General features: G+C 40.6%; 3 protein-coding genes across 3 annotated transcripts; all 3 read right to left on the bottom strand.

Annotated features, from left to right (window-relative positions):
- Positions 1 to 966: 966 nt before the first annotated feature.
- LOC115794321 (eukaryotic translation initiation factor 3 subunit H) lies at positions 967 to 57,978 on the bottom strand. The gene is made up of 8 exons (XM_030749755.1): positions 57,822 to 57,978; positions 49,014 to 49,170; positions 22,416 to 22,583; positions 17,754 to 17,853; positions 14,997 to 15,146; positions 6,045 to 6,165; positions 1,699 to 1,831; positions 967 to 1,257 (listed from the first exon to the last, which is right to left on the bottom strand). The coding sequence occupies exons 1-8, from the start codon at positions 57,921 to 57,923 to the stop codon at positions 1,163 to 1,165; spliced, it is 1,026 nt and encodes a 341-aa protein (XP_030605615.1). The 5' UTR covers positions 57,924 to 57,978; the 3' UTR covers positions 967 to 1,162.
- Positions 57,979 to 62,441: 4,463 nt separating this feature from the next.
- LOC115795014 (double-strand-break repair protein rad21 homolog A-like) lies at positions 62,442 to 71,951 on the bottom strand. The gene is made up of 14 exons (XM_030750766.1): positions 71,780 to 71,951; positions 70,219 to 70,409; positions 69,768 to 69,897; positions 69,434 to 69,533; positions 68,692 to 68,798; positions 68,247 to 68,444; positions 67,255 to 67,380; positions 67,046 to 67,171; positions 66,010 to 66,233; positions 65,316 to 65,469; positions 65,011 to 65,156; positions 64,388 to 64,573; positions 63,441 to 63,524; positions 62,442 to 63,186 (listed from the first exon to the last, which is right to left on the bottom strand). Exons 2-14 carry the CDS (start codon positions 70,360 to 70,362, stop codon positions 62,995 to 62,997), a joined length of 1,917 nt encoding a protein of 638 aa, XP_030606626.1. The 5' UTR covers positions 70,363 to 70,409; positions 71,780 to 71,951; the 3' UTR covers positions 62,442 to 62,994.
- Positions 71,952 to 74,670: 2,719 nt separating this feature from the next.
- On the bottom strand, positions 74,671 to 116,760 carry LOC115795013 (exostosin-1a-like). Its single transcript, XM_030750765.1, has 11 exons — positions 114,826 to 116,760; positions 89,069 to 89,162; positions 86,060 to 86,167; positions 83,725 to 83,844; positions 81,585 to 81,717; positions 81,015 to 81,133; positions 80,000 to 80,095; positions 78,887 to 78,976; positions 78,520 to 78,680; positions 78,255 to 78,426; positions 74,671 to 77,948 (listed from the first exon to the last, which is right to left on the bottom strand). Exons 1-11 carry the CDS (start codon positions 115,776 to 115,778, stop codon positions 77,763 to 77,765), a joined length of 2,232 nt encoding a protein of 743 aa, XP_030606625.1. The 5' UTR covers positions 115,779 to 116,760; the 3' UTR covers positions 74,671 to 77,762.
- Between the last annotated feature and the right edge of the window lie 5,136 nt (positions 116,761 to 121,896).

Below are 121,896 nucleotides of genomic sequence, written 5' to 3'. Positions count from 1 at the left end.
AATGACATCACACAGAGCAGCAAAAAAAAAAAAAAAAAAGATACATTGTTCAGAGCAGACTAAAGCCTGACTGTTGGGCTGAGATGGATAACTCGAAACTTTAGCTTTAGCGCTGTATGACAGGCAATAAGAAAAGTTAATTTTGTGGGATTATCAATTAAGTTCTTATAAGAGCCAGCAGTTTGTTTAAGCAATGTCTTCTGTTCACTATAATCAGCAACATAACCGACTTATTTATCAAAATCTTTTTCTCTTGAATAAACTTTAAAATGACTTAATTTGTTCCCTTTTTAGTAACTCAAATCAAATCATATGTTGCCAAAGAAAAACAAATGTCACTAAATAAAGAATGCCACCCAGAACACAAGACAGTTTCTCAGTCTTGTCATTCGGCACACCTGCAGTGTTGTCCTGAAAACTCAACAAGCAGAATGATCTCTGCTTCAAGCCCAATTTCACTAGTGGGACTTCTAAAAATAAACTCATGCTAATTGCACTCATTGTAGAAGAAAGGCAGAGTGTGGCACGTTGTGTAATTCCACTTTAGGAAAAACAAACAAACGTCTACTTTTGTGAGTGCAGTAGGGGGGGGGGGGGGGGGGGGCAAGTCATGAAACTGGCATTTCATTTAACGCTCATCTTTCACTGATATTTCTGTTGCAGTTCTGTTTACATGAAATTCATCGTTTCCACCACGTGAACCAACACAAGGCGAATCCACTGATAATTGGTTCCACCTGCTTGGTGTTTGAACTGCAGATGAAAAGTATGTGGCAAAAACAACTCAAAGTGCTGCAGAATTAGTTTGTATTTTCAGTGAGCTCCGCTTTTACATATTAATATACTTCACAAAAACATTCTGTACAAAACCAATCATTTTTTTGTACAGTGAAACTGAAATTGCAATTTCCATCAAAAACAAAAGACAGCTCAACTGTGATAAGATAGAAGGAGCCAGAGAAGATGTTGAGATGCAAGACTTTTTTTTTTTATTTAAATCAAAACCAAGAGTTCAAAGTTAAATTCTGTGTCTGGGGTGGTTCTAGACACAAAAAAACAAAAAAAAACAACAAATAAATTCAGAGGAAAAAAAAAATGCAGGCTGCTCCTGTGGGCATCATTAAGGTGGTTTTGCATCTCTGTTGCTCCTTCTGTCTCTCCTCTAGTTGTGGCCTTGGAGAGCCTCTGCCATGAACAGCTTCCCGAGGTTCTGCGAGGTGAATTCCTTCACATTCTGGCAGTAGTTGTTAATTTGCCCTGTTGGAGTGTAACCACATGCATCCAAGCGCCCCCAGACAGACACAAACGCGCGCCCACAGAAACATACAGACCAATGCGCACGCATACATACACACATACAGACGTGCACGCATCCAGGCGGAGGTGGGGAGAGAAAACAGCAGCACAAAACAGTGAATTAGTGTGGAGTCGGAGTAAATGGAGGATCAGAATGTTGTCAGGAGGCGGAGGAGAGCTGAACAGCGTGAGACGGCGGGGAAAGGGGCGGTCGAGACGGAGATTGAGTCAATAAACTTTAAATTAATGTAATTTCGAGATAATTACAAAACAGAACCTGAGCTCCTGTGAGGGGAGCAGAGGCGGCTGATGGAGTTTGGAGAGAGAGGCAGAGGGGGCTCTATAGCGGTCATGGAGAGCCCTGGCTGTGCAGAGAGGTTGTGTGAGTGTGTATTTGTATACCTGCAATAAGCAGCGTGTCCATGCGTGGTGGCGGCTGGGGGGGCTTGAACAGTTTGTTGATGTCCTCCTCGGGGAGCGGTGGCTCCCCTCTGCTCTGACGCTGGGCGTTCTCTTGCTGCCGCCTCTGGAGGTACTGTGGAGGGAGGGATACAGAGGCAAAGAGGCGTGGCATTAGTGAGGCCTGACACAGAGAGGAGAGAAAGGATGAAAACAAAAGAAAGGGGAGAGAGGATAGGAAATGTAGGTTGGGAATTGGAAAATAAAAGTGGAGAGAAAATGACAAATGGGAAGGGATGGAGATGAAAAGACGGTGAGAAAGTAAAGAGAGGAGAATCGGGAGTAGCAAAGGTGGAAAAAAGTACGAAGGAAGTCAGAACAAGGAAAAGACAAAGTAACATGACATATAGAAATAAAGACAGAGCACAATAAGAGAAGACAGACAGACAATGAGAACTGTAAGAGGTGAGTGAGATGTAGAGAAACCTAGTGATGAGAGACAAGATGTCAGAGAGAAAGTAACCGAAGAGTTATAAGTGCTGACTGGGATGGAGTGATTTGTCGGGGGCCGACAGTCGGTAAATCAGTGAGGTGCTGGGTCTCTGGAGATCCTAAAAGCCTTGTTAATTTGGCAAGATGGAAGACACACACGCACACGCACACGCACACACACACACACACACACACACTAGTGGAAGGAGAGGTTGCGACAGATGAGGAAGGGGACAAAAAAAAAAAAAAATACGGAGTGGGAGCAACTTGAGTGCTTTCAACCAGACATCCCACAGCGCACCTGTATGGTTGACTGAAGCTGGAAAAATTGCTAAAATAAACAATATGAAAATGAAAAAAATATGACTATTTGTTCAAATAAAACCTCTCTGCTGCTGCACCGCAGCATGACTGTGTGTAATCAAAATGCTAATATGTAATTGTATGTAAATTCTAGAAATAACTCCTTTCACTTACTCAAAGTTCAATACAGATATACAATACCAATAAGAAAAATAATTTTAAAGAGCCTTTTCTAGAATACATGCAAGTGCAAAAATCACCAACCTTCTTCAAGTCAGCAAAACATAAGCACCTTTGACTGCCAGTCCCCCCAGTTTTTCCTGTACAAGCTACTCAATCTCTGTCAAGTTACATGTGAAGTATGTGGGAACAGCAGTTTTTTTTTTCCGAGGCCTACTACAAAGTCTGAACTGAAATGGGGTCTAGACTTCTGTGTAGCTTTGACTTCGTGTTTGAGCTTGATGTCTTGGTAGAAAATAATCCTATCCCAGCAGTTCTTTTACAGCCCGCAGACAGACTTCTCTGAAATTTTTTTTTCTGTATTCATTTTATCCCCAGCCTTCACAAGCTTTCCAAGGCTGCAGAGTAGCATCACTACAGCAAACTGCTGGAACCACCGTGCTTCCAGCTGGGGAAGATGCATTTCTGGCATTGTGCTGCATTCCCAAGTAAAGCTTTATTACAAGAGCCTAATATTTCAATTTTTGGTATAATCAGCATAGAAGACTTCACAGAGCCAAACCCCCCTCCTCCCCAAACAAACTGGCAGAGTCCGGCCAAGTCCTAATTATACTTATTACAGACCATAATATGGTCTAATCAGATCAGGTAACTTGTTTTACTGCCATGGATGTTGAGTTTGAATGTAAATAAAATATGTCCAACACTGAACATCATGAGGCAGGTTCATTTTCAGAGCACACGGTATGTGTGCGCAAAATATTTGCTCTTAAATAGCAATTAAGGGATTGTTTTCATTTACCCATAGAGACAGAATAAAATAATTTAATATTTGAGTGTCTACAAAGAGTCCAGCAGGCTACAGAATATTTTACTGTTGGTCTATGAGGTGGGACTCTTAATTATGTCCACAAATTAATCTTTGAAGCATATAAATGAATTTTGGATTGACCTTTGATGAATTTACAGTTGTTCTCTAGAGAATCATCGTTCTGGTTGTGTTTGTGTTCTCGTTCTCTTCAGCTTAGCCTAATTATCTTCTCGTCCCCTTCGGCTTAGGTCCGTTTAAAAAAAAAAAAAAGAAAATGCTTCTACATGGTCTGTTTTTCCAGTGAGCTCCAACAACCTTTACATCTGATTACTGATGCCTCATACACTGTCTGATCTCACCTGCCTTTCGGCACACTAACCCACAAGTCAGAGGTCATTTAAACTGAAGACCCCCCCCCCCCCCAAAAAAAAGGGCTTCCTGTCGGTTTTGCACACATTTTGCTTCTGCATGCGCTCTTTATCATGAATTTGGCTTCATGTGTTTACTTCCTGTTAAATTTAAAAAATCATTACATGGCTTTGACAGAATGTTAAACATAACATAAGAACATAAGTCTGTCGTTAACCATAAATAATGATTCCTCAGTTCATGAGATTAACACACTGCACCATACCTAATCTTCTGTAAAGTGTGCCTTGATGTGAAAAAGAGAAAATGAATCAATCAGGAGAAGTGAGACATACATTTCCTGTTACAAAGACTAACTTGGCCGCGGACTGTTTCTGGGAACCTGCTATTTACTAGATTCAGAGGGCTATAAATGAAAAATGGAGCCCTCTCAGCAGAACGCCTTTTTGCAACTTTCTGTTATGATTAATAAGGTTCCATTTGTCCAGGAAGCAGCAGGGTCAATAGCACGAGATTACGTGGCGCAAATACTGTGGACGTCTGAAAGGTTTTAACAGAGGCTCGCTTTCTTCTTCTCTGTGTCCGTTATTCATTCGGTGTCGAGATTCGTGTGAAACATGAAAAAAGGTGACATCATTAAAGGCTTCCTCTGTGTGATATTATGTATGACAAGAGTGCAGGTATAGGTGTGTGTTTATCAGGAAGAGTGCAGGGCTGGAGATGGAGAGGTCAGTATGTGGAGGATGATGGATCATAATGGCTGGAATGTGGGTGAATGGTCTGGGCATATGTGGGGATAAATGTAGCTGTGCTGCTTCTTTGTGTGAGGATGAGCTGTGGTCAGAGATGCGTGATTGTTGTGAGGTCTGCCTAATGAGTGCAAACTTGGCTTTGGCTTTATCTTCTGCCGAGATGCTGATGAGTCAGCCTTGATCAACATTAATATTTCAGATATTTTCTCATTTCCGCTTGCTGAAAATAATAATAAAATAGCGTAGAGGTTTTAACGTGGGTGTACGTTTGTGCGCACATTAGTGAGTCACCTTGTGCCTCTGGTCTTCCACTTCCCTAAGTAGAGGGTGCATGAGAGTCTGTTACTGTTAGCAATTGCATGTTTTGCTGGATGTTTATGATGCATCTGGCTGAGGTTGTATTTGCAGATGGTATGAGGCTCACTCTGTGTGTGTTTAGTTCTGGTCTGTTGGGTGCCTCCGGTTTGTGCTTGTAGGTGGTGTGTGTGTCTGTGAGGTTTTGCGCACACACACACACAAACAGTACATTTGTCACTGTGCGCTCGTGTTTTGCAAAATGCTTTTAAATGAAGTCTGAGTTTATGAGGTGTCTCGCTCATTCAGACAACAAATATAAACAGAGGATTTTCACTGAGATGAAAGGCTCAATTTACTAATACCAGCTTTCGGTTTATGCGTATCAGCTTTCTGTAACCTCTGAACCCGCTCTTCCTTAACACCTAAAGAGAAACACTGCTGTGGCTGTATTACAGTCAGCGAGGAAAATTACTTCTTCCTTGACAGGAAAAAAAAAAAAAAATGAAGCAGGAAGAGGATAAGGGCGTCTGAAATTGAAGAACTGCTGATCTACAGCAGGTAACTGAACTGAGGTGACTGATGAGAACACTGACAGATTACAATTTAACATTAGTCATTCTTATCTAATTAGTGCAAAGTCAGGACAGGAGAAATCACTTTTAAACTAGTCTGTGTCTTTGCTTGAATTTATTTGTGGCATAAGTTTTGTTCTCCCCCGCCTAGGACGTTGGTAAATGTTACATTTATACGTGTTTAATGTTTGTTGTTTATTGTAGTTCCTGCTTTGACTCCTCAGTAGGTACATGTATAAGCCTGAAGGGCCATATTCCTGCACGTGCATGTGTGTGTGGGTGTGTGTTTGATACCTGGTGATTCTGCTGCTTGCCTGCTGTGATTATAGCTGCAATTGGCTGTGCCCATGTCTGACAGAAATCTACCTGCTGTTTTCCTGCTGAGACTGTGGCTGTAGGTGCATCTGTTTGAGAATATCTGTGTGTGTGTGTGTGTGTGTGTGTGTGTGCGCTCACATGCATGCTGGTAAGCGGATATTTCTGCCCTTGCTGCTTGCTCATTGTGTAGGTGGTTGTGTGTGCATTTCGCTTCATGAAAGCTTGCGTGTCTATCACGGTGCATTTGAGAGTTACCTGGTGCTTCTGCTGCTGCTGCTTGCTCAGGTTGCGGCTGTAGGTGTTATATTTGACAATGTCTTGGCTCATGTCATCCACTCTGTCCATCAGTAGCTGAAGGCTCTTCTCCAAGTGGTTGCTGGAATAAAATTGACAGCACGTCACTCAAAAAAGTTTCTGTACTGTCAACAGCATTTGTGAACGTCAATAAACTGCACTTAGTATTTTACAAAACATTGGGCTAATAGCTCACACTAATCCTTATTTAATTTTAAAGTGATGTTCAAGTTGTTGAAGACTGCATGTTCGGCTCTTATTCACGCATGCTCCCACAGGCAACCACACAGCATCCAAATCCCTGCAAAGTAGCGCCTTAACCAGAGGAAGGTGACGACAAATCAGTCTGGTTATAACTGCTTAGTTGGTAGTACTTAGAATTAACTTTAAAGTAAGCTGTAACATCTTAGTGATGTTCAATAACTCTGGAGGAACCAAGCAAAATAAATGGAAAGACCTCAGAAGATGCCAAAATGCCGGTACACAGCAATGACGCGCTTATGAGAAGATTCATCTACTTTTACTGGTTTGGTTGACGTGGAAAACCATCAGTCTGACACAAACTGCAAGTCCAAGGAGACAGCTCTCCTGTCTCCAGACTCCTCATCGTTGCTGCTCTTTCTAAATGCAAATATAACACTGCCTTTATTGTTATGAGCTGTATAGACATGATACAGATTTTAGTGCCTGCTGCTGACTAGGTTTGTGTTTGACACCCACACAGCAAAAAGAAGGCTTAAAATGAGACAGCACCACTCGCACATCTATCAAGTTGGATGTGAAATGCTAAGTTACGACTGAATACTGACTTGGTGAAAGGCTTGTTGCTTCATTTGACCTTTGGAGCAATTTGCTGTTGAGTGTCTTGCTCTAGTACACTTTTGACTTTGACAGGTAGAGCCAGGGAAGATGGCATGAGCAGTGTCCTGAGCTGAGATCTCTCCTCTTTTATGCCTACTGAGGTTTTTGCCAAATAAAGGGTTTATACAGAGAGGCTTCTACAAATCACATGTTGGCACCAGGTGTGTGTGTCAGGTTAATTCTCAAATCTTCAAAGTCAGTCAACTTGAATTTACTGAGTGAAGATGATACAACAAGATAAACATTCTTCTTTTTTGACATTAAATCACAAGATAACTATTCCCATCAAGAAGCAACCACTATGAATGTAAAACATACTAAGTCTTAAGCAGTCCCCCGAAGCACCTGTTGTCACACAGAGTGAGTGAGTGAATGAGTGAGTGAGTGAGTGTAATCCATTCTGACTTAATCTTTCAATTCACCTCCTACCAGATATGTTGCTCTTGAGAGCCCTGTCCTGAAAGCCACCTGTCTGTTGGACAGTACCTGGGACAGGAACTGGCAACCTTACTTCTGCTATGCCTTTCTGTGATGGTATCCCTCATCTTTTTCCCCCAATGCTGCCATACTGACAAGACTCAAAACACAGCATTCCTCTTCCCTCTCCTCCCATGAGCTCCATTTTTAACAGGATGTCTCACCACTGCCTTAAGTTCAACCTTCACAAGACTGCAGTGCTCCACTTCAACTTGTATCCCCTCTTGTACTTCTCTCTGTGGAGTTGTATTGTTTCATTTATGAATGTTTGGGTGCTACATAATGCAGTATGTACTGTGGGAAAACATTTGTAGTGTTTATTTAAATGACAGCTATACCCGCAAGAACTGCCAAAACTGTGTATGTTTTTGCTGTGTGTGCACTTGTGCTGATGTAACTGTGTGTTTATGTAAATATGTTAGCGTGGGGGAAGACTCGGGTGTGTTTTGTATGGTTTTAGCTACATTCTTGTCTGCTGAGGTTTTTTTTTTGGAAACTGACAATTTCTAAAGAAATCAATTTTTGTCTCTCAGCTCATATTCATTGTGTTGAAAGCTAACAAAAGAGATTACTGACTCAACTTAAATTTGAGTATCAAACCCACTTAACTGCACTTACACCAGAGAGACCATCTTCACAGTAACCATAATTGATCCAAGCCATACACGTTTCCAATAAAAATTTGCGCATATTTATTTAGTATTCAATTCTTCAGCTTTCTGCAGTTCAAATGAAATAGATTCAGTCGTGTCAGAAAGTATTCTGATACCTTCACTTTTTGTGCAGTTTCTAAAATGCTCGGTGTTTTCTTTGAGACTTGTGTTTGGAGTCCTGCCCAAACATTTCAGATTTTGAATCTTCAGGTCAGAGAATCTTTTTCTTTGAGTTCTCAGAGTTCTTTAAATGCACTTTGACCAACTCCAAGAAGGCTGCCTTGTGCTTTTTACTCAGAGTGGTCTCCGTCTAGCTACTCTACCACAGAGCACTAAATTGAGGGTTGCTGAACTGGCTGTCCTTTGAGCAGGCTTTCCCATCTCACCAGAGGATTTCTAAACTAGCTATTTTAACTCCTGGGTTTTGGTCACCACTTTGACCAAGGACTGACTGACTTGATAATTCAGTTTGAATCCACCAGCCAATATTAGGAGTACTGGAGGTTTTACAATTACGGAGATCATTGTGCTCCAGGGAACACTCAAGGATTTAGAAAGGGCTTTATATTGTCTGGTTGGGCATCTGTGGTGAGTTCATTGGACATAATGGCTTGTTGTGACATGTACTGTGAATTGTGAGTCTCATATACAGAGATGTGTTAATAGCACCCCCTAGTTTGTGAAAGATATACTCCAATCTGCCTCAAGCCTTATTAAAACAAACTGGATGCTTGCTGAAACTCCATCCTGTTGACCTGAATTTGCAGTCCTAGGCCATTCTTGCTGTTCCAAAGTCAACATTGAATTTTGAAGGTTACCGTGTTTGCACCAGGGCCTCTTGGCCATGGCCTGCTTGAGGAGATATGATTTGCAAAATCCATAACCACTTCCCCACTTCTTAAAAACACATTTACAGACTTGCATTTATGTGATGTCATTAGGTGATGTCTTAATAAAGTGTTTTAGTCATTTGTGTCCCCTCGCCTTTAATCTTCCACTGGTATTTATTATTTATTTTCATAATCTCTTTTGCATCTTTATTCTTGTTTTGATTTTAAAAGAACTTTAAATTAATAAGATCCATTTTGTTTGATTTTACCTTATGAGTATTAGTTTGCTTATTTGCCAAAGCACTTTGTAAACTCTGCTTTTAAAAGGGGGTTCCAGAAATGCAATAAGTATGAATAAAGTGGTTTGAATTTTGTCTGGAGCAATTGCATGCAGAGAAAAGAGTTCTCCTGTTGCAGCTCCGCCTACAAGGAAAACTCATACTCTGCAAAGCAACAGATGACATTAAATTACAGTCCTGCTCCAAAAAGCACTGTAGTTCTCATGTTTGGACATTTACAACTTTTACTGCTGCATGCACGCTCTATTTTTTAGCATTTATGTAAAAGCATGAGCAACATACAGAGCAATATATCAGGGCTGTGACTACAGTGGACACCAGAACAGAAACTACAGGATAATAAGCATTAGCATAAAGTTAGGCAGTCATATATTTTTTAAAATATATGCACACCCTAAAGACTTATGATCATCTTGGCTTAACATCGCCTTCCATTAACTGCAAACACCTTAATTACATTTACATGAAAATATGCACACACAGAGAAAATTAATGCAACTAACCACAGGCATGCAGATAATTATATGAACAGCGCTGATGATGATTTATAGTGTTATTCTCACATGCTTTGACTATCTGTAACAACATCCACATTGCACTGTTGCACCTGCGTGAGACGTGCATTAATGTAAGTGATAAAAAATAATCTAAATGACTCCATATTGTCCTCTACTTCAGAATTTTAGTGACACAAAAAAATATAGCTAAATAGGCTTCCGACAGATTAAACTACTTAAAGCCATCATGCAAAAAATGTACAATTTCCAATAACTTCAAAGTCATTTCCATAATCTAGACTGCCTGAACCGTTTCCAGTAGAGTCGTGTTTGCCTGTGAGGACTGTTGCGTGATCAGTTTGTCAACCCTCCATTGTAAACATGGAAACTGATGGCCTAGGACCAAATCTCAGCATAACACTTCCCCACTGCGTCCCTCTGACTGTATCAGAATTGATTCTAGCTGACGAAAGCCCATTTAAAACTATTTCATCAAGCAATATGGTGGCTAATTTGTGTGGTGTGCATGAATAATATATGCAAAGGAATCCATCTAGGATCCTTCAAAACATCTGCCGTTTATGTAAGTGTCAAATGCCTGAGCTAGACTGTGTTTGTGTGTGTGCCTGTGGTGAGAGTGACTTGCAATTTACTGGTTTTTCTTATCAGTTTCTTTTGTATTCAATTGTGAATTTGTTAGATTTGCAGAGCTTATGTAACAAATGAGAAAATGACATGAAAATTAAAAGGACTATTTTATCAAAAAAACTAGTCTTCACAGACTTGCTTTTTCTGAGCTTTGAGCTTCCAACTGCATCAGCGTCTCGTGAGTTTGGTAACGAGTTTAGTGGATTCGAGAGCATGTTCAGTTTGTTCTTCTGTTTTCAAAACCCTGACCATAGAAGAAAAACCACATAACTGCTCCGTATCTTCTCCAAACACTTGAAAATTGGATGTTACCAGTTACAGAGAGTTGTTACAACTGCACGCTGAATAATGCAGTCCACACTAGTCGACGTCGGGCTGTAAACTCCACAGGGCTAAATTATTCAGACGCGTCAGCAAGCTTTGCGATCAATACTGAATTAGAAATCAAAGTCTATCTAGGGATTTCATGCCATCACTGATTCTTTTTTAAGGTCAAGTTCAATGGCAGCCCGTACAGTGTACAGTATGTGTGCCTGTGCCTACATGATTATATTCACCCGGGACAATAGAGGACAAACTTGCATTGTAGTGTGACCAAAAAATTGGCTGACATTCACTAAATTGAAAGTTCAGAGGGGAGTTGTTTAACAAAGCTGCCAAGAAAATGACTTCCACTCTTAGAATGAGCGTTTTATTCTGATGGAGTCTTTTTAACTGATGGACTGGAGCACAATGTGGATTGCTGGCTTGCTCTGCCAGCGGAATAATTTCTTTTAAAGAGGACTTGAAATAAATCTAAGATTTTTTCCCAACGTACGCATACAGCATTGTCTCAGTAAAAAAAAAAGAAAAAAAAAAACCTGAAATAAAAAGATGAATGTTGGCTTGGGCACAAATTTTAAAACCTTATGTGACTGAATACCCTTCTCCATCCCTCATTGCTTCCTGACCATTATCATTATTTCAGTGCAAAGAAAAAGGAGACAGAACTATCACAGAAGGTACTATTATTGGCTTTTGTTCAAAAATATCGCTTCTTAAAGTCCATCTCGATGGATCAAATCTGTGTGTCAAGGGTCTTTTTTTTCTGCAGAGCATTTCATTCACGCAGACACTTCTGTCAACACCTGTCTCGTGACCCTATTTCCAGTTCTCTCTCTTCACCTGCATCACTCCTTTTACAGCTAGAGCACACAAAGCCTTAAAAGTTCTTATCATCTTCTTATCTTAGTCCACCCTCCCCTCACTGAAAACCTATCAGGGTAATTTAGTATCAGAGAAAAATATGTTTATGCATTCTTCACCTGTCCGCCCGTATAAGAGGCCAGGCAGGAGGCCAATTTCACTAAGACAGGTACTGTGGGTAATGAACTAAATGGGAAATTTACATATGGATGAAGACCATGTAGAAGGCCCACACACAAACTGACATCAATTTTGTCTCGTTTTAATAACATTGCAAATATACAGGCTTTTTAAGGGGGTTGGGGGGGGGGGGGGGGGGGGGCACTATGAATTTACATTCATGCAATCCATCACTACGATCAACATCATCATCTGTGGTAAGAACAACCCTGTTTGCTGGAGTGAAACTGCACTCTCTCAGTGTTAGACATAGATGACATTGACAAATGGGGCCGCAGATTGGAAAATGAGACAAAAGGAAAAACATTAAATAAAACCCATTATCGTTTACTTTTTTGAAGGGGTGGAAATGAGGAGAAAAGGGTGGGGCTGTCAGCAGAAGATGTAGAGAGATGGGCGCTACAATCCAATACAAGGGCAGAGCTGTGCAGCAATCTGACAACTTCGGGAAACAATTTCATCTTGCCAGACATCCCATCGGCGGTTGTGTCGAAAAACCTACGGGGAGGGCCATTCTGCTTCTGCTCTGTTTCGGGCGATATCAAAAGCTACGTTTCAACTTCAGAGTAATCATTTGGAAAATGGAACAATATGCAAGAATAGTGAGCCATTCATCTACACTCTATTTGGCAATTTGTGAGGAAATTACTGGTGTTTGTGCCTGGCTCGGTTGGCCGTGCACATGCATCCTACATGGGGCCTCATTTAAGTCGTGGCATACCTGTGTTAAAGGACACAGATGAGGAGAACAACAACTCCCCCCCGATGTGCCTCACTGCAGTGTGCAAGTGAGCACACTGTTTCGTGCACTGGCAGTGTGTAAATCAGCACTTTGAGTCATTATTGTGCTAATTTCTCACACCTGCCCCTGGGAAGCTTTTTGATTAGCAGCTTCACAGCTGTTGCTCCACTTGCAGCGATTTATCTCCATAAATGATTGCTGATAAATTCTCCTGAGACTGATGCTGAGTGCCTCTGAGATATAAATGTGAGACTTAAAGAGCCAGGCTATGAGTTGATATGGTGGGGTGATATTTGTTCATATTGTGCTCATTAGTGATGGTAGACAAAGTTTGATGGCAGGTCCTGCTTTGGAATAAATAGGCTGTGACATTTAAATGTGGCATTTCCTGTACCAAGTTTTAGAGTGGATATCTCAATCAAATCCAATTCCATCCCAAAGGTACCAAGTTCGAGAAATCAGATGAGTGGTCAAACTTGATTGGAACAGTATACAAAATCCAAAAATGTGGCATCTACCCATCTGGTGCAGACCAGCTGTTTTAAAGTTTAAAGGGTTAAACTGGTTTAATTTCTTGTTCTTCCTATTATTACCATATTCCACAAGAAGAAGAAAATAATCCCATTTAAAAGGAGTCTATGTCTACAGTCTCATAACTTTTGCCAGTGCACCAAAACCTCCATTATTTTCGAAAGGCTATTAAGGGAAAAAAGGGGGCACAGTAGTTTATGCTATTAAGCTTGTAGTATTTTGTCTTCTAGCTTAGAAACCCAATTTCAAAAACATTGGGACAGTGTGTAAAATGTAAGTAACAGCAGCATGCAATGTCTGAACTGAGAAAATGTACAATTTTCAGGAAAAAAATAAGGTCATTTTGAATTTGAAGGCAGCAACACATACTGATTTTCGGCCTTGTCCGTTACACACAGATTCTCTGAATCTTTCGATGACATAATGAACTGTAGATGTAGACAATTTTACACAAAGAACATTATTCTGAAATTGTTCCACAATTCATAGATGACGGGGGTTTTTTTTGCAAAAATAATGAACTTCTGCCCACCTTTACTTCTGAGAAACTGCTTCTCTAAGATGAACCTTTTATACCCAATCATGTTACTGACCTGTTGCCAGTTAACTTAACTGCAAAATGTTCCTCCAGCTGTTTCTTTTAGTACACTTATTTTTCCAGACTTTTGTTGCCCTATCCCAACTTTTTTGACACATATTACTGCCATCAAATTCAGAATGAACTGGTACATTTTCTCAGTTGACAAACTTGATATGTCTTCTATATTCTACTGCGAATAGAATATGGGTTTATAAGATTTGCAAATCATTTCATTCTGCTTTTATTTGCATTTTTACACAGCTTCCCAATTTTTGGAATTTGGGTTGTACTTGACACTGTGGATGCGCTTCACGGTATCTGAGCCTTTGCTCATGCATAGTGTCTCAGCTGCATGTCAGAGTGATCCAACCTAAACACTGTGCATTTCTAATTCAGTGCTCTTATTTGCTCTAAATAGGTCTCAGAAGAAAATGTCATGAAAGTGGAAGCTTTGGCTGCACAAATGTAATAACAGGTAATAAAAAAAAAAATCAAATTATATATGTATACCAAGTGAAGTGTTTGAAATTGGCACTAAACCAAAGAACAGGGGTGGAAGTGGATGTAGGGAGGTCTACTATGGCGGCCGTGGGGAGGGTAAGCAAAAGGCAGAATACATCAATAGACTGCTTATTCTTTCATTCAATCTGGTAGCTTTTGGAACAGTGGAGAAGACACAGATTAATGCCCAAGAGTTCGCTAATGTCAAATCAATTTTAATTTAGAAGTAGCTTTAAGTCATGTCTGTGGAAGCAGCCTGCAAGCTTAAAGAGATCCCCCAATATGGCTTCGAAGCTTGTAAGACGATTTTTAGAACTGCTGGCATTTTTCACTAGGCAAGTATTCAGTGTGCTGTGGTGACTATGTACAAAGGAATCTAAGGTGACACTTCGCTCAGAGGTAGATTGTGCTGAAAGAATTTCCATCAATAACCACTTTTCCTGTTTGACTGCAGATTTTACACAAAGGATGATAAGATGCACTAAAGAATTGGTGATGACCTTATTGAGCCATTAAGGTGAAATATTGAAAAACGTCGTACAGTTATGTCCCACAGATCTTTTCATTTGCACTGTAATATTAGTTATTTGCAGACTCTGCAAACAGAGCCTTGAAACTTGAAAAGAAACAGAGTTTTAAATCTAGGAATTAAAAAAAAAAAAAAGTTTATATACAACATAAGGAAGGAAACCAATGCACTCTAGATTCACTGCATTGCAGGCATGAAATTAAATAAAAGTATAGCAGTACTAAAGGTCAGGGAATGTATGTTGATAAACCTTCACAAAACCATGCAGAAAAACTGTGTTTGCCTCTTGAAAAAACTAAACAAAACTGTAGTCCACAGATATCTTATTTGCCTTTTTTTACAACCAGGGTGTCTGGCCCTGGGCCCATGTGGTAAATGCCTACATGAGCTCATGTCTGACCTGCTTGAGAGGCTGAGCAGTTCATGCTTGTCTGCGACCGTGGACTTGTCCTCCAGCTCCCACATTAGTACACTGATAAGATGGGAGTTTTTGATGACAATGGGCACCTCCTCAAACATTTGTTCAAAGCCAATGTTGGCCTTCTTCAAGCTGGAGAAAGAGAAAGGGAGACAGTACAGGAGAAACAGAGACAGGAGGTTAAAGGTGAAATCACATTTCTCATAAACACTTCACAGTCTCACGTGGATTTTGGACGTCTTTTTACGTGCAACTCACTCAAAGCATAACCGGCCCAATGATGTGGCTGAAAATTCACAATAATGCCCCTGATGCCAGATGAAAAGAGACTGACGAATACTGTTCTTTGTATTGTGCTGAAACAGTCACTGGTTTATAATAACTAGAGGATTTTTTTTTCATTAAGTCATTAAGTGGTTTTAAAGGGACAGCTTGTTTGACACATAAGAGTGTGAATCAGTGGAGAAAATAAACAAAAATTAGACCCAGAAAAAAAAAAAAAGCAACAACTTGGTCTTAGTTCATCTCCAGCAACACATTTTTAAGTGAACAGAGGGTGCTCTGGGGTTAATATTTATTCTGCTTGGACTCATTTGAATTCAAGTGTTGAAATCATTTTTTTTTTTTCTTGTTTGGTTTATACAGCAGCAATCCTCTGCTTCTGGTTCATTTTCACATTTCACTTAAAACAAAAAAAGTTGAGAGTATTGAAAATAGTGCCATAGCGTCAACTGTCCATACAGCCTTCCGAGAGCAAAGTTAGACACAGTAACCTGCAGAAATGTCGTGGGAGGGCTATCATGCCACGCACACAAGGCGCTGACAAATTTCTGATCAACTCTTGTGTTCCCCAGGAGCTAAAAGCTGCACCTCTCGCTCCCTCTTTCTGACAGGAGTCCGTTAACACAAAACGGAACTTCAATCTTTGCTTAATGTCTCACATAAATCTAATAACACTGACTGCCTGCCTTGGTTCAGCCTGTCACTCGCACACAGTGGACGAGTTACAAACTAATGTCTGCATGTGTCTAATGTTGCCTTGTTAGATGCATTGTGCTTGTTATGAGATCAATACACTCACTGCATTAATCTACCATGTGCAGTGTACCAGAAACAGATGTTAGGCTCTATAATTCTTGTCTGTGTGATAAATAGGGATGTGGAGCATCACTGATTCTAAGTTATTTTGAAAGACGTTTTATATTCTAAGTAGAGCATCACCTCAGGCAAACTTTAAGAGGGGACTTGGAGGCAAAAGGCAGAGGACAGTGCTGCCTCGGGCTCTGAGTAGGAGGGGGCAGAATCAGTATGGGTAACAGCAGTCTATAAGGAAATCCATAATGATATAAACACTGTTTGCTAAAGATTTGGCACAATTATCAATCTGGAGCGCTTTAAAACATTTCCTGCATTCGATGACCTTTTCAAATGCCGGCAGAGTGATATAAAAAGGTGGCTATGAGAAAACAGAAGGACAGCACATTCTAGGCAGGACAAATTGTTCAACCATACTAGACTCTGGCACACTTAATGCCATGGTCTTTCCAAGTTGGGCCCCGCTGGACAAAGCCAAAGGTTGACTCCACAGGCAAACTAATTTGAAGCTACAGATTTTGTGCTGAAGTGGATGCTATTGACCACTGCCTTCATAGTCCAACAGACTCGGAGGGCAGTTCAAAGGGATGAGTCTATTCAACACTCATCTATCCTTGCCTTTCATTTAAAAAAAAAAAAAAAAGGTGCACAATACATGCACGCTTATGTAACATCAAATACAGCAACATGAAAGACCTGATTTTTTTTCTTCACATTGTAGAGGAGGGGAAAATGAAACACTTTTGAAGTTTTGCATCTTTGGGTGGAAAAAAAAAAATTGATATTCAGATTTCTAGTCTATTTTGGAAATAATAGGATAGAGACAAGATTGTTGTAATGCGGTGATATTGTCCTTTCCTGCCCTCAGCTGCCCTCTTTCAATCACGGGCTTATTGGGAACACTGATAGCTACAGATTGGGGCTATAATAAATCATAGGAACTAATGAAAAGCTGCAGAAATGAGAAGGATCCTGACTCTGGGCCAAACATAGTGAGTCAATAACAGGCTGGCAGAGACACACAGGTGGCGAAATATAGCAGAAATGGGAAAGGGGGGAAATGAAATGATGCAGTTAAATTGCCGTACTGCCTGCAAATACACTTGCTTTTAGTGGCTTTCAAAAATGTATATCTACAGATTCTTAACGGACAGCCTGCGGTATTTCTCCACTGGGCTGTTACGCTCGCATTTGTCCGAGCGTTTGCGCCCTCATGCGTGCGTTTATGCGTGTGGGAGTGGGTGCACCAGGACAACCCTGAACTGCCAGGGAAATGGTCCCCTCATTACGTTCATTTTTAGCAGCAATTTAAAAGCAATTACGATAAGCCTTGAGGTCAGAAAAAGTGTAAACATGGTACATTTGTTTGACGGGCAAGGGCGAGATGATAAATCATCATCATCAGCATCCATCTCCAACTCCTACTAAATGCCTCCCCTGTGGATGCAAAGGCCATATTTGCATCTACTGAATAAACAGAATTAAAACTGTGAAAAATAACAATTCTGGATTTCTATAAGAAATGCCAGCCCATGTAAATACATTTATTTGGAAATATCTGCATATAATCAACAGAGAAATAGTAGTACAATAGTAGAAATAGTAATAGTATCCTGCTGTGTGTTCTGGTACTGAACTACTCACCCCTCAGGTGTGAAATCTTTCTCTTTGCAGATCTCCATGAGTTTTGGGGTAAGCCTGTAGGCTTTGAGAGACAGGGAGCCTTGAGCAGTCTTTATGGGATCTACAATGAGACAGAGGTGAGAGCTGAATTAAAAAAAACAAAGGAAAGTAACACTAACCATTTTAAATCATATGCTTTGTATTTAAAAAAACCCGATGGCTTTTACTTTACCCATTTCAAATAAATAAATATAGTTTTGGAATAATTTAATGTTTCATGAAAGCTCTATTTATTTGTGAAAAATATGACACAACACTGACTTCTGGGACTTCTGGTCTCGTTGATCCCAGAAAATCAGTAAAGTGTAATCAGCATAATCATTATCAAACAGATTGCTTTCTAAACATATTTTTATACTCCTGTAGAATCTTGAGTGACCACACTTGTTCCAGTTGTGCACAATAATATCTTACTACCATGGTCCAGCAGACCCCTGGAAAGGTCAGGTCCTGCGTGTTGTTAAAGGCCACAAAGCCAGTTAAGGAGCCTTCGTCATTTAAGGTTGTGGCTCCAACATTTTCCCAGTCAGCAAGGTTATTGGTTATGACCCAGTGGGCTTTCAGCTTTTTCTTAATTTGCTGCTTTTTCTTTGAGTTTTTCCCCTCAAAGAATGAAGTTTCAAAATATATGACATGCTTAGACAACAATCTAGCATGATAACATAGAACAGATCTAATTTTTCAGTGCTGAGAATCACATCCACCCCCCCCAACCATCACCACCCAAATTTTACAATTTTCCTCAACCAAAAGTCTAATGATGAATTTTCAGAGACCTGACAGGTTTTTCTTGCTAATAAGCCAAAGTCAAATTTAACCACTATATTTGCAAATACAACTTAGCATGACATGACAACAGTAATAATTAGCTTCCTTCCCATGCACTATGGCCACCACCATCAAAAGCCACAGTAACTTATTCGTAATGCACAGTCTTGTTCTTACTAATTCTGAAATGTGGTTTGCAGCAGACTCCTTTTAACACATTTGAAAGTCACAGTTCACAGAGATAAGATCCAAAAAATGCATGTGCATGAGGAGCCAAGGGTCCTGTTAAAAATGTCCCATCTGCAGATAAGCTATTCTAACAATGACTCAGAGAATTTTCAAGTTCTGTCAGTTGGTCCTCTCCCTAATTTTTGAGATGGAAAACTTTATTCTTGTACTGGCATACTAAGCAGGAAAGAGAAGTGCATTTACGGAATTGCTTCTGTTATATAAAAATCACTTCAACACACTGAAGTGAAGTGAAAGTAACACAAGAAAAAAAAAAAAAAAAAAACTCCACTTCCTGTTCATGCTACCAGCAGATAAAGTGGGTCCGAACTACATCCACCTAGAAATTCTAGTGCATGTTATTCCCTTCCCAGCGGCCAACTGTGACAAGTTTTTTTTGCCTACAGTGTAGCCAGTTTAATAAAAGACTGACAGTTCATGTGGTTGTCTCCACTGAGAGTGGTTGGTAATAGCAACAGTTCACTAAAGATAACTATCCTATATTCAGAGGAAGCCTGTAGGCTTAATTAACATTCTGCAGGATCAAGCCTGAACCCCCAAGAGCCTCTTGAATTTGGACACAGAACCGTTATCTTGCCATGCCAACAGACGCCACTCTGTACCGAGTGGTGCACACATTATATTAAACATTAGTTCTGTTGGTCAATATTGCACTAAGCTGTTAGAAAAACTTTTGTCTTCAATCGGCAAATACACAGAAGGCAACTGTACAAAGCTGCTGCTGCTTGGTTCTGTGTCGGTCCGTCTTAACCTCTTCCACTGTTCACCTTATCTAAGAAGACTGTCATTGCACCAACTGGTTTAACAACCAGTTTTAATTCTAGACTGTCACTGGACAGAAGCTATTAACCTGCCAGTTGGCCAGTGGATTGATTCCTTCATTGACATAAAATGACTGGTGAGCTAATGAAAAACAGAACAGAAAAGAAATCAATTTTCTTTCTCTTTGACTTTAAATAGAGATAATGCCAATTCCTTTGAGGCTCTTTGATCTGTTAAGCGCTACATTATTGACTGACATTAACAGGAGCCTTCCTTTGGAATGAGAGAGAGCTGACTGCTTGTCTGAGTGGCTGTCTGGGATGACCAGATCAGAGCTACATGTTTAAAATGGTTCTAATTAATCTTTACCTTTCCTGGGTCTTTACAAGAGAAGAAAAAAAAAAGAACACAATACAACCTAACGTAATACTGAAGAGACAGAACGGGGGTTGGAGAGCTCCTTGGCAGTCGTCATTGCTTTAACAATAAAATTCAAAGTTGCTTTCATGAGCAATTTCCCCACACAGAATATATTTTCCTAAATCTGATTCTTTTTTTTTTTTTCTTTCATTTTTAAACAACAGTCCTTTGTTCCCCGACTCCTGACCTGAAGTAACTGGATAAACTGAACTGTTTTAATGAAAGACTGCTTTCAGCTCAGTGAGCTTGTGAGTCCTTTTGTGTCACCCTGGCTTTACTTTTATTTTTCGGTTCATAAACCTGAGGGAGGAAAACTCGGCATATTATGAAGTGAGCAATGCAGGCAGAAAATACTATCTTGACACAATGTGGCATATTGACAGTGTCTATATTTGATTCTTCAGCTTAGAGAAGTCTGAGATGTGTGTTTAAGCCTTAAAAACACACAAAAGAAAAAATACAAAAGGAAAGGGTGAGAAGACATTCCAAGTCCGAAAAACCAGTCTGCAATGCTGAGGCTCCACATATACAGACCCCCGCCTTTGCCTCCTGCCCAGCTCACACTGCAGCTGACCCCAATGTCTGTCCCTACAGAGGGGGGGTCGGGGGCATGTCAAAAGGAGCCAGTTGAGGTGGTCTGGGCATCTGGTTAGGATGCCTCCTGGGCGCCTCCCTTTGGAGTGTTCTGGGTACACCCAACTGGGAGTAGACCCTGGGGTAGACTCAGAACCCACTGGAGAGATTCTATTTCTCATCTGGCCTGGGAACGCCTCAGGATAGCCCATGAGGAACTGGAAAGTGTGGCTGGGGAGAAGGATGTCTGGAATACCCTGCTTAGCTTACTGCCATCGTGACCCGACTTCAGATAAGACGAAGATAATGGATGGATGGATGGACAAAAGAAAACAGCAGCACTGATAGAAACAAAACGATCGCCATTATCATCTACTTCATTGTGTACTTATCCATGTAATGTATTAATATACCCCCTCTGAACTTGATATGGCAATAAATTACCATTTTATTTAGACACTGACAAGTTAACACTTTTTAGTAGTGACAGGTTTTAATTTTCTGTCATGTTTGCTGTCATTTAAAAGGCTTACACCATCTGGGGTGGCATTTGTGATACAGTACTTCTAGGCAGCTTTTAAAGGCTTTTACTGTGGAGCAGGTGTGGCCACATTATGCCTGTTGGTGTCATGTTAGCAGCTACAGGCTACGCACTTAATCTTGTACATGCCTCCCAGTCTTCTGCATGTCTGCCCTCCTCTCAGAAAAGTGGCCTCTGAAGGGTTGCAGACCAAGGCATCAGTAGACTTTGTTAGATCAAAAGTCAGAAGTCATCTCCATCGCAGTCCGTAAGATGGCATTATTGCAGATATGTACAAAAAAAAAATCTCTATAAATATTCTTCAGGCTCTTCAATCTACTTGATGATATGGACTTGATGACAATGCAGAACTTGCAGAAATGTACCTTGAAACAAAAATCTAATTCCAGGAACATGACGGTTAGAATTGGATTGTTTTTTTTTTAACATCTGTGCTTACCTCTACTAATCTGTTCCTACATCTGTCAGATTGATTTATTGCTGAGCTTCTAAAAGTGAACCGCAGCAAAATATCTTAAGACTTCTCAGTGGCAGTCCTATTCTTGGATACCTATTGATTAAAGAGACTAAATTTGACATGTGGTTGTTTAATCACGGCAGAAGCCTGAGTGACAATGAAGCACAAATGACTGTAATCAACCTCCTTGTAAAGGCACCATTTTAGCGCTAGAGAAAGAAAACAGATAATGACCTTGTTTACTGAAACTGAGCAAGCTTTTCTGCTTTCAGGCCTAGGGTTAGTGTTTTGATGTTGTTGTGTTTACTTTGTTTCATGAGGATTCAGCATTACTTTATGGAGCTAAGAGTGTTGATCTTAACTTTACTAGAACCACTTTCCACCAGCATGAGCCACTTTTGTTACTGGTGGTCCGTGAAAGGCTTGAATGGCTTTAAGATGTGACAAATACAGCAGTGGATCTCTCTTCTCTTCATTCACCATTGACAATGCAATTTTTTTAAAAATCTGTTTTTAGTTACAGCAACAAACTGCCCAAGACTTATAAAAACTCATCTGACCATTATCTTTGGTGAACTGATTCTGGCTCTTAAAACGCACACAACATAATCTGGAAGGGGACCTATTATGCTCATTTCCAACTGTATTCATTCTTGGGCTCTATTAGAGAGATTATACCATGAAAACAAATGCCTTTTTATTCATATTCCCATTCTTTATAATGTTCTCTCCAGTGTACTAACACCAAAAATGTTGATATTTTGCCAAGTTTTTGTCTGAACTGATTTGTTTTTGTGTGTAAACAAAAGTAAATAAATGATTAAAACACAGTCTTCTGTGCAGGACTACTCACCATATATGAGTACTACTGACTCCTCAATGGCGTGCTGGTAGCTGAACTGAGAGTCGAGCAGTGCTCGGCTGACAAAGGAGCCATAGTAGGTGGACTGGTACCAGCCCACATGCAGATGGTCAATGTTGACGTGACGCAGAGAACGCATCATCTCCATCTGGTACTGGACTAGAGGCAGAGAAAGAAATGCAGAGGGAGGGAGGGGAAAGTCAGGGAAATGGGACAAAGGAGGGGAAAAAAAATCAGAATTAACTTCACTGAAATCAGCTCTTTTTTTTTTTTTTTTTTTTTTTTTGGAACCGTGAATATCTGTTCTCCATCTGGAACTCTACATGATGTATGAACAAGGGGAGGGAGTAATGGGAGAGAGGAGATGTGAGAAAAATGATAAATATGGTGAAGAAAAAGAGCAACCAGGATGTGAAGGACAAATGCAATGAAACTGAGAAAAACAAAAGCTTCATTTTCTGTTATCAATTGGTTGTGGTGGAGATTTCTAAAACAAACATCAGCTGGGTTCACCAGGCAGCCTTTCATTACTTATGTCAGTTTATACATTCTACTAGGGAGAGATGGCTGGATAGAGACACAGACAGGCTTCAGCAAACCAGCGAGAAGGCTAGATACATTACAGGGAGAGCCATTTCATTACGGCAGACACATCCTAAGGATGCACGGCCACAAATACAAACAACCTGCCTCACCGGCTGTAAGTAACAACCAAAGCAAGCAAGCAAAACAGTATCTCTATGCAGGCTGGCTGGAGGAGGTTGATAAATCAGTTCGTGATTGGGCAGCTGTGGCCCCCTAGACCTCAGTCTGTAGAGCACATCCTTCTCCTACTGGAGCTGTTAACAAGAACAAACTGGAGAGGTTTCGAAAAGAGGGAGGATGGAAACTAGAGAGGAAAAAATATAGAGCAAAGCTGGGAAAAGTGAAGGACACTTAAAATGGAGGGAACGTGTTAAAGAGGGTAAGTGGAATAAGAGGGAACACATATTGGAGGAGGGGGGCAGAGAAGAGAGGAAGTGTGAGGGAAGAAAAATGTTGTAATGTGACATTACAACAATGGTGACACTTTATCTTCTGCCTTATGGCCAGAATTTGACCCCTGGCAGGTGAGGTTATGTAAAGCAGAGAGCAGCCAAAATCAAAATATATTAACATTTAATTTGGCCACTTGTAATTAGTTGACCTCAAAAAGTTCAGGCTGTGCTCTCAAAGACACTGAGTATTGTGAGTCGCTAAAATCCAAAGCAGTGTAGCGTTCGTGTCAGGTTTATTTGCATTAACACAAGTTTTCTTGAAGGAAACCTCCCACAAACCTGCTTCTTCCAGCATAAAAAAAAATGACCAGAAAAGAATCGAATGCTCTCCATGCACTGAATTTTACCACGGGCATGGGGATACTCTTTTCACGGCCCTATCAGCAGGGATGAACCAGATCTTACAATCTATCCTTTAAATCTACCCTTTCATTTAGTGATTGACATGGTCAGTGAGACAAAAGCAAAGAGTAAAAGGGATAGGCGAGTACGAGGACGAGGAGGAGAGTGAGAAAGCAGGAGGAATAGAGGAAGATATGGTATTTTAGGTGGAAGAGACAAACAGGGAGACTGTACAAATCACAGGAGGAGGAGGTGGTTTCAAGTGGTGTCTACAAGTCAGTCTGTATGTGTCTAAAATATGCTTATATTATATTTCATTGAGGAAAAAATGGCTGGTGGGGGGAGCAGGTGGGAGAACATTCAAGTTTTTAATTCTGGCTGCATAGTGACAAATGAGAAGTAGGTGAAAATTAAAACAGAGAGTGGGAGAGAAGGGTAACAGGAGAAGCAAAAGTGATGGACGAATAATAAGTCTGTTGGAGAGTGGCTCTGCTCAGGGGCAGGCTAGTAGCAGACTCCAAGACACACAGAGCTAAAGGCAGCCTGCCACCTAAATGCTGTATCTGTCTCTGCACTTCTACGTCTAACAGTATGGGTACTTACCTTTTAGGCGCCACTGAGGCATGCACCAGCCCCCTATCATTAGCAGGGAAATTGTGCACAAAGTGATCTGTCTCTGAAGCAAAAGCTAAAGGCTGGGCGATTGACAACAGAGGCAGGAAAACCAATTGGCCATCTCTCCTCCCTCACTCAACCTCCAAATTTATTCCTAATTTGCTCTAATCTTGGTTGGTGTACAATATCTTCATATGCAGCTCTTTTCATACAATTTTAAAACAATTGGGACTTGACTTTCAGCATGTATTTCTGCTCATTTTGACATTATTGCAGATTTAAAGAACAACTGGTGATGATCTTTTTAAGAGATGGCTTAAGAAGATCAAAAGGTGCAAGAGTGGAACATGTGTTGGCGCGACACCACTTAAAACACCCCCGTTGTTCAAAGCATGACTTTGCACCGCTGTGTCTTGCTGAATGTTAAAGCATGTCGCTCTCAATCACTTGTCTTGGATTTCTGTCAACGAGTTAATCTACGAGGCATTCAGGACGACTTCAAAGCCTTCGGGTCTTTCTTTAGTCAATATTACAGTTCAGAGTCAAGGGTGGATGTCAGCGTGTTCTTTAAAACGAAAAGGTGGGTCAAAAATCTAAGTATCCTTGACAAGCATTTACAGCGAGGTTCTTTTCAGCAGAGGAGCAGAAATCTAAGACTCGAGTGAAAAGTCACTGATCTTTGGAAGGTTAAGAAATCGTATCTGAAGTACTCAGAATTTCAGAAGAATGGAGCATCCTCCAAAGAACTCTAAAGAACATCCGTCTCTACAGCGTGCCCCCAAGTCAAATAAAAACAGTAAAAATGTTACATTAAAAAAAAAAAAATTTTGGTGTTCTTGTATCTGTGTGACATTAGTATTCGGTGGATATTTTTATTGGCCTTCTTTAATTTTAATTTTAACTTAGAGGATTTCTTTTTGTAATATTTTACAATTTGAATGAATTTCCTTTGTGTTAGTGATATTTCCATGATTTGAAATGGATATTTAAACAAAACACGCACCACTGCAAGTGATGGTGAGGAAAAACAAAAATATTTATTATAACAGATTATCACTGCATGTCATTAAGCCTTTTTATTTGAATACTCTGTTAATATTAAATTACACCACGCAATTGCCAGTTGGCTAAAACATACAAGAACGCCGTGTGGTCAAACTAATCGAAGTTGACACCGACTTCACACTGACTGAATTGTATTCTACCCAAGTGGATGACACTCGGCTTCCACACGAAACTCGAGCAGACAGGCCGCCTTGCAAACAAACTCCTAGCGGCTGTACTCAGGTCAGAAAGAAAAAGACATAAGACACAAGAAAATCAACTGCCTCTCAGCCTGAGAGCTAAGGCGAGATTCAGGGGCGAGTGAGACAACCAGCCAGTGGCAGCCCAGCCGGCGCATCCTCTGCAAATCTAATACAAAGTACAAGGGCCTTGTAAATGCCACAGGATCACTACCTTGTTTGTTCATAAACCATAAATTACAGCTGTGGAAAAAACAAAACAAAACACACACACACACAGGCCAGAAAAACAAACTGCGCGGCCATCTCAGTTGTGTACACTCAACATTGAACTGAAGCAGTAAAGCCTTTGGAGACTTCTTGTTCTGCCAGGTAAGATAGGTGCTAAAAGAAGTATTTTTATAGCTATATAATCATCAGTAACAAAAATGTGGACTTTTAATGGCCGACTTGGTGCAATTTAATATTAAGAGTATTCAAATACAACAACATAATGACATGCAGTGATAATCTGTTATAATAAATATTTTTTAACCCAAATTACTATGTACTTATGGTGAATTTCTGGGCTGACACTAATACAGAGAAGAAAAAAAACACCCTTGGTTGGCAGCTGTGTATTTTTCCCCATTATGAAACAATATGTGTTCTCCATCGCACTTTGAACCTTGAGCAAGGACAAAATTGATGTGACGGCTCATTCGCTGACACCTGTAAATGCCATCTTATTTGCCAATAGTCAATATCAGTCAACAAGCAAGACAGATCAGTGCATGCTTGGAAAACGCTAAAAGACCCCCCCCCCCCCCCAAAAAAAAAACAAAACAAAAAAAACAGCAGTTGTAATGAAACAACATTTTCACTCTGAGTGGCCAATTGATTATTCAGTGCCTATTTTTGATCAATGCACCGACTGATGTATTGTTTTATAGCTAAAAATGAGCCATAAAGAGAAAAGATGTCAAAGCAACAAAGACCTCAAGGGACTCGAGATTCATACACAACAAAGAGAAGCTTCTGTAGTTCCTGAATGTCAAAACAGTCACCAAAAAAAAAAAAAGGGGGGGGGGGGGGGGTTGTGTTGTAGGCTAGAGTAATGAGACATGAATAATGTTTTCTGTTCTTTCAACTACCACTGTGACTACTTTACTATTACCTTCAATAAAGTACTTACAGAAACAGCAGATAATAGATGCCCCACAAAATGAAACTGCAGTGCGCATCATGTACAGGCTGACAAACATCACGTGAATTCATGATCTTGGAGGGGGAGGGGGAGGGGGGAGGGGGGGGGGGGTGATGCAAGCACATAATAAATGTATTCCCCGCCTTTCATCTGCCATGGGCAAAACTACATTTGTGTAGGTCATGCTAAGGAACAAAAGAAATTCTACTTCCCAGCATGGAGAGCTGGTTTATATGGTCTTTTTGATAAAAGAAACAGAAAGAGGACTTCTTGGGCCCTGTCGCTGCTTTACCAGGGAAGCCGGTAATATTCTGTGGCAATAACGGCAGCATTAGCCCGAGAACAGCCAATTTAACAATATCATCAAGGCGTGGAGGTGGGAGCGTGCGCCACCATTTGCTATTCCTCACTCATTTCTGCTGCCCTGCCGCCTCTCCTATCAATCAATCTGGGTCCTGAGGCCAGACGGAGAATGAGTCTGTCCATTCCCTTAGTGCTGCTTGAGTGTGTGTGTGCGTGCGTGTGTGTGTGTGAGAGAGAGAGTGTGAGTGACAAGGGGACCAGGGATGGTGTGTGTGTTTGTGTGTATTTAGACAAGAGAAAGTGAATGTGTGTTTATAGTATGTGAGAAACCACGAGTTCAGTAAGGGAAACAGAAAATTGAGAAGGAAATAGGATGTGATGCAGAGAGGAAGTGTGAGATCTGGAAAAGAAAGAATGTGTTTTTGTGACTGAGCAGGTGCGCTTTTGGAAAAGGAAAGTGCGAGACATGTGAAGCCCAAGGATGGACATGCTGTATGTATGTATGATGGACTAGAGGTGTTTATCAGCTGGGAGCAAAATGCCTTACCTTGGGCAGCAACATTCCGAGTCATATTCAACAAGGCGCTACCGTGTGTGTGTGTGTCTCCCTCTGCCATGAACTAGACAGATAGTCCATACTCTAATACTCAATGACACAAGAGGTGAACTGCGTTGGACCTTGCATGCTGCTGCAGGCCACAACATCTCTGTGCGGGCAGCAAGATGTGCGTTAGTGTGTGCGGGTCTCTGAATGTGAGGCTGCACGTATCTGTGTGTCACAACACATTCTAATCACCACCTTGACAGGCTGACAGGGCCCTGCCTGGAAAGTCTGCAGCGGTTTAACGCGCACACATACACACAGATACACTCGCACACGAGCATAAGCTGAAGTTTACATCCACCAGCGTCGAGTTAAGCAGGTGAGAACCAGAAAATGGTGTTGTGTTTGAAACTTGGAGAGCTACAGTTCTTTATCCCAAGTTTCCTCCCACCACTTACTGAACTTGGCGAATAGAAATTTTTAATAGTTTAAAATGAGGATAAATGGGCCAATCAGACCTCCATCAAAAATACATTTTGTTGAAAGGAAAAAAAAAAATCCATTTGGAAAGTCGCAATGAAATTAAAATTATGACTTTTAGATGGTGCATTTATCATGGAAAGTTAAAGAGAAGAAAAGAATAGTTTAAGAAATGCCTTCATAGCTGCTGTGTTGGTTTCCTACCTCATTTAAGTTATGCATACATAATACAGTTTTCATTTGTATTATTAATATCTTCTCAAAACCAAAATTGAAAAACTCAAAAAAAAAGGTGCATTTCATGCATGAAACATAACACTCTTGGTCGTACTGAATGGATTAAATCACTATTTCCACATATGTGCCAGTGGTGCTGCATAGTGACAGCAAGCCACACTCATTTTGACATGTCATAAAAACTGTAGAGCCATGAGAAAAACTAAACAAATGTTTAGCTGCATTACAGTTTAAAGACATCTTATTCTACCAGTGTTCTGCTGAGTGAAGAAGGGTGTTGTTCCACAGCAGCTTCAATTCCCCACCACCACCACCATCTTACCCTCAGGGCCCAGAGCACAAACCCTAATTGAACAAGTCCACACTCTTGACCCATTCATTCAACACAGCTGACAACCCACTTTTACTCTGCACTCCATTCTGACAGTCATTTACTTCGCGACAAGGATGCCAAGCTGTTTTGGAAGGTAAAAACAGAGTGGTTCTTACCATCTCTGTGTTTACACATTTATTTTGCAGTTCTCTTTAAAAGCCTCTCTGACAAGCACTAAGCATTCTATAAATACTCCAGGCATGACTCTACCCCATATGCAACTAAACTACACTACATCTACTACTGTCTACTTTGAAGGACAGAGAAAATCGAAATGTTTGAAAACTCTGAGATCGACTTCCTACTCTGTCGCGTTGTTCTAATGCCGCTTTCCTGTTTACCCACCCTCCTTTAACCTTGCTACTCCCTTGGATTCCCTAAAACGGACAGTTTTGGGAAAACGTCTCCCTTATTAAGTGAAAAATAATCAGCCTAGAAAGTGAAAGTGACATCGCCACAACAAATGAAAAAAGAAACACGATGGACACAATGTTACTCAAGGACAAATAAAATTAGACATCATCAAATGCAATGCATGTCTGTATGCTGGACCCATGAGATGCAACTGAGACAAAATCCATAAAGCTATCCATTCATTCCCAGCCCACCAAGCCCATGTGTAATCCAAATATAAAGGTTGTAGCCCCTTTTTACAAGTTAATCGAAGTCTCACATGTTCGCAGGATATGTCTTCACAGTTCAGATCATAATACCAACCAGCTTGTTTCTTCACTCTGCTTCTACACGTGGTTTTTAGCTCGTTTGCGGATTCTTTCAACCCTTTATTAACAGATTAACCAAACAACAGATGCACAATAATACAAATATTTTAACAGAGTGGGGTCAGAAAGTGAGAACTCTGAGTGGAAAGTCTGGGTTTTCTTCATCGAGAAGACAGCTAACTTAAACATAACATAACATTCATTTACAACATAACATTAATTTGCACAAGTTCACATCATTACAAATTCACAAATCCCAGTTAGCTGTCTGTTAGTTATTTGTTTACAGCTCAACAACTATTGCTTTATATCCATTTTGCTGGTGTATTGGGTAAAATTATTCACGGCATGGAAGCAATGGAAGGATGGAAGAAAGTAAGCAGATAATTTTCACACCTCTGATTCTGTAAAACACAATCAAATTTTAATGATATGGCTCCTTTAACATGACAAAGGCAAAAGTTTCCGAAAATATAGTTTCCTTAATTAACAGCCACTGAAGACAATAGCCAGGTTCTGTCTAAAGTCTAATTCATTAGGGCCATGCTCCTTTTGTCCCACTGGCACAATACAATATGCCAATTAGGCCTTGAGCTAACAAGCGCTGCCCTAAGCAAACACGTGTGCTACCTACATAAGTCTTGGATTGATTTCTTCCATTTGTTTTCACTCTCTATTTCTCTGTCTCTCTTAGGCAAGCAACCTTCACTTCCAGCCAGCTGCTTAGTGCAGAACTGAAGCTAGGAGGTGAAAATTTAACCTAAACACATACACTCATACTAAACTTCCTTTCCTCTCCGTGAGTCATTTGGCTGAACTATATATGTTGTCACAACTAAATAACGCACAGTTCACAAAAAAAAAATTGAAAAAAAAAAAAGGTTTAAGTAGTCATCTACAAATGATAAGATTAGCAAATAATTTAAAAAAGATAAGTGGAGAGAAAATAAGTAAGATATAAGTAATGGGATGAAACCTCAGGAGTGGTGTGGATGAAAGAGTACTCTATTTCACCTGACAGGTCTGAGAGGGTACAGAAAAAAAAAGACCGGGAAGTAGAGGTATAGATACATTATCTGCAGCACAACACAGACACAAGATAAATGAAGACTAATGATCACCATCATTATGACATATATGATGACAGTAACAGAGAGGTGCAGAGGGGAGAAGTGAAGAGAGGAGACAGAGTAGGAAAGGAGAGTGGGATTGGGAAATTACAAGGAGAAGGAGAAGGAAGGTGACTGCCTGTCTTTTGTCAAAAAAAAAAAGTCAATCTGCTAAGTGAGCACACAGCTGTGTGTGCATTAGAGATGCACCGATTCAATATTTTAATTGGATATTGGTCCAATCTGGACTCAAGAAACTGGATCGTGCACGGGCAACAATGAGTGCTTAAGAATGCACCATTCTTTTAAATTCAGCTCTGTGTGTGTGTGTGTGTGTGTGTGTGTGTGTGTGTGTGTGTGTGTGTGTGTGTGTGTGTGTGTGTGTGCCCCAGTTGCTGGTGGAAGAGCTAACATAGCAAAGGAGGAAGCTAAAAGCAAAGTCACCATAGTTTGGGGGCATTTCACACCTGCTACAAAATAGCTTTTCCTTGTATGCTTGCAAAAGTTTTTTGACTATCAATACAGCATAGTATCGCAATATTTTGCATGGTGATATTGGATTGATACAGGGACACCAAATATCAATATTTTATCAAATAAAATACTCTGGGAATACTATGACCCAGAGTGCTCATCTCATGCACCACCATCCTGAGATAATGTTGGCTAAGCAAACCTACATTAAATCAGCTCAACTGAAAAACCATCCAACACTGGACACTTAGCTTTACAAAACTACCTCCAAATTTAGAGCAAGCTAATGGCTCAGTTGCGTGAGTAAAAATAGGATAGCAGCCTCCTTGCATCTACAAAAAAGAAAGAAAGAAAGAAAAAAAAAAGACTGATTTTATTGAATTCTTTTTTTCCACATTCTGTGACCAGCTGCAACTTGTGGGGATTCAGTTGCCCAGAGCTTGAGGGTGACTACTTTTGATTGCAGGGAGATTTCATAGGTCACCTGATAGGAGCCAATCTTTCTGCAAACAGTTGCAATCTGACTTGGACTGACTCCATTCATAAATTATATAGTACTTATTTGAAAACCTTTGGCAATCTCTCCAAGTGACTGCAGACAGATTGCCAACATGTTGCCATCAGTCTGAGTCGGTGACCCGACTCAACTGGCTGCCAGCTGGTTATATTCTGGTTATATTCCTATAGAACAGGAAGGTTTCTGAATTTCTGTCTATGTAGACAGTAACAGATGTGATTTTTGACTTTTTATCACAGTTAATTGCTGTATTATAAGAAACAGATGGCATGTAATTGCCAACTTGATCCCATTCAATCGCAGACTGATAGCAGACTGACTCAATCTTATACCAACATTTATGGCAGGTTTCGGTGACAGTGTCGGTAGGCTTGACAATCTAATTTTGCAGCAAAAATAAACTGAAGTGAGATAACCACCTTTTAAACGGATCTTGACAAAGTTTAAATTAAGGATATAATATGCAGTTGAAAAGAAAAGGTGATAAATCGCAATATATGTTATTGCAATACTCGCAATATCGTAAAATGTAAAAAAAAAAAAAAAAAAAAAGTATAATATCAAATCATGAGTGAAGTATTGCCATAATATCATACTGGGGGGTGTCTGGTAATTCCCACCTCTACCACCCTCACTTTTTTATACTGTTGGCATGTATTATTTTCTAATGAATACCAGTTCACTGAATTTATATTCTTGGAAAATTTATATCACATTACTGTTTACAAAGTGAGGAAAGCATTGTTTAAATCAAAGCTAATACACACAAGTTTTGTTCTGAGTAAGAACACAATCTATTAATATAACACCAGTACTGGTACTCTGTGTTGGCATTCAATCAAAACTGGAAAAAGCTGGATAGGTGCTTCTCCTGTGTGTGTGTGTGTGTGTGTGTGTGTGTGTGTGTGTGTGTGTGTGTGTGTGTGTGTGTGTGTGTGTCCATCCCTGAGAATTTAAATCATTAACGAACCTAAATTAATGAATGGAGGACATTAAACAATAATTAAAACAACCTGTTTTTACTCAAAGTTCACCTGAAGGAAGCAAAAGTTTAAATCAAGTTTACTGTCAAAGTATGGCGCCTGGGTTCTCTCTAGACTGCATTTCATTTTCAAATCATCATTTCCAGCACACTGACCGTGAACAAATTTTAATGGCACTGCCAACCAGGACAGGTGTAACCTGACAGGCCAATCAACATTTCTCAACAGCATGGTAATGTGCAGGCTTTCATTTAGAGGCAATTCACTCTAGATGAGTTTATTAACAATAAATTAATCATTGTCGCCATTAATTTCTGTAGCTAATCATCAACTTCACCCTACTAGACAGTACAGTAAATATATCACTGACCTTGGAACACTCCCTTTCCCATTACTCCAGTAAAACTCCACGGTGCACTTGTTCCTACAGCTATATCTTAGAAACTACTTTCAAAGACATTAAGTCCAGACAGTGAGACCTTCTCTTCTCTAAAGAGAAAAGATGACAAACACCTTCTTTCTATGCATTGTCAAGGTCAGCTGGTGCGGGTGTGTGAGAGCAGATTGCTCTGTCATGGCATTTTGTCCGTCCATGCATTCATCTGTCGGAAGAAGGGAGCAGTGATAAATGTGCAACTTGTCGGGAAGTAAATGGTGGTATCGAGTTGTGGTCTGGTCCACAGTGTCAGGAGAGACGCGGGGCTAATTTTCAGCAGCAAGGCTATAATGGGATGTGTGTGCCTATTTGTGAGTGTCTCTGCGTGTTTGTGAGTGCACCCACCACAGTCTATGTTCCACCTGGCACAGTGGATTAGGTGCAATTAATCTTAGTTAAGCAAGCCCTGCGGAGAGCTGCCTCCTTTACACGTGCATGTACATACAAACACGCACACTGTGCCACAATTAGGCACACAAACCCCCTCAGTGATGCAGTGATGCACAAGAGGGAGTGAGAGCATAGTGAAGCAGCTGCTTTGTGTGCATTACACACTGACGAGTTCACCATATGCACATTTGACAACGCTGCTTGTCAGGGCTTTGTTTTTATAGTGGGAATGGGAAGGGGAAATCGTGTGTGCCTGTTTGTTTGCTCACATCTATTTCGCATCGTTTATCTTTTCAAATGCAACTAAACAGAAGAAAACTGGGTGCCCGCTGTCATAAATCTTACATTAACAGAGGTACATGTCACAGCTAGCAGATTTATTTATTAACCATGGTAGCTGAACTGGTGACATGAAGGCACAGAGGCGTTAGATAACTGTGAGGTCACAATAGCCAACAATAGTACTAGAATGTGTGAGGTTACATGTTTCACTTTAATGATGAGGCCTAGCAAATGAGGTGTTGGGTCCTGTCCACAGAAAGTTGAGCAACTACCTTCCTAAACTTGCTTGCTAGCTTGCTAACAGCCGACTACACATAACATGTCAACACAAAGGAAAGCAAAAATCGGATCTTTTCAGCTAGCTTTTTTGCACACAGAATTGTGGACCTCTGTAAGTTTCTTGAAAACATTTGACCTCTCATCTGAAAGGCTTTTTCAGTTCTAAAACCAAATGGTGGAGAGTCCCAGGTAGTTGGGGTTGTCCCCTGGAGGTGTTCGTTAACCCACTATTGTTCATGTGCATAATCACATGTGCCGAGGTGTGAATAGAGGCTCGAGTCATTACATCAGCGGTTTCACCTGAAACCACTTCGCCCCAGTAAAGAAGCCATCTATGTCCACTGTGGAACGAGCATCACTGAACAAAGGTAGTGGATTATGACACCAACTGTCCCGCATTTACAATGCAGTCGTGAGCTTCCTTCCCAGGTGCCCCAACCCCCACTCACACCTTCCTTCAGGTGACCACAACAAGTCGTTTAACCTCTGTTCAGTGATGGTCGTTCACAGTGGTTTCACTCAAAATGCCTGATTGTAATAACCCAGGCCTCTTTTCACACCGTGGCGCATGCGATTATGCACATGAACAACAGTGGGTCAATGAACACCTCCAGGGGACAACCCCCACTGGGGTTTAAATACCTGGGACTCTCCACCTTTCAGTTTCACACCTGAAGAAGCCTCTTGGAGGAGAGATGAAATGTTTACAAGGAACTTAAAGGAATCCAGTCGCTTTTTTTCATGCTCCAGGGGATGCACATGCTTCTTCCGATAAATAAATTGTAATGATAAAAAAGTCCCATACTGTGCAATAACTTTAAACTACAGAAGTTATGATATTTACCTAAAAAGCCCTAAAATACAAACAGTCATCAACTCAGTAAGACATGTATTTTTGCACTTGGTCAAACCTCATATTAAATTTTAAAATATTAAGAGCTTATTTTTTTAATCATCTTTTAAACCTCAACATAAACAACCCCCTCATCTCGCTGAAAATGCACTCAGTTCATGTAGTCACAGGTGTAGGTACTCCAGCTTCTCCTACACAGGACTAAGTATCTGTGCAGAGAGAATTAATTACAGCACCACCCACATCATTTGTCTCAAACTAAATCCCAAGTGGCTTCACCTGTGCTTTAAAAAAAATAAATAAAAAAATCATAACTATCAGACTCGCATGAGTAAACGCATGCACATCTGTGACTCAAACAGCCCAGTGGAGCTGCAAAGGAAGAGATGTTTTAGATATTCAGGTTTCTGAAAGTCCTAACTGCCTTTTGCTTATATAATGTTATGTAACAGGTGACTGTAGAAACCAGGAAATGGCTCCTACCACCCTGCTCTTTAATTTAGAGCTCACCCCAAACACTCAGCGAATTGCTGATTGTGGCATTTGTTTTTGTTTCAATGTGTAAACATCAACCATCTCAGCGCCTGAGTACTGCCAATCACAGCAGGTGTCCTTAAGCTTAGTTCACCTCAACTTGCAAACTTAGATATGTGACTTAATTTTTCTTCAGCATTTTTTTTTTTTTTTTTAAAGCAAATGGCATCAAAACTTGTGACAGTTTGGACGAACACAGTCCGGCACTGCCCTCATTCTCTGAATACACTGTGTTCACAGAGATGCAGAAAGGAGTGATCAGCACCTCCTGTGAATGAACTGTTAACACATGCACAGTGTTTTCCTTGTGATCTGTCAGCCTTACAGAGGCTGTGCACTGTGTGACAGGAAAAAATAAGAAAGGCATCCTGTTGCTTCTAACGTTCTTGTCAAATGATAATTTTACACACAGATATAGCTGAAATCACAGCACAGCTGTTGTCTTTATCCTGTGTGCATGGTGATTTTGCCTGACAATGCTGTGCTTACAAAATCAGCCTCCTTAAAAATTAATGCCTTTATGCTTTAAACCAAAATGCAATTGTCCTTCCAGTGTCATGTTCAGCAACCCTGCCTCATTTCTCACATCCTTGTCACATCCTTCTCTCCTGCTTACCTTTCACCCTCCCTCTACTCCCTGCAGCCCACCTGGATTATCCTGCAGTCTGCAGTAATGCATTCTGACCCCCCTCCGCATACAGAGACACACAAAATTTAATGTGGGGCAGAATCGTGAAGAGACAAAGGAGCGGATGAATAAAACAGTGGAACTGATGGCAATGGTGACGGTACCCGGGGGACTCACATTCTTGATTTATAACGCCAGGTGAGCATTCAAACGCAGATACAGAGCCAGCTCGCTGCTAACAGCCAGCCTTAGATCTATACTACAGTGAGAGAGAGAGAGACAGAGAGCTCAGGTAGAGGGATAAAGATGAGGAAAGAGAAAATATTAGACTGGAGACAATGGGAAAAGGCAGGAGTGATTTTCTTTTTGTTTTTAGAGCTTCAGAAAAGGCCAAGGTGCCCCTGAAAAGTCCTAATACATAACAGTCCACATATTAGCTTTTATGTTTATGTATTTCCCTTAAAGGTGGCCTGCAAAGCGATTTCTAATCAGCTTCACTGAGGGAGAGTAAGGAAACACAGAGGAAATCAATTTCCCATTTGGGGCAGGTAGACTGATCTATTGAAGGGCTAACTCCAAGATAGACCTTATCAGAACAGAAGTGCGCCAACTTTTTACACAATACACACAAACGTTCACACACGCGTGCTGAATATTTTATATATGTACACAGCAAAGAGCAGAGATCATGGCAAAGGCGGTTTTAATCCTGCTGACTTCAATTAACCCACCGTCATCGTGTCTGCCACGAACGACAATTAAAGTTTAGAAAACTTATGAACCCTAAAGGAAGAAAAAGCTGATCTAACGTGCCCTAATTAGTTATTTTGTGTGCGCTTTGCCATAGTTTTAAGTTCCCATGAAATTGCTAGCACAGTGGTATGTGCTTCAGCACATGCAAGTGTTTTCTATAAATGCAGGGAGCTAGAGAGGATGCTCCCCTACTAAAAAGCCCAGTCTGCTCTTAGTGGTCCGCTCCCCAGGCAGGATAATTCATTAACATTTCCTTAGCATTTTCTAGGAAACGGCAAACTATCATTTATTTATAAATAAATCCTACAAAATGAATTCTTTCCATCGTTGGTGTATAAATAACGCATAGTATACGCTATAATTTGATTTCATGGAGTCTTTACAATTCCCCTTAAAACTAAATTTCAATCAACCCTCGTGATGAAGATGCACCACTACTTAAAAAAGAAACTTTCCCTGTCTAACACCAACGAGCACCTGTGAACTATCCATGCAGCTTAAACTAAATGTTTTGGCAGGAGTCAGCAGAGCCTGGCTTTGGGTACATTTCAAATCTGGTTTCTTTAATATTACAAAGAGCAAGGTAGCTAGCTTATAAATAATAGACACATCTGCGGCAGACCAAAGGGGCCATAAGAAAATGAAGGGAAGGGAGGGTAGAGAAAAGGCAAGGGGACTCTAATTATCTAACATTTCAAGTGAAGGGGAGTAATCACGCTGTCAAGGTGCCAAGGACCATTGGATGGACAATGATGGATGGAGAAGAGCCAAAAGAATTTGACTCAGACTCTGCAGCTTTCCTGCCCGTCACAGTCAAAGCAGAGCAGAAGATATTGTTACAGTTGCAACAAAAACACTGAAATTACCAGGATTACTCACAAAATGCTAACAATACCTCCAAAATCTGGAGTCCAGGTGTTCCCTACTACAGAGATGAGACTGGAAGTCTGTCCCTCCTTACAAATAAACACCATATAGTCTGGTTACAGGAAAACTATGTTCCTATTGTATAAACCATTCACAGATCACAGCAACTTTCACAGCACCTAAGAAGAAGTTTTCTAGAGGTACAAAACTGGACGCAGCTTCAAAACCATTTCTAAACACCTGGGTGGTAATCAGTCCACAGTAGGACTCGCTGTCTACAAAGGAAACAAAGGAAAATCAGAACTCCCTCTCTAAGAACATAATGTGCTTTCCTGAAAGAGGTGAAAAAGATCCCAAGGATAACAGCAAAGCACAAATCTAATCTCCACAGAGATTCGATTTCAGACTTCAGAGAGTTTATTACAATCTTTTTGAAACAAAAGGTGGGACAAAAAAAAAATCACTTCCCACATTAAATGTGTTGTCTTTGGAGTATTTTCAATTAAATTGTGTTTAAATGAGTTTGCAAATTATTGCAGACTTTGAGTAACACTGTGCACCCAAATTATTATTATTTTTTTTACTATGTTGTGTTTGTAATAAAGAGATCTTACAAATTCTATGTTTAAGAAGTCCAATGCATTTCATTTTTCTATTTGCCTGACGTCCCATGGAGCTTTACTAGGACTGACATGAGGTCACCTTGATGTGTACGGTAATTTAAATGGCTAAAATGAAATTTGTTGCACCCTAAAAGGTGCAAAAATAAAAAAAAAGAAGAGAAAAGAAAAAAAATCTAACCTGAGAGTCTGGGGGAGGTTGATCAAGCAATGTTTATAACATACCCACACACATTCCTAGCAACAGGTCTAATTAGGCAAGTAAGTCAAAACACCAGCCAGGATGTAACAGGGGTGTGTTGCAAATTTAAATTAACCCATTTTGGTGTCCTCGGGATACTTCAAGAATACACACACACACACACACACACACACACACACACACACACACACACACACACACACACACACACACACACACACACACACACACACACTATATTTAACAGATGAGGCTGAATACATTTGCGAGTGTTTTCAACTTTTCAACATTAGATGTCACTTATAATGTAAGTAACAGCAAATAGAGATCTTCCAACATACTCTTTTTCCCTTACAAGTGTCAGTGAAGAGGCTACTTTCAGCTGCACTCTTGCCGCAAGGGGTCGCAACAGCGGGTAGCTCCGCATGTTTGATTTGGCAGAGTTTTACAACGGATGCCCTTCCTGACAACCCCAAAGGGGATTTGTGTCTGAAGCCAGAGCCCTTATTAAAAATGCCCATGAAAACAGAAGAACAGGGACATTTTGGAAGGACTTTCTGTTCTCTTGGATAGTTTTAAATGTGTAATCTAAGCAGCCAGATTTCCCTTGCAAGGAAGCCTTTTCTTTATCTCACAGCCCAATCATATTTACTTCAATCTAAAGCTATGTGGCTAATTAGTTTGCTGAGTAATTCAAACAGAGGCAGCAGGAGTGACATAAATAACAAATAAACTGAAAAGAGGGTGCCAATCAGCAAAAAAATCAACCTCATTAATGATTACAGGTTGTTTATACATCAAGAGTAGCTTTCAATGCGCTTTTAATTAAGCGTCTTGTTAGAACATAAGTAGCAACAACCTGTTATATGCTGACATGTCAAATGTTAAAATGAAATGCTCCTTGGCTGAGAAGAGGCCATCATGTTTCATCTCAGGGGGCTATCCACAAAAAACATCTAATTACTGAATCAGGGAACTCAAACTGCAAAACAAGCACCCTTAAAACTTGCTTGTTTCACAAGCCTGACAACGTCTCCCATCCTCAGGGCCAATGGGGAGCATGACATGAGGCCAAAGGCCTCTGCCACCTGTGTTGGGCAGAGAACTAGTAGCTTGGCTTGGGCCAGCAGGCTAGCCGGAAGGAAAGGATGGGCATTTTAAAACATTCAATGAGGAAAAGACCCCACAGATAAATACAAATAACACAAATTTTAAAGCGTTATATGTACATTACCATACAATATATTACCATCCCATAAAGTACTGTGATTTTGATTGCCATTTCAATGACATTTCACTACAGGAGCTCTGAAATTCCCAGATTCTCCAGAGAGGTAAGTTTTACAGATTGAAAAGACAACACTTTCTGGAGAAAACACTTGAGTGGCATTCCATTCTTAATCCATAGGGTTTTATATGATGCCAATCCACCCTTTGCAGCTATAACAGCTTCAACTCTTCTGGCTTTCCACAAGGTTTAGGTGTGCTTTTATGGAAATTTTTGACAGTTCTTCCAGAAATGCATTTGTGAGGTCAGACACTGATGTTGGATGAGACGGCCTGGCTCACAGTCTCCGCTCTAAATCTAAGCTCTAAGTTCTTCCACATCAAACTCACTCATCCATGTCTTTGTGGTCCTTGCTTTGCGCACTGGTGTGCAGTCATGTTGGAACAGGAAAGGGCCATCCCCAAACTGGGAGTTGGGAGCATGAAATTGTCCAAAATGTCTTGTATGCTGAAGTATTAGGAGTTACTTTCATTGGAACTAAGGGGTCAAGCCCAACTCCTAAAAGGAAACCCCACACCATAATCCCCCCCCCCACCAAACTTTACACTTGGCACAATGTAGTCAGACAGGTACGCTGGCAACAACCAAAAACAGACTCGTCCATCGGATTGCCAGAAGGAGAAGCGTGATTCATCACTCCAGAGAACATGTCTCCACTGCTCTAGAGTCCAGTGGCGGCATGCTTTACACCACTGCATCCAACACTTTGTATTGTGCTTGGTGATGTCAGGTTTGGATGCAGCTGCTCGGCCATGGAAACCCATTACCCATGAAGTTCTCTACGCACTGTTCTTGAGCTAATCTGAAACCACATGAAGTCTGGAGGTCTGTAGAGACTGACTCTGCAGAAACCTGATGACCTCTCCGCACTATACGCCTTAGCGTCCGCTCACCCCACTACACTTCATGGCTGAGTTGCTGTCATTCCTAATTGCTTCCACTTTGTTATAATACCAATAAAATATTTATTAATATTTAGTAGCAAGGAAATTTCACAACTGGACTTGTTGCACAGGTGCATCCTATCACGGGATCACGCTGGAATTCACTGAGCTCCTGAGTACGACCCATTCTTTCACAAATGTTTGTAGAAGCAGTCTGCATGCCTAGGTGCTTGGTTTTATGCAACTGTGGTCACTGAAGTGATTGGAACATCTAAATGTAGTGATTTGGATGGCTGAGTGAATACTTTTTGCAATATAGTGTATCTGCACTTGCTGATGCCAACACGCCTATGACAGCAGGCACTGGACTACAAATAAGAAACACAAACAATTACTCCAGTTATTCAGTTTTCCTGGCATTGGCATCAATGCAGTTTATATTTTAAGAAAATAACCAAAACCCATTGCTGACTTAGTACACAGTGTTCAGAAAACAAGAGACAAAAAACAAAAAAAAACTCCATTTCTGGGAAATAATTACCCCAACAGGACATTTCTCGGGTGCTTTCATCCTCTCTTTTTAAAATAGCATATTTACTAATCTTCCCATTGTTGTAGCAGGAATGGAAAGAAGACGTGGGGGTACAGGGTGCAGGTGGGGACAAAGAAGAGGGAGAGGAAAAAACTGAAAAGAAATTTGATGATTAAAAAAAAAAAAAAAGGAATGGAGCAAAGTACTAAAAAGGAAGGAAACAGTCAATGATTGCCAGGAAAGGAGGGAAATGGTGGAGAGAAAGGCAAAGGTAGTGCTTACCTATGGTGAGTCTGGAAAAAAAAAGTGGGGAAAAGAAGGACAAGTAGTGGAGAGTGGAAGGAAAGTGTCTAATTTTGTTCTACCTTCAGGATACCTCCTCCTGCTGCCGAAGTCTAGCGGCGTGGGTTGAATATCAAACACTAAAAGTGGTACTGAGCAACAGTTTGTTTGATATAGTCCCTTCTTACAAGCCAAAAACGCTACCCAATTATGCTTTGTAATCCTGTGAAATTCATTAAGCCACAGTTCCCAACAAATATTAACAGTTTGCTGAAGGTTTTAGTGCTTGTGTTCATGAGGGGCATCCCAATCGAGATTTTTTTTCCCCTCCCTTTTTTTGCCCTGATACCGATCCAAATCTTTTAATTTTGTGTATCTGAGTTTTATCCAATAAATATTTACCCCATGTGAATTAAACATGTATCTGTCACATGGAAATAACAGCTGTTGCCTATTAGACAAGAGCTACTTAATCAAAATACCAAAGGCCCAGGTTCAGATCTATTGAGCTGATCAGCTTAAATTATTTAATAAGAGTAGAAAAAATGTTAAAATTTTTAATGTTAATGAGACTCCTGCAATTGATGTGATTCCCCACCCACCCAATCAGCTACAGAGAAGGCATTCCTCCCTTTTTCTTGAGTACAGAAGCAGTTTAGAGCAGAAAGCAAAACAACCCAGCTTCTATGATCCGGTATCATCATTTTAAAACAGTCAAAAACAACCAGTATAAGCAAACAGAAAGTGCTTCCTGAATTTTTGTATATTTATCTAATGTGATCAAGGAGAAATAACTGTTTTGGTGAGCTAAGTGGCTTAGCAAATTTTGCCAATCCAAGGGTCAGAATAGAGTCAATCACCAGTGTGTTCAAATAATCTTTCACACTCCTGTGCTGTAATTTTCACTATCACACGCAGAGAAATGCTTGCAGTGTAGCGCTCGACTGTTATTAAAGAGAAAAAAGCAGCAAGACTAGCAAGCAGAGGGGGACAAAACAGAGTAGAGGACAGTTTTTAAAAAAAAAAAAAAAAAAAAAAAAAGGACTGGATTTAGAGCAGCTTTATTTAAGGCCATACAAATGCAATAAAGCATGTCTTGATCATCCCAGATATCCATAGGATAGGCATCTACAGTTTTCACTAATTTTTAAGTCATATCTAAACAAATTCATATATTCAAACAAATATATACATCAGTTAACATACGTTTGTGATTAAAAGAAGTGTTTTAATACACCAAATTGCAAATAGGTTTCTGGTATCATGATCTAGTTGTGATTATTAGATAAGAATTTGCCCCATGTTTTTGCTCAGTGATTGCTTAAAGTATATAAAATTTTTTAAAAAAGTAGAAAAATCTTTGTAAATAGACAACTGTACAGCAGAATATACAGGGATGGAAAAAAGAAGGGGGCAAAAACCCACACACCGTCAAAATACAGTGGCAGCTCAATAAAATACACAAGAGTGCATCGGTTATAGAGAACCACGATGAGAAACATGGCACACTGACACAAAGAGCTGAAAGTTGCAATGTCAACAAAGCTTTATCCGTCTGCCATAATGCATACTGTGTGGCACAGACTGAACAGTGAAACTGCATGAAATGCAGCTCTCATTAGTTCTTCTGAGTAGACACCCTGCTACTGAAGAAAGAGAGCGCGAGAGAGAGGTTATTAACCACTTCCAGCATGAAGGGTAAGTAATAAAGGCAATACCAGAGGGAGATCATCAGTGTACTGTGATACAACAATAATTTGTCTTAATCTAAAGCCTTGATTATAGTTTTTGCATCCGCAAGTCCGCTGCAGGCCCCTTGGGTCAGAGTAATGTAAATTACATCATCAGACAGTGAGAGCAAGGGTCTGTGTGGACGTGTGCATGCCTGCCAGTTTTTTTGTGACCATGCACGCTTGTCTGCAGAAAATGTACATTACAATGCACCAACTACATTTACACCCCAGGCGGCAGACTGCAAGCGGACTTCAAAGAAGTATAACAAGAATGTCTATTTGGCAGTCAGGTCTCCAGCCGTCCATGCCCATAATGGAATATAATCAGCTACTGAACTAAGGTTGAATGCTGCCAGCTACACAACTAAAGGTTTCAAACGATGTGTTGGTGTAGGTTTTCGGTCATCCAGGTCATGATAGTCTTTAGGGATTGAAAAGACGACTTATTTTTTTGTCTTGTGAAGATGCTTCACCTCTCATCCAAGATGCGTCTTCAGTTCTAAAACAACTGACCACCTTGGAGGTGGTCCTGAAGGTCGTTGACCCACTATTAATTGTGCAAGTCATCACATGAGGTGTGGGGGTAAAAGGTATGGGTGATTATCATCACAGGACCAAGGTGGGACTCTTTTGCGAGACACTGCCTAAAACGCCATCAAGTGAACTACTGAGGTCACATAAGTCAAGGTGTGAGTGGGGGGTTTGAATCACCTGGGAGGGGATCTCAAGACTGCACTGAAGCTGCTGTCATGAGCCACCACCTCTGTTCAAATATGGTCACCCAAAGTGGACGTAGACGGCCTCCTTTACTCCTCTCTCAAAGCATCCATCTTCTCGGTCCAAAATGTGAAAATGACCATCCTCAAAAGAAAGTCCTTTTTCCTTTAAGTGCAAATGTACAGCTGACTCTCATCCTGTTGAACGGCGTCTCTCATAACATAGGAGCTGGTTCTCCTGAAGAAGCCTCTTTGATGAGAGGTGAAACATCTTCACCAAAAAAAAGAAGTTCAATTGCTCTTTATTTCAAGCGTTCAAGAGTACCAAATGATAACATTTACTTGGTTCTTTTACTTTTTTCCTACTACCTATGGAGTTCTAACAAATCTCAAGCTGTTTTTGAATAGGGACAGTAGGCTAATAAGATACTTAGAAGATTTTATTTTTCTGGATTTAGGAACGATTTTACACCCCAAAAGAGATTTAACAAGCCCCAAAGGGAAAATCACCACCATCTAGTAGGACTGTTTTTTTCCACCCGTTTTGTTAATTGGGGATTAATTTGCTGAAGCATAATAAACATTTTTGTTTGGTCTAAAATATCAAAAAAGCACAGATTCATTACCTTTACTGTGCATGGCTCAAATACGGTCACCATCACATCAACCCCCAGATGCTGAGTTAGGTCCAGTTAGCCAGTGGACTTACAATCCAAAGATTGAAACTCTGCAATAATCACTCTGTACTAAAATACCTCTTTGTATTATTGCTGATATCACAACAAAAGAGTCGGGCCAATGCACATCATTAACATGCTATTTGAGTGCCTCTACAGCACAAAATGCCAAGAGAATAAGTGCCTGCAGTTCTGCACATTTCTCTCAATACATTTTGTCAATGATGCAAGGAAAGAGTGTGCAAGGACACTGGAAGATAGGAGAGTTGGGGTTCAGCCAAGGTCATTTCTTTCTCCTTTTTCCATTTTTTTTTTTTTTTTTTTTAATCTCAGGCTGATTCTGCTGTGCGTGCTCAATTACTCTTTATCTCTTTCCTCACTCATTTTGGTCACATTTGCTGCCACTGACTGTCCTGTAAGTACAGCTCTATACTGGCACCTGTTGATGAAAACATAGCATAGCATAGCATAACACACACACACACACACACACACACACACAGACACACACACACACACACACACACACGGGAAAAGAGTGTCACGTAGCTGCCAATCCTGCCCATTGTTCATTTAGAGATAGATTGGAGGAGTAATTCTAATCTGAGGGGCCTCCAGCAGGCAATGAGTCACTGTAAGATGATTTAGGTGTACACAAACACACACACAGATCAAAAAAACCCAAGGCACACTCACCAATCTATCCACATATGCAGACCTTGGAGGCAAAATGTATTGCGGGTGCCTGAATTGAGGTGAAGAGAGTACACGCTTCTCAGCTCAGTCTGCAGGCCCAAATATCAAGCTTTATATCAGGGTATAATGGTTAACTGATATGTATAAGAGACTCGATATAATGGTCAGATAATGCTGCATTGGTATGAAAGGTATGGGTCTGAAGGAAACTCAGTAAAATTAATCAGAAATTGATAAAAATGTTCAGATTTTGGACAGCTTTACCCTCATGCCTCTTGAATAAATGAGTATGTAGTATAAAAGTGTGTGTCTGTGTGAGTGCGTATGGTTGTCTGTGTTCTGACAAGAAACCACACACACAAAAAAAGAGCAAGCTACAGATTAATAGAGCACTGATTCAAAGTAGTGCAGGAGCAATCCGATACTCGTATCGCATATCGGTCTGATACAGACTCAAAAGGCTGTACTGTGCATCTGTGGCAGCTCCTGATGTATGAGGTCAATCCGTTTAGTTAATTTTCCCTATTCTACAGCTGTTTCTCACACTTACACCGCAGCTGTGAAATGTTTGTGACATTAGGTTGCATTGTTACATGTGGAAAAACTGCTCTTGACCCCTCTCACTAGTACAAAATCTGCATAATGTGTGACTGCGTTCAGATGGTACTTGGTCTATACAATAAGGACGATTCCCTGCCTCTTCCTCACAGGGAAGAACACAGCTTATTAAATCATTATCGGTATCCGATCGGTTCACTCACAATTAAAACATCTCTTCCAAAACCAAACAAGCCAACTTAAGCATGAGCAACTACTTCTGAATCACATTATTATTCAAGCTACTCCTCTGAAGCAAAGTTATTTTATTTGCTGAAATATTTAGCATAGTTGAAAATCCTTGATATAGGCAGAGGTATCAGCAGGTATCACTGCCCATTGTTTGTCAGTACAATGGCAGCATACATTACTCTGGAGGCATGTTTTTTTATCCAATATACATTTGTGACCTGATATGAATCATATACTCTGTTTATACCACAGTAGTAGATTATAAATGACTCCAGGAGCAAGTTACAAAGCATGATTCATTCTTCAACAAAACACTGCTGTATCTGCAGCTGGTCGGGGCAACCCACCCCAGCATCAGCACAGATGAAACACTAACAATTGCTACGGGGAGACGAGACTGAGTAAGAAAAGAGTGGTCTGGCTGGTCGTGTGTGTGTGTGTGTGTGTGTGTGTGTGTGTGTGGGCAGACATCTCAGAGTATGAGAACAAAATGACCAAATGTACAGCCATTAAATCGAGTTTACAATTTTATTTCTAAGTTGTCGTAGCACAAGTGCGTAGCATAAACTTCTATGAGCTTAGAAAGCGGAGACGGGAGCGCTCCGTAGTTACAGAACTGTCTGCTTTATGATGCACTGTTCGTGTTTAAGAGGTCGAAAGCACGCAGAACATGAATGACTCCCCATTTCCATCTCCGTTTTTTGAATTTTGTTCCATACTGACAGAAAACCTGCAGCCTGTCACCTTTTACAGCTGGATCAAAAATCCCCATTGAGCAGAGTTCTATTGTAGCTCTGTAAATTTCCCAGTTCATGGCAAGGCGCTACTCGCTGAAGCCCTTGTTAACTTAAAGGGAATGACAGATGGAAAATCCCGCGTCTCCAGTGTTTACAACACAACAAGCCATGACACTCACTGACACGCACACACAGAGTGAGCTGCTCCTAGCATTAACAACCTTAAGCCACCACTGGCGCTTGCATATCCTGCTGAATTTTTGACTATTGCTCGTTAGCAGCTGAAGCCTCACAGACCAGGATTTCTCTCTTTCTTCTGTTCTCGAGAGCAGCTCACGTTCCTCCATCTCTCAGTCTGATGTAGTGGATTTTTTTTTTTTTTTTTTGCACTAACAAGGAGAGAGTAACAATGAGGTATGATAGGGGAAGGGCAGAGGTCAGAGGGCATGACATTCTTTGATAACAACGCTGACAGAAGGCAGCAGGGAAAAAGAAAACATGTGCTTATAAAGACTAAATCAAAACCTGTGCACGTTCACACCGCCCACCTGTAACGCCAGGAGCTAGAGCGCTCCATCCTTGGACAGAGCATCAACCCTTGGCACTGACAGTGTAGGACACCCAGCACCTAGTGAGCTTAGTTAGAAGTCAGCATTGACTTTAACATGATGCCAGAGGACATATTACACACACTTCCAAGAAAACAGACAGACATTCAGTTACTTCTTGATACAAGTTTACTGGATAGCCTATCATTTCTTCAGGTTTGTAGCATCATCTCAGAAAATATGTTTGTTTTTTTAATATACAAGACGCCAAAAGAAGAAAAAATTAAATAAAACCAAAACACTGAATTTACTTTATTTACCAAATGTGGGTGCCCTCTTGTCATTTCAGCACAGATTCTATTGTTGATTCTATTGTAAACTTATTGGCATGCTGGATTCTCTTATAATTTGTACCCTCTGCTGTCACTTGAGTCTGTGGCTGTCACCGTGTGCGTGTGAAGGGGCGGAACAAGGCACCGAGCGCAGCAGCAGGAGAGAGACGGGGAGAAAAGACAACGGCGTTACTTGAGTTGATGACAGCCTGTTAGCATGCAAACAAAGGCGTCCCAGCAAATGGTAATTCTTCTAAAACCAAACATGGCATACACTGACTGACTCCGAGTCATGGGCAAAGCTAGTCCTGATGAGAGTGTTGGCAACGCTGCAGCCAAGTTAAAGCTAAACCATCCAAACAAGCACAGGGCCTGTGTAACCGCTCAACTCAGTTCTAAGGCAGACGTGGAGTGACACTAAGGAAACTGTCCATTTTTCTCCTGTCCAGAACAGCGCAAGATGACACAGAAGGGTGGGGTTTTTGCGCCCCATTTGAACTGATGCTTTACTATAATTGAAACAATTTTCATTTATCAAAGCGTGTGTGGCACAGGTTGACGAGTCTGAAAGGCAATCAAGGAAAAAAGGAGATGTGCGCACACAGGTTAAATTTTCAGGTCTCACCCCACCCCCCACCCCCAATGCTGTTAGATAGGCTAATGCACATGGCATGATCAATTTTAATGAGACACTACACTGTCAATCCACTATCCTGCTGTAAGCTTAATGGAATTTTTAGCAGCCCAAGAAAAGTGATCTTCAGCCTCTAAAAAAAAAAAAAGAAATCCACAAAAACCACTTCCCACAGAATTCAAAGACTCTCTGTTCACCCTTGTGCATTATTTTTTTTTTCTTCCAAAATTAGTTTGATGCAATATCTGATATCACATGTCAGTCATGACAAAACAAAGTAATAGCAAACGACACAATTTGTCCTGCCAAAAAACAATATACTTTTTTTTTTTCCACGGAAATGTTTCAAGTTAATGTTTTCAGAGCCATCTGGTATATCAACTCAAGAACACCATGTTAATTAAAAACTTAATCATCCAAATTTGCAATTCATAATGTCACGCAGCAGAATTTAAATGACAAAGCACCTCTTATCTACAGTGGAGTTTCAAAATTTTCACAATAAGCAGATACCACAGCTCCCATGTTGCTGGACATTTCTAAGATCATCATGTCATAAATTTACCAGCCACAGTCACTGGAGACCCCATCATTTTACTGTTCTGCTTGTGTTCAGTGTTTAACGGGTATTTATTTCAGACTCATGATGTGATAAGTGTGTACACGTTTTTACAGCTGCAGGACGAGATCGATGGAACAAACAGAAAGCAAGGCGCACTGCTTTTAGTTACCTTCATCAAAGTCTGCGTCATCCTCTGTGTGCTGGGGGAAGGGGAAGCAGTTGGTGATCTCAAGCCGGTCGTCGACTACCAGGCCCAGCAGGACGCCCTGAACCACCTCGCTGCCCTGGCCCTCTTCTTGGTAGTGCTTGATAATCTTCAGCACCACCTGTGAAAAGGAAAGGAAAAAAAAAAGAGTAATGATACTGCAGCAGAAAATGAGGCAGAGAGGGATGTTGATTCTTTATCCTGCTTTCAATAGCAGTTACTGAAAAATGATTTAATTTTATAAATTGAAAATCTTTTATTTATCTTGTCTTTTGTGACATTTATATAATTTCTTGTTATTGCAATTTATGATCATTTGATTTATGGTATCCAGTTCAGTTGCATCTCTGCTCGTCATGCTGATTTGTGCTCATTAGTGTGAGCTGAGGATTTTCCGGTTGAGATGTTGTTTAAAGGCCAAATGGATCCCTTTGCAGAGTCACTTATTTTATTCTCTCTATTCTTTAGCATATTGTATTTTATAGCAGTACAAATACACTGAACAATTTTCTTATTATCATGAAATAGGGAATAATGTCTAACCTCTAGTGTACAGAAAAGTCACAGTCAACAGTGATTTGATTTATAAAAGGATGCAAACACTCAGTGTGAAAAAAGATATTTACGAAGGCCTGTGGTTTATGTTGTAATAGGAAATACAGAAATAGGAACTTCCAGTTAAATTATTTTATGATTGAAATCACTATGATTTTGAGAGCAAACCAATTTATTAGCAGGCCGATATTAGCCATTTTCCATCGCCATCAGCATTTAAAACAGCCAAAAAGTTAAAAATTTAAAAAGCAGAGAAACACCTTTTAACCATGTTATGTGTGTTGGAGTGCAGTGTCAGATGCAGTGATGTAAAGCACACCATCACTGGACTCTAGAGCAGTGGAGAGGTGTTCTCTGAAGTGACAAATCACACTTCTCCGTCTGGCAATCCGATGGACAAGTCTGGGTTTGGTGGTTGCCAGGAGAACGGTACTCATCCCCTCAGTTCCAGTGAAAGGAACACTTAATGCTTCAGCATACCAAGACAGTTTGGACAATTTCATGCTCCCAACTTTGCGGGAACAGTTTGGGGATGGCTCCTTCCTGTTCCAACATGACTGCACACCAGTGCACAAAGCAAGGTCCATAAAACCACGGATGAGCGAGTTTGGTGTGGAAGAACTTGAATTAGAGCAGAGACTGTGAGCAGGCCTTCTTGTCCAACATGACCTCAAAAATGCCCTTCTGGAAGAATGGTCAGAATTTCCCATAAACACTCCTAAACCTTGTGGAAAGTCTTCCCAGATGAGGTGAAGCTGTTATAGCTGCAAAGGGTGGGCCGACATCATATTAAACCCTATGGATTAAGAATGGGATGTCACTCAAGTTCATATGTGTGTGAAGGCAGGCGAGTGAATAGTTTTGGCAATATACTGTACATCTTAAAGGTAACCAGGGGTTTAACAGCTCTGAAACATGCACCAAATTTACAGTGCAGACCTCTGCGGTCTTGTGTTTTCCATGGTTCTCTTCCCACATCAGCTATATAGAAAAACAGAGGAATCTTTTCATCACCGTAGTCAACACTAACACTACTGTTAGCCATATGCTTGTGTTGCTTATGCTAGTTCTCCACGTAAAACTGCTGCCTGGCTAAAGCATCAATGTTGTTTCAGGAAGAGTGAACAGGAAATACTTTAGCACTGAGGAAGGCAATTATTTTTGATCTTAATGACTTTTTATTATGCACATCTTATTGTGGAGACTCCAAACACGCACCAAATGAAAACACAGGAGATCCATTCTGTTCTGTAATGAGTGTGTGTGTTGTCACACATACATCCAGGCAGCTGTGTGCACCCTGCAGCTCACAGAATAATGATGTAGTGCCTGTATTCAGGTGTGATGGATCACAAGAATGAAATGGATGCGTAGATGTGACATAAATACTGTCGCACTGCGCTGGAAACAGTTCAATTTTTTGCTAGAAACAAGCGCTTGTCGTTTGCTGGTGGAGCTTTAGAGGTGCCGATGCTTGATAAGGTTAAGCCCCCCTGTAGCTATTACCCACCTTCACTCTGGGAAAACTATTACAAGTTGAAAAATCATGTTGTTGCACTGACAGATGCACAGCTGAGGTTCAAGACAGTTTTCGCTGGGTGGTGGCGGGCACAGTTACTCGTTATCAGCCCAGACTGTGGTATAGACCAAGGTCTGTAGTTCTCCTGGTAAAGACATGGGGAAGTGTACCTACATTTTGCTTTTTGCTGTGAATATGCATGGCATTTGTTCAGTGCTCTGCGAGGAGCCTAAAACACTGATCATATCAACAATCTGTACTTAACCCCTAAAGAAGCTATGTTGGCTTCCCCAAAAATGGCTTTTGGGGAGGGGAAATGATATTAAAACTTTATTTTGTGGGCAAATTTACCAAAAATTTTGAGCATTTTTTTTTTTTTAAACAGATTCAACTAGTAAATTTTTAAGAACTCTTCCCATAGACAGCAGAGGTTGGCGCTGTTGCCTCAGAGCAGGAAGGCCTTTCACTGTGGCGTTTTCGTGTTGTTCCTGTGCCTGCGTGGGTTTCCTCTGGGTACTTTAGTCTCCTCCCACAGTCCAAACACATGCACGTTAGGCTAATTAGTGATTTTAAATTAAATGTCATCCAGTGATCAACAAGCAACCGGTCCACTGACCCCACATCACTGGAACAAAAAAACAAAAACAAACAAACCTTACTTTGGTAATAAATTGCATAATAAACCTTTCTGCACTCTTTACTGGCCACTAAGCTCTTATATAAAATCACAAAATAGCCAAAAAAGAACATTTGTATGTTAGGAGAAATTCTAGGACAAGTTACTAAGCCAATCACTGACTGTAGTTGAGTGTTGGAGCCCACTGTGGTAAGCACCACCTGCAGGCTCAAACACTGGTGCATCACTGATCTTGAGTGTGTACAAAAGGGCAGTTAAAATTCAGTGCAGCTTAGCAATTTACACTGGAGAGAGAAGAGGCGGCACACATAAAATTTTTAAGAAAAATGCCATCCTTGTACAGTGGGAGGGTATATTTGGACTTGTACTCCGATATCCCACATAATCGTGCTTCATCTGGACAGAGTGTCCATGCATCACTGTGTGCATTTAATTTTTAATGCCAGATAAAAATGGGCCAATAGGACAGGCCTCCAAATGGTTCAGGAGTGGGTTTAAGCTCCAATGCTGTGTTACTGACACCAAGGACAGCGGAGGAAAAACTATTGCAGATGCGCAATACAAACATATGGACACACAAACATACACCAACCCATCAGAAGGCATACCGACTAGCAAGAAAAGAGAAAAAAAAAAAAAAAAACCTGAAAAGCAATGGCAGGGAGCAGAGAATAAGGCAAAGCGTCTAAATGAACAGGAACAGGACAAAAAGCTGAAAAGCGCTGTGTGGAGGGGGAGAGCATAAATCACGCTGATAACAGTGTGGGCAGGTCACAGCCAGAGGCATTAATATTACACCCATACACATACACACAGGAGCAGGGTGGCAGTCCTAAAGCCATGCTCACAACAAAACAGCCAACACCACCATAAGGGAGCCCTTACTGGTCTCAGGCAGCTGCTCTTACACGCGCAAGCATACACACATGGATGCTGTCCTGGGAGATGATTTATTTCAATAGAGAGCTGGGTCTGTCGTGCAACAAGTAAAAAGAGCTAGAGGCAGGAGGAGAAAGACCAAATGGGTTGGAGTGGAGAGAAAAACAAATCTCATTCCCTGCCTGCCTGCCTTGGCATTTTTGACTGAGAGGGCAGGAAGGTCTGAGCAATAGGTCGGTGAGGAGAGACACGGGTGAAAAGAGAGGGAGGAACAGCGAAATAACTGAGTGGGAGCATGATGGGGAAGTCAGTGATGCTGGATAGGGAGGAAATGCAACAGTGCAAATGTGAAACGAAAAAAGCAGCCGAATGAAGGAAATGACAAAAGCAAGCAAGAGGGGACTAGGTGAGGGCAGGGAGAGGTGTAGCAAAGACCGCAAGGAAGAATAAGGAGGGATTCGGCAGGGGAGAGGAGGGCTACAGTCAAAGTCTCCAGGAACTGCAGCACTGGCTGCTTTACAAACAACCCCCCACCCCCGTGCCCCCCTTTGAGCTTTGGCTCCTTTTTCTGCCAGCAAATAGCTTTTCTAGTCTCCCTCCATCAGTGAGAGCAGATAGCAACAGATACACAATGCTTTCAGCTATCTCGCTCTTAGCAATCTGCTCATCGCACACTTAAACAGCATCTGTCTGGAAAAAGGAGGAGGTGAGAGATGGACAGTCGGCCAAAAAGCAACTCCAATAAGGTCAAACAAATGGGGCTAACCACGAGAGGGTTTTTTGTTTTGTTTTTTTAAACTCCTGAATCTACAGAAACGCTTTAAAGAGAGGAAGCAAAGAGGCATCGGCACTACAAAAAAGGGAAGGAAGGATGCCTGGAGGTTTCAGTGGATTTGTAGTACCGGCTTCCTGGTGCTCAGTAAATGCCATCAGGTATTGTAAGCAAAGCCTGGAAAGCTTAACGTCTGTGCAAACCTGCATGCACACAAATACATGCCAACTCTCTCCAGCACCAGCTCTCCCTGCTACTCTCATTCTCTTTCTCAGACCTACGCACACTCACATATAATTTTATTGATCTAGCACACCGGCAGCTAGCCCAGTGATCTCACCTCATGTGGAGAGGCCTAAGATTGATATGTGGACAGTGCATTATAAATCAACAAGCTTAAAATTGAATTGTGCAAAATCAATTGCGGTCCAAATCCCCTGTTGGCTGCCTTTAATTCTTATCATAAATCTTCTGCCTCACTCACACAAAGGGGCTTATATTCCCGCCACAACGGGGCTCAAGTTATGAGAAAGTACAGCAAGAGACGATCCCGTAATGAGTTTTCTTTTTTGCACCGCTGAAGTGTGGACGAACTCTAGACTCAACGCCGGCTGTAAAATATTTGACAGAGAAAACACTTGTGTGGCAGGAGTCGTCTGTTGGGTTAAGCCATGGATGAAGACCACGGCAGATTCCCACTTCATCTGCCAGCTTTCGCCTGCTGGCGTGGTGAGATCTTTCTCAAACATGCTTGATTTTGCTAGGCCAAGTCTGGCGTGTAATGTGAAATAGTCCAAGACTGATGTATAGCTCTTGCAGCGACTGATGGGAGCAGTTATAGCAATGCCGGGAGACAAATAATCAAAAAAAAATAATTATAATAATCTAAAAGGAAAGACAGCTCTGCTTGCATAACTTAAAATCTGACTCCTGATTCAGTTAAGATGGCCCCTGATTTGGATCAGTCCACACAAGAATGTAGCAAACTCTTTCACACATGCCCTGTGCAGAAGTGCATGTGAGAGCGTCAATGCTCGATGCGGTCTGATCGGACCCTAAATGGTCTTTGACCTGTCAGCTCCCTGCAACTGAGCCAATGTGAGAACAGTACAGGTAACTGTCCTGAGAATTTATAGTGAGCCAGTATATGTCGTGTCCTGCACCCTGCACAATCTATCCAGACAGCAGAATGGAGAATGCGTCTGTAGTAGACCATTTCCTGCTGTGTGCTTCATGTGAGAAAAGACATCAGACACATCATGTTTGAGACGCATTATAATTCAAACCTAATTGTTGATCTTATTTATGATCAAAGTAATTACCTTGGTAGTACCTTGTAGTACCTTCACTGTTAGGAGGACAGTCTGCCATTAACTGACTGTTTAAACTGTATTCAGAAGAGGAATTTGCAGCATATGATGCAAGCATATCCAGCAAAAAAATATTTACTACTTATCCAGTGTGTCCCCACACACAGAGGTCCCACCCCAATAACATCTGTCACCATTTTTTTCTGCCCAAAAGAATGACGCAATCCACTGGCAATTTCCTGTCTTATTTTGAAAGTTCAGCTGCTGCTAACCAGCTACTCCCCTTCCCATCTTCTGTTTCCTTCCTGGCAGCCTCACCAGTTGCTCCCATGGCTCTCAAGAGTCTCTCATCCCACGGTCAGATGGACTCCAGCTTCACCATCTTGGACTGCCGCTGGCAACAATAGTCCTTGTTCTGCTCTGAGGATCTGCTGTGAGCTGGAGGGCCACTCTAACCAGAACTTGCAGCCGGTTTAGAATTGGTTCATGTGCTGCTCCATCAAGGCTGCAGAGCAGAACAAGGACCATCGTAGCCAGCTGCTCCCCAGGATGGTTTAGCTGGCATCTAACTGCAAAGTATGAGACTCACCGGAGAGTCTGTTAGTTATTTGTCACAAAGTGATCTGACTTTTATCAACAGTGGATATGGTAATATTTAATATTTTACGTATGGGTGTAACTCCCTTCACACACATCCATGTGTGCACAGCCCCCTACCACCACAAACAGAACCTGTGGGAAACACTGTTATCTATTATTATCTTATTGATATTAGCCTCACTGTTTACTGTATCAGAGTTGTATTTATTTATTAATAATGCAAAGTCAACCTTTTCTTTTCCGTTTGCACATTTAAAGCATTCATGTGGTGAAACATGCCTGGACTAATGTTTTCAAGGATGTGTCTTAAAAACAAGCAGCAGCCACAGTGACCAACGGTGTTCAGCAAAAGGCTGCACTCCTCCGACCTCTCAGCAAGGTAACCAAGTTAACTGTGGAACAGTGAAGCTGTGTGAAATCAGATTATTTTTGACTGATTCTTGTTTTTTACTTTATATTATTTCAACAATACAAGTTTGTTTGCCTGAGCAGCTTGCACAAGATGCAGACCCGCTTTATTTTTGACAAAGTACCTGCTTAGTGAGTGTCTCAGTGAGTGCATCAAATAACCCTGAATGTCAAATTAAAATAAATAGCATAAACATGAAGTACAGCTTCTGTACTATGTAGAAAAACATAAAGCTATGCTTCTGCATTCTGTGGTGGATAGTAAGTCATCGCCTGTGTACATGGCAGCAGATCTGCGTTACATTATTATATGACACCTCCCCTACAAGCCCAGGCTCAAGAACCTGAGGCATATGTAAAAACCCCAGGGGGGCAGAAGGAGACTGTTCTCGTAGACAGCAGAAAATGACTGTTACATGAAATGTTAAGATTAAACATTGGAGTTTTTTTTTCCTGCCTTTAAAGTCTGGCAGAGCTTTCAAATCACAGTGCCAAAATATCCTGCACAAAGTACTCTGACTTTTCCTTAATTCATGGTACATGAATAAGATGCGTGTCTGACGTGCATCAAGTCTTATTCTCTACAGAAATATTGTGTGATCTCAGTAGGTGTTTAATGGAACCCATTGCTGCGCTGCACTCCACTTCTGCGGCAACATCGGTGACTGAAACCTCTTCAAAAGCAAGGAAACAATTCAATTCTACTACACAACAGCGGTGATGTTGTCTATGGGCAACCCTCCAGCTAAACCTCTGACAGACGGGTCATGACGCAACACGGCAGCAACGGCTGCTGCATATCAATGTGTTCAGGTGAAACGTGTTTCATAACTCCACCTGAAATAGACACCCTTCCTTCAACAGTCTCCATTCAAATGAGGTCACACATTAAGTGTTTGACTGTTTTTAATTTAAGTGTTGCGATTAAAATGTTTGGCTGATAAGACCAAGAAAAGGAATTAAGAAAATCTCATTAGGGGGTCTAAATAATACACATGGAGGTGAAATATTCAGATTTGAAATTAAGAGTCTAGGACTCTGGGGAACCTTTAATGAGAAAGATAAAAGGAACGCAGCAGTTGGCAAGTTTAAGGCCTGATACTATGTTCAGGAGCACCAGGAAAAATAAGCTGCTTTGTGTCCAGTGCAGCTCAGGAGGGAGCATGTAAGCGAAGCAAGTTTGTCCTCTGCTGTTTCTACAGAGGTACTACAAGACACGAAAGGGGCCGGGGATTGTTTCAAGTCCAGTTTCAACATAGTCCTACAGTTTATTTGTTAATGATCAGTGGGCAGAGATTACTAACAACTCAAAGAAGTAGCACTAACAACACATATCAATTTTAAAAAAAGGTGTAACACCACAAAGCAGCAAACTGATACAGTACCCCATGGTCTGGAACAAAGGTCTCTAGTGTGTATGTTAAGAGGCACAATAGTTTCACCAGGTCCCAAAGAAAGAGCCAGAACAGTAACTATTTAGTTTTTTCAGAAGCAGAACACAGTAAAACATTCATGGTTAATGGTCTTTATTAACCTGACCACAAGGTGTTTAAGATCACCTCATTTAAACCTGCTTCAGAAAACTTATTCATGGGGCCTGATTTAATCAGGACAATAGCTCCTCTCTTTGGGAGGCACACAGGCCTTTGGGTGGGATGGTTTGAGAGTAAAGGTACTGTTGTCTGCGTCGAACAAATGTATCCCTTACTATTATATATTTTAAATTAAACACGTTTAGGGGAAAACACAAAAGCAGCACCAGCGATAACACAATTCCGATACCCTGGGAAAGTCCTGGTGCTAAAAACAAACACCCCTGTTGATGAATGAAACCTAACCAGCAGCTAACAAAGAAACGACCACTATTAGCCTGTTATCAGTCTGATACTCAGCTCGAAGTCTCTTAACAGAAACCGTTTCTGTGTTTAAAAGCAACTAACAAGGCTGCACGCACGTTTTAACCCATTAAACAGAACCACAAACGGCCTTCTACCACCCCTCCGCCATGATGATGCATACACATCTGCTAAAACGGGTTTTTTTCCACCGCTCGTCTCCCCAGGTCCCCGCTCAGCCCCACGGTTCCGCTTACCAGTCCCTCAATCTGGATCTGCTTCACGGGAGAGTCCAGAGTGCCGCCTGTAGAAGCCATCCCTGTGCTGGATACTGAGCTTGACTCCTTTCGTGATGCCATCTGTGTGCCACTCCACGCGGAAAAAGGAAGGAAAGCGCTCGGCGACGGACGTTTCCGGTAACGATGCGGCCGTTTTCCTGTCCGTGTAGAAACAGTGGTTAAGGATCCGATCCTGTTGTCCGCTTTGTTACGACCGTCGGTTTAAGTTCCAGTTGAATTCAATTCAGTTCAGTTTTATTTATATAGGGCCAAATCACAACAAACAGGCGTTTTATACTGTGAAGTAAAGACCATACGATAAATACAGAGAATACCCAAGCACTTCAAACATCAAACCGATCTGAACCTAAATGGAGGAACAATAACACATAAGGGACATTCGTATTTACGTATCCATCCCCGGGGCTTATCACATACAAAGACATGAAAGTGTTAAATCTACATAATTTATATATCATTTAAGGCGCTATACTCAGGGCTTACAGTAGGCCGGAACGATCTGAACGACGTTTTTGGTCCGCAAGTTGTGCTACTTCAGCATCTAACTAGCGCTATAGAAGAGGAGCGAAAATAAAGGGAGTAACGTGTTGTGGGAAGGTAATTTCAAATGCAGAGTTTCTAATTGCTCAACAAATATCAGTAAACACACAAGGAGTCTGCAGTTTGTCACACAGTGTGTCTGCTGGCTAAAAGGTCCGGCTGCTGTATTTCCAGGGAGAGAAAAGAAAGAGAGAGAAGTTCACTCAGAGGTGAAGAAAGAGGACAGAAGAAGAAGAGAGGTTAGATTTAAAGGTAAGGACTTATCAGTGACATCTGGTAAGCTGGAAATTTGAAGCTTACATTTTTAAATCAGATATTGAATCTGTATATGATGAGAAGTTAGGATTTTTCATAGTGTGAAATGCAGAGGTGGGAAGTAACGAAGTACAAATACTTCGTTACTGTACTTAAGTAGATTTTTTAGGTATCTGTACTTTACTTGAGTATTTATTTTTCTGAGTACTTTTTACTTTTACTCCCTACATTTTTACACAAGTATCTGTACTTTCTACTTCTTACATTTTCAAAACAGACTCGTTACTTTTTAACACGTCAGGGAGAAGTTTGCGTTTCCGGTCAGTGCGCCTTCAGTCATCAAGCGATCTGAGCCTAAACGGAGGAATATTAACATATAAGAGACAATCGTACTGGCGTATCCTCTATCACCGGGGCTTATCGGGTACAAAGGGATTAAATACACAAACCCATGTAATTAATGTCTCATTTATAGCGCTATAATCAGGGGTCACAGCGGGCCGGACCGAATCCGTAAATTATGCTCGCAGGACATAAACAGCTTAGCTAGCGCTACTGAAGAGGAGCGAGCATGAAGGGAGTAACGTGTGGCAGGTAAATGCAATGTCTCTAAATGCTCAACAAATATCAGCAAACACACAAAGTGTGTGCAGTTTGTCACACAGTGTGTCTGCTAGCTAAAAGAAGAGCTGCTGCATGTCAGGGAGAGCAAAGAGAGAGAAGTTCACTCAGAGATGGAGAAAGAGGACAGGAGAGAAAGAAGAGAGGTTAGAATTAAAGGTAAGGACTGGAAAATAAACTGAAGTATGCTGACTTTGTGTTATTCAAAGATTGGATGAAAATACTGCAGTTTAGTACGTAATAAACAGGTTATCTTGTTGTACTGTATTTACAGTAAAGCTCTGTGTTGGTGCACTTTGTGTTCATGGTCAGAGTTACAGGTTACATCAGTGCAGCAGAGATGAGTTTGAATCAGAGCTGCTGATGCTGAGATTCATTCACTGAATCCAACATTTCTACAGCCTGTATGCTGTCAGTGTAGGGGATGGAGATCAGCTCAGAGAGCTGTGAAATACTGGGTTACATCTTTGTGAATTCAGTTCATCCACACAGAGCAGTAAACCTCAGAGCTGCAGCAGCAGGTCAGCTGATCACAGCCTGCACACCAACATCATTTACTGGAGCTCACAATAGAAAGTTGTGATTCTTCTCCCCATGCAGAGCCACTACAGCTGATCTTAGGGTTCCTCCACCTTCTGAATCCCACTGTAACCCCTGAGTATCCTCATGTTGGTGTTTAGGTGGAGGCACAGTCACCCTCTACTATGGAGGACACAGAGAACAGAGCTGTGTTTAAATTCCCTTTCACAGTTTGTGATTCAAGCTGAGTACATTCATTAGAATTAAAATTTAGATTGGAATAACGTTTGTGTTCTCATGTATTATTTTATATTATTACAATAATAAGGTTCAGTTAGCTTTACACAAAAATAGCAGGTAGAAACGTCCTCCAAAGAGCTACTTTTACTTTCTTACTTTGAGTAAATTTCAGAGCCTGTACTTTTTTACTTTTACTTAAGTAAAGAAGTTGAACCAGTACTTTGACTTTTACCAAAGTATTTTTTAACACAAGTACTTGTACTTCTACTTAAGTACAGAATGTTAGTACTTTTGCCACCTCTGGTGAAATGTCCTGTAAAACAAACTCAGGTATACTAACTCTGTTATTCAAAGGTTGCATGAAAATACTGCAGTTTAGTGTGGGATAAACGGGTTAGTTTGCTGTACTGTGGTGAATTTATAGTAAAGTTCTGTGTTGACTTTTGCACATGGCTGTGGTGTTCATGGTCAGAGTTAGGTTACATAAAGTTTAGCAGAGATGAGTTTAAATTTAAGCTGATGATGCTTAGTCATTCACTGAATTCCGCCTTTTTACCAACTTTATATTGTGTAGTATAAAGGTAGTATAAACAGTATATTGTCAGTGAAGGGGATGGAAATCAGCTAAGATCATTTGTGAAATGCTGGGTTACGTCTTATAGAATTCAATTGTCTAAATCCACAAAGAGCATTAAAACTCAGAACAGCAGTAGCTGATCACAGCCGGACAATCTGAGCCACTACAACTGATCTTAGGGTTCCCCCCACCCACTGAATCCCACTGTAACCCCGGACTGTCCTCATTTCCTGTTTAGGTGACGAGGCAGAGTCACCCTGTATAATGTAGGTAACAGCAAATAGAGCTTTTTAAAATTCTCTTTCTTTTTCTCTGCTCATATTCTGCATAACAGTGTTCAAACCAAGTGCATTCATTAGAATTAGAATTTAGATTGAAATAACATTTATATTCTCATGTAATAATATTGTTTTATTACTACATTAATATAGCACAAGGTTCAATGATCTTTCTACAAAAATAGCAGGTAGAAATGTCCACCAAATATCTACTTTTACTTCTTGAACTGGAAACTGCTGAAACACCAGCATCACTGTCCACAGTGAAGTACGTCTTCCATCACCACGGACTGAGGGGGTGCTGACCAAGAAAGAAGCCCCTGCTCGAAAATCGACACCTTCAAGCTCAACTGAAATTTGCAGCTGCCCACATGGATGAGCCAAATGTCTTCTACAGAAAAGGCTTATGGTCAGACAAGACAAAGAGTGAGCTATTTGGCCACAATGACAAGAGGTATATTTGGAGGAGTAAGGGTGAGACTTTAAAACCTAAGAACACTTTACCAGCTGTCAAGCATGGTGGTGGTAGCATCATGCTCTGAGGCTGTTTTGCTGCCAGTGGTACTGGTACATTGCACAAAGTAGATGGAATAATAAAGGAAGAGGAATAGCTCCAAATTCTTCAACTTTACCTCAGATAAACAGCTAGATGGTTGAAACTTGGTCACAGTAGGGTGTTCCAACAGGACAATGATCCCAATCCCATCAAAACTGATTTTGGAATGGATAAAGCAGGCTAACATTAAGCTTTTGGAAAAGCCCCAACCTCAGCCCCATTGAAAATTCACAGACTATACTTAAAAGTCAGGTCCATGCCAGGAAACCAACCAATTGAATGAACTCTACCAATTCTTCCAAGAAAAGTGGTCAAAGAATTATGACAGAAGCTTGTAGATGGCTAACAAAACCACCTGGTTGAGGTGCAACTTGCTAAAGGATATTTAACCAAATATTAGTGGGGGTATATATTTGCTCCTCTGTGTATTCGAGAAAATCCAAAATAAATTCAAACTTGTGTGCCCAGTTGTTGTTTAAGTCATTAAAGAGGTTTGCAGTACAATATTTCCACCTTGCAAAAAGAACACTTCAAAGAAATCGCTGAGAGCCCAAATTTACCATAATAATCTCTCTATAGCAGCACTCTTTGACCCCCACTGTAGTAAGAACTATAACAATTTTTTTGAAAGTCTTCACATAAAAATGACTTGAAACTCCAATGGTTTGTGTCTAAAGCTATTTTCATCTCTTTATACAGACCATTATTTAAAAACACTCAATAAATTAACCTCCAGTTAATAATCAAAGTACTTAAAACACTTTATTTCAAATCTTTACAGATGTATCACAACTAGTAGTTACCCAAAGACTAAAAAAGGTGGGATAGTGAACTTAACTGTAACAAGTACATTACCTAGTTACATAATGCAAAAAGGTGAATAAGCATAAACTTAAAAGGTACAAAAAAGTAATTTACATGGAACTTAACTGACAAACTGCCTGAATTATACATCTGATGCATGGTATTTAATGCCAGGTAAGATTGACCAATTTTTTTTTTTAAACAGATTAAACAATTTGTTTATCAAAGAACAAGTGTAACAAGGAGAAGATGGGAACGGTTACACTTTTGAGCAATAAAACAGTACCTTTGCAGAACATGGACAGTCATTACAGGGTTCTTTATTGAAAATACATGAGGGCCTTTATCTAAAATCTGCAATATTTCAGTTGAAACAGGGGCAATGATACAAAACTCGTGGAATAAGCAGACAATAGAAATTTAACTTAAGTTTACAAATTGGTGACTGAAAAATGTTGCTTTATAAATATTCTGTTAAACATTCTTCCTCGCTCCATTTGAACCAAGAATACTGCATGATTCAAAATGTAGTACAGTAAAATCCCTAAAAAAAAAAAAAAAAAATTTCCAAACCATTCCCACCTAATCCCTTCCCTTTCCCAAGGGGAGAAAATGAGGAAGAAAAAAACAAAAAAAAATAAAGGGGCTGGGGGCAATCACAAAAAATCAAAAAAGCAAAAAGTTGAGTAATCAAAAATGTATGCCTGTTGCAAGCAGAGTGTTTGATGGTTCTTCCAATGTCTAAATGAGGGGGAATTTTGGTCCAGCTGTGGCGATGATGTCGCTGTAGGGCTCAGACTGGGTCACGTCGATGGCTTGCTGCTTCTTCAGGACCAGGAAACTGTAAAACTTGGCAGCTGCCTGCTTCCTGTTGTTGTTCCGGCACAAGTCAAGCAGACTAAAAGAGTGTGCACCAGTCTTAGCCATGATGCGCTATGGAGACAGAAGCATGAAATGTGTATGATCAAAAATGACATCATGTGGACGTGCTGCTCACCTTTTCCCTCATTTCATTAAGAAAAAGTTCCAAAACACTGTTTCTGATTTAAATCCATGCAGAAACTATGCTGTATGGAATGACTGAGTTTCTTAAAACCAAAATGGGATCTGCAAACAGCATTTGAACTGGCTTAGTTAACTCCAATTCTGTTTTCAGAAATATGTAAACACCATGGCAGCTCTTCTACCTGCAGACCGTGCAGCATCTGCTGTGTTCTCTTGTTCCATCTCTTCTCCTCCTGATCCTGATCTCCACCCTGCCCTTCTTCGTCCTGGGAAAAAAGAAAACACTGATCAGCATCAACTGGTACAGACAAGTATATCAACACAGTCAAACAGAAGCTACAGAAAAATATAAACTTGTTTTGTTTTTCGGCTTCTCTTGAAGAAATGTTGGGAACTTTGGACAAAGTAGCAATACTGCCAACTACAAATTTTCCAGCGTTGCATTTAAAGTAGGCTGGGCAATATATCGAGTTCTTAAGAAATATCGATTATTTTCATACATGATATCAGATGATACAATATTGTTTATATCGATATAGTCTATGTAGTGTTACAATCATACTTGTGGATCCACCAGTTCGCCTTTCTCTTCATCCAATTTGTCTCTGCACAACTTCACACTGCCCCGCCTCTCTCCCTCACCGCTTCACCGCTAAATCATGCAGGAAGTGACAGCATGGCAGTTGTGCCAACTTAGCAACTTTGTTGCTAGATTTGGCAGCTCTTCAGACCCCCCTTTTGTGTGCATACAGCCTTCGTATTGCATCCGTTCGTACCCTTTGGCAACAGATTCAACTGTAGGCGATGATGAGAATAATGTTTGAAGTGCATTGTGGAGCCATTTTGCATATTCTATGTTCAGATCCATAAAATATGAAAGCCAAGGTCACGCCCTTAGAAGACCCAATTTTTCAAAATACAGTAACCCGAATTCCTTTTGCTGACCAAATTTGAGATGGCTCAGCTTGACCTAACCAACACTCTCATGGGGTCCACTGTCAATGCCGAGCGCTTCCCACTCAACATTAACCGTTTTTGAGTGTGCAACCTAACAAATGCAATAGGCTCCTCGCCAATCTCTTCGAGAGGCTCGGGTCTAACAAAACCAACAACTGATATTTCCACCCACCTCCTCTTCGTCGCTTTCATCCTTCTTGTCTTTTCCCTTCTCACCAAGGAGGTCAAGTTCAGGGACAAGCTGGGTGAGGTTGATGCTGCTCTCCTCTGGGGGCAGTTCCACCTGAGGCATGTCTAACCTCTGCGATACCCCTGAGCGGTCAGCCAACTGCGGTTGCTGTTGCTCCAAAGGAGCCATCTGAAAGAAGGAAACATCCAAATCAGGACTGGGTTAAGAATAAGTGCAGTAAACTGAAATGTTTTGTTTCTACAATTAGATCCAAGATGAATGTTTCAGCTGATTCAAAATACATGTCGCTCATACAGTTTCGTCAGTCGTAACTTTTCTATTAAATAACATTTAAACCAGTGTGACCTTAACCTGATGAGATCTTTAAACCTTGTTTCCTAAACGATCAATTTAAGATATGAAAATCAAACCAGAATCAGTTGTGCACTGCTGCCATTTTAGATACAAATGTAAACTAAAACAGGCCCACAGGGCACTCAACTGCTCTGTCCAGTTTAGGCAAGATTCATTTTCTACACTTTGTGATTGTTACATGCAAAAAGTAAAATGGGCATCTGCAGTTCTGGTGTTTTTATATAAAAAGAAAAACAAATTCAAGTACTCACAGGAAGGGTGCTCTCTTTGTCTATAGTCTTGCGTTTTACCCCACGGGGGGTGGAGGGAGGAGGCATGACAGTTTCATCCAAGGCTGTCCTGCTGCTCTCTATTGCAGAGGTTGCCAGCATGCTGGGCTCCTCCATGATAGTCTGGTCTGAGGAGCAGATAAACAGATTAAGTTGATTAACAGAATGTAAAAACAAAAACCAAGGTGAACACAGCCTTATTTTTGACACAGATTGTCTCACTGAGAAAGGAGACCCTCACACAACTAACAACATGACCTCCTTTCATCACCTCCAGCAGGACTTACCAATAACATCTCTGTGCTGACTCATGACCTCCTCTCTAGGCACCTCTGGGTTCTCCAGTTCCTTGAGGAACTCATCCAGGCTGTCTGCTTCACCTCCCTTCCTCCTCTTCCTCAACTCGTCTGGCACCAGAGGCGTCAGGCAACGTGTGAACATCTGACATCAGGTTTGGGAAAGTTAAAAACTTGAGGGTGGGGTAGGGGAGTTTTATTTATTTTCTAACACATGCAACTATACGACAAGTTAGTAGTATAGCAAAAATGCTAAACTGCCAGGGTGCGGACTCGTGCCAGCCAAAAGGAAACTGCTAAAATATGTATCAACACGTTTTTTATTTAGTATTCAAAAGCAGTAACGTGAGTGTTAAAGGACAGGGAAAGAGAAGCAAAACCAATCACTTCCTGCACCTCCTGTTCTTTCAATGTTCTCATTTTAAATCCAACGACCTGAACAGCATGCCAATGAAAGACAAAGTTATAAATCTACTCCATCTCCTCTCCCGCTCCATTATCCAACATCTGAGGCTGACCTACTTGGAGAATCAGACCTCTGTTGTGGCGTGCTTATTACTGCTCTCTAAGTACTAATATTTCTCAGGAGTGATTTCAGACAGGCAGCTGACAGTCTGCTTTAGTTCTGAGTAAGTGTATGCATTTACCCACAAATACATCAATATTTATATCAAGCATTTGTTACCTTGAGCAACCTGGCATTCCAGAGGGGCTGAGCAGGCAGAGAGAAGAGCTTCTCAACTCCTCCAGTTTCCTTCCACATCATAAGCTTCTTAGTGGGAGGGGCAAGGTCCAGGGTGGTGACAATATCCGAGTAGTCAGACAGTTGGGCCCTGATGGTCTTACTGTCCAGCTCTTTCACACTGTCCACAATCAGTTTCCTTTTACGCTTGGCCTTCGTCTCTTTCACTTGAAAGAAACAAGAAAAATAAATACACCACAGTTATTTCACCATAACTGCTTCATAATTAAAAATGCAACTTTAGATTATTTACTGAGTGTTTAACTATGTTAAAGTAGTGCCTACACAGAAGTCAGCAGTCTTTTCATTCGTTTGTTACACCAAACAAATATGTTCCCGTTATTAGCACTCCAGCTCTCTACACAAATGACTTATTTATTGTAAACACAGCCTGCAGTGCATTTTAATGCTTCCAGTCTATTTTCCTGCACTTTACTAAATAAGGACTGGCTAAATTACACTCTAAGCACTTTGATGGAAAAGGTGAGCTTGCCATCAATCCCGTGTAGACATTCTACCATGTTGCTCATGCTACAGTATGTAGACAATATATGGTTAATTGTTTTTTGAGCCAATTATATATCAATACAGCAAAGCTCTGAGACTTTCAGCAGTCCCATCATTTTGCAACATTGCCTGCAATTACTAGAGATATTTAATAGAAAAGCTATCACAGCACAAAAGAAAAGGTGTAATGTTATTAACTTTATCTGTAGTTGGTTTTAATTTTGTGGCTACTTGGTGCTTATTGTCATAAACTAATCAGTTTTTCAGCATTTGAAATTTCACAGTAAATATGTTTATACACCATTCACTATGGCAGTTCTTCTGTTTCTAGAGCACAATTAAAAACTGTGTTCAAGACTAGGAAGGCCATCTATAAAACTGCTACAAAAGAACAATAAATACAGAATTTAATTATTTATTTGTCTCCTCTTTAATATAGCCTTTCATAGCTACTAAAAGAGCAGGGACTTACCAGTGATATCGATGGGCTCCAGGGCAAAGGCCTCCTCCTCATTGTGAACTAGAGTGGTCTGTTCAGTCTGGTCAGCCATTGCAGGCAGGGGCTCTGCTGGACCCGAGTCTGGGCTGTCTGGCCCCGCTAGAGACACATCAAAAGAGGCAATACTGTCACGCAACTGAGCAGTTTTATCACCAGTGTTTCAACAAATCAGTCATACTTACGTGACTGAAGGTTGTCAAAGTCATCATCATCATCACCATGATCTGGAGGCATCATGACACTTTCTGTGATCGCTGGAGGATCATCAAAGATGCCACCGCCGTCTTCAGAGCTCAGCAGTTTGTCAACTGAGAAATAGATTAAACTTCATTACTTGATTGTAACTCACAGAGGAACTTCAACCATAAACCAATCATAATACTGCACATATACAGTGACTGGTAGGTGGCTTCGTTGAACTTTTTGCCAGCATGGTTTAGGTCTACTTGTCCCCTTAGAGAAAGTTCACCACTATCAAAGGTTTTCTGAGATCACCTTGGTCCTGTGATGAAACATTTCTATCCTGATGGGAGTGCTCACCAAATAATTTGCCAAGTATGAGAATGATGTGGCTGTGCTTCCCAACTCAAACGAACATCTTATTGGAGTTTTTGGATCTACATGTTAGCCATTACTCACCACCATCGTCATCAAAACATCAAACATTTTGATGCTTGATCTATCCACCAGAGGAGACGCAACACTAGCATTGGCCAACACCTTACTAAGACCCTTTAGGCTGCCATTTCCATTTAATTTTTCACCGGCATGCATGGACATATCCACCCCTGGCAGAAGTTTTAGCTGATTTGAATGTTGTCCATCTCACAAACATGTCACTCTCCAAACATAAAACCACTGAGATAGCACATAGGTCCTATTTTTCATGCCTATAATTTTCCTTTGACCATTACCTTGTGGTTGAGGTCACCAAGATTTGAACTTGTCTAAGAGTTTTAGCAGATGTGTCTATGGTGTGAATTTGAATATCCTAGCTGACGTCATTATGGCAAAAGTTCAGTCAGGTATCTAGGGAGTCACTGGCCATGTTTGGTGCAAAATACGGTATGAATCAGACTGGTAGTTTTGCTGTAATAAACAAAGACAGACAAAGATACCAAAGACAATACCCCATTCCCCTCTCTGGGAGTGGGGTAACAAATATATTTCTCACCCAGCATCCCCCCATCACTGTTGCCCATGGAACCATCTCCAAAGTCATCATACTCCATATGGTTGGATTTGTCAGGAAGATTAGCTGGACCAGGTTCAGTCTCAAGCAGCAGGTTAGAGGCCGTGGTAACACCAATGATGTCCTCCTCAAATGTGCTGGCATCACGCATCATCTCTCGGTCGTCCATGCCAAAGTCAGCTGAAGAGTACAGCAGGGCGTTATAAAATGTTAAAGGTGTAGTATCACTTACACTGTGACCAATGTGATGTTATATATAAAATATACAACAAATTTACCATTATATAGAAATGGATTAGTCTTTTTAAACATAGGTGGGTGGTGCGGGTGTAATCAGTAATTTTAAATTTGCCATGTGTGATGGCCATTGCCAGTTGTGGGTGGTGTGTGTGGGTGTATAGACATGAGTACATTAGTAAAACCCTACCAAAGTCATTGTCTTGCAAGAGGTTGAGGTTGCCCACATCTTCCCTCATGGTGATCTCCTCTACTCTGCTCTGGTTCAGGGTGAACTGCTGAGCAACATCTATGTCACTATTTGGAAGGGGAAAAAAAAAAAGAACACAAACAAGGGCTTTAGGGAGGAGTCAATCATTTGTCTATGATGGTATTATAAAGTTTCCATGTCAGCACATGTAATAAATTTGTATTGCATTTAACAGCAACTGACATAACATAACTTTGTACACTCCATTTTTCCTTCTTTGGAAATTGTAAGACAGTTTGAGAGAAGATAGGAAAACAAGAGGGAGATATAACTTTAGCTCATGCTACTCCCTGTCATCACCTGTGTTCAACTGTGGCTTGAATCACCATAAAGCTGTTCTCATTTACAAAGGATTCCCTCTTTCTGTTGTTGAACAATCAATGTGTAATGATGGCAGTTGTGCAGTGAGATTGGCTCCAATGACAATAAAAATGGGTGATGAAAGCAATGACTGGTGGCATAAATTGCTGTCAAATGTAACAACAGAAAGCACTGAAAATGAGCTGCAACTGTTTTCAATACTCAGTAAAATATGTTGCTTGAATACTGTGGATATGAGGTTAGTACAAACAGAGCTACAGCTAAACTAGTGACAGCAGCACAAAACTTACAGTCCATGTTACAAATGTAGAAGTGTTTGGTAGAAATGATGAAATAAGAGCTGTTAACATAATTGACTTACTCCAGATCTGGAAGTGGCTGGTCAAAGTCATGGAATTCCTCAGGTAAGGTGATAGCATTGTATGCTGCCTCTCTGTTTTCTTCAGGTAGATCCACCACACCTGAACACAGACGCAAGCAGTGATGTTGTCTTAGAATGCAACAATGCCTCATAAATGACAACTACATTAAAAAAAAATAATAAATCAGTGCCAGTACAGTGGTTTAACAAGCAGTTTTTCCTTTTGTTTGGGGAAAAATGTGATGCAAAGTTGAGGGAAAAAAAATGTTTATTTAAAAAAAAAAAAAAAAAAGAATAGTTTCCTAGAAAACATTAAACAAACATTTCGTCTTACCTGGCCTAAAAGCCATTTTGATCTTGATGAAGGCTTCATTACAGTCAGCAAGCAGATACTTGGCCTTCCTGTGGTAAATTCTCACCACCCCAAGGAGCAAGTGGCCTGATGTACGCAATGCCATCTTCACCTAAAGAAAAAAAGGGACCAAAATGCACATCAGAGAAAATTAATTTTTACAGGGTTATTTGTGCTTGCATGTTTGTAAAGCAAGGCTGAAGAGTGCAATCAGTGCACATTAACATTATATGGCCAAAAGATACCAAGTCAAACATCTAAAACACATGATAAAACATTTAATGATAGCTGATACTGACAGCTGCCAGCCCAAATGTGCTCTAAACTTGTTCTCTAACTACTTCAATAGCTCAGGATCTAAACAAGCCTAGAAAGTATACTAAAAGCCTGCAGTAGAACCACCAGAATACTTGAGACTATTTTTCCTCGTTACCTTGGGTGAGATGATGCTCTCCACACTGCTCTCGAGGTTGCATTCAAACACATGGGCCTTGGTCAGCTTTTTGTCCCAATGGGCCGCCAGCCAGATCTTGGCCAGCGGCCCACGTTTGCTGAGGACAAAATGGGCGTAGAACATTGCCCTGCTTCCCCTGGGTTACACGCTCACCCTGTGGTATAGTTTACCTGCAAAACACAATTAAGCAGTTCATGTGTAAGGACAAAGAACTGTAAAAAACAAAAGGTCAGTAAAAACATTACCATGCCTTATAAGCTAGGTTTCAACAATACCACCTTCAATACTGTTCTTGATATGGGATTACAAAGCAACGTTGTTGACACAGTTGACAATTGCACAGAATTATTACTTAGTACTATGTATTAACTATTACTTAAGAAATTTGCTGAATATCAAACTTATTACAACATATCTTGGTGTTCCAAATGTGGTCAGAAATTTAAAAAAAAAAAAAAATTTTTTTTAAAAAGGCGACTTTAAACAGGCATTCATGTAGCCTGTGAAATTAAGATCAAACGCCTAACAAAGCTAGCGAGCCACCTACCGATCTATTTTGCATGAGTTGGGCAACAAGTCGTCAAAGCCATTAAGATCATTTCCCCTATGATGCAGCTTAGTTTTATACATGATAACCCCATTACCATGCTGCTGTGTAATAAACAGTGGTCTGTTATATCTCAAACTTTGACACAACTTCGAAAGTCCCCGCTAATCGTACGTAGGGGGCTTGTTAGCTGGAGTTACCGTAGCTCCCTATATACTGCTTACATTAATTATAAAATCCGACCGAGCTACACCGAATCAATTCGTAGTCTCTTTTCCAAATAAATACAAAGTTACGTAACTTTAAATGCTACTCATTGATAGTAAAATATCAAGTCTGTATAGAAAATGAGATTTTAACGTTATCAAAACATGCGCTGTGACTTCATTCAAGTTCCGCGTATTTCCCATTCTGTTAGGCAAACACTGTAAATGCACATGCCTATCTGTGTAAAGTCACACTTTTGCCTCGCTTAACCTTAATAATATCACGAATTTTTACATTCCTCAACTACAATAAGTTAACTAGAAAAGCAACACGCCTGGTCGAACACGCACTTCACAAAGTTTAATGCGTTAAAAAGCGCCAAAGGGTGGTCTGCGCCAGTACATAGCCGGCGCCATCAAGTGGGATGAACTAAATTAGCCAGTAAGCTAACTACAAAAGAAGCAATGAGCAGCTTCGGGGTGAAGCGGTAAATGTTGATCATACCGAATTAACTTCATTTGAACAAAATTACACATTTCATAAAATGGCAAGAACACACGAGAAACACACAGAGTGGGGGGTAGTAAACTACACAGGACCGAGGCGCCCATCAACGCTTGCCCATACTTTGCCCCTCTTTAATAGTAACCATACTATCGCTAACTGGCGGCTAACGGCTCCTTTTACACTGAAGGCCGCAGCGAATAAACTCATACATGTATGCTTACTTCCATTCGCAAAATACACAAAACTACGGCCCAATATTCCCGCTGCAAACACACTTACCGACAGTATCCCCTCTTGAGCGAAACCCCCCAATGATTAGGTTATTTCTCCCAGCAAATTCTTCCCTGTTGTACTCATTAAAACAGCCAAGATGGCGCCAGTCGCCTTCCTCCCGCTCAGCGCTGTCCTTTTAAAATCGGCAGGATGTTTACAGTCAAAAATGGCGGAGGAGGAGTCTGCTGAGGAGGCTGATGCTGACATACGGCCTGCCTGGAACGCCCACAGAAGATAGGGGGCGCTGCGGCACAGAGCTCACCAAGGTAAAGGTACATTCTGAAATAAACAGCTTTTTTAGGCGCTATTAAGGTGACTGAGCTAATCAAGATTATCATAAAGAATATGTAAACAGCAAAAAGTAAATAAATAAATGATCTGTTGTATTTACATGGTAAATGGTAGCACTGCAATAGTGAGGATTGCAGTGAAGTGGTCATCCATGCAGCCCGTAAACCATTTTCCCAGATACAGAAATGAGGAACATGACAGACTGACTCATCTACAATCAAATTACAAAATGCAGTAAAGAGGATTTGTCTCATAGGCTGCAGCATCTGTTGCTGTAGGACTGCTGCCAGTTGAGCGTGTTTGTAATTTAGCAGCAGCAAAGCTCTGCACCACTGCATGAGGGGAGATATCTGAGGTACTGAGAGGAGCTGATTTATAACTATATTATTAGTCACCTTCAGAAAGCATCAACTCCTAACAGATGAATGACAGGATAAAGACATTCATCTGTTAAGATCTGTTAATGCATCATAATCACATGATACTACCACATTTTTTTCTTCATCTTATGTATTTGGTTAATGTGAGATTCCTACATTATTAATCTAGGCTAACTTACGAAACACTGGACACTGAAGATTTTTGACTAATTTATGGAAATGTTATATGAATCTTTGGATGCAACTTGCACAGAAAACGGTCCACGACACATTTTAACACAGAGCTCCAGAGCCACGTCTGGTTGGCGACACATTTTTGAGCCTCCATCTGTTAAACAAGATATTATCTGGATGATTTCTGTCTGCAGCTATGATGTGACAGATATGCCTGAGCATAGAGAAAGCAGCCACTTCTCTGTGGATGCTTTCCTGCTTTAGATGAGCTACTTTGTTTGATGTACAAGGTGTGAGTCACAAAGCCTGAATGCATCTGATTATCTACATATCAAAACAGAGGTATATTATTATCCGCAAAGCTGTATTAAGTTTAAAAAAAAAAAAAAAAACACTTTGGATGCGCTGTATTCTTATATGTACAGACACAGACACTCAGAGGGGAGGCTGAAGGCTAAAAACAGCTGGAGATTTTTATCTAGGCAAATACTGAGGAGTTAGATTCCTTTTTAATCCTGTGAAGTTAATTGATTCTGGTTATTAGTGCCGTAATGTGTCTAATCTAAATGTATTCAATTAAGTCACCACGGGGAGCACCATTAACTTTTCTATAACATAACTGCCTCTATGACACTCTGTATGCTTGCTTTTTCAAAATGTGTGTGTGTGTGTGTGCACGCATATACGTTGTTAGATGCAATCTGGGATAGATTTCATTTAGTTTTATTTGGGATCAAAAGAATTAAGTGTTTACCTCCACATTGCCCAAATAACACTGGCAATAGAGGTGCATAACAGAAGCAAATGTGCTCACTCAATATAGTTGAAAGTGCACGATGATTCTCAAAACTCCATCCCAAAAATGCAACAAAGGAATGAACATGTGGTGACAAAATTCTTCATAATGCACAGTTTTTAGCTGCAATGTTTGAAATCAAGTTAACTCAAACAGACAGATGTCACAATGATTATATAAAACCCCATATCCCAAAAAATCTATATTGGATCTACAGAAAACAGTATGTGTTATGACATCAAATGCAGCAGGAAAAAAGAAAGCCCTCTCTTCTCTTACTCAAGCTTGAGTGTATCTTCAATCATTTCTCTTAGTATGGCATGATGAGATCTGATAGGGAGTGGCATTTCTCAGATTTGGCCCCGAGTCACAGCGCTTAATCCGACAGCAGGGTATAGTCCTGCCTGCATGCAGAAGAGATCCATCTCCACGCCAGATTCATATCTCATCAGTAGGATTAAGGGAAGTTGAACTGATTTGCATAACATTAAAAAAAAAAAAAAAAAAAAAAAAAACTTTTGGTGTCAGATAGGGTTCCCAAGGTGCTGTGAAAAACTCCCACGGCAACATCTGTGTAGTTTCACTCTTTGGTTTATCAAAAATTACACATTTACAGCGACACGTCTGAGTCATTTCTTTCTGATTTGGACCACACCATAGAGAGTGGTTGTCATCCTGGTGTGAGTGTCCAAATGGTGTTCCTTTTGGCATGACATAACTCATCCTGAATGGGCATTAATCCAGCTTTTCCCCAACTGCAGATCTTTTTGCTTTGAGTTTTGCCCAGTTGAGTGTCTGTGTGTGTGTGTATTGGGGGGAGAAGCAATCTTTCCTGTAGCTGTTGCTCCAGCTGAGTTGGCAGCTCTCATGCACCATGGGATCATCCTGGATAGATGCTGTTATTTATGCAGCGTGTCTAAACCAATCATCCTGACACAGATTTATGTAAACACTGCAGTTTCTTGGCATAGGATGAAGTTCATACAAGCACAAGGAGGAAGCTGGAAGCATTATTTAGTTTGGCTCTCCTTCAGTGGGCACCGTATACAGACCTAACACACAAAATATGTTTTGGGAGCCTAAAAAGGGGTTGTGGGCAGGTCAAAGAGGAAAAAGGAACCGAAGAAAAAGGCATCCAGATAACTTTAGTTTCAAAGCGAAGAAAATTAAAACCAAAAACACACAAAGAAACTGTCAATTTATATCAAGCATTTTATTTGAATTTTGTCGTCACCCCCCCTCCCCTCCCCAATTTGTTTTTATAAAATTCATTTTACAAAATTCAGATTTTGCCTCTAACTTTCCAGTTTAATCTCTATAAAATTAGGTCTGCAGTTACAGAAGAGAATGAAGGAAGCAGGCAGAGATTCATTCAGGACACAATCCTGTCAGATAAATACTGCGTGTGAAAACTTTACAGTATGTGTATTACACGTACTACTATCATTGTGACAACCAGAAAGAGGAGGCTTTTGGGAACTCGCAAGTACAGTAATACAAGGCAGTATGCGTGTCAGGATGAGTCTAAGAAGACACTGAAAAATGATCCTATTACAGAAAAGGCAGGAATGTTTGTATCAGACGTGTGGTGGTAGCATTCCAGTGCTGAGCAATATCACATAGGCTGCCACTATCAGTTACTGGATGTTGATAGAGAAAAATAAAAACCCACTATGAAACAAAAGGCAGATGAGGATAACTTAAAAACTCATGACAGTATTTCTTCTGAAGGCACATCAATATGTAACCTCTCGCCCTCTGAGATATTAACACGAGGGCAGAGAAAAAAGATCGAGAAAATGTCACCTTATATATTGCACCGAGTTCATTTCTGAAATGCAATTCTGTTTGCAGCCATATTCAGTTGTCCTGATAGCACTGTGTTTAGTTACACTGTTTTTTTTTTCTTTATATATTTGCTGTCAAGCTGATAGCACATTCTCAGAAGTGAAAAATACCATGCAGCACCTTCGATCTTTGGAGTTCTCCCGCATAAACTCTCCCCTTCCATATAGACAGAAAACGCTTACTGAACTAAATAAATATGAGAAGGCGCGTGGAATTTCTCATATCAGAAAAGGAAAAACACAAGTGCTTGTATTGGCACATACAAACTGGGGTCTGTGAAGGGCTGAGGAGCTTATCAAAACAGTCACAGGTTTGATCTTCTAATAAACAGAAATGACTAAAGGATGTACCGGGGTTAAGTGGTTAGAGTTCTAAAGAATTGAATTCGATTCTTCCTTGGTGATGTAGGGATTTAAAAAAAAAAAAAAAAAATCACCAAATTACAAAATTTTAGATAAGATGATATGACAAATGAAGCAAACAAAACCCAAAACAAATGGCGCTAATGGAATCCCAACAATCAGAAATTGTTTAATCAAGCAGCAGAAAATCCCAGTTTCATCATCCACCGACACTTGGCAGTCATTGTACATTACTGCATAAAATTAGATATGTCTCTCAGATTTAGAAAACTAATATATGTAGCAGAAGCTGACAGAAATGTAATTTATGAGACTGACATACTGAATTATGGAAAATACTTTCCAGTGTCTTTTTGATTACACTTGCTAAATGTGGGATACACACAGTATCATAATGCCAGTCTGTTTAAATGTGCAATTATCAGACTAAAGGGTTTCTGACTGTGTGTATAATTTTGAGAGAATAATCCCTTACTAGAGCATCTCTAGGACCTTAGGAAAAGTGGAACATTTCTAGCCAGGGGCCTTTTCGGAATATGACAAATGTTTGGTGAGAATGTTTATTAGTCTTGTCATATTTACTCATTCTAAGTGGGGAAAATACAGTAGCCTGTTTAGCATGAAGGGTTCTGAAAGTCTAGAAACATGAAAAAAGTTGCAAGATTGTGGAAAATGTGGAAGTTTTTTGTGGTGGATTTGAAACATTTTTTTTTTTAATTAGATAAATTATTTAAATAATTTGTACATCACTGTGTGCTGGTTTTAGTCACATTTGATGCAGCATGCCAACTTTTTGGGGAAAAAATACGGGGGGGTGGGGGCTGTAGAAGAAAGCATCGTTAGCCGATGTCAAGTACCATCAGCCTGAGCTACTGCCAAACATCTCTCTGAACAAAAAAAATGAAATTGGATCTATGGCAGACATAGAATAACAGCATCTACAGATTTCTTCCTTACCTTTCACAGTGGTTTGTGTTTCAAAAAGACAATTTGTTGGCTCAAACAGCTTGCTCAGCCTGTTCTAACCAAGGCAAAGCATACGATCCTCTATTGTTCTTCTGGCCAAAACATATTCAAGTACATGTACAAGTATTCTAGCTCATTATTTAAGAAGACTTCTCACTAAAATGGTCAAAGGGAAGTATGGGCCTGAATTTAATCAGATTTCTACTCCCACGTTGCAAATCTAGCTGTGTAAAGGTGGCTTCCACACTATTATAATTATACCGTGAAAATGGCACATGACAACAATCAAATTTTTTGCTCAAATGAATTAAAACATATTTTCATAATAGCTAAAATCAAACATATGAATGCTGACCAGAAGGATTTGGGGAGTTCCATAATTTCAATTATATAGAAAACAACAAACAATGGGAAAACAAAACAAAACTAAACCAAGCAGCAAGCTCAAGGTGCTCATTCCGCACCATGTCTTTTCCTAGATTCCCAGATCCCAACGGCGTTAGATAAAATGTGAGGCACTGTGAATGTCAGATCAACGATCAGAACTCAATTCTGTGGTCGAGGCTTTGTCATTCCTCTCTTAATCCACTCCACACTATTGGATTTAAGACAATACAGAAAGAGTAGTGCTGGCCATTCATCCACTGTATAAAAAATAGCTAAACAGAATCCAAAATAGTGTTATCCTCTTCATAATTATCAATAATATTCTATCAGCAAAAACTTTCAGAAACCTGTGCATAGTGTACAGAGCAGACCAGAACTGTCACTTTCAGCGGGGTTGGAAGTGGTTTGCCACTGATGGGACACCGAAGCAGCAAGCTATGAATTCAGACTCCATGACCACTTTGCTTCAAGGTCGAGCAGTTTTAGGTCCTTGGGTGAGCTGGAGTATGTGGTAGTCATAGTGTAAATAGTGGTACCTTTGTGCTCAGCTCTCTCAAATACACATAAGAGCAGGGTCAGAAAGGAGACATGGAGGAAGTACCAAGAACAAAAAAGGACACATCCACATCTGTTCTACTTTTTTCCCCCCTTTTTCCCTGTACCAAACCCCATCTGCTTCTCTCCAGATCCATCGATCCAACTCTGAAAAGGCTGTGTGCTTCTTTACATGGTCGCCCCCTCACTCTTAATATGTTGTGTCCAGAGAACGAGGGGGCTCAGGAGGGTTATAGCCTCTCTATGTCCCTGTACTTCTTCCGTAATATGGACACCTGGTCTTTGAACAGGACTGGGTCCAGCCTCATCTGAGAATGGATCAGGGGCATGGTGCCAAACCAGTTGGCAAACTTGTTCATGCAGGTCTGACGCTGGGCAAAATGGTCCGGGTCAGCCCAGCGAGAAGCTCGGGAGCTCTGTGGATGGGAGGTTTTTGAGTGGTGGGTGAGCGAGTTGGTGGCAGAAGGTGAGAGATCAACAAAATGAATTATGCATCACCAATTACAGTGACCTTTCTGAGGCGATACTGCATGAATACAGATTTAAATTCTGGTTTACAAATGACTACTGTTCTATTTTTTTCCTTGACAGCAAACTCTATTAGGGATTTAGCCGCTCTAAAGGCCACCGGCCTCTAGAACATAAAATACTCAAGCATGAATGATAATACACAAATCTCTTACTAAAATGATCTACAGGATTAAAAGAAAAATGTGCCTCACCTGTCCCATCATGGTTTCCTTGTATTGTTTCTTTTGGGTGACCTTGATAGGTGGCAGCTTAGTCACAGATGACACCAGAAAATTCATGAGAATGTCCTCACAGTTGGACATCTGATCAACCATGGTCTTCAGACTGGCTGGAAGGTAGGTGGTGTACAAGTAGTGGTAGTATCTAAGTAGGAAGTGGGAAAGAGTGAGTGGCAATAATAAAAGAGGAAACTGTGTAAGCACTAAACTAAATGGAAACAGTGATGAGTGACAGTACTTGTGATAGATAGCGGCCCCGGTCAGCACCATGGAGTAGTCATTGGTCCATTTGGATGTGTAACCCCATCGCTCTTTGTTGCTGTCCCAGAAGTGGCTGCGGGCTGGGTAACCAACAATGCGGTCTGGGAAACTTTGCCACACTGTGAAGGCAAAGTCAACCTGGATCGAGATCACAGAGAAACACAGTGAGACGGACAGAAAACCACTACATGAGGTCACGAAACCAGATAATTCCAGAGAAGTGTACCAAAAGGATACAGAGAGAGAGAGAGATGATAAACAGAAAATTACCAGCCTGAACTTCTGTAACATTTGGTCTTCAATAACAACAAAGTATGTTAAATGTAGTATGATGGCAGTCTGACCTCTGTGGTGGAAAGCACTGTGTCCTCATCCAGACTGAGTACAGCATCAGTGGGGATGGTGTTGTAGGGCAGAAAGCGGCTGCTTATCACCTGGTGGGACGTGGAAAACACAAGCAAACATGACTGGGTGAAATGACCTGAATTAAGCTCATACGAGTAGAAGTGAGGTGCATGTATCTAACAAGCAGCAATAACAGTCGATGTCTTTCATATCTTTTCGTGCTACAGAGCTGTTTCATCTTACAGAGTCAGTGACAGAACAAATACACCATGTTACTGATGAGCTTAAAACCAGGCACAGATCTACAAGCAGAAGAGTGCTTTTCCCTACAGTCTCAGCTTTTTCTCATGCTTCTCAAAATAACTATTCTCTTAGTGATCATGAGGAGTTTTTTTAAAGTTTAGAAATACATGCCTTCTGTTCTAAATATCAGTTTCAATCAAAGGGTAGAGTGTGTTTTTTTTTTTTATGGCTGTCAGCAACAACCTTGTTGGTCACACAGGGCTTTGGTTAAATAAACATTTGCAATGTTGCTTGGAAAACGTGTTTACAGTATCAATACTGGTAGACATCCTCCTTGAGTCAAGCTCCCAGCAGTGAAGGAGAGGTACAGTTCACCTGTGATACATATGAGATTAACAGTGCAATACCAGCAGAGTTGTGCATGTCTGAAAAGAGCTTACGCTTAAAATTTAAGTCCTTTACATTCTTAGTCCAATTAATACTTAATAATTAGTAGTTAATAATATTGCTGAGACCCAAATGATCAAATACAAACTTTATATGTTGAATATCCAGTATTCAATGATGATGACACTCCCCAACATCCTCCTCATAATATGCAGGAGGGAGTCTGTGGGTTTAAATTAGTAAAAGATGAAAGTACATAATGGTAGGATATTTCCCAAGAAGACTTGAGCTTGTTAGTGCAACCAAAGGCGCTTAAACCAAGTACTAAGTGAAGGTGTTATATTTTTAAATAAATGTACACATAACTGCAACACCCTGTTTTTTGTTGTGACACTGTTGAATACTACGTGCAGTCAGGTAAAGACATTTTATTCTGTTTAAGATGATTCTATAATGAAACAAAATGTGGGCTAGGTTTCTACCTTGCTTTCTCCTTCTATTACAGTAACAGGAACTGATGTGGCAGGCCAGCGGTGCTTGGCAGGGAGAGGCTTTTCACAGTTCCACAGAACTATCACCTGCACAAAGAAAAAAAAAAATGTATATTTTAGATCTATAAACCTGCATAAAGACCTTGTTTTAATTCCCCAAACATTTTTTTTTTAAAACTATGTAGAAGGCGACAGCGTTTTCATGAAACTGCATCTATCTATTTTCAGAACTGTCACACCACCTACACGACAGTGATGTGTCATTACTGTAAATGTTGAAACAGAATGTACTGACATTTAGCTGTACAGTTCTCCATTCAGGCAAACTGAACACACACTTCTAGTGAATTTGAAAAAGGCTGGAGTAATGGGTAATATGAAGCAATATTCACTGAAAAAGCAGACACACTGAAACCTATGCTGAAAACAATAACACACAGACCCAGGAGTTAGAAGGCTGCCACAAACCCATTCTGGCCATTATTAAGATCTTAAACAGCTCAAGGTCTCAATTTCCACAGTAGTTATGCACAACTTTCACGTCAGCAGAACAGCTGTACATTACATAGTTCTACTGCTAATGGCTTCTTATATTTCCTACAGTGTGCATTAGTAGAGTATAAAAGGATCTGGAGAGAGTGGCGTGTTAGGGTGGATGTGTTGTGGCAGGAATGTTGCAAATGCAAATGATTTGGACAGCCTCCCTTCATCTCTCCAGCATGAATAAAATACTGTGGTTCAAAAGCAGCTTTAAGCCAACAGCCGCACTTTAGTGATATGATAAACCTGAGAAATGACACTGACATAGCGACAAACCTCCTTTTCCACCCAAAGCAGCTTCGCTCACGTGGCTCGCCCTTAAAACATCTTAAAATGTGTTGGAAACCTTTTCCTGCGTTTCAGGATGCAAAACATTGTCCTTTTAATTTGATAAATTAGATCAGGTCTGTCTGATTACAGCTGTTTGTATGAGCTGTGCATTGTTGTGTGTTGGGTTTTTAATGACCTGGGCACAGTACTGGGATTTGGCCACAGCAATGAGTAACTTCATGACTGGCTGGGATTGCGAGACCAGTGGAGTGACTACATGAATGATTGCTGTAAACTTGGGGGATGGCTTGATACCTGGGGAGGAGAGAAAAGACACATTTAACAAAAGACAGCTCAAATGTGCCAGTTAAACATCAAAATATAAAAAAATAACTACTTCTGCATGTCTACATGAAGCTGTGACACACAGCATAACTGAACAGGTCTAATTAGGCTTGTAAAGGAAACGAAGCCAGTTAACCAAATCCTAGTGTCAACAACGAGCCAAATATCTGGCCAATTAACACAAATTAGCACAAATACAACATGGCAAGTGTAACTGGTGTGCTTCTCTCTGACAATTCATACAATAAACATGCACTACATAACTTGTCAGTGATTTAAATATTAGTTTACAAGCACTTAACAGCTGTCACACACCACCTGTTTCTGTGTTGTGCAATAAATGAAATAAGTCTAACCAAGTTGGGGGGGGGGTCTGCCAGTAATGTTGTTCCTATACTGCTTGCATGCTTGATTAACTGACCCAGCTTAGCATAGTAGAAGGGGAAGTCTCCCAGAAAGGTAGAGTACTGAGGCAGGGTAAAAAGACCTCCAGGAAGACTGTTCCACATGAGGTTACTTCTTGAAGTGTGCAGCAGCACCCGATCCTCGATTATCTACATGAATAGGAGGGGGGGGGGGGGGGGGGGGGGGGGGGGGGGGGGGCTGTTAACTGATCATTAAAATGAAATCACAACACTGCTTTTCCTGAGTAACTCCAAGAAAAAAAAAAAAGAAAGATCACAAAACCACAATAACTATAGTTACTTTAATGAAACACCTTACTGCCACAGCTACTGTTGACTGGCAGTGAGATCAGTGAGAAGGAAATTAGTTCATCCATGTCCAAACCAACATGCTGCTTGGAAACTGAGCACAGGCACAGAGCCTCTGGCACTTATCAAATTAACAACTGAAATTACAAGTCACTTTGAATAAACAAGGATCCTGCAGACCATGAGGGTTTTTTGGTTTTCCCCTTCACTCTGTCATATCTTCTCATAAACGAGCACCTTTCTTCTCTTAGTTTTCTTCAACTTTTTTTTGGTTGTGCTGTATAATTTTCTATCTTTCAACTTTGCATTTATATTAAAGAATTTTATGGTTTAAAAAACATTTGATATTTTATATAGGTATAATGACTTAGATTTCAATTATAATTGGGAGTGACAGACTGATTTTGTAATTATTAAAAACTGAGATTTTATCAAGTTTAAAATATGAACCAGAGGAGGTGACTAAAGTCAGAAATGTCTATTCTTAATTTATTTCATAAATCATTAAGTGACTATTTTACTTTTCATACAGCTTTTATTTAAGCCTTGTTTGAGAAATCTCTGGAAACAGTGACATCAAAAAAAGGCTGACACTGTAAATCCATCCATCATTTTCTGCTTATCTTTACACATTAAAAGTAATCTTTACTTATTTAGTCCAATATTACATGCAGTCTGTTAGGAAGCTTTGCCAGCACACAGCATCACCTCTTCCCACAGAAATTCCAAGATGACTCTTAGACATTGAGAGGATATCCTAATGAAATCTTGAGTTTCCTCATAAGTTACGGTGTAGCTACAAACCACAGTAAACCCTGTTCACTTTCACATGGAAATAAACCCGTTTTTCAGGTTCGTATTTGCCTTGTTTATAGCAAACTATCAAGAATCTCCAGATAATCTCGCTAAGAGAGTGCATCTGAAGCCAAAACACAGCTGACCCGGTGTTGCACTGTGGGATATGTTAGAAAAGGGATGAATGTATGAGTGTAAACATCAGCTTCTCGGGACTATAACTGTAACTTTAGCCTGCTGACATGGAAAAGTCGTCTCTGCCTTCTTGTGCTGACTTACTTACTCTAAGGAGGAAATGTCTGTAAAGCTATCCGAGCATGCCAGTTATTGGTGTTAATTGCAGTCAGCCATAAGACTGACTGCATGTTATGCAAAATAGTGATAAGCTGATCTTCTCCACCTGCCGGTTTTTCAGTCATTTAGAGGTCACTTTGATTTGCTGTCATAAAATAGCAACTGGCAAATTTGTGGACGCACAAATATTTTTAACTATGTTTTGAGAGCGTGACTTAGAGTGAAAAATCCTCACTTACAGCTTTACACATCTTGCCTCCTCATCCGTTTTTTTTTTTACTGCTCTCATCTTTGTCAGTTTGTAATTCTAGCCCAGCGTGATAGCCTGCTACTCACTGGGAAGACTACAGAGAAATGGAGTCTGACACGCACAAACTACTGGCATGATTGATACCCAAGCCACAGCGAGATACAGCCTCCAAACATGACAGCAGTGCTTAATAATATATATCAACCCTCTTGGTTTTCAATCTGGTTTTGTCATTGTAGTGTTTTACATCTCCAACTACACAGTCTGGACTTGTAATATTGTCAGTACAAAGTCAATAACTATAATGAAAAGAATTAAGTCGCTTCAAAAGGATAATAAACGGATTTGGTATTTATTTGTATTTTTATGCTTATATTTATATACAAACATGGAAGTGAAAAATACTCACACAGTAGTGACATTTTAAAATATGACAAATATTGCACAGCACTTATGTGGCTGTATATAGTGATACACGTGCACACAGCTGTATGTAGGTATGTGTGTACCTCCAGTGTGGTCAGTACTATCTTCTCCACAGAGTTGAAATAAGCCTCCCACAGGAACTGTGTCTGCTGTCTCAGGGAGAGGATCTTATCCTGGTGGATGGAACGCACTGTTGAGGGGACCTGGGGAACAGGCAAAATACGTAAGAATACTTACTCTAGTTGAGACCGCACAAAACAGTCATCTGCTATACACAGCTATATGGTAGCCTTAGATGAAAGAGGTCAAAATCTACAAATAAGCATTGAACAATTCATAGAGGTCACAGAAAATGTGGCGTACAGCAATATTCCGACAAATATGTTTATAATTACTTTGCATGTGCTAGTTGACATAAATAACTGGAAAAGGAGTCAAGGAACACCTGTGTGCTGTTGGGTTACCATGTTACAAGACCTGCCAAAAACCCCTCAGTGGTTAGAGAGAAAGAAAAACAAAAAAACAAAAGAAGAAGACTCATCTTCAAACCAAGAATTACCCCCTCGCAGTTTTATGCCTAACATGTTGTCATATGAACTACAACAATAGAAAATGTCAGATCCGAGACAGACGGAATGTCAAAGAGGCTCCTGGAAAAATTCATCTACAACTGCATTTGCATTATGGCTGAATAACCAAGTACTTTCAGGCTAACACATTTGAGAAATCAGCAATGTTACCTATCCCATGTCTGAAAAGTTTATTAAAGAAAGATTAAAAAAACAAACAAAAAGAAAAACAACCACCACCACAGTGAACCAAACTCCATGAACACTCACAAGGAAAGTTTTCACAGGCCTCTTTGTAAAACTAAGTGCACTTTTATGGCTTCTATTGGAATCAACAACTCATCAGCAAGTGGGAGCACCTCTATAAAAGCAGACATTTTGGCAGTTTGTGTGTCTTAACACAATACCACAATCTTGGTCAGACTGTGCAATGCTCAGAAATTGCAGGAAGAACCAAAAACAAACAAACAAAAAAGACATCTCTACATCTCTATATCATCTACATGTCAGACTCTACAGGCCTTAGTTAGCATGGTCAACGTTAAAGTTCATGAGTGTACAATTATAAAAAGACCAATTTGGAATAGTTTAAGCAGAAAAGCCGTTTTCTCTAAAAAGAACATTTTAGCATGAGTTTGGATTGTGAAGTTGCATCTGAACAAACCACAAGATTTCGGGAACACTGTCCATTGGACAGACGAGACAAAAGTGGAGATATCTGGCTATAATTCACAGTACCATCTCTGGCAAAAACCAAACATGGTATATCAGCACAAACACCTCATACCAGCTGTCAAGCACGGTGGTGGAGGGGTGATGATTTAGGCTCGTTTTGTAGCCACGGGACCTGGGCACCTTGCAGTCATTTAGTCGACCATGAACTCCTCTGCATACCAAAGTGTAGAGTCAAATGTGAGGCCATCTGTCCGACAGCTAAAGCTTGGGTGAAATTGGGCCATGCAACAGGACCATGATCTCAAGCACAGCAGCAAATCTACATTTGAATGGCTGAAAAAGAAAAAGGTCTAAAGTCCAGACTTCAACGTGATTGAAATGCTGTGACGAGACCTCAAGAAAGCGGTGCATAAACAAATGCCTACAAAAGTCAACAAAATGAAACAACGTAAAGAAGAGTAGGCCAAAATTCCCCCACAATGATGTGAGACTCTGATAAATTCATACAGAAAACAATTATTTCAAGTTATTGCTGCTAAAGGTGGTTCAGAGTCCTATGATTGTCACATGAACGTAGGCGTTCACATTTTTGTGCAATAAAGTAGATCTGATAAAAACACAAAGTTGTAGCCATGACAGCAGATAATGCTTTTAATAGTGATGTTGCAGCAAAGAAGCTACACAAGCTATGTCTGTATCTGCAATTCAGTATCTGACAAAATATGAAACATGCTCAGTGTCCCTTTTGTTCCTGGGTTATGGTGTTGAATAATTGCCAGAGAAACATTTTTGCAAAACTTTATGGTGTCATGGTAAAGTTGACCTTTGAGTATAAAATGCCATCACTTTATTTTATCCCACAGGACATTTGTGTCAAGTTTTGTCATAATTTCCCATGTGACTTTCTGAGAACAAAGAAACGAAGTCATGTGACCTCGTTCATTAATTCTGATCGGTTCATCTTTAACTCCACGTGAAGGTCTGTGCCAGATATAATAAAAGAGCCTCCAGGCACATGAACGGACTGACATTAAAAAAAAAGGAAACAAAAAAAAAAAAGCTTTGCGACAGTGGAGTGCAGATAAGCTGTCATTGTTTTACTGAACTGTTATGTCACTCTACCTACTTGTATATAGGTGGTCGACCTTTAGGTTTTAACAGTAGTAGTGCTTACCTGTAATAGCAGCCTTTCATCCCCAATAACAGCTGCCCTATTCCAGTCAATGATCTCTGAGAAGGGAAGCTCCCAGCCATTACTTAGCATCACTGGCACGCAAGCTGCCTGCAAAAATAACGCCAAAAATACAGAAACAAAATGAACTCTTAATAAGGTGAACCGCTTAAAGAATGGAACCTGTGAAACTCATGACACCCACAGTATACTAATAATATATAAACACAGTAAATGTCTTAAGCGGGGAGGAGAAGTTGGATAAGAGTATAATCTGTTTGCCAGTGCCATATCTCCTGCTACGTTAGTCTTAAAATATTTATACCCAATATTTATATTCAAAAGGGAACAACCAGGCATCGTTACTGTGGCATAATTTCTCTTCAGAGAGGCAATAAAATGAAGGAGGTAGTCATATCAGGCAATTTAAACTGTTGGATTGACACTTTTCTTTTTTTTTTTTACAGCACATTTCCGTAAATCATAGAATTGCTGTAGTATCTTGATGACTACCTCTCAAAGGGACTTGGTAGTGTGGCTTCATAAAAATGATCAATGTACTTATATTGGAAAGGGAGATAAACTTTAAAATGCACTTGAATATTATACCCTTGTGTCTAAGAGATGAATGAAATTCTTACTGAGGTGTGTATCCGTTGGTGCATGTCTTTCTGTCTTAGTGCTGCACAGCAGCCTCCTGTAATCTGTTAAGCGTACTGACATTCACTGATTGATCACGTACGTCCAAGTACAAACACTCCCATATCAGAGTACTGCAGTACTCATCTAATCTTCTTGGTGTTATTAGCAAAGGTGTTTGCATGCTTTACCTACCTAGCTGCTCTCACAGAGAAATCAACAAGAAACTGTCGTTAACTCAGAAAATATATGAAAGCGTCATAAATATTCAGTATGATAAACTTCCTTCTGTGACATATATAACACTATACAAAAGTCTTGAACAACCATTCATTTCTTTATATTTTGCTTGGAAAATGGGAAAAAAATGTATAGCGATGTATTAAAATGTAATAAATAGAACATAAATACATAAATGGAAATACAGTATGTAAGGCAAAAACAGAGATTGTACAGCAAGCTTGAAAGTCAATATTTGGTATGACCACCTTTATTCTTAAACACAGCCTGAACTCTCCGAGGCAGCTTTCTTCTAATTTCTTTAAGTAGTCTTCAGGAATAGTTCTCCAGGCTTACACTGAGACGATTCTGATGAGATCCTGTATTTGCTGGATTTTTTCCTATTTCTTAAGGACATGACTTTCAGATATTGATCTTCTAGGTTTTTTGAGGCCTGGCACTTCTTTTGTCCTCTACTTGTCCAGTTTCCTCACATTTTAAGGACACTGCAAACTATGCTGAGATGTGCCAAGTTCTCAGCTAACAGCTCTGGGACTCACCTTGTTGGTGCAAAAATACAGTTTTATGCCTGTCAAACTGTGTTATCTGTGGCATTTTTTCATAGATTCAGCTGAAGAAATGGGAACAAATTGTTTTTGTGACAGGCTGCTACTAACAAAGTGCTAAAGATACAATTTCAAATTAGTTCTTTGCTAAGTTGTCTGTTATGTATAAACACAACACAGATTTAACCCTTGATTTAGGTCCTTTTTAAATACTTAAATGGTCAGTGTTAAGTGGTTAAAAAAAATTCCTCTGAAAATGGTTTAAAAGACCTTCAGAAAGCCTCAAGAACTTTTTCTCAAGACCAATTAAAAATTTTACAAGAAAGTCTGGCTCCTTGTAAGCAAAACATAAAGAAAGAAGGATGGCTCAAGACTTTTGCAGAGTACTGTAACTTAGTCTCTTCTAGCTTTGGATTTTCGTAATTACTTTACAACCATGTTTCCCAAAACGTTGGAATGCTGGGTAAAATATTGAAGTTTGCATATTTTATCTGGGAGCTCAGCTTTCTCCTGCTATAGAAAAACTTACTAGGTTAATGCTGCCTGCCTTGGTCCTTGGTACTCTCGCAAAAGATATTCTTAAATCTCAAGAGTTTCACTCCCTGGTTAAATGAAGATTAAAAAAAAAAAATCTTCACTCTTGACTTTTGTTCTTATTCCACTCACTTCAGTCACTGTAGCATTACATCACATCACAGCTTGTTAGCCTTCACAAATTCTCCAGTGTCTCCATCCTACTCAACTTCTTTGCTTCTTGCATAAGGCTGAGAGTTTATGTACACACACACACACACACACATCCCTGCCTTGGCCCAGCCCTACAATCTAGCCAACTTCTACTTTCTAACTGAGCTGCAGACACACTGCTTTCTCCTCCGGTGTTTATCTGGTCATCAGTCCTGTCTGTGTGTGGCTCCCCTGTGATGCAATCATTGTCCCATTTTATTCAATACAGAGGCAGTGCCCATGACCTATGGTAAAATCAAAGCTCATCATTCCAGTTCTATCTGCTCATCCATCTATATAATAACAATTGCCTCAAGTGAAAGTATGCATTAAGTAAAATTAACTTTGGCATTCTTCAACGTAGGGTCTGAGCACACTCACTTTCACTAAGTAAGGCTGGCCATCTCTGTAAACCTAAAGCACGTAGACAGTGTGAATGGGGCTGAATTAGGGACTGCTGTTGGATAAATGTGGAACACTAAATACAGTGTAGCCATTCACATAAACGATTAAGCAGATGTTTGCTACAACAAAAACCAAAAGCAGAGGAAGATTTGAGTCTGTGGGGGGGAGGCACCAAAAGGAATGGAAAAAAGCTAAACCAGATTTAAAAAGAAGAAAAAAAAAGCTTTCAGAAACAGCAGTGATTTATGGCTTTACTGTTTCAGTTTTGGGGGCTGACACACAACATGATTTCTTGAACCAGTTTAATTTGTTTGCTTATAAGCAAATAAATTGTTAAAAGAAAGACTGTCAAATGAAGATACCAAAGTGCACCTTAATAATCTGGAATAAAATTCAAAATGAGCATATTTCACTAAATACAGTAATAAGCAACATTTGTGCATCTTGCGTCACTGACTTGCAAAGCCTCCAAAAAGCGAAAGGAACCCAGCCGTCGTCCTCGAGGTACCAGGCAGAATGTGGAGTTGTACAGCATCTCTCTGTAGTCATACCTGCAGAGCAAAAAATCAGAGAAATCAGACACGTATTCAGAAAAGGACAGAGAATATAGACAATCATAAAGAAAACAGAATTGTGCATTTTTTATTGGATTAAAAAAAAAAGTTTAATAAAAATACAAACATCTTATGAAAAAGGCAGGACTTTAGGAAAAAAGTAAATACAAAGCCACCATTTTCTGAAACTGTTTGCTGTGAAACAGCAGAGGAGATAGTTACCTATTTTTTTTTTTTTGGATGAAGGGATACCTCAAAAAAACTAATACTTTGAGGGAACAGCCCATTCTTTGATCTTGACTTCTCTCCACCCACCTTTAAACCCCTCTGCCCTCTCACCTGCACATCTAAACATCTCTCGTTCTTCCCCCATCCAATCTAAGCCTCAGTCACCACTTGCTTGGATTAAGCAGCTGCTTGGAATTCCTTCTGTGTCATTATTATGTGTGCAGGAGAGTGAGTGTGAAAAGGTGTGGTTTTTGTGTGTGTGTGTGTGTGTGTGTGTGTGTGTGTGTGTGTGTGTGTGTGTGTGTGTTGGCTAGTTTTGCATTCAGCTGAGTTTTATGGATAACTGGAACTGTAAATATTTTATTTCCCAGTATTCTTTGTAAACAAGGACACATGCAAATTTGTGCTACATTTAAAGCAAACTGTGGTTACATTTGCATGAGATTGCAAATGCACATCATTTGTGTATGCCAACTGCGTGTGCCTGGAGTATGTCCCTAGCCTCTCCTTTATTGTCTATGTGTTTGTATACAGATATTATGCCTGGGGCTGCATTCCTGAGTGCCTCAACAAGTGTACTGGAAAGGGTCAGTATTAAGGTACACTCCTCTGCAGACCCTACGTACAAACTAATCCATATCAAATCTACGGGTCACTGCGCAACCAAGACACATCCAAGCATGCTGCTATACACATTTGGTAAAAGTAATGAACAGCAGTACAATGTAGATCCAGCTCTTTCTAAGCACTTTTATAACATAAAGCACAACACTTTCTCTTTCTATATCTAATATGCAATAATCCAAACCATATTCTAGGGAACATAAAATACCTTAAAGTTGTCCGAGAAATACTTAACTATAACCACAATACAGTGTTATACCACTATCAAATGATTTATGGGGCAATAAAAGGACATGCCATTACAGTGTCTTAAGATTTACGGCCACGCAAAGCATAAAAGCAACAGCTAAGCTTGATGCTGCTGATAATACACTGTAAGTAATAAATAATACACTATAAAACACAGAAATCCATTATTAACCCTGGAATTATTAGTAGGTCAGAGTAACTAATGCTACAGACTAGGTAGCACAGATGTTGCTCTAATCTGTGAACCCATTATAAAATAGTGCACTTGATCATCAGTGTGGCTCAATCACAGATAGATGACAAACAAGATAACAAACATATAGTCTAGCCAGACTTGTGATAATTGACCATTTTGTATGCCCAAAAAAACAGAAACGCAGATCCATATCTGGGCCCGGCTGGGTGTAAGTTTTTCCTATTCATCATCTTTTCTGTCAGTGCAAACTCAGGGAAGACCAGATGTTCCTCTCCCTGCATTCCTCCATTCTTCCCTACACTTCCAGATGGCTGCCTGTGGGGAGGAGCTGTCTCACAGTATGCTACCTCATGTCAGCGAGGACGTTAAGGATGACTGTTCAAAAACATCTTCCTTTTGAACCAGATCTTGGCTTGGTGTTTTTTTTTTTCCCTTCTTCTTCTTTTTAAATATTTAACAGTGCAATTGTGAGGCGTGTAGAGGTTTAACAGACTGGTCCCAAACAGCATAGATGTCAACGAGAAGCTTACTGTCCACATCTCACAGCAATTAACTCTGCATGATATGAGGTAAATCCTGCCTTGTCCCATATTTTTAGTGCTCCACCATGCAGATAGTTGCTGGTGAGCAGAGCAGTCTCACAGCAGCAGATTGGATGTAGGGATGAGCAACAACACCACTTTTCCTGTTTGCTTCTCCTTTTTTCCCCCCACTCTCAAAGAAAAAACTGTCATCCCATGTTATTTTACAATGATTCTGAAAATTGTACTGAACTGAATGAGTGCATATAAATGAGGCAAATAGCGTGAGTCTTTTTTGTTTTGTTTTGTTTTTAAATCCATTTACTTTTATAATCCCTTCAGCCCCTTGGTGAGGGTGAAAGGTAGGGGAAATGCTGCACATTCACAAAAAACAACAAATATGACCTTGATCTTGAGCCCAATTTGGGTATAGACCCATTAGGTGATCACTACTACGAAAGGTTTCACAAAAAAATCTGAACAACACTCTAGGAGGAGTAGCAATTCATGTGACTTGTGGAGGGACGGATGGACGAACCTATGCCTCACCATCGCGTAAGCTCATCGATCCTTCAGCTGGACGAGTTGATAGCAAACAGCCAAATTAAACTGCAAAACAATGCAGCCTAGCCTAAAGTCACAGGGAGTTATAGTATGCATGCGGAAGACACAGACACATTGGCTGAGGATTTAACCTCGACCAACTGTTCAGTCAGGGCGACCACACTGTTGACGTTTCCTGACCATTGTGTTGTTCTTGGTTAGAGGCAACAATCTTTTAGAAATGGAAGCTCTTTTATATGACCACTTAGTGCTATGCATCTGTGAGTGACAGAGGGAGGATGACAGTGATATGGAGAACCTCAGAGTCAGTATATATAAATTTCAGTTTGTAAACCAGAAAATTAGTTGCTCAGACTACCAGAACACCTCTACCTTCTTCCACAGTTAGTCTACACGTTTCCTCTTTTGTGCTTGTGTGTTTTTAACTAATCACTATCTTTCACAGGTCACTGAACTCAGCTGCATCCTCCATCAGCAGAGACCAACCTCTGGTGGCCTGTGCTGTGCAATAAGTGTCTCTGTATCACTTCTAAAGGAAGTGAAGCGTCTGTATTTTTAATGGTGTTGAACATTCTGGATTTTAAACTATGCTGGTCTGACATGATGCAGTCATACCTATGTATTATGCAAGAGGGGGGAAAAAAATATATAATTTAAAAGATGCTGGATATACAGATTCCAATGAAAATATGATGACCTGTTTGTTCACTTTTGTGACATAATTTTTACATTAGCAGTTGAGGTTCAAGGCTAGGGTGGCACATAAAGGTGGAGCCCTGCTGTCTACCAAGAATCGCTGCAGATTAAACTGACGGGAAAAAAGCAGACTGTGATCAAGCGCCAGTTTAGATGCAAACACTGTCTTCCATCTACAAGACGAGCGATGAGAGAAATGCACTAATGTGGCTTCATTATTTCAAGCCCATAATTGATATTAATACATAAGCAGTAAAATTCCTGATAAATTTCTGGATTTTCTCACTGGGGAAAAAATGAAAAGGACTTGGCAGTAAAATGGCAAACTATCAGTTTTAATGCTGCAACCTTCTGTTATGTCATCTTTACATAAGGCCATTAATTCTCAAACATAATAAAAAAAAATATTTTCAGTATTGTATTTAAGGAACACAGAATGATTCAGAAGGAGAAACGAATAGCAAGAAGTGAGCTGGGTCAAGAATGAACATCAAGCAGTCTCCTAGCAACCAGAACGGATGGTGTGAAAAAGAAATGCATAGCTCACTTTGTCAAGTGCCGGAGGAGACTCAGAAGAAGAGCCAAAGTGTTTGTCTCCCATAATCCGTGCAAGAGACCACACACATTAACAACATAACAACTCACAGAGAGGGCTGCAATCAAAAGAGCCACTGGCGTGGCATGTCAGAGCACCGATATGGGTTCCACCAGCATGACCACCATGAACTATAGAGCCATCTCCTTTAATTCATGCAATTGTTTATGCAGTTGCATGAACAAAATGTTCAATAGTAGTTCAGATAGTTTTTCAATCAATACAGGTGAAACGGGATTAAAGATGTTGTACTCATAAAGCAGCCGAGGACTGTTTCGTTTCTGGGCAGCAACATGATTTCTGTGACCTAGATTTGGGAAAAACTTATCCATCCATCTGTTGAATTGTGCCACATTCAAAATCAATTTGGAAATGAGTGTGTACATACCAACCTTCATTTTTTTTTTTTTTTTTTTTTTTAAAGCTGACAAACCAGCAGAAGTGAACTTTCACCTACTGCAATGACAGTGCCAAGATGACGGCATGTCAGTGTCAAATGTCATTATACATGCTGTAATGTGTGATATAAAGGAGATAAAGTATGCTATAGTATAGTTCTAGTTAAAGCTAGGTCTGTGTGCCATAAGCCCTCTAATCTAACCAACTGCTGTCAGATGAGAACAGAAATTCTGAAGATTTTGGCAGGGCACCAGTTGTTCTCTGTGACTTCGCTGTAACACGTATAAACTCTGCCTACACATTTAATCCTGCAATAAAGTTTATTCAAGTCCTTAAGAGAAAATCAGTAGCACGGTTCAACATAACCAATGGCCTGGGGCCAGTTTAAAAAAAAAAAAAAAAGAGAATTATATCTTCACTAAGACACAGCTCCATTCAGTATTTTCACATTAAAATACCAACAGTCCATCATGAAAACACCTGTCGAGATGGTTTAAATGTGATGAAAAGCAACCTGTTCATGTGTTCCCATCCAGCACCTGTTTGTTTTATGTAGTGATCACGTCACTGAATTAAGAGGAAACTCAAAAGAAACCTGACTGTATGCAGACAAATTGGTTAGTCTTACACAGTCTTACATATTTGGCAGATTTCTTGTAAACTCTGATGCAGGCTAACAGCAGCTGATCATCGCTCACGTTCTTTTTTTGTGGGCCAGTTAAACTCCATCTACTGGCTCAGGTGGGAGGAAAAATGTTAGATTAGACAATGGCTCAAGTAGAAATTGATTTAACAACCGTCTCCACAATAAAGGAAAACTCAGATGAACTGGAACGAGAAGGCAGCTATACGACTGTCCAGCTCTCTCACCCCGCGGTACCCCATACTAACTTCATATCTAATTTTCCGCCTTCTCTCTTCTGTCACAGTTAAACTAAGTTGACAGACACTTGGTTGTTGCCGGGACCACAACTTTGAGCCAGAGGAATTTGAGCCTGAAAGGCAGTGAGTGAAAGTGAGTGTCATCAGAAGATAAAGGAAAAGGAGGATAAACAGCAGCTGACAACTGAACACTGGATCCAAGCCCTGCACAGCCAGAACCACCCATGGCAAGACTGTCACAAACAGACACATAAAGCCTCATTTTGAGCTCAACACACATCAGAGCAACTTCAAGAGCTGAACAAACGGACCCTCTTAGACACAGCTGTTTTGTTTCCTGACAAGACTGCACACCAGGAAGTAGACGTGTACAACACACAGTGATAGGCCCAAGAGGGGAAAACTTTGAATCCAATTTCAAATAAAAACAAATACCCTTTCTGAAAGACTTACATCAAATGTAGTATGAGTTTACATATACTGAGTTTTCAGGCATGGGACTGACTGACTGTTTATCTCCACAAAGCAATCAGACAGATGCTTTGAATATGGGATTAACAGCATCGCTCAAACTTGCAGCAGGTTATGCTACAGTCAAGATAGTGGTTTTTGTTATAGCAATAGTGTCTTACAGATTTTTCAGAGCTTGTAGGGAACTTGTACACCAACCAAAGCCAGATTCAACCCACACAAATTTATTGTTCTGTGTGTGCATGCATCTGAATACTAGCTACACTCTGATATTTATTCCAGCAATGCAATGCAGCTAAGAACAACAACGCTGGAGGACACACAAGTTATTGTCCAGAATAACTAAAGAGCACGAACTCAACTTCCTTTAAGTTATCGAGCTTAAAATACTCCATTGGCCTGAGGATGAAACATTACTGATTAACGTCTAAGACTGTTATGAACGAGATTCCCTGCACTAGCTTGCATTTAATGGGGTAGTTAATCTCAACTGTTTTTACCTGCAGCCATGATAGATGAGAAAATTTTTTTTGAAGCATTGGTGTTGGCTAACACTGCCTCGAGCCAAGGATGGGGACATAATACTGGGACCAAAAAGAAAAGAACAAAGAAGTGGAAGGCAATAGAGCTTAAGGGGTAAAAAAAATAAAATAAATAAATAAATCTAATTGAAATAAACTACACATTCATAATGTTCCCTTGACGTGGCTGTGCTAGATTTTATTTCACATCACCACAGTAATCTCCATCAAGGGAAGTGATCATTTATGTTTAATAAGAAAACAGAATTTAATAAACATAAGGCAAAGACCAAATCATAGGCCTGAATGTATTAATTTTTTTAGCGCGCGCGCGCACACACACACACACACACACACACACACACACACACACTAAAGAGGTAAAAATGTATGATTGTTACACATTATTAAGAAAATAGGATACTTTTCCAGTGGTACAAGAATTACCATTGCTGCTTAATGGAGTTTAACAAGCACTGCGTGCTCAACCCCAAGTCAATGGAGCAGAGAGAATGTTAGAACCAATATGGCTTTTTCAAAAACAAAGCCTTTACTCATTTCCTCACGGCGTCTTGGACTCACTCATCTTCTTCTGGTTAATGAGTTCAAAGACAGCTTTATAAAACATTTACAGACACACAGAGGGGGGTCTAAAGATCCACCACATTACATGACCCCAGGTTAATTCACCCAATTACTATGCTTTGAGTCTTCTATCACTCTTGTTTTTCTCGTGCCCCCTCTGAGTCGCTATCCATCTTAAGCCCTTACTAAACAGGAGAACTTAAATGCAAAAAAACTTTCATCTGTTCAAATACTGCTCTTTAAAACTGGAGCCATACACAGCCTCGAGTTTGTGCAAGTACAGTCAACATGCACACTGACCAAATGAAACTGATTTTTTAAAAACATCCATCCAAATAAAAATGCTTGGATCATAAAAGGAGCTGCTGATTTATTCAGTAGTTTGGCAAAAGCGTTTCCCACATGTCTAATCAGCCATCCATCAGCTTGATGAGGGTGATGAGTACGATGCTTTGAAGTGCTCTCTGGGTACCATAACCAGAACAAGGGACTCTTGGAGATAATGAAATGACTGTTGTTAATGGAACAGCCATTAGTGCTGGAATGTCAGGACTGGTTTGTAAAGTCAGGCAACATAAAGATGTTGGATCAGCCGTTAGGGTTAAATTACTCGACTGCAATGACCATGGAGGGACTAATGTCTCTAGCAATAAGAATGACTGTGAGCAATATACATTTATGCTGACTACTGTGCATTTCCAAATAATAATTAATTACACCTGAGTACTATAGTATAATCCTTAAGGACATTATAGCCTGCTTGGAGAGAAGAGAGAAAAAAAAAAAAAAAAAAAAAAAAAAAAAAAAAGGTACTTCGTGATCTAAGTAGGTACTCACACAGTAAGCTGACAAGCTTACTGATCAACTAATAACATGGCTTTGGTAAATGCCAAAGTGAATGAAACACCGATCATCCACAGAGCTGTAAGTGTGTTCCATTAGGAACAAAGGTGGAAGTTGAGGAGATTAATCTAAGCAACCTCCAAGTTTGAAGGAAGGCTGTCGAACAGCCAGCAATGGCTTGTGTAGGAGACAGAGTCTATCTGGTGATGCTGGTACAGGAGCTGTTCTGCAAGAGAGATAACTCCAGGTCAGGAATGTCTCTGTTCCTGGGCCAAGCAGAGAGGATGGGTGAAGGAAGAGATGGAAGCGCAAGAGGGCAGATACTGATGGAGAAAGGGATTGAATGACACAAAGGTGGAGGGAAAGGATGAAGTAAACGGGGTGATGAATGGATAGGAACTGAGAAGGGAAGAGGAGGGCCAGAGGAAGAGTAATGAAAGATGGGATAAGATGTGGGGAAAGAGGAGAATAACCCATGTAAAGATGGGAAAACAGAACAATGTAAAAAAGCACAAAGTTGAAGTTTAATCAGCAAAAAAAATGACAAAAAGTAGGTTGAAATTAAGTGATTATGTGCACTGATCTGTATCCCTTAATGTACATAAATCTATCAGTATGTTGACTGCGTTTGAACTACTGTGTAAAAGGATGAAATTCACAGACAGCCGCTCCCTCTACTAGTAAAGCTGCCATGATAATACCCATGACAGGGAGAAGAGGGATTGGTAATGCCTATCTTAATTCAGAATATGGAAAGATATCAACCAACTCTGAGATCAATGTAGCATCAAATGGACTTGTGGGCTGTGTCTGATCTGAGCCAACATTCATCATGCTGAGAGAGGGATTTAGATAAAGCCTGGATGCTGAGACTGAGGAGTCTGTTTTGAAACATTTTGTATTTGTTTGCATGTGGGTGTGATTTTGGACAATATCTGAGGGGTAAGGCAAAAGGGCCATGTATGCAAGTGTGTGCATGTGTGAATATGCATGAGTATGAGTTACTTATTTTCTTAGGCGGAAAAGTGTAAAAACCTGCTTTAAGACAGACATAGCCATTACTTGTTACAGCTTCCAACACTTTGATAATGTGTGAATTTACTGTGATGATAATGGTCCAGCACTGTGTGAAAATGCATAGTTTTTTAGTTCCTACATCAAAGACTTTTTTGGAGTGGACACCAAGAGTGCAATCAACAGTATTCACAGGCTCCGTTTCTTTAAAAGTAGAAGTAGTTCTAGTGAAAAGTGTTCAACCCACCAAACACTTGAACATCTTAGAGACATATCTCAAAACTTAATTACAAATAAAACAGAAGGGGACAGAAACTACTACATCTAAGTGAGGAAACAAATTCTGTAATTTTGGTGAAATAATCCTTAAAAAAAAAGAAAAAAAAAAGTAAACGGAGAAAGTAGGAGTTATTTATCCAAGTAGGAGTTCATCCAGCCTCAAACGCTTGATAGGTAAAGACTGGCTGTGTGTGTAAAGCCGGTCTCAATAATGAGAAGAGCAGCTTCATTCTGCTGCTGAGAGTGTAAATTAGAATCTCACCAAGTCGAGCCGCCAAAAAACGAAGTGTAAACACAGTCTTTTAGCTCTCAAGAGGGAAAAGATGATTACCTCACAATTACGAGACCACAGCGCAGAGAGAAGCCCCATTGCCTCAGTGACAGCAAGAGAGATTACAGGGTGCCGGTAGTACTAATGATGATGGGTAAAGTGAAAAATACTGCAGTTTATCCCAGGAGACACATAAAATTGCAGTAACTAGCTGAAATTTGTGGCACTTGGCTAACGGATCAGCAATGCTCTTCAAAATAAAACATGAAGAGGGGCAGTTTGCATGTCTGCTCCCGAGTCAAAGAGTTTCTATTTCAGTAAAGTATAGTCAGTAAATGTACAAACCTGGTTTTTTTTGTGTTTTTTTTTAAGAATTTACATTTAAAACAGAAAGTCATGTCTGAGTCATTTAAAACCCTGTTTTGTTGTTTAGTTTTTTTAAGGAAAAAAGAAAAAAATCAGCAATGTTTTATGTTTTATACAATAAAACCAGAAAATTCACTGTCACTAGCAGAGGTGGGAATCACCAGATACCCCATGATATTGTTGCAATTTTTTAACATCTTGCAAAATGCAGAATATTTCAATAAGCATACACCATATTGTCAAAAGTATTCACTCAGACATCCAAATAATTGAAATCAGGTATTCCAATCACTTCCATGGCCACAGGTGTAAAAAACCAAGCACCTAGGCATGCAGACTGCTTCTACAAACATTTGTGAAAGAATGGGTTGCTCTCAGGAGGTCAGTGAATTCCAGCGTGATACTGTGAATAGGATTCCACCTGTGCATCAACTCCAGTCGTGAAATTTCCACACTACTGTTGAATTGTTAAATGCTGCTAACAAACACAATGCTGCTTCACGTTACAGTAACATTTGAAGGTGTTAATGTAAATAGTTACCTTAGGCCACCAGGAAGCTTCCCACATTCTGAAATGTGAATACCTGTTCCTGTGACCATTTGATTGTGTATGATAGGTGTGAAGCCTTTGGGCTGTCACCAAGAAGCTCCCCATCTCCTGGAGAGTGACCTCCTGTTCCCATGACCAGTCAGTCTCTTTTGTTTTCTTGCTGTTGTAGTAGCCTGGTACCTGCATGACCCTTTGATGTCTTACCTTTGTTCTTTGTATGTAATTAGCAACCCTTCCTCCAATTTATGTCACCTCCCCACTCTCCCTTGTAGTCTCCTGTATAAATGTCATTCTTGTAGATGGCCCTGGGTTGGCTTACCTACTCAGACCCACCCTCTGTGTCTGTAAACCCACCATATACCGGTATACTTTAATAAACACAAAACTACAGCAAACTAAAGGAAACCAGGGTCTCAAGTCAGGTTTTTCTTCGACACAACTAAATATTACACAGTCAACTGTTGGTGGCATTATAACAAAGTGAACACTTGGGAACGACAGCAACTCAGGAGTCGGGCTCAGCCCCTTAGTTCCAGTGAAAGAAACTCTTAATGCTCCAGTATACCAAGACATTTTGGACAATTTCATGCTCCCAACTTTGTGGGAATAGTTTGAAGATGGCCCCTTCCTGTTCCAACATGACTGCACACCAGTGCACAAAGCAAGGTCCATAAAACCATGGATGAGCGAGTTTGGTGTGAAAGAACTTGACTGGCCTGCACAGAGTCCTGACCTGAACCCGACAGAACACCTTTGAGAAGAATTAGACCAGAGACTGTGAGCCAGGCCTTCTCGTCCAACAGTGTCTGACCTCACAAATGCGCTTCTGGAAGAATGATCAAAATTTCCCATAATCACTCCTAAACCTTATTGAAAGCCTTACCAGAAGAGTTGAAGCTGTTATAGCTGCAATGGGTGGGCGGACATCATATTAAACCCTATGGATTAAGAATGGGATGTTCATGAGTGAATATTTTCAGCAATATAGTGTATAGTTAAACTCTGTCAATATGTTTTATCCAGTAACAAAGTTGTCTCACTTCAGTTATTTTTTGCAGCAAAATGAGACTGTCAAGCATACCAACACAGTCACTAAAACCTGCCATAAATATTGCCATAAGATGGAGTCAGTCTGATACCAGTCTGCGATTGAATCGGATCAATTTAGCAATATATATGCAATTTGTTTCTGATAATACAGCGATTAACTGTGATAAACTGTTGAAAATTGCATATCTGTTGCTGTGTACAGACAGAAGTTCACATTTAACTCTTACATTCACACTCAGCAACCTTCCTGTTCTACAGGAATATGACAAATATACAACCAGCTGACAGCCAGTTCAGTCAATATGCTGGCAATTTGTCTGCATTTGTAAGTTTGTTGTTTGCATTTGTAAGCAATTATTTGCAAACTTTTGACAATCTCTCTGAGACTGCAGTCAAGACTGTGACAGTTTGTAGAAAAGATGCCTTCTATCAGGCAACCTGTACAGTTGCCTTGCGATCGAAAGTGGCTGAGAGTGTGCAACACCCTCAAGCTCTTGGAAACTATTTAATCACCCCAAGTTGCAATCAGTCGCAAAATGTGAAAAATTTCAATCACCAAACAAACACCAGGCAGGCAGCCACCTTTTTTTTTTTTTTCTTTTTTTTTTTTTGTAGATGCAAAAAAAATTTTTTACTCATGTGACTGACCCATTAGCTTGCTCTGAATTAGCAGGTAGCTTTGTCAAACTACATCCAGTGTTGGTTTTTCATTTGAGCCGATTTAACGCTTGCTCGGCTAACGTTATTTCAGGATGGTGGTGCATGAGAAGAGCCCTCTAGTTCATAGTATTCCTCGAGTATTTTAATTTATTAAATAAAATATCAACACTTGGTGTCTCTGTATCGATAAAAGGTCACCATGCAAAATATGGCAATACTATGTTGTATCAATTTTTTCCCCCAGCCCTAGACACTAGCGGCCTGATCTGCAGAGACTTACATCTAGCTGGTGTTCAAGTGAAGAAATAAACATACATTTGACAGTACTAAAATCTATCTGGTCTGTAAGAAACTAACCGCAATAATCTACTATACCATCACAGTTTTCCTACACTACCCCATGTTGCAAAATGGCTTTTATGCCCAAAATTTCCTTTCAGATCACAATCAAATAATTTACAACAGCAGGCAGAACAGGACCTTGCAGAAAGCACAGCACAGATGGACGAGAGAGAGAGCACTTTTCTGAACCCCAGTACACCAGCAGCTTTAGCAAACATCAGAAAAAAGGATGGCTGCATTTCATTACCATTTCTGCTTCTTTTTCTCCGTCCACCAAGCTTCTTAGATCCAAGCTTTTTTAGCAGTACTCACTACTTTCTGCCGTGCTATGGACTGAAGTGAAGACGCTCATTGCATGTGGACACCCACTTCCTTACTCCTAGCATTAGGTCACTAATGCAAATCTTCAATATTAATCCAATTAGTACTAATAAGTTTATTAAAATAAACATAAACAATGCACAAGCTTTTTGTGTTTTCATACACTGAGATAAAATGGATGGATGATGGAGATAATTCAGAAATGTATAGTGCAAAGATTATTCCTTTTAAATTACTTTAAGGGGAACATGAAAATATACCAGAATTGGATGTGGCACCCATTTAAAGTTCAAAAAGAAGTCAAAAATGAGCACTAGATGAGGTGACAAGGTTTGTAATTACTGTGAGTCACTTATAGCACTGTCACAATATGTTACACTCATCACCTTTTATTTAATCAGGGAGTAACCCTCCCTGATTAAATAAAAGGTGATGAAACACCAAATTCCTCATTAATGGTTTTGCAATGTTACATATAAGGAAGATTTAGCCTACTTTTAGGGAGGCAAATGCACAATGTCTGAGGTAGCTGATTTCCTGTATATCCTTCCACACACACCCAGAACAAAGCTTCATCATCTGTTAATGAATTCCACGGCCAGCAGTGTTTGCTGGTGCAAGCAGGTAATTAGTTTGAACAGCGGGAAGGATCAAAGACAACACTTCTTGTCTCGCCCCCTGGTTATGACCTCACAGGGGAAAGTCACAGATTTCACAGAGTGAGAGAGAAAGACGCTGTATGTAGCTTAGCAAACAGAATCAAAATCAGAGTCCAGATCACTTTGGTCTCAATCACAGCAAAATACCCTTTTTATAGTAATCCACAAACTGTTTTACAAAAGAAACTGCTGCCTTGAGTCCCTGTCAGCAATTTATGCTTTTCATCTTGATCAAGTTTTGTAAGTTTTATGTGATTTTAAGTCTAAATGGCCACTTAATCTGTTAAGAAGGGCAACAAAGGACCGGTTGAATAGGACCATCATTTCACAGAAGAGTATCAATTACTCAGGGTTATCATGTGTGCTGCAAGTTCCCCTTCCTCTCACCGTGCCAAGCTATAGCCCTTATCTGACAAAATGGAGTCCAAAGAGGACAGCAAGAGATAGCATATCACTGTGTGTGCGTCTGTTTGTGTGCCACTTGTATCTGATGATCCCAGCCAAGCCCCACAACATGGCGATTGTTGATTTTTCCAATCCTGCCAAATTTTGGTTACATTTACATAGCACAGCATGGCCTCACACGCACATGGTGACAATGAGCCACTTCTAAAATACCTTTGAGAAAATACAAGGACAAGGCTGGTCATTAGGCTAAGTCAATCACTCCCCCTACAGACATCCTTTTTTTTTTTTTTAAACAAAAAACCCATTATGAATCCCCTCCTCCATCCCATTAAATAACACGTGAATTAAAAAGTCAGACAATGAGGGACTTCATTTCATGTCTGTGGGGTTTGCAGGTTTCCTCTTCATACTGACTGAAGGATTAAAATCCCATAGGATTTAACTGGCACTGGTGTAGAGTGGAGCTTAATTCTTCATGTAGCTCTCACAACATATTTCATTGTACATGAGGAATAATTTGGAAACCTCTCGTCATGCCGGGCAAGCAGGTTATCTAAGCAAAAGGACTCTAATGTAGCTCATGGGTCACGCAAACACTGGCTGCCTGAATGATGACTCAGTTCCATTAACCCTTTCATGCATGAACCTCAGTCAAGTTTTTTCCTGTTTTTATTCCTCTATAGGCATGAAAAAACAAAAACAAAACAATGCTATTGAAATTTTGTTTATGCGCCTACTTTTCATGAAGTTACAAACGTCCATCCACTCAGCTGGACTCCATGCATTTGAATCAGAGAAATGTGCATTTAACAAACCCATAACAGAAAATGATTTTTGCATCCTCAGATCGACTGTCGCTACTGCTAGTATTGACTAATCCTGATCCTGTTAATTGCATTCGAACAACAAATAAAATAACAAAAACAATTTCCCATGACTGGCCAATAGGTAGCAGTGTATGGGATGATGCAGTAGTATCCACTGTGTTGACTGATATGCAACTATAATAACAAAACACATGCATTTACAAGCTGTCCATTGTGGTGACCACTACGCATGAAAGGGTTAAGTTACATCTTTGTCCTTAAATGCTCCACCAGCAGCATTTCACATGACGTTGCGAGAGAGAATGGTATGAAATATTAATACTAAATCTACTGTGCCGTCTTCTGTCCTATTCTATGTTAAGAGCATTTCAGAACCGGTCCGAAATTTCCTTACACCAGTGACGTTATTCCCATCAGCGGCAGCATCAAACCTCACAGAAAGCAGAGCACAGAGTGGGTTTGAGGTAGACCACAGAGCACTTTTCTGCACCCTAGAATACCAGCAGCTTTGGCAAACCTACCCTTCACAAATGTCACACCTTTCATCTCCATCATAGATACAGGAATGACTGCATTTTCTTTCCAATCCTCTCAGATCCAAGCTGGTTTGGCAACACTCCCTATAGTATGAGCTGTGGAAATTCCTTTCCTTATTCCCAGGATAACAAGGGGAATACATCACCTGCACATGGCTGCCAAGGATAAGACATACATCAACCTGTCAGTAGAAGAGCCGAGATAGAGGCACATTGCAAATAAATGGCCCTACCCTCTGTCCTGTACAACTGGCCTCCAAAGAGTGAGAGTGTGGCTAAAACCCATTCAAGCAAATAAAGCATATTTGAATTTGAATCAGGAAAGGAGTGTGAAAGAGGAAGGGAGGGAGAAGAGGAAAGTATTGCAGCCATTCAAGTATATGCTCAACTACCTAAGGTGCCGTTTACACGAGACCGTTTTCATTTTGAAACGGTGTCGTTTTGATGCGTTTCGGCCTTGCGTTTACACGACAACGGTGTCGTTTTGATGCGTTTCGCCCTTCTGTTTACACGACAACAGAGTGAAAACGATGTGTTTCAGAAACGGGGTCCAGAGTGGAGCGTTTCAGAAACGCACCGGCTTGCGTTTTCGTGTAAACACTTGAAACCGGGGTGATTTGAAAACGCTCGACTCGCACATGCGCACTATGGTTGCGACGGCCAGTTTTTCGCGCACGCGCAAACTGATAAACAGCACTCGCGGATTCACGAGTGCTTCTTATGCTTTTCCTGTGTTTTTACCGTTTTGTAATTCAGCGTTGTGTGCAGCAGCGATCCAACCTCATCATCTGTCCACACAAAACCTCTCACATTGGCCGTTTTGTAAGTAATGAACAATTTGCCGCACTACCTACTGTGTCACTCCACGCATGCGCGTCTTGCGTAAACAAACTGCAAAGAGAAAACCAACGCCAACTTGTGGCCTGGCATGGGAACTACATCGTTTTCATCGTTTCACATGTCCTCGTGTAAACGCGGATCGTTTCTGAAACGCCATCGTGTAAACGAAAGGCTGAAACGCATCAAAACGACACCGTTTCCAGTGAAAACGGCTTCGTGTAAACGGCACCTAAGTATGCAAGACTAAGAAGGCCACCAGAGACTGCATAATTTACCATATATTCACTGTTGTTAAATTAGGTTTCACTCAGTCATGCAAACATGTTTCTAACTTGAACTAACAGGCACTGGTAGCCGTGAACAACTGGTGATGAGATGTCAGCATTTATGGCAATCCCCTCCTTTCACCGTCAACTTCCCTCTCTATAAAACCTAGCAGAAAAAAATGAAACAATAACCAACGGAGAAAAGAGCAAATTGGCTACTTCTGACAAACAGTTCACTTCTGGAAAATGCACAGTGAATAGAAACACAGCATTAGCATTTTCTATATTATAAGCTTCCTTAATGTTACTAAAAATTACAGTAGAAATTCAAAGGACATTGTGTGCAGCTCACTAGCTTGACACAAGCTTGTGATGTTGTGAGTAAACTCAGTAGGGTCAGGCCCGTGTACCCCTGTCTTCACTTATCAGTCAGAATCTGTTTAGTCATTTTTGCATGCCATGACTTTTATGTAGAGTAACAATGCTGGCCCCATTATAACCAGGCAGCTAGTTGCATTTGTTTCCACTAGTGCTGTGCTTGTTTAAAAAGTACAGGAGATTGCAGCATGAGTAAGTAACCAGAGTTATTTGTCACTGGAAAAAAAACAAAAAACAAAAAAAAGGTGCATCAGCAAACACACTGCTGATCTGAGCAACACTGCTCTTGAACTACAATCTAGACCTATTACATTATATATGCATAAGTGAACACTGAACAGGAGGTGGCTGCTGTCAGCACAGTTGCTACAAAATTTTGTCGACCCGCAGCGGTCCCCTAACACCCTGCTTTGCCGTGTAGTTGTTCATCGTTCCTTTTTACAAGCTGCGTGTCACGCTGTCATGAAAACTTTTCACTAACTTGAGGACTGCTAATCTATTTCAAACTCAACACTCATTTGTGACAGTCATGACTGTCTTATATGCAAACACTAGGGCTGCAAGGTTATGTCAAAAATCCTAATTATGATAATCTTAGTCATAATTAAATCCCATTTACTTCAAGCAATTACTCATTAACAGTAGTAATATCACTGTCATCTTGGCTCAGGCTAAACTAAACTGAGTTTGGGCTTTTAGGGAGAGGCAGAAGTGCACCAGTGAAAGGAAAATCTGTGTGCTGGATTTATATCACAAGACAGAATGAGAGCATCATTGCAAAAATGAATCCATATCTACTGCTGATTTTGTTTTCATAGTTGTCAAGTCAAATTGAAAATAAAATTTAATTAATCCAGCCCAAAAACAGACACAATCAGAAGGTGCATCATCTGTTTACGAGATAGCCATCACTTCCCATGAGCTCTGTTAACATAATAAGCCACTTCTTATCTGTAGTGCCTAAAGCAAACCATATCATCTATCTAGTTGAGCCTATCGCCTCTTAAGCCAGGTGGGACCCCCCCCCCAAAAAACAAAACAAAACAAAAAAAAAATCAACAGCAGCCTTCTAACTATGCCATTTACGGTGTAATTTTCTATAATGGCAAATTTCTAAGCCAAATAAATCCTCACTATGAATGTCTTCTTGCTGACACAAGTCATATTTTAAACCAACAATCTTGCAAAAAGATTTATTTTTTTATGATGAAAGAAGCATGTAAAAATCCAACTTCAAAAATATCACTAAAAATTTACATTCTGAGGAGCCAAACTGATACAGTAAAATATGATGGGGAAAACGGCAGAGATAAAGATAAAAGGAGAACGGAGGCACAAGCTCAGTGCGTCACACTGACACATTTCCTGCTCTACCGTCTGTCATCACTCAGAAAGATGAAGATCAGCAGACAAAGATATGAGAGCAGTTTTCAATCGCAGCATTCAGGAGAGCTCATCTCAACTCACTGTTGTCAGTAACTGGTGCTGGTAGCATTTTCCTCAGTGGGATTCAACCTGTTTATCTACTTCGGGAAAAGCCACACGGAAACAAGCAGCCGATGGAACAACCGACCAACAGCTGAAGCCGTACAAGAGTAAAACTGTTAACATAAGTTAAACTGAAAACACAGTGTACGAGAGTTCCATAAATGCTGCAAAATTTATTCCATCAACCACTTCTGTGTTGTAATACACTATACTGCTCTCTGGAGAAAAGCTCATAGCTTACTTGTAGTTGCTTATATATGGCTGCTTGTCTCTACAGTTCAAACAGATTAAAGTCACTGTTTTGGCATCTGAAAGACTCTGTCCCGCTCCACAACACACACCATAAATTTCTCACACAAACCTCCCAATAAGAGAAAGTATTTCCAACACTGACCATTCCAAAATTATTGTGCAGTAATGTGAGTGATATTTCTACACCAGTGTCAATCAAAAATAAACATATAATCTGTGCAGTGTGGTTTTGTGGCTTACCAGCCTCCTTTACTGCCCGCTGTATCATTCAGCTCTTTATAGCAGCTCCAAATGTTATGGTTACGGTTGACTGGCACAGCTGAGTGCACGGAAACTAAAAGAGACTTCAGAAACCTGGGATCTTTTCCTAAACTCAAGCCGCTAACTGAAGTCAGTAACTTTAGACTCCACTGGAAAACCGGCAAAATAGACCTGAATCCCAGACCTTTTGTGGACATTATCCGACGCATGTGCAAGTGTCCTGCCTCCTGCACTCTCTATGTGTGAATGGGCATACCCACACGATGTCCCGACTTGACGTTCCTGACATTTTCAGCAGACAGCGTTGTCAACAGCTTTTCACAATTATTTATGCATTTTAGCACAAAGGCAACACAATCAGGCTACAAGTTTCTTTGAGAAACTCTGACCTTCATTCACCAACACCACCATAAAACTACAATTTTTTTCAAATGCAGCTACAAGCAGTTTAAGAGCCCTGACACACCAAACCAAATGCTGCCAGCAAGGCACCACTTGGCTGCAGTTAGGTGTCTGTAGTTTGTGTGTGTGTGTGTGTGGTACTTTTGGCACTAAGCTACCTTTATTTCTGACCAATAAGCCAACATAGTAAAATTATTCAAAGAGAGCGTTCTACTGAGCTTTTTAGCTCTTATTGAAATTTCTCTTCTTCATCCAGCAAATGACCCTACAGGCTACACACCAATGCATAGATAACATTTACAGGGATATTTGTACCTTTATTTCTCAGACATTATTAGGGAAGAACAGAACTTTGAAGTGCTTGCAAAATCACTTGCATCTACCTCTGCGATATTTCCTGGATTAAAGTTTTGGATCAGAAAGTGCATGCATGTCAATGTGTTGACCTTCGTCTTGTTTTTATGCTCAACTGCAATTTTTGTCGGAAGGCATGACTTAACGCAAAGCTTTCCCTCAGTCTGCCTTTGTCAGTGACAGTCCTTTGACATTGTCACGATGTCACCTACATAAAGACGATTTAGGCTACGTCAAGGTATCAAGGCTATGTGCGCAAATATCTCTACTTTCAGCAAATTCTGAGCTTATACAATATTTACCTCACTGCAGCCATACAGGCTATGGGTTTCTCATACTGGCTGAGAGGCAAAGTAGCAAATTTGTGTGCACTTATTAATTTATGAATGACTCATTAATCTCTTCCTTTTTAGTAATGCTTAACAAAAGTTCATTTTGTGACTTATTAACACCACAGTTATATCTAGCTTTTAGATGTGCTTAGCTAGAAGCCCTCTTCACAAAAAGGGCTACAAAATAAATTAACAAGTACACAGGAAAAAAACAAAACAGCAACAACAACAAAACTGTGATCCAATGTGTTATAAATAGTGGACAACATGGTGAAAAAAGGAATTTATAGACAATGCACAGGAACTCAGAAATTGACCATCCTCCCCCAAAGATTATCATTTTCCCCCAAGCTCAGTAAAGCCTGCATCAAGTTGGCCCGCAGCCCTCTGCTAGGGGCTTTGGCCAGTACCGAGGATTAAAACCCTGCAAGTCTATAAATACACCTAGCAGAACAACGTCAGCATCCAGCCAGCTATTGCACTCACCTCTCAATGCTGGATAGCTGGCATGTGTTTTTCTCTCTTCCTCGCTCTTTTTTTAATGTTCTCCCTCCATATTTCAGCTTCTCAGACTGTCACTGTTTGTTCTCTTTGTGCTCCCGTTTCTCTCCCCACCCCCCCCAACTTCCACTCAGCTTGTTTCCCACTCCTCTGTGACTCTCCCCGCATCTCTTACTCTGTCCTGCTCATACTCTCGCACTTGGCAGGGCCTCTTAATTGGAAACAAGCTGTGAGCGGGCTTTCAGTTTGAGGTTAAAATTGCATCTGACCTGCCTCCTGCTGCATCTTCTAGTCTCTCCTTTGGCTGCATTACAAGCTTGTAAACAGTGGCTGAGTGCAGATATGAAAGGGACAATGTGTTGAAGAGGGGGGCAAAAGTTGATTCTCACAGACTATAAACAGCAAGAAAACATGACAGATAAACAAGCAAAATAGGGGCTTACTAAGTATACTAAGAAGACAGACAGGCTATGGACACGAGATATAAAAACAAAAACAAACTCTGCTTCATTTTCAAGTTATTCAAACAAGCTACGTGTAATCAGGTAGCCAAGAGAGACTGGAAAAAGCATAACTTGGAGCTATTCCATTGTTTTCAGCAAAAGAACTTTTCACAAATGAAAAATCCAACAAATCTGACATGATTTCCTCCATTTACTGTAAGCACTGCCAAATCATCTCGACAGCCAATGCTGATGTGGAAGACTGCCTCATCAAGAGAACTGCACAAGCAATAATCATCACTGACAAAAAAAAAAACCCAAAAAATGCACTTAAATTGTGCATGTTATATTCAGAGAGAGTACATCAAAACCCCCATATCCACATCAATCAAACTTCTGAAGCATAAAGTCTGAACAACTACACAAAAATGACATGACCATTACATGGTAATTATGGTGAGAGGCTGCATTCTGTCTGTCACAACTTCCTTGTTGTCAGTGGGAGAGGATAAAAGGGATTTGTTGCACAAAGGGCCACAGCCAGGCACAGAAACTATTACTTCCACCCAGTTAGACCACAGACTGCACTGTCTGACCCATAGGGCTGTGTAACAGGACAGTGCAACTCATTCACAATCACACACCAACATCCACAGAGAGCCCAACTAACTAAAGATGGGGCAAACCTGCAGTAGTTTTAGCATTTGAGTTGTACTTTGATAGAATGAGTGTATAGCATGTAGAGTACCTGCATTTGTTTAATTATTTAACACGTTAATATACTGGTTAATGTTTTAAGCAGAGTCTAAAGCCGTCTGTCTGACAAACAGCTGCTTAATCCAGGGAGATATTTTTAAGAGCTCAGCCCATTTAACATTTTCTCCAATTTGCAACATCCTCCAAGCAGCTTACTCCAGCAAGCGTGTTGTTTGCAGCGCAGTACAAGTCAGAGACATTTTTCATTTGGAAAGTTAAACCATAACCCAGAAACAAATATTGATCTCCTTGACAACAATCTTCCTCAACTACAGTCCCATTCACATCTTTGACTCAGCCAAGTCCAACCCCAGACTGGTGATATGGAGCAGGTCTAGGTATGATCAGTATCTGAAAATAGCTCAGCTTTTGGGAAGTAATGACTCAGTCCTGTAAAAAAGACTTGAAGCCAAAAAGCAATTAATTAAAATCAGTTCAGTAAGAGAACTAGGAAAAATGTCTTGTTGAAAACTACCTACAATATGAAGTCTGCATGTTCTGATAACTGTGCCAAACACCTTCAGGTGGATTATATATGCTGATTTAGTCTGAAAACAAAGCAATCAACCAGTAAGGGAAAAGCTTAAGTCATTTGATCTGGTACTGGCTGTCTCACAAGGTAACAGGAAGAAAATCTATGGAGAAAGATAAAAGATGTTATCCTGAAAAAGATGAAACTCAACCGCATCAATCTTTTACAGATTTGTGGAAAATAATATTTTCAGAGGACGCTATGCAGTCCTGTGAAAAACTAAGTACACCCCATGATTTAGTAGCTTGTAGAACCATGTTTAGCAGCAACTTGAAGTAACATGAAGTATTTGTTTTCTGTATGACTTAATCAGTCTGTCAGAGGGGGAAATTTGGCCCACTCTTCTTTACAGCACTGCTCAAGTTCATTGAGATTTCCTGGCATTTGTTTATACACAGTTCTCTTAAGGACCTGCTTGGGATCATTGTCCTGTTTCATGACCCAATTTTGGCCAAACTTTGGCCTCATGATATGACTTTTGATTATTTTGTTGTATAGATGAGTTTGTGGTCAACACAATCACTGCAAGGTGCCCAGGTCCTGTGGCTGCAAAACAAGCCCAAAGCATCACCCCGCTACCAACACTGTGCTTGACAGTTGGTATGAGGTGTCTGTGCTGATTATGCTGTGTTTAGTTTTCACCAAACATGGCACTGCATTATTACCAAACATCTCCACTTTGGTCTCATCTGTCCAAATGACACTGTTCCCAAAGTCTTGTGGTTTGTTCAGATGTAAGTTTGCAAACCTAAGCCATGCTGTCATGTTCTTTTTAGAGAACAGGCTTTCACCTGGCAACCCTTCCATACTTGCTCAGTCTTTTTCAAATAGTACTGTTGTGAACCTTTACATTTAGCATGCTAACAGAGGTCTGTAGAGTGAGATGTAGCTCTTGGGTTTCTTGCAGTGTCTCTGAGCACGATACAGTCTGAACTTGGGAGTGAATTTACTGGGACTACCATTCCTGATCTATCAAGTGCATTTTATTAGCAGCCGCTACTTACACTCTTAAGTCCTATGGAAGCAGTAAGGGTGTTGCTCCAATGTTTTTTGGCATCAAATTTCATTGAGCTAATGACACAGCTCAGCTGCCATCATTAAACTATAATACTCTATCAAGCAATGTGGTGATCTGAAAATAATGAATTACAATGAATTACTTTATCAATTTACCCTAATTCCCCTGATTGAAAGCACAAACAAAAAAAAACTATGTTTATGAGTACAACTGTATTTTGAGCTTGAGTGTAAGAGGTGGGAACAAATGGGGTTCAAATAACGCTGTCTGTGTTTCTCCAATTGCTAGATCTTCCAGGTCACTATGTGTGTTAAGACAAATGCACAATGAAAAAGAGTGCGTGACCTGAGAGCAGGTGTGCTTGAAATGTTTTAGTTTTTGTGTTGCAATTAACAGACAAAGGGGGAGTCATGCTGTGTGCAAGCTGTTGGATTTTTTTCATGTACATTGCTAACCTATTTTCAGCCAAGCACCTGCCCCATTTTTTGATATATTTTTTTCTATTTTTTTAAGACTACTCGGGAAGAATTTTACTTCAACTCTCAGTGACATCAGAGATTTATACAAATCACTGAATTTATCACTGAAAGTAAATTTAACACAATACAGAGCAGATGTGCAAAACTAGCAAAAGTTCCATGGCTCACAAACCCAGTAGAAAGACACGCACACTAATACACAAGCTGAATGGTACAAGATTGTGTCCAGCAGCCACACTGCAGCATGATACAGTCCAAAGTTAAGGTGTGCAGACCTTAACTTTGTCAGATTGCACAGAACAGAACCAGCAGACTGTAAAGGTATTGCATGCAGGTCGCTTTATCTCAGGGAGCAGTCATAATAGCCAACAGAAATCAGTGTCAAGGAAAAATAACAACCAGCAGTGATGCCTTTATTCTATGATAGTTGATCTGATCGCAAACAGCAATCTCCTAAACCAGACCAGATTATAATCAGTTTGAGATCCAGCCAACATCTGAAACAAGATCTGATCACGAAGTAAATCACGTTCTAAGACCATACGTGCCAACAAGGTAGAAAAATAGCAGGCACAGATGGTTTTTTCTTCTTTAAACTGCAATGTATGCTCCTCACTATTTACACCTGCATGGCTGAACTTTTGTCTGTCTCGTTTTGCAGTGAAGATAATTACATAATGAAAGGAAAACCTACCCCATTGGTAACCCATGTTTTTCCTTGCTGTCGATCGTTTTCCTTTTCAGACTGTAATTCTTCCTCGGGATGACAAGATTTTTTTTTTTAAAACATCAAACTTTTCTAGGCGTTTCAGCCATGCTCCTAGCTTCTGCTGTCGCCTACTTTGGTCAGGTAAAGCATTTAGCCACGAGATTTAAAAGTAAAACAAAGATATTTATCTGTTTGTATTTTTGACAATGAATAACCAGCTTAAATTTGAGCAACTTTTTATAACCATATTAATATTCAGTGATTTACAGACTTTGTTGAGGCAACACAAGGATTAGTATATTTTTTCTCTAATATTAAAGGAATTCTGCATTGGACTCAGTACCAGGCTAAAGCTTGTTGACTGAGGATGTACCAAACATACAGCTAAGCTGGCAAGGTTAAGAGATACTCAGGGCCTGTTTCACCCCCCAATGTACTTAATGACAGGAGGATTATAATTTTTCCTTTGGGTTATAGCTCTGATGCCACCCATCTCACTGTGTAAAATCACCCCCTGGCAGCACTTGGCATCAAGCACTGAGCTGGCAAAGTGTGGCATAGAGAGCAGATAGTTCAAGTCTTAAGACCGATATGAGGAACGTTACTGACTGAGCGTGTGAAAGAGCCTCTGTGTTACTTTCCGACCAAATCAGACATTAAATGTGAATCCTGTGAGGATTAATAGTAAATAACTGTGGTTCAAGCGAACCCCTCTCACGCATTCTTGTTGCAGTCAGGTATCATAGCTAATCATAGCTAACTAGGTGTGTCACCCAAACAAGCAACTGACAGCAACAAAGAGTTGAACCCCCAAACAACAGCGGGGTCACGCAGGACACGGGTTGGGGCCAGGGCATTCCTGGCTGATGCAGTTGGGTTTGTCTGGGAAATGACTGAGCAAACAGAGGCCAGAGTGGCTTCCCCTTACTGGCACCAGCGCTTTGTCCCTACTAATCCACTCCAAAGAGCCACAGTCAAACACCCAGCGCCATACAGTCACCAATAACAACACAGCATGGTCTGAGAGGACATGAAATGAATCCCACTGGCCAAAGCTGGGAGACAGACGCCAGTTTACTCATCACATTTGAGTACAAAATACAGTATGGCTTAGTTGTGGGACCGGGCAACCGACCTGTGCACAGGGTAAAGGGACTGGTTACACTGAGCATTATCTACCTATTTCAGCATAAAACTTTTATTTGTGCATCACTGAGAGCACATGACATCTGTTGAAGACTATCAGACAGTCAAAGGGCAGGTTATCAAGAAGAGAAACATGCAGATTTATTCGCTGCTGAACAACAAGCCATAGACCAATGGAAATATCAGCTGAATGGCATTAATACATCGGTTCTTGTGGCTGACATTAACGCAAATCTACTTATCTGTGCCTCGTGCTGGTATTTATTTGGTAAATAAAATTATATGACATGAAGAATATTTAAAAGCGACATACCACAGTTGTTCAGTAAAAGCTTGTGGTGGAGTAAATCATTTGTGCAAAATGAGTAGTAATCAAATCAAGGAAACATGAGCTCTGGACAGACTACAAATCATGCTGCATTTGGACAGTAAATACACTTAATGTAATGAAAACGTAATGGCATCTTTTTTGACAGCCTAGGCATAGCTCTTCTTACTTTATAACATTCAAAGTCCTAATTTACACAACATTGGGAAATTCAAAAAGAAATATCACTGTTATTTTTGTGTTTAGTCGACCCCTGCCAATTTAATTAACAACTCAGTGAGCTGGTCAGAGACAATCCTGAAAATCCTTAGGAGCAAACAAGTGTCCTGTCAAAACCTGCAATACAGGCACCATCCACTTTGTCATGAGAGTTCAGGAGAAATATGAGTGTCATCTCAACTAGTTAAATATACCATACTGACAAAGATGACTGGCAACACATACCTAGTCTGTGGCTGTGCTAGACATGAAAGACTCTTACAGTAAAGCTAACCACAAGACAGTTGTGAAGTACTTACTTGTCATATTCTGCATTGTCTTTGTCACAGCGTGCATCCTTGTGCTTCTGCCAGTCCTTTCCATGCTTACAAGTGGTGAGGAGGACTACATCTTCTGAGTTATGAATATGATATAAAGCATTCCTAGTGTCCGAACCTATTCCAGTTAGGTACCGTTTCCCCTTAAAAACAAGCATGTACTTTCTATAAGGGCGGATTGTGTTGTGTTTCAGATAGCCCCTCTCACCACCTGTCCTTGGGTGCTCTTTGGAGAAGAGAGGGATTGAAACATCAAAGTTAGGCCTAAAGTTCTCTGTACTAATGCTGGCTTTGGCCAACATGGCAAGCCCAATGTCAAAGCCAAGATCTTCTGTGTAGTCAGGCCATGTGCCAGAATATAAGTTAAAGATGATGTGGTTTTTGCCTCCGTTCCACAGAGGGAGGCTCTGGATTTTTGCTTTCAGGTTGTGTACATACTGGGGTGAGAGCTGGTCCCGGTCCAGAGTGTCCAAACTCAGGACGAACAGGCATGCCTGTCCAGGGTCAGATGTGTAGAACCTGGACCCTTCAATAGAGGACAAAATGTTCTGATAACTCTCTGAAAGTTTTTCCCCTTTCTGCTGGGGGTATACGTAAACTTTAAGTCCATTCCTCTCACACAGTGAGAAGTCAAAGCAGGACTCCATTCTGCAGCGTTTTCCCATGTAAAGACCTGAGTTGGTGTCCCTCTTCTGCCTGGGAGATATGTATTCAGTGAGATCATCGCTCTGGTCCTGCTCCCAGGAGCTGAAAGGCTGCAGGTACCCCGACACGCGACGCCACCGCGCCCCGGGGTGATAACCGGGGAGTCTGCGGTCATCAGGCCGGCCGGGACCCCGTCTGGATAGGGAGAATTGTAGCCGCCCTAAACAAAACAGCAGTATGAGACACGCGCCGGCGGAGAACAGGGTTAAGTAGCGTTTTTTGGCCTGCATGTGTCCTACAGTTTGGGATGAGATATGTGGCGATGAATCCAAGAAGTCCCAAAGTTTTGGTTTCACCACCGCCAGCGGGAGCGTTCCGCCATCTTCCCCCGGGCTGCAAGGGCTGTGCGTTCCCGTCTCCCTCCTTCTGCTTCAGATGCCTTTCACAAGTCCGGGAACTGATCCAACGCATGTGGGCGATTTATAAAGTTCATCCACCTCGTCTCCTCGTCAACAGCGGTATCGATTAACTGGCGGCAGGTTTTCCTATAGAGGAGAGTGACCCGATGCTCTCAAATGTGGGCATCTCAAGTCGCACCCTAGTTCCCTCTGTTACTGTATAAAACCACCTTCACTAAGCCGTGTGCCATCGTTTTCATGCGGGATGTTGATAATAACCACACCTTTGCACAAAGTACAAACTTAACGTTAAAGCCGTGGTGTGTGTGTTTCCGACTTGTTGCCTGAACAGCTACAACTATCGTTGTAGCTGGAAATTAAGAACCAAGCGGGCACTGGAGCTCTAAACATTAAACACCCCCCATACTTGCAGCCGCTACCACAGTGTCTCACAAACCGTACAGAGAGATACGAGTCTCGCTACGACTGTTAAATCCACACGGCACACTGCTCCAGCCCACTATGCTAGCTAGCCGGCTAACTAACTAGCTAGTTTCTGAAAACATTCCCGGTTAGCCTGTTAGCTCAGCGAGCTTCAGCGCTGCTTGGAAGTACACAGGCAACCAGAGACCCTCTAGCTCTAAAAAAACAAAACAAAAACACAAACAAAACATGCCTCTCCATTCAGCCACAGCTCATTACTTCTCTCTTCTCACGTAATCCACAGACTCATTCCTCAGTGAATTTCTCCAGTCGTGGAAAGTGTTCAAGTGGTGCCTCTTTCTCTCTCTCTCTCTCTCGCATACACACAATAACAGGAGTGCACCGGAGACTGTAAGCCGAGCAGGGTAGCACGGCCGTCCCACCAGGACGACTGCTGATGCCGCTGTGACGTTCTTCTACGGCGCACGGTGCGTTACCATTGGCTCCTGTCACACCCGAGGCGGGCGGGGCTTTCCTCTTGCACCCATTCACATCCAAAAAATAATTAAATAAATTTTAAAAAAGTCGACATTTGCTTGGCACACACGAATGTTCATAAATGCAAATAGCTGTTTTGGAGCTTTTGGTTGAAACATGAGCTTCATCAGCTAATTGAGTTTGTTGCTGTTGTGAAAGTGTGACCTCTGCATGATGTCTTCTCAGGCTCTTTAAATAAATGATGTGGAGCAGGTCGATTTTTGGTAGTAACAGCCTCTGCATTTAAATCTGCACTTATGACAAGGTAGATTGGTTATCTCTTGTGGACAAACAGCAAGAGCTCTGTGTGAAAAGATGGCATCACACCAGAAAAAGCTAGCTATAGTCCACCGACTCGTTACTGGCAAAGAAATACACATAGAAAACAAATATTTAACTCAACAAAAGCGTAACAGAATCCACAACAGATAATATTTAACGAAAAGTAGCCAGCTCAACCTCCATTTGCGTTACAGTTTAGTAATATAAATTTTGACCACAACTTTCACAGACTCGTTACCTTTACGTGAACCCTCCGTTACTCTGAGGATTACCCATAGTCCTTTGCCATTACTAGTCAGTGCAGAGACAGTAGGTGGTGGTATTGTCCCATTTAGCAGGGTTTGACTTGAACCCTGTGTTACACAAGCAGTAGATTATTTTTTGTCATTTTTTAAAGGCTTAGTTTGATGGGTAACAAATTCAGTTCATTTCAGTTCACTTCAGTTCAGCTGACTCTCTTCCACAGCATGTCTTGTCCCGTCTCCCTCCCTTCACCCCTAACACATCACTGCCTGAGCCTGGTTCTGCCATAGGTTTCAAAGGGGAGATTTTCCATCCTACTGTCGCTAAGAGCTTGCTCACAGAGGGTCGTTTTGACTGGTGGATTTTGTGTGATTTGGTGCTATATAAATAAAAATTTTACAGAATTATTAATATAGTGCCAAATCACAACAACAGCCGCCTCAAGGGACTTTATATTGTAAGGTAAAGGTCCTACAATAACAATACATATACAATAATAATAGTATTTGGCATCCAAAATTAATTTAAAACTAGTATTATCAATATATCACTCCTATTTGCACCCTAATTGATGACAAAAGTATTGCTTATAATGATGCAGGATGTAGGAACAATATTGTAATACATTCCAAGTATTTGTAGCTGTGTAAACAAACAAACAAAAAACATGATTATTGGGCAGATGCAGCACTGCCCTTTATTATACAGTCTCCATGAATGACTCAGTCAGAGGGCTGATGGACTTTAATAAAGAGGTTTTGGCTTCAGGTCTCTGTATTAACAAGTTACTCTTTCACTGAGAACATGGCCCTGTTCTTTAAAAAAAAAAATACCATAAAACAGCATGTCTGTATAATCTGGGTTTTGGATTTCTGAACCTGTCAATACTCTCTGCTGGACAGTTCTGGTTCATGCATCCGTCCTGCAGAAGTGTCGTTGTGCAAAATGTGGGATTCCTGAACCATACCAGTGCTGCAAGCAGACCATGACCACTGATCCCTCTGTTAAGTGATAAATAAAAAGACACATCCATAATTTGTAGCCTGAAGAGAAACCGCATTTAATGGAAAATCTTGACAAAAGAATAGGGTTTGTCCTGAGAGGAATTGCAGCAGTAAATGAGGACTTGCAGGACAATGGCACTGCAGTGCGTTAGTCAGATCTTTTCTGGCATGTTGTACACCATAATGTGTTTTCACAGCTGCTGTGGTCTGAAAGACTAGAAGTGATTTTGCAGAAGCGGGGAAAGAGCAAGGAGGAATGTGAAGCTGCGTTCCTCAGGAGCTGTGGACCAGCTATCTGTACTGCCTCGGTTCCCCATGGACCACTGATCAAAGACAGGGAGGGATACGACGGCCACCTCCTCATTCTCTACCTCCTCCCGTCCTCTTTGTCTCCCCTCTTTCTGTCCCACTCAACCCACTCCTCCTCCCCCCTCTTCATCATCCCTTTTCCTGCTCTCTGGCATTCCTTCCATCCCTCCCGTCTTTCATCCCTTTTACTGATCTACGAGAGGGGGTGGCGTTGATGACTGATGTGAACAGATAGATGTTCCTCTGCTTTTGCGGCTAAGATCATCAGCTGTGCTTTGTTAATAACTCACTATTCATGTGGTCTATCCATGTGGAATTGTGACAGCCCCTTATTTTAATGTCTAAAGAAAAAAATTATTTTTGTACTTGCAGTGGACTTATTTGGATGCCTCACTTCAAAACCAGTGAGATGACAGAGTAAGGACAAATCAACAAAAATGTGGACAATTGGACTCCGACAGGAGAAAAAAAAAAAAAGCATAAAACAAACAATGAGGCTTTGCTTTTGTCTAACTATAATCCGCAGCTTAATGAGAATGTGGAGATGCTGTCTCCCTGCTGTTGCATTGTGTTTGCTGAACTGAGCACTGGCCAGATTTAGAGCAGCAGGGTGACTGAGCCAGAGCAGCACTCCCACTGTGTAATACACACAGCCATGCCAATATCTAATTTGGATGCACCCGGGTCAGCATAGTTTTCCCAGCCAGCGCGCGAGTCAGCCAGCCAACAGCCAAATGGAGATTTATTACTTCCTTCTGAGTACATTTTGAGGTCATTAATTTACTGTTTGTTAATCACTGCAATACACTGCAGTTTTGTTATCAAAATTTCACTCACTTCTAAAATCTGTTAGAGTATGCAGGTGCATGCAGGCGCATGCATGCTTATGCGCGGTTGCGTAAACGCTATGTGTGCGCGTGTCTCTTTCATGTGCTGTAAGTGCACAGCCTTGGATGTGATAATTTAATGCCCCCTCCTGACTCAGACTGACAGCCTTGGTGAGGAACCTCATCCATCTGTGTTGACACTGAACGGCATAAATTGCACCTGAGCCTATCAAGATGAACAGTGAAATAAAAGGTTCATGTGAGAAATTTCTGCATCTCAGTACAGACGTGGCAAGACCGCCCTCGAGGATTTACTTTGAATTCTTCAAAGTTGATCTGAATAACCTGTTGTCAAGTACAAAATAAGTCACTATGACAGTCTATGATTGGCTGAGAGTTTGCGAACAGCAAAGCAGTCCTTAGACCGTTCAATAACATTTGAGAACATTCATTTGTATGAATGATATAAAGTAAGTCAGCATGGTATATTGCAGAGTTTCCTATATATTTCAACAAAACCATGAGGCTGAAAGTCCACCATCTGCCTGTGGAAGCTATTCTGATTCAAACAGACAGGCCTCCTGACAGACACTGCTACCCTGACAGTCGATCTTATTCATTGCATTCATTTAAATAGGCCAAACCCTCTTAATCAGATGAGCAGTTATTCTAAAGATTCATTACCAAATAACCCACCATCTCATTTTTACGATATTCATAACATAGCTGCTCATTTCCATAACTCGCCTTTTGGGAAAATGTTTCTGGAGATATTGTAGCTAAACTGTGAAAGGCAGGCCTACACAGAGAAACTCCATTAACGTCATATGCATTTGCACAGGAGGACAGCTCAATGTTTGATCACGCAGTGCTGTCAAAGGCTAAGACACTTCCTTCTATTTTCATAATTCACATGCTTTAACATACAGTATATTATGGTGCTTTAATGAAATATCCAGAAAATACCCAAAAACATAAATCAACAGTGGCGTGAAGAGGAAATGGAAGGCAAACATAAAACTATGAACAAAGGACACCGCGAGCATCCTTCAAAGCAATATAGAAACTGACAGCAGCACCACCACAGTACACAAATCAAATTTTAAGAACCAATCAGAGAAAGGCAAATTTAAGCATATTATTAATTGCCTGTCTGCATTTCCCCTTGAGATATCTTTGTTGGCTGTCACTGGTGAATCAGGCACTTTGCCTGCATGGATTAGTGAAAGGAAGGATGCTGTAGTGACACTAGTGTCACATCTGTTGATGACAACCATATGATGGCCGCTTGCTCATCCATAGCCTCCCTTTTTTTTTTGGCCGTGGGTTGGTCAGTGTCTGCACAATATGTATGTATAACAGCCTCATTACGACATGCAAATAAGCATAATTACCATAATAACACTAATGGACCAAGTTTTAGTGCCAAGTCGGTGGCTTGTTTGCCTAGGAGAGTGCACAATGGCACAAAACAATGGCACTTGCCAGTCCTAGTGAGTTCTGAATGAGTGTCAGTTGGTTAGTTATTATTTATTAGCAGGAAAGCACTTAGTTGACACCCCTGTGTATATGGCTCACTGGATAGAATAGCAGTGGAAAGACAAATTTATGTAGGGGAGCAGTAATGACCATTTGGAAAACAGCTTTGACCTCTTTATTTTGGGGAAAAGCTGCTCTCAATCAATCATCATTTCTCACTATTTCTGTTACCACAGATGAGTGAAGCAAATCGCTACACTGCCAACAGCCACGGTCAAACTGGTAATCTAGTGAGAACTAAAATGACATCCACTCCAGCGACGTACATTAATGAGAGCAAGTAAAAATGAACTTGAATCAATATTGCCAAAAGTATTCACTCACCCATAAAAATCATTAAATTCAGGTGTTTCAATCACTTCCATGGCCACAGGTGTATAAACCAAGCACCTAGGCATGCAGACTGCTTCTACAAACATTTATGAAAGAATGGGTCGCTCTCAGGAGCTCAGTGAATTCCAGCGTGGTACCGTGATAGGATGTCTCCTGTGCAACAAGTCCAGTCATGAAATTTCCTCACTACTAAATATTTCCAAAGTCAACTGTTAGTGGTATTATAACAAAGTGGAAGCGATTGGGAAAGACAGCAACTCAGCCGTGAAGTGGTAGACCACGTAAAATGACAGCGTGGGGTCAGCAGATGCTGAGGTGCATAGTGCAGAGGTCACCAACTTTCTGCAGTCAGTCACTACAGACCTCCAAACTTCATGTGCCCTTCAGATTAGATCAAGAGCAGTGCGTAGAGGACTTCATGTAATGGGTTTCCATGGCCGAGCAGCTGCATACAAGCCTGACATCAACAAGTGCAAAGCAAAGCATCGGATACAGTGGTGTAAAGCACGCCAC

The sequence above is a fragment of the Archocentrus centrarchus genome, chromosome 16 (assembly GCF_007364275.1).
Source record: "Archocentrus centrarchus isolate MPI-CPG fArcCen1 chromosome 16, fArcCen1, whole genome shotgun sequence".
Classification (NCBI taxonomy): Eukaryota; Metazoa; Chordata; class Actinopteri; order Cichliformes; family Cichlidae; genus Archocentrus; species Archocentrus centrarchus.
This window is presented reverse-complemented; position numbering and strand designations above follow the sequence as displayed.

Bases quoted from the DNA above. Each gene is read 5' to 3' on its own strand.
- LOC115794321 (XM_030749755.1), bottom strand. From the start codon at position 57,923: ATGGCATCACGAAAGGAGTCAAGCTCAGTATCCAGCACAGGGATGGCT. The intron at 17,854-22,415 runs GTGAGTAGTCCT...GTCTCATTGTAG, and splicing joins GTCAGTAGTACTCATATATG to ATCCCATAAAGACTGCTCAA. The intron at 6,166-14,996 runs GTCAGACATGAG...ATTTTATTCCAG, and splicing joins CTGCTCAGCCTCTCAAGCAG to CAACCACTTGGAGAAGAGCC.
- LOC115795014 (XM_030750766.1), bottom strand. From the start codon at position 70,362: ATGTTCTACGCCCATTTTGTCCTCAGCAAACGTGGGCCGCTGGCCAAG. The intron at 68,445-68,691 runs GTAGGGTTTTAC...TGTACTCTTCAG, and splicing joins CTTGCAAGACAATGACTTTG to CTGACTTTGGCATGGACGAC. The intron at 67,381-68,246 runs GTGAGAAATATA...TCTATTTCTCAG, and splicing joins CAGTGATGGGGGGATGCTGG to TTGACAAACTGCTGAGCTCT.
- LOC115795013 (XM_030750765.1), bottom strand. From the start codon at position 115,778: ATGCAGGCCAAAAAACGCTACTTAACCCTGTTCTCCGCCGGCGCGTGT. The intron at 89,163-114,825 runs GTAAGTACTTCA...TTTGCTCTGCAG, and splicing joins GACAATGCAGAATATGACAA to GTATGACTACAGAGAGATGC. The intron at 78,681-78,886 runs GTCAGACTGCCA...ATCTCGATCCAG, and splicing joins CAGTGCTTTCCACCACAGAG to GTTGACTTTGCCTTCACAGT.